The sequence below is a fragment of the Chamaea fasciata genome, unplaced genomic scaffold (genome assembly GCF_029207755.1).
Source record: "Chamaea fasciata isolate MVZ Bird 193981 ecotype frontalis unplaced genomic scaffold, bChaFas1.0.hap1 SCAF_25, whole genome shotgun sequence".
NCBI lineage: Eukaryota > Metazoa > Chordata > Aves > Passeriformes > Sylviidae > Chamaea > Chamaea fasciata.
Window position 1 is genome coordinate 286,671 of NW_027094110.1, and position 136,247 is coordinate 422,917.

At 52.9% G+C, this 136,247-nt stretch overlaps 7 protein-coding genes and 1 long non-coding RNA gene across 15 annotated transcripts; 4 read left to right on the forward strand and 4 right to left on the reverse strand.

The window, feature by feature from the left end:
• Window positions 1-465: 465 nt before the first annotated feature.
• On the forward strand, window positions 466-9,405 carry PPM1J (protein phosphatase, Mg2+/Mn2+ dependent 1J). Its single transcript, XM_066204026.1, has 10 exons — window positions 466-757; window positions 1,916-2,021; window positions 2,494-2,817; window positions 3,309-3,421; window positions 5,027-5,111; window positions 6,638-6,756; window positions 6,927-6,990; window positions 7,146-7,253; window positions 7,405-7,556; window positions 7,826-9,405. Exons 1-10 carry the CDS (start codon window positions 498-500, stop codon window positions 7,971-7,973), a joined length of 1,479 nt encoding a protein of 492 aa, XP_066060123.1. The 5' UTR covers window positions 466-497; the 3' UTR covers window positions 7,974-9,405.
• A 1,850-nt stretch (window positions 9,406-11,255) lies between these two features.
• Window positions 11,256-19,345, forward strand: RHOC (ras homolog family member C). 3 transcript variants are annotated; one of them, XM_066203842.1, is made up of 6 exons: window positions 11,257-11,353; window positions 12,608-12,680; window positions 17,506-17,663; window positions 17,892-18,012; window positions 18,311-18,441; window positions 18,580-19,345. In XM_066203842.1, exons 2-6 carry the CDS (start codon window positions 12,674-12,676, stop codon window positions 18,751-18,753), a joined length of 591 nt encoding a protein of 196 aa, XP_066059939.1. In that variant the 5' UTR covers window positions 11,257-11,353; window positions 12,608-12,673; the 3' UTR covers window positions 18,754-19,345. The 3 variants fall into 3 exon arrangements, with proteins under 3 accessions (XP_066059940.1, XP_066059939.1, XP_066059938.1); XM_066203841.1 differs by having other exon boundaries at window positions 11,258-11,353; window positions 12,608-12,874; XM_066203843.1 differs by lacking the exon at window positions 12,608-12,680 and having other exon boundaries at window positions 11,256-11,353.
• Window positions 19,346-19,713: 368 nt separating this feature from the next.
• On the reverse strand, window positions 19,714-26,214 carry MOV10 (Mov10 RNA helicase). The gene is made up of 22 exons (XM_066204153.1): window positions 26,023-26,214; window positions 25,315-25,408; window positions 25,085-25,218; window positions 24,764-25,002; window positions 24,441-24,681; window positions 24,137-24,259; window positions 23,895-24,048; window positions 23,652-23,806; window positions 23,355-23,531; window positions 23,116-23,263; window positions 22,864-23,025; window positions 22,666-22,769; window positions 22,337-22,434; window positions 22,140-22,259; window positions 21,949-22,051; window positions 21,631-21,754; window positions 21,360-21,551; window positions 21,154-21,228; window positions 20,916-21,041; window positions 20,662-20,750; window positions 20,406-20,527; window positions 19,714-20,194 (listed from the first exon to the last, which is right to left on the reverse strand). The coding sequence occupies exons 1-21, from the start codon at window positions 26,154-26,156 to the stop codon at window positions 20,413-20,415; spliced, it is 2,907 nt and encodes a 968-aa protein (XP_066060250.1). The 5' UTR covers window positions 26,157-26,214; the 3' UTR covers window positions 19,714-20,194; window positions 20,406-20,412.
• A 1,519-nt stretch (window positions 26,215-27,733) lies between these two features.
• Window positions 27,734-38,833, reverse strand: CAPZA1 (capping actin protein of muscle Z-line subunit alpha 1). Its single transcript, XM_066204158.1, has 10 exons — window positions 38,735-38,833; window positions 34,251-34,314; window positions 33,943-33,994; window positions 33,030-33,093; window positions 31,499-31,705; window positions 31,030-31,109; window positions 30,528-30,606; window positions 29,962-30,033; window positions 29,317-29,379; window positions 27,734-28,725 (listed from the first exon to the last, which is right to left on the reverse strand). Exons 1-10 carry the CDS (start codon window positions 38,771-38,773, stop codon window positions 28,585-28,587), a joined length of 861 nt encoding a protein of 286 aa, XP_066060255.1. The 5' UTR covers window positions 38,774-38,833; the 3' UTR covers window positions 27,734-28,584.
• ST7L (suppression of tumorigenicity 7 like) lies at window positions 38,433-60,893 on the forward strand. 4 transcript variants are annotated; one of them, XM_066204155.1, is made up of 16 exons: window positions 38,433-38,570; window positions 40,891-40,973; window positions 41,926-42,085; window positions 42,594-42,648; window positions 43,158-43,273; window positions 45,158-45,236; window positions 46,033-46,187; window positions 46,311-46,408; window positions 46,710-46,824; window positions 47,988-48,060; window positions 48,763-48,865; window positions 51,982-52,132; window positions 52,272-52,364; window positions 54,952-55,091; window positions 60,059-60,128; window positions 60,362-60,893. In XM_066204155.1, the coding sequence occupies exons 1-15, from the start codon at window positions 38,540-38,542 to the stop codon at window positions 60,110-60,112; spliced, it is 1,506 nt and encodes a 501-aa protein (XP_066060252.1). In that variant the 5' UTR covers window positions 38,433-38,539; the 3' UTR covers window positions 60,113-60,128; window positions 60,362-60,893. The 4 variants fall into 4 exon arrangements, with proteins under 4 accessions (XP_066060252.1, XP_066060251.1, XP_066060254.1 ...); XM_066204154.1 differs by lacking the exon at window positions 38,433-38,570 and adding an exon at window positions 39,337-39,532; XM_066204156.1 differs by lacking the exon at window positions 38,433-38,570 and adding an exon at window positions 40,353-40,535.
• A 7,748-nt stretch (window positions 60,894-68,641) lies between these two features.
• Window positions 68,642-84,867, reverse strand: WNT2B (Wnt family member 2B). The gene is made up of 5 exons (XM_066203993.1): window positions 84,349-84,867; window positions 73,159-73,379; window positions 71,358-71,635; window positions 70,683-70,947; window positions 68,642-69,699 (listed from the first exon to the last, which is right to left on the reverse strand). Exons 1-5 carry the CDS (start codon window positions 84,510-84,512, stop codon window positions 69,470-69,472), a joined length of 1,158 nt encoding a protein of 385 aa, XP_066060090.1. The 5' UTR covers window positions 84,513-84,867; the 3' UTR covers window positions 68,642-69,469.
• A 1,474-nt stretch (window positions 84,868-86,341) lies between these two features.
• On the forward strand, window positions 86,342-106,411 carry LOC136301129 (uncharacterized). Its single transcript, XR_010723797.1, has 3 exons — window positions 86,342-87,081; window positions 88,574-89,057; window positions 106,072-106,411. It is a non-coding gene; the product is annotated as an uncharacterized lncRNA (long non-coding RNA).
• Window positions 106,412-113,940: 7,529 nt separating this feature from the next.
• On the reverse strand, window positions 113,941-133,325 carry CTTNBP2NL (CTTNBP2 N-terminal like). Of its 3 annotated transcripts, none has more exons than XM_066203823.1 (5): window positions 133,281-133,325; window positions 128,270-128,377; window positions 120,354-120,584; window positions 118,608-118,715; window positions 113,941-117,916 (listed from the first exon to the last, which is right to left on the reverse strand). In XM_066203823.1, the coding sequence occupies exons 2-5, from the start codon at window positions 128,366-128,368 to the stop codon at window positions 116,432-116,434; spliced, it is 1,923 nt and encodes a 640-aa protein (XP_066059920.1). In that variant the 5' UTR covers window positions 128,369-128,377; window positions 133,281-133,325; the 3' UTR covers window positions 113,941-116,431. The 3 variants fall into 3 exon arrangements, with proteins under 3 accessions (XP_066059920.1, XP_066059921.1, XP_066059922.1); XM_066203824.1 differs by lacking the exon at window positions 133,281-133,325 and adding an exon at window positions 133,180-133,270; XM_066203825.1 differs by lacking the exon at window positions 133,281-133,325 and adding an exon at window positions 132,176-132,180.
• Window positions 133,326-136,247: the final 2,922 nt, after the last annotated feature.

Sequence of the window (136,247 nt, forward strand, 5' to 3'; positions counted from 1 at the left end):
CCACCTCCAGCCGGGAAAAGACTTTCCCGGAGCATTTTCTGCGCCGGGAAGGGCTCGTGTCCCCGGGGCTCCCGGCGGGGTGCCGGGTCCCTCCCCGGGAGAGCTCGGCCTCCACCTCCCCCCGGCTGCGGGATAACGGCGGGGAATTCATTACCCGGGGGGGCTCGTTCTCCGCCGGCTGCGGGATAACGGCGGGGGATTCATTACCCGGGAGGGCTCGCTCTCCGCCGGCTGCGGGATAACGGCGGGGGATTCATTACCCGGGAGGGCTCGCTCTCCGCCGGCTGCGGGATAACGGCGGGGGATTCATTACCCGGGAGGGCTCGCTCTCCGCCGGCTGCGGGATAACGGCGGGCGATGCGGGTACGCGCTGCGGCGCTGCTGCCGCGCCTGGTTCCCCCCCCGCACCGCGGCGGGGCGGGAGGCGGGGCGGGGCGGAGGCTCGGCTCGGTTCGGCTCGGCTCGGCTCGGTTTGGCTCCGCTCGGCCGGGCTCGGGATGCTGCTGCGGGTGCGCGCCGCCGTGGCGCAGCTGGCGGCGGGGCTGGGCGCGGGCGCGCAGCCCCCCGCAGAACCGCGGGGCGGCGGGGCCGGACCCGGGGCCGGTCGGGGATCGCCGCCGCCAGCCGCCTTCTGCCGGCCGGCCTTCCTGCAGCTGACTCCCGAGGAGCTGCGCCGCGCCGACGACCACACGGGGCGGGCGGTGCAGAGCCCCCGGGACGGCCGCCGCCGCCTGCCCTGGAGCACGGGATACGCAGAGTGAGCGGGGCCGGGAGCGGGGCCGGGAGCCGAGGTTTGCAGCGGGGAGGGCAGGATGGCACCGCTCGGCACTGAAGCGGGGACCTTGGGGACGAAAATGGGTCGCGGCGGGCGGTGAGTTGCTTCTGTCCCTTTCCCAGCAGCGGCAGCGAGGAGCGGGCGCTCTGGATGCCCGTGGTGGGAGAGCATCAGCGGCGGGCTGTGCTCTTAGCGACCCCGAGGGGTTTAGGCTCTTCTGCCCGTTTTGTTTTCTGCGCTTTCTGCACAAGACTCGCTGCCACCGGTGGGTACCGAGGGCGAAGGAGGTGCGGCGCCTCTGGCAGGACTCGGGGGGAGCTGAGGCTTTCTTGCAAGTGAGACTGAAACTTCCCCTTCAAGGACCTGGTTGTCTTCTTTCACTAGCTGCGAGTTTCAGCCCTAACTGAAAGCGGGCGGGAAGGTCAGACTTTGAAGGCTTTTGCTGCTTAGTGCTGTCAGTCCACTCCTGCATCCCTTCCTGGAGCTGATCTTCCCGATATCCTAGAGAGCTTTATGAGGTGTTGATTTTCCCCAGGAAATAGTGGAGTAGGAGTACCCAGAGTGAAAAAAATCCCCTTTTTGGTATCCCAAGAGTTCTTCCTGCAGACCACTTGGAAGGTCTGCCCAAAGAAAAATCACCCTGCTGTGTTTACGGCTTCATCCTGTGAGCAGGTTCTGCAATCTAGACCTGAAATCTGCTGTGTCAGCACAGGCTGGGAAAAGTCAGTGTGAATCTTTTTGCCAAAGTTCTGCCTTTTTCATCATCATCATCATCACCCTCATTCCCTGAGCTCCCTGCAAGAGGGATGGGACATGGGTGTGGCTGTGATTCTCTCAGTGTGTCCCGGGGCTGTATATCTGAGGCTAATGCAGGTTTCGGGGCAGTACTAGGGACCTTCAGCAAACCCAGTTTATTTCTGGTCACCTCCCTTGGTAGGTGTGTGGACAATTGGACCCAGATCAACCCACACAACTGGTCTGGGACACCTGGGACAGGGCAGGAGCACCTGTGCAGGGCATCCCTGGGGACATGGGGCATGAGTGGAGGGTTGGGGGTGGGGGGAAGAGGTGCTGCGGGATGGTGTTTGCCGGAACATGATGTGAAAGAAAGGGCCTTTATACCTTTTTTCCTCCTGGCAGGGTGATAAATGCGGGGAAGAGCCAGCACAACGAGGACCAGGCATGCTGTGAGGTGGTGTTTGTGGAGCAGAGGCCCAGCCCCAGGGGCTGTGGGGAGTTGGATGGGGTGAGAGCCGTGGTGGTTCACAAGCTGGGGCACGACAGAGAAGATGCCCAGCAGCAGGGCATGGGATGGGACACGTGGCAATGTGTGCACACTGTGGATTCCCTTGGTTTGTGGCCCTTCCCTCTGCCTGCTCCTACCATCCTCCATCCCCATGTGACCCCAGCAGGGCTGGCTGCCCCGGGGACAGCAGTGGCCCTCGTGCCCTGCTGGGCTGCAGAGGTGGCGGCTGTGCTGGTGCTGTGGGGCCTCCCCTTCCCTGGAGGCTGCCGGAGGCACGAGGTGTCTGGGGTGGGCTCCAGGCAGGGATCAGCCGTGTCCCGACACCCCTGGTCAGCTGCCCACATTGCTCCTGCCTCACTGAGACCTGTGAGACTCGTGTCACTGTCCTCAGCTGGTGGCTCCAGCTGCTCTGAATCCCCCATCCCATCTGCTTCCTTGCAGGCTCATTTAACCGACCCTCTTCTCCCTGCAGGGCAGGAAAGGTTTTTATTTCCACTACTGGGCCCTGTTCGATGGCCATGCGGGCAGCGGTGCTGCTGTCATGGCATCTGAGAGGCTCCACCTGCACATCTGTGAGCAGCTCCGGGACCTCGTGGAGATCCTGCAGGACCCCTCCCCGCCTCCCGTCTGCCTGCCGCACGACACAAAGACCGGTTCTGCAGATCCCAACCAGGTGTCCTCTGCAGAGGACCACGGGGAGGTCCCAAACGATGCTGTGCCACGGTTTCACCTGGAGAAAGCAGTGTCCCATGAGAGCCTGGTGATCGGGGCCATTGAGAACGCCTTTAAGCACATGGTGAGGATCCTCTGCCTGTGGGATCATCTAGGGCACCCCTGGGAGCAGCTCTTTGCCGTCTGTGTCTGCATCAGGCTGACCCCACTGGTGAAAGGCAGCCCTGCAGCAAGGAGGGGATTGCAGAGAGGGCTCCAGGCACGGTGATCTCAGAGAGGGCCCTGTGATGCTCCGCACTCTGAGCTTTCAGAATGCAGAGGCTTTGGGGTCCAGGCCTGTGTGTGTGCAGAAGGCTTCATTACGCTTTCTTCCAGAAGGCCCACCTGCTCCCCTCCTGTCTCGCTCTTTCCTGCCTGTCCCACTGCCCCAGTGAAACCACATCCCTGGCTGCCCCACAAGACCCCTGGCCCCCCAAGCCCTACAGCCACTCCATGGCTGTGTGGGGAAAGGCCCCCTCCTGGTCACTGCTTCCCACCTGGAGCTGAGGTGCTGCTGAGGCAGTCAGGTGCTACTTGGGGCTGCCCACCTACCCTGCAGCCTCTGTGTCTCCCCAGGACGACCAGATCGAGCGGGAGCGGGCGTCCCAGCACCTCCCCGGCGGCTGCTGCGCCCTGGCTGCCATCTACCTCATGGGCAAGTTCTACGTGGCCAACGCTGGGGACAGCAGGTACAGCCCCACAGGGCAGCCCTCACCTTTTGCTCCGTGACTGGGGACACCCCAGCAGAGTGGGGAGGTGCCAGAGGGATGGCTGGTGAGGAACACCCAGCTCCATCCCTGTCCAGGGGAGGGTGAAGGTGGCAGAACTGGGCAGAGTCACCCCCTGCCCGCTCCATGCCCTGGGGACAATGTCCCCTGCTGTGATCTCGGCTTGCTGGGTGCACAGACAGGGCTGTAGAATTGCTTCCCAAAGGCTGGGATGTGCTCCCTCCCTTCCTTCCTAACAACATCCTCTCTGCTACCCAGATGGCTCTGGACCACGCCCTGGCCCCTGCTGCTGGCACCAGAAAACTGTGCTCAGCAAAGCTTTCAAAAATGTGCAAGAAGTCATTTTAGAATGCACTTCATAACAGTGACCTGTTTCAGGAAAAGGACACAAATCTATGCGCAGACAAGTGCAGTGGGAGCTTGGAGACCAGGAATTTTAATTTCCATATGTATTTACGGGGGGGGGGGGGGGGGCTACTGTAACTGCACCCGTGTGTGCCCCTACCCCCAGGCAATGGCAGAAGGTCCACCTTACACTAAAGTGAGACTGCAGGTGAAGCTGGTTTGAGCTGCCCTGTGTTTATCATTGGATCAAAGAATGGTTTGGATAGGAAAGGACCTTAAACCTCATCTTGTTCCATCCCCTGCCATTTGCACACACCTTTCACTAGACCAGATTGTTCCAAGCCCTGTCCGACCTGGCCTTGAACATTTCCAAGAATGCGGCAGCTGCAGTTGCACTGGGTATTTATTTACTGCAGGTTACCTTGTCCTCAGCAATGTCAGACCAGCAAATACAGGCTCCGGTCAATTTTCTGAGGCTGGACGTGCCTCCAGCTCTGGGACAGAGAAGAAGGAGGTCCCTCATACCTCTGCTTGTGGATGCAGGTTCCTCTCCACGGCAGCAGCAGCCAGGCACGGGCCATGCAGGATGGCAGCACACACAGGGTCCTGGGGTTGTAACTGTGCCTCTGGGTAACAGTCTGTGTTGCCTTCCCAGGTATCAAACACTGCCAGAGCTGAACTCAGCCTGGCCTCACGTCAGTGGAGGAGACTCACAGCCACCAGTCTTGGAGATCCTTGACCCCACCATGACACCCAGAAACATCTCATAATCAGACCTTTATGTTTTTTTGAGACATTAATCTGTAGCAGCAGCCCCAGCAGCTAGTGACAGTGCTGGTGTGGGATGGGCACGTGCACCTGTGTCCTGCTGCAGGCAATTTCTGCCCCTGCAGCTCCCCTCTAAAGGATGGTGCCCCACCTTTGGGCTGCTCCTTTTCTAACCATATCCCATCCTTTGATTTTTCCTGCTTCATTCCTCTCTGCCCCGTGTTTCTCTCCCATTTCCCTTCCTGCCCCTCTCCTGCACAGGAGGGAGGGATGCCGTGCCCTGCCCAGGGGGCAGTGAATCCAGGAAGAAGCTCCCACCTCAGGCTGGGAAGAGAGTGGGCAGCAGAGGGGAAGGGGTTGCACCACTCCAGGGAATCAGCCCTGGAGAGCCAGGCTCAGCTCCTCTGCCAGGTCTCCTTCTCTCTAATCTCATCCTTCCATGTTTCATTGCAGGGCCATTATCATCCGTAATGGGGAAATCATTCCAATGTCCAGGGAGTTTACTCCAGAGACAGAGAGGCAGAGGCTGCAGTTTTTAGTAAGAAAGACCTTTCTTCTAACCTCATTCCTGCTGAAACACCTCCTGACCTCTTCCCAGTCCCCTGTGCTGCCTGCTGGGCTGCTGCCGTGGCGGGGTTCTGGACCCAAGGGCAGCCCGTGGCTGGGACCTGCTGTTGGCACTTGTCCATCCCAGGCTGCTCCCTGGGATGGGAAGAGGCACTGGGGTGCAGGGAGCTGGCACGGGGGCATCTTGTGGCTGGCAGAGCCCTGGTTTGCTGCGGGCTCAGTGTGAGGGTCTGTGACTGCGAGCCTGGCACAGCTGGGACGTGGAGAGCCCAGCTTTCGGCGTGGGGCTGGACTGGTTTGCGTGGAGCCACTTTGGTCCATCTTGTTCTGTGGCTGTCCAGGGAACAGGGAGCATCCCCTGCCTGGGCTGCTGTGACCTGGAGGAGAGCGGGTCTCCTCCCTCCATCCGCCGTGCTCCCTTTTCCTGTCAGAGGAGCTGCAGTGCTCCTGCTGAGTCCTAGTTTCTTCCTGGCTGCTCCCTGGAGCGTTGGAGCTGATGTGTGCCAACGGGTTTCTGTCTTTGGCCCTGAAAGCTCCATCCCTCTCCTGGATGAATCCCCTGGTGCCACCCAGGGCGACTCTTTAAGGTTATAAAGATCTCTCTGAGGGCAGCACAGGGGAGGAGGAGTTTGTGTTGGAGAAGGTCTTGCTGGATGAAACTTCCTGGCTTGCAATGTACTTGCGAAAACACCGAGGTGTTTTTTTCTTGAATCTATTTTTGAATGACCGAGAGGAAGAAACTGCTGTGATCAGAATCCTCTTCAGCTGGCTGTGAGGGGCAGGATGCAGGCTGGGGACAGGCACACGCTGCTCTGCCACAAGATGCCCTGCCTCAGGACTCCCCCAGAGTGGGCTGGGGGTCTCCATGCCTCTGAACCAAGCCCCTGCCACCCCATCTTCCCAACGGATCTCCTCTTCTCTTCCCGCTTTTCTTTTCCCTTTGGCATTTTCCAACACTCCTTGTTCCTGGTCCCCTTCACACTGTGCTCCATGAGGGCTTGGGGCTGCCCTGGCTAGGGCTCTGTGCTGCTGCTCGTCCCTTGTCACGGTCACAGCTGGGACACTGTTTCAGAAAAGACCTATCACTCCTCCTCGGGTGAGTGCCATGCCCTGCGCTGAGCCTGGGATCCTGGGAGGTTTGCAGCTATGGCTCCTTCTGGGTAAATTCCAGCTTCTCCTGGAATTTGCTGGGGTTTGATTGTTTGATCCCTTTTGGAGATCTTTATTTCCCAAAACTCTCTATGCAAAAGCTTCACCTTCTTGCTGAGTGCTGGCATGGCTGTCCTCAGCTCGTTTCCCCTCTGGCTTAGCACAGGTGGGGGGTTTGAAGCTGCTTTTCCAGCACCTATTCAATTGGCTCTGGAGCAGCCGAAGTCCTCCCAGCACGGAATGTTGTAGCCAAAGTCCCGGTGGATGGTGGATCCTCATCTGGGCAGGGCTGGATCCACAGATCCCACTCTCCCAGCCCTGTGGCTGAGCCGACACTTGTTCCTGCAGGCACTGCTAAGGCCCGAGCTGCTGGGGAAGGAGTTCACACACCTGGAGTTCCCCCGCAGGATCCAGCCCAAGGAGCTGGGGAAGAAGATGCTCTACAGGGACCAGAACATGAATGGCTGGTAACCCCCAACTCGCCGGTGGCACTGGGCTCCTGCTGTGGTGGCTGCCCATCCCTGGCACCCCATCCCACGGGGCAGGGGGCTCTGGTGCACCGGGTACCCAGGTCCCAAGTGGTCAGTGCCGGAAGTCTTCACCTGCTGACACCTTGTCTCTGGCTTATTTTAACCAGGGCTTACAAAAAGATAGAAGAGGATGACCTGAAGTTTCCACTTATTTTTGGGGAAGGCAAAAAGGTAAGGCACTGTGCCAGAAGCTTGGCAGGGGTGGTTTATTGCCTGCTTTCACTGTTTTGGGGATTTCAGCCCATCACCGATTCTCCGCTGGGATAGGAGCTGGAGATAAAGCTGCTCTGGAGATAAAGTTCTCTTTTGATTCCACCATTCTCCAGGCTCGGATGATGGCCACAATAGGGGTCACAAGAGGCCTGGGAGACCATGACCTCAAGGTGTTCAGCTCCAACATCCACATCAAGCCTTTCCTGTCCTGCTTCCCAGAGGTAAGCCTGGCTGCCAGCCACATCACACCCAGGGGTTCCTGCGATGGCCAGAGCCACTCAGCAGGACCAGATCCACGATATGCCCAGTGCAGCAGGAGCCTCCTCTGCCTCCCTGCCTCTCACCCCTGCATCTTGCCCTGTGTCCTGCCAGGTCAGGGTTTATGACCTCACGCAGTACGAGCACTGCCCTGACGACGTTCTGGTGTTGGGCACCGACGGGCTCTGGGATGTCACCAATGACAAGGAGGTGGCTGGTGTGGTGATGGAGGTGCTGACGAGCTACGAGCCAAATGACCCATGCAGGTGAGCTGCAAGTGGGCTGGGTGACAGGCACGTTGTGCACTCCACCACCTCCCCTTGGCCCTGCTCCTCAGAGCAGTGTTGTGGCCACGCGTCGCTCTGGGCTCCACAGCGTGCATTGCTCCCCTGGATGTGCATATCTGAGCCTGGATCTCTCCAAGGGACCCTTTCCTGCACCTCTAGCTGCTCTAGCTTCTCCCTCCCTCCCTCCATCCTGATGCTGCACCAGCGGTCTGGGGTCACTGCTGAGCCGTGCTCTGCTCTGCCTGCAGGTACACCATGGTGGCACAGGAGCTGGTGGTGCGGTCTCGGGGAGTGCTCAAGGAGCGGGGCTGGCGGCTGGCCAATGACAAGCTGGGCTCTGGTGACGACATCTCTGTTTTTGTCATCCCCCTGGGTGGCCCCGGCAACTACACGTGATGCTGAATGAGCCTGGGGCAGCGGGGCTCCCCTTGCCTGGATGGAGACCAGCGGGACACTGACGCTGCCTCAGGGCCACCCCTAATCTAAGCACTTGTTTTTTGAGCCAGCTGCAAGAAGAGTAAGAAACCCAGAGCCTCAGTCTGTGCTCCTGTCCAGAGCATCCCCCTCCACCTGCTTGCATCCCAGTCCCAGGCGGAGAGGGAGAGGCCTTGGACAGAGGATGAGCACTGGGGTTGAGGGATGTTTTTATGCTGCTACGTTCTCAATGCTGTGAAAAGCCTGAGGGCTCCTCGGCTCCTCGGGGTGTCCTTTGCCTCATGGCTGTGCTGTGTGACAGCCTGGGGGCTGCTGGGGCACTCACACCTGCTGCAGTCACCCCCTGTCTCCTGCCCTGTGGTGCTTTGGCCAGTGACACTGAAGCTGCTGTTGGAGCTGGGGCTCAGATGGGATGTGACTGGGAGTAGAGTCCTACGGGCAGCTGGGCAGTGCTCAGCCTGGCACAAGTCCAGTGGTGGCCCCACAATGGCCATCCCAGCCTTGTGCTCCTAGTTTTCAGCCCCTCACACCTTCATTCTGTCAGGGACCTTGTCTCAGTCTCCAGTCTGGGAGATTGGAGCAGTGACCAAGCTCTGCCATGCACCCAGAGCCCTGAGAAGGGAAAAGCCATTGCACCAGCACTGGCTCTGCCACAGCTTCCACGCCCATCCTCTCATGCCCTGGATCACTGCAGTGCTTCTGGAGCCAATTATTTATTAACAGGAGAGCTGAGCTGGAAATGTCTAATCCTTTGTTGGTGTGGGGAGTCTATGAATGTATGTCTATATTTTGGGGTCATTCTGAGTTAGCAGCCTCACACAGAGCTGCCCTATTCAGGTGAGCTTAACAGCTTAACTGCACTGGATCTGCTTAGCCCAGGGCTGGGAACCCACAGTAAAAGCAGCTTGGTGTGACCCGGGCAGGGAAAGACAGCTCCCACGTTTTCCTTAATGATCCCAGACCTGGTGCAGTGGGGAGCTGGAGCAGTTCATCTCTGCACAGGATTTTTGCATCACACACGTCTCTGACCTGGAGCATCCATTTCCCAGACCTCTGCAGAGTGTTGCATCCTCCTAAACTATGAGGGATTGTCCCATCCTGGCACTGTGGGGATGGGGAGAGCTGGGCCATGGTCCCTTGTTTGGGAAAGGCTCCGTGGCACCAGTAGTTTGTGTCCTGTCACCGGGTGCAGCCAGCTCATGTCAAGTGTCACCTCTGGTGAATGTTGTTTGTCTCCTGTAACCAGTGAGATGTAAATAAACTGGGTGCACATAAGGGAAAGTTAAAGTTATGCAGGAGATTGGAACCTGTTGGCATCCATACTGAAGGGAGCAGGGAGTGGTGCTGAGGCCGGGAGCCTGTCCTTGTGTAGCACTGTGTGTTTAAATAAAGGTTTTGCCACTCGCAGTCCTACTTCAAAGTCTTTCTTTGCAGAGCTCCTGCAAAGAGGACTTACTGAAAAGCCAATTAGCTTTGATTAATTTATGTAGGCAGGCAAACAGGCCTGCGCAGAGCCATGTGAGCTGCTGTCCATCTGCCCTTGGCACTGGTCAGAGCTCATGGAGTGTCCATCCAGCGCCCGTGGGCAGTGGGAACCACTGGTGTGCTGCCACTCTCCGCATGGTGCTGCCTGGGGGTCTTGGACCCCTGGGGCGGGCTGGGAGGTGGCAGCAGTGGCCAGCCTGGTGGGAACAGAAACATTGCACAGGGAATGGAAGGGAGAAAAGGCGAATGGTTTTCCTGTCGGCAGGGAAGGGAGAGGGGCAGGCTGTGGCTCCAAGGAATGTGACTATCCCTCTCTGGGAGTTCAGGCACTCCAGCAGCAGCTGCCTCTGTCTGGAGGGTGGGCTGCCTGCTGGAAGCATCCCTGCTGTCCCACGTCCCTCTGACGGCCATCTGGTACCCCTGATACTCCTGATGCTCTCTTCACACTTGTTTGCACAGCCCTGTTCTCCTAGCACATTCCTTTTCATGCTGGCGGCTGAGAACTGGCTCTGGTTTTCCAGGTCACTGCCCGGCTGTTGGATAAGGCGAGGAGGCAGAGGCTGCTGCATTTAAAGCTTCCTCTGTGGTTCCCTTTTTTACTAAGGAAACATTTCCTTTGGAACCCACTCCTGGCCTGGGGCTTGATAAATTAAGAAAAATTGTCTGCAAGCCCTTAAAATAGCAGCGGTTTATGAGCCTGGGTCTGGGCCAGGCTCCTGGGGCTGCCTTTCCCTGGCAGAGGGACAGGAGCTCTGCCCTGCAGCTGGATGTCATGGGGGGAGCAGCCGCCTGGTCCTCCCCCCTCCCGCCCGTGGTGGGCACGGGGAGCCGGAGCCCCACCAGTGGCCCTGGGGTCACCTTAGTGCGGCGCCAAACACGACACAGCCCCCTTGCCCGGGCCCCTGTGGAGGGGACCCTGGGGACAGGGCATGTCCGCCGGCCACCCCCGTGTCTGTCCCAGTGGGAAGGGAGCGCTCTTGGCTGCTGCTCTGACCCGGCCCTGGGGCGCTCGGGGGCAGCAGCTCAGCCCCCCGGCAGTTGGGGTCGCCCCCTCCCCACCTGGCCGGGGAACCTGAACCGGCAGAGCGCCCTCGGGGCGCCCTCGGGCTCCGGGGGAACCACGGGGGTTCCGGGTGTCCCGGAGCCGGGCGGGGAGCAGCGCTGGCAGGGGCACGGCTCGGGACGGCACCGCACGGCTCGGCACAGCCCATCACGGCCCGGCCCATCACGGCTCGGCACAGTCCATCACGGCCCGGCCCATCACGGCTCGGCACAGCCCATCACGGCCCGGTACAGCCCATCACGGCTCGGCACAGCCCATCACGGCCCGGTACAGCCCATCACGGCCCGGTACAGCCCATCACGGCTCGGCACAGTCCATCACGGCTCGGCACAGCTCATCACGGCTCGGCACAGTCCATCACGGCTCGGCACAGCTCATCACGGCTCGGCACAGCTCATCACGGCTCGGCACAGCCCATCACGGCTCGGCACAGCCCATCACGGCCCGGTACAGCCCATCACGGCTCGGCACAGCTCATCACGGCTCGGCACAGTCCATCACGGCTCGGCACAGCTCATCACGGCTCGGCACAGCCCATCACGGCTCGGCACAGCCCATCACGGCCCGGTACAGCCCATCACGGCCCGGTACAGCCCATCACGGCTCGGCACAGCCCATCACGGCCCGGTACAGCCCATCACGGCCCGGCCCATCACGGCTCGGCACGGCCCCGCGTTCCCGCTCCGCCCCCGGCGGGCGGCCCCGGCCGGGGCGGTGCCCGGAGCCGCGCGGCGTCGCCGGGGCCGGGGCCGGAGAGGGGAGCGGGAGCGGGTCGGGGGAGCGGCGGAGAGAGGTGCGGGGTCCGGGGGAGCCGAGCGGGGCGGGGGGCTCTGCTGGCGGCGCGGGGGCTGGGATCGGTGCCGGAGGGCGCGGCTGGGGCGTGGGGCTGCTGGTGGGGTGGGGGGGTACTGGTAAGGAGTGGGGCCGGAGCCGGGATCTGGGGGTGCAGGTCTGGTTTACTGGTTGTGATGGGGTCTAAGTCACCGGTGGAGTCTGGAGAAACAGGGCTTTGTGATTGCTGGTGAGGCTTGGGGGAACTGGGGTCGGGGTTTACTCGTGGGGTTTGGAGGGACTGAGATCCGGGGTTGTGGGATGGTGGGATGTGGGGTTACTGATTCTGGTAGGGTGTGGGCTCAGAGGTGGGGTTACTGGGCTGTGGGGTCAGTGCAGGGGTAGGGAATAGGGCAGAGGGTGGGTGGGCCGGCCGGGCTGCTGGGCGGGGTGGGTGTGCCGGGGTGGGGGTCCCTGGGTGTGGTGAGGGTGGGTCAGCTGCACCCCTCGGTTACTGCAGGTTGTCATCCCTTGAGGGTGGCCTTGGGCTGTGGGTCCCGATTTTCAGTTGTCTCCCAGGCAGTGTCTGTACCTGGGGTCAGAGCCCGGGGGCTGCTGCCCCGTCCCACATCCCTCCCCACAGCCCCCGCTCCAGCAGTGTCCCCACGTACAGCCTTGCTTATGGAGTGGCCGCTCTGTGTTTTCTTCAGAAAAAGGAAAAAAAGTTCCCTTTCCTTACTGCTGAGCTCATTCTTAAACATTTATATTAGGGGGGCTTGCGGGGAGGGGAAATGATTGTGTAATGTCTTAGGAGCAGGGGAGCATTCCAAAAGCATGACTGCGTGGCCTTTTCCAGCACTAGCAGTCTGCAGCCAAGTCTCTCAGTGGCCTCCCTGAACCCAGCCCCCGGCTCTCAGCACCCCCGGGAGCGGGGAGTGTGATCCCTGGGCTGCCTCTGCCTGCGGTGGGCTGGGAGCAGGGCTGAGCCCCCCAGGCTGACATCCCTGGGAAAGTGTTCCGGTCAGGAAGCTGGAGGCTGGAGGTAGCGGTTTGGCTGGCTCTGTGTCATGGGGACCAGTTGCATTCTGTTTCTATTTAGCCGAGTGCTTTTGGTGTCCGAACAGTTTCAGTTTATGTCCAGCTCCTCGTCCTCAGCTCAGGTAGAGACTGCAAGAGATTTTGTGGACTTTTCGCTTGCATCCAGGTTCCTGACAGGTCCAGCTTCTCCAGGGAAACATATAAGTGGAAAATAAGCCAAGTCACTGTCTTCCTACAGGTGATCAGGAGCGTTTAACCAGGCTCACCTCCCAACTTGCCGTTTGCACTGGAGAGGCGTATTGCCATGAAAAGTAAGGAATTGTATTAGCAGATATTGATCGGCGCTGGGGCAGGCAGGCGTTGCTCAAGTACAGGCATCTGCTGAGATTGTGGCATGTTATTTGGAGCTTTCAGCAAGACGCTTGTGCTACCGTGAGGCTGGGAAGGCTGTCACTACTGCAGGAGGTAAAATAAGAACATGGCATGATGTCCTTTGGAAAAGGAGGTAAGGGCAGGCAGCTTTTCCCACAATGCTCAAACACTTGTGGTTTGAACTTTTTTTAGGCTTTCAAATTCTTCTGTTCCCAGTTCCTTTCTCTGTTTTGCTTGTGGATGTTTTTTGTGGGATTTAGCAATGAAAATGAGCCAGCCTGGACACTCTGCTCTGGGTCTGGGTCTGGACAGGTGCACTTTGCTGCTGGAGTGTGTGTTAAGCCCAGCCTGCCTGGTTGTGCCCAGAGAACATCTCAAAAAAAAATGGGTAAGGTCTAAACTTGAGCACTGGGTCGAGCTCCTCTTTTTACCATCACTTGTTGTTTGGATATAGCAGGTCTAGAGGTCTGAGGAAGGTTTTGGGCAGCTCTCTCAGGCGAATACGGACGTTTTCCTTGGTGCTGGTTTTGGCAGCAGAGGCAGGCGGGATGGCAGGCGAGCCAGGAGGCTGGAGCAGTGGGCAGGGGTGGTGTGGGTGCGTGTGGGTCAGCCCTGGGTGCCAGTGGTGGTTGCTGGCCTGGGCGAGGGCTGAGGACTGGTCTGTGCTGCCCAAACTGCACAGCTGGGCCAGCCCAGCCGCTGGATGAGCGTGAAATTGCAGATGCTGCTTTGCCAAAGCCAGCACCGCTTGGATGGTCCTGAGCTGTGATCTGCCCAGCAGCCCAGGCGCTGCCCCGCCCGTCGCGTTTCCCCTTAGCATCCCCTGTGTGCTTCCTGCCCTTGGAAATTCTTTCTGCCTTTCAACCTTAATGATTCTATGATTCTGTAGTAAGAGTCCCTCTGGTGCTTGCAACAGTGGCCAAGACTTGTCCTGTACTGCCCTGGCCGTGGCTTAGGTGTCTCAGCAGGTGAAATTCCCCACAGTGGGCATTCCTGTGGGGTTTTAATTTGGAAGTTTACTTACTTCATCGTTGTGCCAGTGAGTCCAAACTGCTAAAACCATTTCTGTAGTGGAACTGCCCCACAGCACTGGGGGTACCCCTGCGGGGGGTGTCTCTGCCTGTGCTGGGCTGCTCCCAGCACAGCTCTTTCCCCCCAGCCCTGCCCAGACTTCAGAGCTGTGCCTCTGGCCAGGGCTGTGATCCCTGGTGTGACCGGTCTGACCAGGGTGGGGCCGTCAGCAGTGCTTGGGAATTTCTTCCTTAGAACAAAATCCCTCTGTTACCTCTAGGAAGTAGAGTCTGGCTGAGGAGGTTCATTGAAAGATTTCTGTCCCTGGTTGGAGTCCTTCAAAGCATTAACATCTTTCCCTGCTGTTCCTGAGTCCCCATAGCACACACTGGATGATGGACACATCCTGCTGCCAGAGGAATTCCCCATATCCTGCTCAGCAGGAACTTCACATTTTGAGGCACAAAGCTGGGAGCGACCAGCAGCACAAAGGCTGCCCTGGAGCCCGACTGTTTTATGGTGATGGCTTTGAAATAGCTGCTTGGAAAGTAGAACAGAGCAATCTGGGGTCATGTTGCAGCCCTTTGGTGAGCTGGAGGAGATGCCTGCTCAGGATTCGGGTGGTGCTGGCAGTGGTGGCACAGATTAAACCCCGTGTGGGCCCAGCCTGCCTGCAGCAGCAGGTGCAGGGATGGGCACGGGAGCCCTGCGGGGTTTGGCAGCGGGAAATGCTGGCACTCAGCTGCTGCTCCCTTTTGTTATCTCCATGGATGAGCAGGAGGCATGTCCAGCGGGGCCCTGCAAGTGCTGCTCACACCCGGGAGCTGCCAGTTTGATTGCCGGCGTGGGCTGGGCAGCGCTGGCTGTAATTTGGGGTGGTTGGCGCTTGGCAGAGTTTAAAATCTCGGTTTCCGTGTCTGTTATGGATGACCGTGTGCTTTTAATCCTTTGGCCTGATGGCAGTTGTAGTAAAGCTGTCCTCAGATTGTCACAGAATCCCAAAATGGTTTGGGTTGGAAGGGACCTTAAAGCTCATCTTGATCCACCCCCTGCCATGGGCAGGAACCCCTTCCACCATCCCAGGTTGTGCCAAGCCTTGTCCAGCGTGGCCTTGGACTCTTCCAGCGATGGGGTAGCCACAGCTGCTCTGGGCAGCTTGTGCCAGGGCCTCACCATCCCCTGGGAGGGGCTCTGAGGTCTCCCCAGAGCCTTCTCTTCTCCAGCCGAGCACCTCAGCTCTCCAGGCTGGCTCCGGAGCAGAGGGGCTCCAGCTCTGTGGCCTCACTCCAGCAGCTCTGTGTTCTCCCTGTGGTGGGGACCCCGGGGCTGGGGCTGCTCTGCAGGTGGGGTCTCACCTGCGTGGGGCAGAATTTCCCCCTCCCCTGCTGCCCAGGCTGGGGGATCCGCCCTGCACACAGGGGCATTTCTGGGCTGCCAGTGAACGCTGCTGTGTCATGTAGAGCTTCTCATCCACCAGCATCCCCAAGTCCTTCCTCTCAGGGCTGCTCTCACTTAGTTCTGCATTTGTGCTTGGGATTGCCCTGTTTGTCTTCATGAAATTGTCACGTTTTCCAGTCTTTTTATCTGCTCATAATCTGGCAACAGTGCAAAGATCTTTGCATCAGAATCCTCATCCCAGGGACTGGCCTCATCCTGGTGAGCAAAAGAGCATCCTCTGGCAAAGCAGCTCATCTCTCCTGGAACAGAGAGGTGCTGGCACCTGGTGTTGGTGCTGTGCCAGCTGCCGGGTCCAGGGCACGGGTGGGGGCACCCGGCTGACCCTGGGGCTCACAGCTCTTCCAGCCTCCTTGCCCTGCTCGCCTTTGCAGCCCCGGATTAGTAATGGGCTATTTCTGGATAGCTCTCCTGAGTAATGGAATGAATTGTGCAGAGATTTTGGGTGGGGACAGTGCCTCTGCCCTCTGAGTCACCGCTCGGCATCACGCCGGGCTGGGAGCTGCCGGGCCCGGAGCCGTCCCGGGTCAGCGAGGGCGCTGGAGGCCGTGGGAAGGAGCTCTGGGTGTGGTGGCTGGGCTCGGTTTGGGGCATCTGCCGCCCCCCTCGCAGGGCGCTCGTGGGCAGGGCAGCACTTGGGCAGCAGCAGGGCCACCCTGCTTGGTTTTGGTTTCCGTCCAGTGTCTGCAGACTGGGCATGGGCAGATCCTGGCGTCCCTGGGGGCGGGTGTTTGTGTCCTTGGGCATCTGCTGCTCCTTACAATGCAGATGTTGTTATCTGCCTGGTGGTGTGGGTTAGATACTGGCATGGCCCAAACTGCCTTTCCTCTTGGAGATACGGAGTCACAAGGCAGCATATCATGTTTTACTGTGGGCAAAGCAGCTTTGTGTCCAAATAAACAGGCTTTTTTCTCCCTGAACTCTCCTTTTTCTGTGCTGTGGACGTGCTGCTGGAGAGAGGACGAGCCTTTGGTCGGACAAGAAGGGTGGTTTGCAACAGGGTTGGACTTGTGCATCATGGAGATCTTTTCCAGCCTCAAGATTCTGTGGCACTGTGGGTTTACCTGGCCCAGCTGGGACAGGCAGGAGCAGCAGGGCATGAGGAATAGGGACAGGAGCTGTTTCCCCCTCCATGCTCAGCATTGCCTCCCTAAAAAGTGCCCCTGGTCCCTGGAAGGGACCCTTTGGAGCACCTTTTCCTTTTTTTCTCTGACTTCGGTGTTGCACAAATGTGCTCACCTTCGTGTAGACATGCTGCTCCACTGGGATGTGTGCCTGGCACCGAGGATCCCAGCTGAGGAGCGTCACATCCTTCCGGATGCAGCCCTTGATTCTCACTCTTCTCACCTTACAAGTGCCAGCTTTCTATTTTTGTTAACAGCTCCAGAGCACTCAGCAGCCATGAACCATTCCTGCCTCAGCTTGTGAGCCAAAATGCTTGGAACCTTCAAAGATCCATGGCTACAGCAGGGTCTGGTCTGGGTGAAAACTCGCTCTCTGGCTGGTTCTCAGGCTCAGCTGTAAATCCCTTTTGAAAGTGAGGGATGCCCAGGTGTAGTTTTCCTTGCAGAACTGCGTCCCTTTCCCTTGGGGCAGAACGCTGCCTTCTCGTGGGGTTTCAGCTCTGTTTGCTGAGCGATGACTGGCGTGGGCTCTCTTGGTTCTGTGGCAAAGGCTCCTTTCTCAGACAGGCTGGGATGGGGCCAGCCCAGTGCCGAGTGCCAGGCACACAGGTCCTGCTTGCCCAGACCTCCAAGAGCTTGGCTGGGCCTGTTCCAGCAGCTGCTCAGATTTTTTGGGGTCTGGTGAGCATGCTGGGGTGAAACCCAGAGCAGTTTCTGCCCTGAACGATTTATAATTTAAAATGAACCCAGCATGAGCATGGAACTCTGAGGTTGTGTAAAATCCTGGTTACCTGGGTGGTGGCACAGCAAAGCCAGGGAGGGTTGGATGTCTGGGGAAGGCAGAGTGGTTTGTCACCCCCCTGCGTACAGCCACCGGCTCTGACCACAGCGGGGACAGTTCTCCCAGCCACAGCAGCAGTGCCGGCTGTAGATGGTTCCAGTCAGGCCAGTTCTTGTGGTGCCCGTGAGCTGGTGTGTGTGGGAGCTGCAGGGGTGTCTGGCAGAGGGTTGGGGGAGCCTCTGTCCTGTCTGTCACTGACTGCTCGCAGTGGCATGTGCCCAGGTGCTTGTGTCTGGTATCTGCCAGGCTGTTGTGCACAGGAATCTGGGGGGCCAGGAGCATGAACTGCCCGTGCTGCTCTGTCCTGCTCAGCTGCTCCCTGTGTCCCCACAGCGATGGCGGCCATCAGGAAGAAGCTGGTGATCGTGGGAGATGGTGCCTGTGGAAAGACGTGTCTGCTGATCGTGTTCAGCAAAGACCAGTTCCCCGAGGTCTACGTGCCCACCGTGTTCGAGAACTACATTGCTGACATAGAGGTGGATGGGAAGCAGGTAAGGGCCGTTGCCATTCCCAGCTCCTTGCTCCGCGCTGGCAGCGCCACCGCCCAGGGCTGTTGCCGGGAGTGCTCTGTGTGCACAGAGGAGCCCCAGGGCTCCAGCATTTCTGGGTCACCCTGAACCTACCCCAGTTTGAGGAAGTGCACAACTGGACCTGGAGAAAGATAAATCTGTCTCTCCTGGCCTGCAGAGCCACTGAGCCATGTCCTTCTCCCCTCTCAGGTTGAGCTGGCCCTGTGGGACACAGCAGGACAGGAGGACTATGACAGGCTGCGGCCCCTCTCATACCCGGACACAGACGTAATCCTCATGTGCTTTTCCATTGACAGCCCGGATAGCCTCGGTAGGGACTGGGGATTGAGGGGGAACCTGGGGCTCCCACAGGACTCGGTGCTGCTACTGAGCCCCCTGGGCTCTGGGAAGGGCCCATGCTGCCCCTCGAGGCTGCCAGAGCCTTCCCTGGCTGTGTGTGCACTTCAGGGAAATGCTGGGAACTTGGTGACTGGGCGGAGGTGGCGGGAGAGGAGGATGCTCGCTGTGGGGTGAGCTCTCCCTGCTCCAACGGGAAAAGCTTGGGGTTGTGAGGATGCTGTGGGGTAGCAGCCCCACAGCTCATAAGATTCCGTGCGTGGTTATTGTAGAGAACATCCCTGAGAAGTGGACGCCAGAGGTGAAGCACTTCTGCCCCAATGTGCCCATCATCCTGGTGGGGAACAAGAAGGACCTGCGGAATGACGAGCACACGCGGCGGGAGCTGGCCAAGATGAAGCAGGTGGGGACAGCCCTGGGTCCCCCAGCCAGCAAGGCACTCTACCCATACCAGATCCTGGCTGGAAGGGCTGGGTGCCCCAAGGGCAGTTGCTGTTGTGTTCTGGCAGCGTTTCCAAACCCTGTTTTTACTGCTTCCTAGGAGCCGGTGAAGCCAGAGGAGGGGAGGGACATGGCCAACAGGATCAACGCCTTTGGCTACCTCGAGTGCTCGGCCAAGACGAAGGAGGGGGTGCGGGAGGTGTTTGAGATGGCCACCCGTGCTGGCCTGCAGGTGCGGAAGAACAAGAGGCGCAGGGGGTGCCCGCTGCTGTGAGCGGCCCGGCAGGCACCGGCCCCCGCCTGCCCTGCCCGGGAGGGACGGCCCGAGCAGGACCTCGTGCTGCCACTACCTGCCCCGAACCCTTTGCGCCAGAGCTGCCACCCGCGCTCGCAGGGTGTCCCTGCGACATTCTGGGGCCGAGAGGGGCCAGTGCCTTCAGTACCCGCTGCTCTCCGTGGGCCGGGTGCTTGTGTTGCCCTGTTTTGTACTGAGCTCCCTGGTTTTGCCTTTCCCATGGGCACTGCTGCGGTGTTCACTCTCCTTCCCAGCTCTGGGCCGGTGCCAAAGAAGCAAGAGGTGCCGGTCACAGCTCACGTGTGGGGCGTGCCAGGCCCTTGGTGTGCTTTTCCTGCTCTCCTTGGCCGTGCAGGCAGCACACACCAGTGTTACAGACTTGCCTGGGCAGCCTTCGCCCTGTCTGTGAGCAGAGCTGGGCTCAGCTGCTGCCAGGAGCTCCTCCCGGGACGTGAGCCCAGCTCTGCCGGTGCTGCCGCCTTCCAGTCTGCCTCGGTCATGGACTTGGCAGCAGTAAACCCAACTGCATAATTGGGAGAATAAATGCAAACCGGTATTTTAGTAATTGTAACTTTGCTTGTGTGGTGTTCTTCTGGGTCTCCTTTGTGCCCCTCGCTGCTCCAGGCTCCAGCCTGGGGCTGGGGGCCTTGTGCTGCAGGGTGGGGACTTGCCTGGCCCCCAGCCCCTCTCGCTTCAGCTGCTGGCGGAGGACCAGGGCTCAGTACCCTGTGCTTGCAGAAGGGCCAAGAAGCAGTTTGCATTGGAAGGGCCAGGCAGGAGCTTCCCAGCTGTACCCAGTCCCTGGGTGATGGGCACTGCCATCTCTGCTGGAGCCATCCTGCTTCTGGAGCAGGGCAGGGCTGCAGTGAGCCCGATGCTGCTCTGAAGCCTGTCTGTGTAAGCAAGGCCCACCTAGGACTCAACAATACACTGCTTTTCTCTAAACGTTTATTCCAGGGAAATAGAGTGCCTGCACAGCCATGCCAGCTCTCAGACCAGGTAGCTGCCCAGTGGAGAGCTGAGCCAGCCTGTCCCTGGCCAGGTTCCTGCCTTCCCCAGTTACCCTTCACAGCAGCAGCGAGCTCCCCTGTGCACCCAGTGATGCACTTTGGAGGCCAGAGTCTCCAGGCTTAAGCCTTTCACTGAATGGTGAGACCAGTCACGGAGAACTGTTTTGCCGCAGCCATGTCGAGAAATGATTAAAATGGAGAGTTGTCCCAGTGTGATGCTGGTGTGGGCTCCGTGGCTGGCAGCAAAGGGTGGCAACACCTTCTGGTCTGGTGGGTTCAGCCCCATCTCCACAGGGAAACATGGAGCACCCCAGGACTGAGACAGAAAGAGCAGGAGCTGCTGCAGGCCAGGGACAGGCTGAGGGGGATGCAGCTTCATGGGGTGTCTTCTCCTTTCCCAGGTGTGTTTCCTGCAGAGAAACCTCATGGCAGAGCTGGCCCCTGACTTGGGGACGGAGACATGCAAGCCCTAAGCAAAAACCCGCTGTAAGCCCTGTTCCATTTGGGGCAGAATCCTCCCAGTGCCCCAGCTGTGACCCCGCCAGCTGCTGCCGCAGGGTGCTGGCGTGGCATGACCCTGCTGCTCTTGGGGCCCTGCTGGCAGTGCCCAGCTCTGCTCACCTGGGTACTAAACGCTGAGCTGGAGCGTGTGGAGCTCATCGGCGAGTCTGTCCTCGGCCGTGCTCTCGTCCTCGTAGGGGTATCCCGTGTAGCCGCCCTCTTCCTTGCAGTACCTGAGGAACCTGCAGGTGCAGAGGCAGGGGAGCCTGGGCGCCAGGTGGCACTGGCCCGTGGCACTGGGCACGGCCAGGCACCGTGTGCCAGCAGCAGAAAGGGCAGGTGTGCACTGGCTGTGCAGGGGCCAGGAGCAGCTCACCTGTGCCAGTGGTGGTCCTTGCTGAGCACGGTCGGATTGCCCACCACGATCAACAGAGCCTTGGCCCTGGTGATGGCCACGTTAAGCCTCTGAAGAGGACAAGCAAGAGGGTTTTAGCTGGCTGCAACACCTCTCATCGTCTCGCAGCCCCACCTGGGTGCAGGCAGCTCTGGTGTGGCACTGAGCACCCAGAGCAGCTCTTCCTCTCTGTGAGAACCAGAGGGGAGAAGGGGCTGCTCGGGGCAAGGCGGTACCTTGGGGTTCTTGAGGAAGCCCAGCCTGAAGGTCTGGTCGAACTGGAGGTACGTGCTGCAGCTGCGCACGGTGGAGATGAGGATCACGTTCCGCTCCTGGCCCTGGAACTCTTCCACAGAGCCCACCTGGGGCAGGAACAGCAGGTGAGGGGCCAGGAGCACCCCTGGGCTGGGGCTGGCAGGGCTCCCTCCTCCTGTGGCAGGGTGTGCTCCTCTCTCCTCCAGGCCCAGGACGTACCTTCAACTGGCTGATGTCCGGCAGCTTCCGCAGATCGGGGTCCAGGGAGGTGATGGCTCTCCGGACCTTCTCTACCTGAGCGGAGGCATGTGGCAAAACCCAGCCACCACAGGGCCACCCTTGTGCCAGCCCTGGGGCTGCCCATCCATCCCCGTCCCTTGGGGCGGCCTCAGCCTCTGCCCTGCCTGTAGAGCTGTGTCCCTCACCTGCTTCCTGTAGGGAGAAATGATGCCGATCTCCTTGGGGGACACCGTGGGGCAGCCTCCCTTGCCCCGGCTCTGCAGCAGCTTCTTGAGGTAGTGCACCAGGACCTCAATTTCGGCCGTGTTGAAGAATGAGGGGCTCTTGGCCTCTCTCTGGTCTTCCCCACAAACCCCATGGAAGATGATGGGGAAGCCCTGGGGATGGAGAACATTTAGCTCTGCTCTGCCTGTGCCCTGGGGATCCCCCTGGGTCAGTCCCTCCTGTGCCCCTCACTTTTTTGGGAAGCTCCTCCCAGGTACAATACAGATTCCGGATGTCAAGCCCGTTGCTGTTGCACACCTTCAGCTCATTGTCATAGAAGAGCTCGTTGGGGACCCTGAGGATGGCCTCGTGGGACCTAGCAGAGGCAGGACAGTGCCCAGGGTAGGTGCCGTGTGGGTCCAGAACCCTTTCAGCACCCAGGACAGCAGGTGCACCCCCATCTCCCACACCAGCTGAGGCACTACGAGGCTCTGGGGGACAGATCCTGGAGTGCCAGGCTCACCCATGCCTGCCTGGCTTAATCCCTTCCTGCACCATCCCTGTCCCCACCTGTAGTTCCAGAGCAGTTTGGTGATGAACTGTGGGTCATATCCTCCACTTGACTTCTTGTACAGGGGGTTGTGCAGCATCAGCCTCTCCAGCAGCGAGGTGCCTGTGCACAGTGATACCCTGTGGCTCCCCACAAGGCCACTCAGCCCCTGTGCGGTGCCTGCAGCACTCCCACCCCTCTCCCTACTCACCCAAACCATGCTGGATGGCCAACGGTGAGGTGAGGACGGGGCCCAGCTGCTTGGGGTCTCCTGCCAGCACCAGCTGCCCCCCATTTGGGTTGGTGTCCTGATCCATGGGAGCCAGGAGCCCTGGGAACAGGGAGAGCTCAGTGGGGAATGGGAGGGAGCCCAGGCCGTGCAGAGATGCAGCTCCTCGAGACACTCACCCGCGATGGCGACCACGCTCTCCGGCTCTACCGCCTGGCCACACTCGTCGATGAAGACGTGGGAGAAAAACCCAGGGGGGAAGTTGGCTGACACCAGCCTGGAGGAGAGATGGAATGAGGCTGCCTTAGCATCCTCCCCCACCTGGCCATCCTTCCTCTCCTACCCTTCATCCTCATCCTCCCACAGAGGAGGGATTTCCTCCCCTGCTGCCTGCCCTCCTCCAACCCCTCCCTGCTGAATCCCAGAGGGACTTCCTTCACAGCCTGGCTGCAAGGCAGCCCTGGGTCCACCTGTCACGGGTGCTGGGGACAATCCCAGCTCCTCTGACCTTCCTGCTGTCACCAGTGTGGTGATGATAATCCGGTAGCGCTTCAGGCTCTCCTTGCTCGGGTACACGTAGCTGCTCTGCTCATCGTCCCAGTTGCAGCAGGGCTGGAGGGCAGGCATTGGGTGAGGGCCCACTACCTCGGGGGACACCAGCACAGATGTGCCGACAGGATTTTGGGGTGGAGGGACAGGGACCTACCATGATATCGGGGGGCACTTCCCTGTAGTTCCTGGAGCTGGCAATGAGCCTGTAGACATGCCGAGGGGCAATGTCCTTGAGGAGGCACTGGCACAGCAGGTCTGCGGCACTGTTGGAGGGGGCACAGGCCAAGATACGGGTGTCCTTGAAGCATGTCCACACCTGGGTGGGAGGAGGAGGTGACAGCATTGAGCCCCATGGACGGGAGTGGGCAGCAATGCTCAGGGCTGGATTCGGGCACCGGCCACTCACCTGCTTGATGGCCTCCACCATAGTGACCGTCTTGCCAGTGCCAGGGGGGCCAAAGATGAGGTATGGGGCTGGCCGGGACATCCCCGTCACGATGTGGGTCACGGCTTTGCACTGCTCCTCGTTGGCCTCCAGCTTGCGGTTAAACCACCTGTGGGAGCAGAGGCTGTGCTGCCGGAGCCCCCTCACCTCCATCCCCTCCCTCCCACAGACCCTCCCAGCCCGCAGAACCGGGGACTCACCGGGGCTGGAAGGGGCCTGGGAAGAGGGACTTGTGGCAGGAGGCGGAGGGGAAGAGGAGGCTGAACAAGCTGCGGCGCATGGCCAGGACTACAGCCCGATGCTGGACCTGCAGTGGCAGCCGGCTGAAGGTGAAGGTCACATCAAACTTCAGGTTCTTCACAAACTTCTTCTGCAGCCTGGGAAGGAGTGGTGTGAGCAGAGCACGGGGCCCTCTCCCATGCCCTCCTGGCCCTTTCCAAGCCGCTCCTGGCCTTTGGCATGTCAGAGAAAGGCTGCTGGGACCAGACATCACTCACTTGGAGGAGAAGCCCAGCCTGACCTTCTCCAGTTCCACGCTGTGCACGTAGCCCTTGTACTGGGTGAGCGGGGAGTGGTCCCGCTCGCTGCTCAGGTGGACAAAGAGGTGGTCCCCTCTCAGCAGGGACGGGCGGTTCTCGGCCACGCCGGGCACCTGTGCCAAAGGGCCAGTGTGATGCCAGGCACTCTGGGAGTGCCAGTGCTGTGCCAGCACCCCTCCCATCCCTCACCCCCCTACGCACGTCGAGAACCAGCAGCCCCCTGTCCTGCGCCATGGTCACATCCTGCATGTCGTAGCGCCGGATGTCCACCTCCATCTGGATCTCCTCCAGGTGCAGCAGCAGCTGGAATTTCTGGTGGTAGTTCTCAGCCTGCAGAGGTGCTTCCAGCAGCGAGCTGAGGACAGCAGCAATGTCATTGTGTCCCAGGGACAGCCTGGCACTCAAGGAACACCTCAGCATTGCTCTCAGCCCTTGGCACTCACCGCATGGCAGCCCAGCTGGAGCTGGCACTGGTGTTGGGTCCGAGCAGGATCGTGTCCTTGAGGTTCTTTGGGTACTGGTAGGTGCCCAGAGGGATTTCCCTCTCCAGTTCATTTTTCAGGGAGCTGGGTGGAGGGGACAGCAGTGCTGCAGGGACTACATAGTGTCCCCAGCCTCACTGCCACTAGCCACAGGGTTGAAGCACTGTCCCGTGGTGCCAGACAGTCAAGGAGCTGAACCTTGTCCTGGCTGGAGAACAGGCGGGGCCCTCTGCTCAGGATGGCAGCAGGTGACTTCACCACATACCTGTCGGGGGGGATGCCATCCTCGGTGATGACGGTGACATGGCGCTGGAGGCTGGCCTCGTAAGGCTGGAAAGGTGCCAAGGGCCCCAGGTCCTTGGCCAGCTGGCTCTCGGCAATGGCAGCAACATAGCGTGAGATGCTGAAGGGCCCGTCTGGCTCCTTGGTGAACTCCAAGGTCACCACAGCACTGAAGTGCCCATTGCAGGTGGTGAGGCACCGCACCTGGATGGGGTATTTGCCACCTGCGGGGTGAAGTGGTGAGAGTGGGTCCTGCATCCCCTCTGTAGGGCAGGGCACGGGGCAGGGGACGGGATGGGACCGTACCCGGGTGTAACAGCAGGGGCTGGCCCTGCACTGCCCCTTGCTCATCAGTGAAGGAGAGCTCCGGTGACTGCTGGTGTGGCTGGAACCGCTGCAGGGTCACCACCTCTGTCCCACAGTTCTGCACCAGGACAGTGACTGTCCGGGGCTCACCCGGCACCACTGGGAAGCGGATATTCCCATTGCCCTGGTCACAGTCCGAGACGATCTCTACCCCGTGCTTCCCACGAATGAGCTCAGCCCTGTGGGGAGGGAGGGTCAGGCTTTCCCAGCCAGGGTGGGGGACCCAGGGGCCACACCAGGGCAGCGTGCTGCCAGTCATACCACTGCTTGCCATAGATCTGGGGCACTTGTGGAGTGGAGCTGGGCTGCTGTCCTGAGGCAGACGTGGACACGGATGTCTGTGCATTCCTTCTGCATCTCCGGTACTGGTTTGCCACCACGACATGACTCTTCACCTGCAAGGAGCAGCCAGAAATCAGCCTGGCCCTGGGATCCTGCAGGAAGCTCCTGAGGAGCCAGTCCTAGTGGGCACTGCCCCAGCACAAACTCACCTTGAATTTCACCACTTCCCCGTGCACCTGAATCTGCTGGGTTGTCTTCAGTGCGTACAAGATGCTGGAAAACCTGGGTGTCTTTGTGTCAGTCCTGCAGAGACAGGGGAGAGGGTTTGTGTGGGGGAGCGTGGCTCGGCCATGGGCACGGGCAGCTGAGGCAAGTGGGAATAGGACGCAGGACACTGAGGCTGCACTGAGGGAGTTCTCAGAAGGTCCCCTCGACTCCAGGAGAGGAAGAACAACTTGGGCTTCCCACTGGCCTGTGCAAATCTCACATCCCTGCTGGCTGCTCCAGCAATTCTGTGCTGTGCCATTGCCAAGGCACAGCCACTGTGGTCCCAGCAGTGATGACCCTCCAGGTACCTCCTCCCAGTCCCACCAGTGCACTGAGCCCCGGCTTTGCCAATGATTAACAGTAGTGATGTTGCACAAGGGCCAGTGTGACTGGTGTCAGCAGGGTGAGGTGGGGGAGTATGGTGGGCAGTGGGTGTCCAAGGCCATCCCCAGGCAGCTGCTGGGGGCCTATGGAGCTGGGGATCATCCCCAGCAGGGCTTCGGTGAGGCAAAGGAGCTTGGGGGCCCCAGCGATGAACTGGGGACCAGAGAAACTGGCCAGGCACTGGGGATGCTGGCCCGGCGACTGGGAGATGCTGGTCAGGGATCTGTCCCAGGTCACGTTGCCCGGGTCTGGCCGAGGGCTCTCACCTGCCCCGGAACTCCTGGTTGTAGATGGTCCGCAGCGTCTCCCGCAGGCTCACCTCCTTCCGGCCCGTGTCCTGCAAAAACTGCACGAACTGAGACCCCCAAAAACTGGCCTCCGCCACGCTGAACCGCGACATGGTTGAGCCGAGCCGAGCCGAGCCGAGCCGAGCAGAGCTGAGCCGAGCCGAGCCGAGCCGAGCCGAGCCGAGCCGAGCCGAGCCGAGCAGAGCCGAGCCGAGCTGAGAGGGTGCCGCGTCGAGGAGTGCCAGGATAAGCCGGGCTGCGCCGGGCTGGGCTGGGCTGACCCCGGGCTGGTGGCGCACGGAGAAACGAAAGCGAAAGGGGCCAAAAGGGGCCGAACGGGGCCGGCCCGCCCGGCACCGGGCTGCTGGAGGGCTGCGGGTGGGACGGCGGAGGCTGCGGTGGAGAGGGCTGACGGGGGAGAAGAGGCAGGCGGGGAACGAGTCGGTCTGAAGGATGATTAGCTGAAGATTTGGAGAAGGACGAAGAGATAGAAACGCTCCTAAGGCTGGAACACCGGCGGTAAACTGCCTCCAGTGTAACCAAGGAGCAGACTAGCCTTGAGGCAGATAAAAGCTGTTGTGTGCAGAGTCTTATCTTGGGCCCTGCTTCAGCTTCACATACTTGGAATTGCTGCAGCGATTTCCTGAATGGATGCAGGGCCGCAGCCCACAGCACCTGAGGCACACACAACCTTTCATCTCCCCTGCGTGCTGCCGCAGGCAGGACGCTCTTAACAAACTGTCCTTGAGTGGCTCCATGCACAGCACTGTGCAAACCCTCCAAAAAGCCCTGCTTTGTCCCATGTAGGGTACGACCAGGAGCGGCTGAGGTAGGTGTTAAAGTAAGACACTGAGGATGGGCGGAATTACCTCCCTGCTGCCTTTTTCTCCAGGGTGAGGAGCTGCATTAAAGCTCTGTTTGTTTTTATTTTAATTTGGAAGTTCAGCCCTCCAGTTCCCATGTCTGTATACCAGGGTGGGAGCAACACCCGTGGGTTTGGAGTGATGCCATCCCAGCCTTAATTGCCAAACTTTTAAAGTTGGAAAAGACCTTTGAGATCATTAAAGTCCAACCATCAACTCAGCACCACGACTGTGTTCACCACTAAACCATGTCCTCAAGTGTGACATTCATGTTTTTGAACACTTTCAGGGAGGGTGACTGCACCACTTCCTAGCCTTCAGGAATTCACAGGAGTGAGAGACCATGAAAGAACAAATGGCTTTAAATGAGGACTGGTCTAATTGCACCAGATTGGTTGATACAGAGGATGCCTGAGGGATGAAGTATCAGTCTCAGCAGCAAATACATTTAGATGAAACTCGCAAAGGATAAACACTTATTTTGTGGTGTTACTGTGCAAAATCTGAAGTGCAATGCCCTGGCAACCCCACTCCTCTCTTCCCGACCCTTTCTCCTTTATGTATTTAGAAACCAGAAGCTGCAAGGCGCCCAGTGATAACCAAGTGCAAACAAAGCAAAGGGAGTTCAGCAAAGGAGGTTCACTTTGTAGTGAATCCATGTTCCAAGATCTGAGAAAGGCATGTGTGTATTTCTTCATCCTCCCCTTCAGAGAAACTGTTATGACTGCTAAGTTTGATGTTAGAGGGGGAAAATAGTAATGCAGGGCAACCACGCAGAAGATTCATCTTCTTTCTCTAAGCATGACAAGAAACTGTCCACAGCTGAGACAAATGGAAAGGATTTTTTCTTTCACTTTGGTGCAAGTTTATTTATTTTGTACACTATCCATCCATACACCTGTGATACAAATCTATGAACCTGCCACAAAGCATTGAAGCACAACATACCTATTATTCAGTAGACATTTGCATTTTAATCATCATCCAGCCCTTGTGGATCAGCAGTAACTCATCTTGCAGTTCTGTAAAAATGCACATGTCTGGTAACCGTATGTACACGAGGGAGAGGAGAAAAAAGATGTTCACTTTTAGGGAACATGGCTCAAGTCTTCAGATTAAAAAAAAAGTTACATCCCTGGAAGAGCTGGGTCAGTAGGGAATTCTGTAGAGGATCCTGTAAACTCGTTTTCTACAGTAAAATCTAAGCCTGCAGGCATCTGCTTTGTGGAGGTTGGGAATAAGGATACACGAGGATTCACTGTCTTGCACTTACTGTGTCTTGCAGCGTCGTGAGCTCTTGGCAGGTTTGACAAACTTACTGGATACCTGGAGTGCTGGATACAGGTGAAGGGAACGCTCTGCACCCTCTCCCGGGTAATAATAGGGCTTTTCCAGCTAGGAAGTTTTCCAGCCAGTGACTGAAAACAGCTATACTTCTGGGCCATGAATGGCTGAATTTAAATGACCTATTTAATGCAGCTACAACGGGAAGTTTATGTGGCAGGAAATACAAAACACAAAGACAACTATTTGTTCCACGGTTCCCTCTCAGGCTAGAAAACCTGTTAACTTTGAAAGCCCTAGAAAATGCTGCTCTGGTTTAGAAACCATCTACTTGGCATAGGACCACATTTGTTTTTTTGCACACAAATGTTTCATACACCTCCTTGATTCTGCATTAAGCATTCTGCATTTCTTTGCCAATCTTGTAGCTGAGGATTTTGTTCCAGTCAATCTTGGTGCGGGTGACGGGCAGCTGCCGGCGTAAGGCTTTGAAAGTGGTGTCTGACATAGTCTGGTAGTTTTCACTGATTGCTGTCTGCAGGGCAAAGCAGGTTTGGTCAGGGCACCCATAAAACACTATGAGAAAGCTCAACTCAGCGTTAAAGCCACAAACTCCTTTCTATAAGGGGTAAGGCACACTGTTAACTAAATCAATAATGCAGTCATTGGTGTGTGCACAAGTCAGAGACTCTCTGTTCACCTCCCCTGTAATGTTGCAGCATCTCCTTAGGCCTTTCACTGACACATCTCTTTCCAGTCTCCTTGCACACAGGCTAGGACAATGTAAAAGCTGTTGCACAAATTTCCTCCTCAGTATTCTTAACTGTCACAGTGGAAAACACATCAGCTCACCCGCTCCCCTCCCATGCCTGTTCCAGGTAGCATTTGTAACCCTTAAAAAAAACCCATAGAGCAAACCTGACAGTTTATTACAACACAGCTTGGTGACTTTACAGCTTTATAACTATATTGTTTAAACAAATACTACTGCCCTTTTCGAAGCAATTTTTACAGTCAATACCAGATTAAGCCAAGAAAAGAACCAGAGGTCAGCTCTCCATGTTCCATTAACTGCAAATGGAGACTGATATGGTTCTATGGTTTATTTAACTACCACTGATCTTACCTGGTACTCATTTTCTGCATTTTCTATGATCTTAATAAACTCCTTAGCAGTTTGGACGTCACTCTGCAAAGGAGAAAAAAAAAATGTCTGTATGTTTAAGAGCAACTTACATAAGCTACAGAATAGATTTCTTCTCAACTGACAGGCTGAGTACAGATAAAGTGGGTAACATCATCAGCTTGTGCCTCGTGGTTGTAGCTGGGTTCCTTTCACTTACAACATACTGGGTAGGGCTTGTGCTCCAAACTGGAACAGTGCTGCACTCTAGTGAGCAAAATGGAAGTGGACCCCCATGGCAAAATGAGTCACTTTGCAGCTGTTGCTCCCTCTACAACACTAGAGGATTTCTTAATTTCTCTTAGTGTTTGTCTCTTACTGTTCCTTGCCCTTGCACTGAGATAGAAAAGCATATTCTGTCCTCTTTAACCCAAACTTCCAAGAGAAGCTTTCCAATTGAGAGTTTCTAGTTAGACTGAATTTTAAGCAATTGGGAATCTGGTATTCCTACATGACTCTAAACACCACATTGACTGTTCACCCTAAAATTACTTTCAAGTCAAGAGAATGCAGTCATAGCAGTGCATGCTTCATAAGCTGTTTAAGGAATAAAAGTTGCTTATCATAAAGATCTTCTGGCATACTTACTGACACCTGTACAGAGTCCTGAATGTCTTTGTGACTAACCAGCTGCACGTTGCCATCTTCATAGTAATGGACCTGGAGAAAATGACAGAATGCAGGTTTTATCATGGCCACTCACTCCAGAATTTCTGAGCCCATAGTGCTACTAAAATCACACAACAGATCATCATGTCAGTCTTCTCTGCTTACACGGAGACTAAATGGAGGATGGATTTTTTTAAAGGGTTTCATTCTTTGCCAAGACAGTTCAAGATTATGTTAATCAGTAAACGCCCAGAGCTGAGATAAGAGCAATTATTAAAGATTCAAGGCAGAGGTTTTAGCCCTATAAAGTGAAGCAAAGTGGAGGGCTATAGGGTAATGCTGCATAATAGACCGCAGGCCAGATCTGAGACTATTCCAGAAACACTAGATTTAAGAATTAATTTCTTGAATTGTTTAGTTTAATAACATCCTGACTTGAGAAGGACATCTCTGCTGCATTTCAGCATCTCATTCTGAGCCAAATGCATTTGTAATAGAGAAGCACAATGCAGTTTCCCCTGTTACTGCCACGAAAAATAACTCACCTGGATTTTGAGCACTGCAGCCACCTGAGCTGTTGGTGGTGTGATGGTAAACTTCCATTCTGATCTCCAACGCCCGTTCCTAAAAGCAATCAAAGCATGAAAAACTATTTCCAAGAAGCTCTAACAGCAAAAAGAACCAAATTAACGAGCAAGTCATCTCTGATGTTGTCTTAACACCAATACCACATGGGATTTAGTGCTTTAGATGGCATGGAGTTAAATTTCTGCAGCCCAGATGAATGTAATGCAGCTTCAGTACAAAGAAGCTTCCAGAGATGTAAAGGAGTATCTATCCAGCTCTGCTAATGCCTTTTCCTCTGGATAGGTCACTGGAAGAGTTCTGGTGCCAAGGGGGCTGCAAGGAAAACAGACTACAGAAGGAAAAGAACAACCTGGGAAGCCCAAAACTCCCTGTCCTTCAGACTGTGTCAGAGCTAGAGGATGGATTGGTTTGAGGAACCAGGCAAAGGAAAAAAAACGCACTGTGTTGAAATAATCTTACCAGAAGTTTTTGGGCTGAAACTGGTGGCTCTCAATACAGGCAATAATTGTCTGCTGTCCATCTATAGATTTACCATAAACCTGTATTTAGAAAAAGAGTTAAAAAGGCCCAAGAGCTAAGGAAAGCCATTCTTAATCTCTGTTCTTGGCAGCAGGGTGCAGGCTGCTGTGGTGGTACCCCAGTGGGAACATGCACCACGAGTTCCATTGTCCAACACCTCCCCTGGCAGCCATTTCATTACTGGCAGGTGTGGAGGTGCTTGGCAGTCATGCCTGTGAAAAAGAGCTAACCCATCTTTACCTCTGTGTGCATACCAAGACCGTTGCACCCTCTTTGGAACATGACATTCCCAAGCCAGCCCAAACGCTAGCGAGGATGGAGAGTTCCACCAGCTCTGCCCAGCAGAGTCTGCTCTAGACTGACTGGCTCAGAGCAACACCCCTCCAGGGAAACAAGATGGATACTCAACAGTGCAGAAGCCATTGGGGTAATGATCTTTGACGTAGGCTCTCAGGGCACTGTCACAGGCATCTCTCCATTGTTTTAAAGCCGATTCTGTGTCCTCGGGCTGGGGATCACTTGCTTCTTTCCTTAAGTGATCAAACTTGAAAGAAAGCTTGTTTCTTGGGTCTAAAAATCTGCCATTGCCCAGATCACCATGTTCTGTAATTAAGACCTGTAAAAGAAGTTGAAATGATGATACCTTTAGGCTGCTATAGATGTGTTATTTCGCATTTTTCCCTACTTGCATATCAGTGTTACAATAGGTTCTTTCATTGACCTGTAAGATCACATAAAGAAAATCAAGTATTTTCAGTAATAATTTAAATGAGTAGTTGTTGTGAAGCTGAAGGTAACTCTCTGCTCTCCACAGTAATTCTGCACTTAGACTTCTGTCCCAGAAAAGGCTGAACTATAATAATGTATATATCTGGGTATGCAGATACATTAAAATTGGGTATCCTTACAACAGAAGCAGGTTGCTTTGCCTTTAAAATTATTTTAGCTGTTTTCCTTCTTCATTTCTAAAGGAAACAGAGACTTTTACTCTGGAATCCACCATTTACTGCCGTGTTCCGTGCTGTAATATCTCTACTTTTGGGCAAGAAGGGTACATAGGTGTGACTGCTTCTAAAATAAACCAACTAAAGCACACAGAAAAGCAGCATTGCACATTCCCTTCTTTTTTCTTTTTCACCTTAACTCTCTGGCTTCCCAAATATTGACTTTATTGGGGTGGGGTTTTTTCTTTTGCAGGCTGTATTGTAACCTTCTCATCAAAGCTATTTCTATGAACAGCCCTCTCAATATATGCCTCCCATAAACATATCTGGGACATCACAAAAGCTGGGTCAGGGCTTGGCTCAGAGAACAGAGCAGATGGTCAGGCAGCTTTCTGGCTTCTCAACAACTTGGTGTTTGTTCTAAAAAAAAAAAAAGAATTAAAAACGCCCTGAAACAACTTGTTTTGCTGGTACAGGCTGGATAGTGTTAAGTATAATCACTACACCAAATCAATGATTTGGTATAAACAAAGATACAGTTTGTTTTTTAGGGTAGCCGGGAGTGGATTAAAATTGCAGAAAATAAACCAAACAAACTATTAAGAATCTACTATCAATTGTCAGTAGGAACTGTAAGCAAGTAGCAACATAAGGATTTGTAAGTGAGCTTTAAATAGACAGTAATCTTTAATCATTCATACTCTTAAGTAAAATTCCAGTGACTTCAGCATGGAGCTTCAAGGAACAATGAACTGGATTTACTAAGTAATACCACACAGAACTTAGAGAGAATATTTTGCTCACGCTTTGTTCTTATAGAAGAAAGTTTGTCATAATATGTGGGGGAGGGAGAAGGGGTGCTACCTTGTGAGCAGAGTGAGTGAGTCAGCTGATGGTGATGTTGACTTGTGAGCCAACATCCTGATGAAACAACATTTTTATTGCTTTTTCACAGTGCAGTCATACAAGCCTCAAGCGTACAAAGTTTCCTCTCACCTGATCATCGTACCCTTCTATCTTCACCGGAGTGAACTGATCCATGTTGTACTGTGCAAAGGCACTGTTGATGATCAAAAGAACAAGAACTTTAGCTGCACATGCACATCAATTTTGACTCAAGAGTAAGTACCATGTGTGATTACATTACAGTAAACATTAACTTAATTGGGCAAATAATGCACACAAGCACTGTCAAAGGATTTTTCAATACCTTCTTTTCAAGGTATTTTCTACAGTATTTTTCAATACTGTAGATAGTTATAAACCCCAGGTCTAAAAGCAGGTTTCTTTAGTGATGACCAGGAAAATACAGAGTTCAAAAGTGGAACAGCAGGTAGCCTGGGGCAGTGTGAGCAAGCCAAGGCAAAACAGGAACACCCCAGCTACAATTCAGACAGCAGCCAGGTAAACAAACGAATAGATGAATATCTACAACAATTTTCTTATGTAAAGACTTGTTGACTGACATGTCACCTAGCTTGAAATAGATCTTAGCATCAAAAAGCTTGTATGTGTAATCTTTAAGCACCTTCTGATGAAGCTGTGGAAGTTAATAACAAATTTTGAAAACTTTTTTTGGAGGGCAGTTCTTTTTCTAAACTTAGGCTATGGTTTAATCAGAATTTCAGGTTTCACCTTATAAATCAGACAATTCAACATGATCAGACTTTGCTGCTGCTGCAGAGTTAAACTTTTTTGGCAGAGTGCCCTCCTGTCAGTTTTATACAGCACAAATTCCAATTTAGGGCTTTTAAAAAGAATCATCCACACCTTTCATTATATATTTTGTTAGGTGGGGTAAGGAATTACAGAAGATTGCTCTGAATACAGCAAATGGTTTTTCCTTTGTCACAGAAAGATGGGTGTAAGAAAGCAGAATTTGACTTGCGTTTGAAGTCTCAGTACTCACTGTGCTGCTCCTTCCCTGAGAAGATTGTCATTGTTAAGCAATAACCGGACATCTGGAGAAGAAAGGGTTCAGGTGTGTAACTGGATTTTTTGATCAAATGTTTCTATTTATGCACTTTGTTTTCAAGTGTACAAATGCAAACATTAAAATGATTATATAATTTCATTAAGCAGAAGTAGTCCAGAAGGACTGCATGCTTTCCCTAGCCACTAACCTTAAAAGCAGTATGGTGTGACACAGCCTTAGACTTTTAAAATAGATAAAACGTGAGGAAAACACCACAGATCATTTTTTCCTTAATTGCTCACCATTGAATACTTCATTGAACTCTCCAGGGGGTGCATGAGTGATGAATTTTGCAGCTATACGCACCTACAATGAAGCAGAAAAGTAATTGAAGACAAAAGATAATTTACTGAGTTCATACATATTGAAGCAATTCACCAACAAAACCAACTCTGAAGTGACAGAAAGTGGCAGATTTAGGGAGAAGTCTGGGCATGCATTGTCAAGATGGAAATAGTCTTGTAAGACTTGCCAGGGCTTGACAACCTGGTCTAGTGGGAGGTGTCCTTGCCCTTGGCAGGGGGTGGAACTGGATGATCCTCAATGTCCCTTTCAACCCAAACCACTCTGGGACTCTATGAAGGCACATGGAACTGTGATGATGAAGGCATCAATAACTGAAAAGGCCAACTTTGAATGTCCAGAAACTCCGAATCTGGAAAAAAATCCCCCCATCTTTCTAAAAGTGTAATAAAACTGCAACGTGTTCTGAAATCCAATGTACATGTCTTGCACTGTTAGAATTTAGGAGGTCAGGTATTGATTCTCTTGGACTTAGTCAGAGTTTATGGTTTTCATTATCAAATCTTTTACGGCTTTTGTAGGACCAAAGGTAATAGAAAGCTCCTGGAAGAAATGAAAGAGGAAATGTCACAAAATGAAACCTCTCCCTTAGAATAATAAAAACGTCCCATTTCCTCTGATAAGCCCAGCTAACAAAGCTGAGCAATGAGCCTCTCTGGTCTAACAAGACATTTATTGAAAGTGACTGCAGAATTGCTCATTACAGCTCTGATTACTTTTTACTTTTCATTTTGAGCAGCAAAACAAAGAATTGTGTATATATACCCAACTGCTTCACCTGAGTTATCACCAGAGCTGGAAATATCTCGCTTCTCTCAACAGTCTTCCCTGTTTTAATTAGAAATTGTGTGTATTTTTTGTCACATAATAATATAAAGCAAGCCACAAAAAGAAATAAACACTTTTCCAAACAAAAGGTAATTGCCTTATTTCAACAGGATCAAGTAACAACTCTGCCTTAATGGGATTGAGCTGCAGATAAAAATAGATTGTCTTCCAAATTAGCAATGAATTCAAAAAATAGATACATTCTTTGTGCCTGAAGAAATTAAGCAATACAAAGAAAACATTAAAAAGACACTATCTTGTGTAATTGACACAATGCAGGACATAAAACCATCTTCTCTTAATCTTCTGGTTTTAGGTTAGTAAGTATACAGCAATTCTAAAAATGGAGCTCTTAAACTGTTTGAAAACTTTCACTATTTAAAGAGCTGCAATTAGGACAGATTGCTGCCACAATACTGTCAAATTCCACTGTCGGAAATCTGTGTGGTGATGAAGAGAGCCTGGCAGCAGTTCAGAGAGACCCTGCTGCTCGGTATCCTCAGTGGACTTTGCTCAGAGTCCGCCCCAAAAGGCTGAAAGGTTTCTGCAAGGACACCATGTGCTTTCCTGAGCAAGTACAGCTGTGAGCACAGCACAGAATATCAGAATATCACTGTGCTAAAGCTCTCTCAAGTATCCACCACTAATGCTGGGATGCCTCTTAGTGGGAAGACAGCACTGGAATACACCCTGCAAATTAACTCCCCAATGAACAGAATCTCCTTTATAAGGTGCTTCAACATATGGCAAAAAAAGGCCTCTAAAAAGCTACAAAATTTGATATCTTATAAATTTATGCAATGGTGTTGTGGCTGCAGAACATGAAACCCTTGCAAAAGGGGTCACTGTTTTAGTAGGCTGAACTTTAGATCACTGGACTCTCATAAGGAAACCCTTATGGGAAAAACAAACAACAAACAAACAGAAAAAACCCCAATGGTTATGTGAGAGATTTTTACAGCCTTCCACAAATTCTCTCACTTGGAAGGACGAACAAAATTAAACTGACACAGAAAGGCCTCTGCACTTCAATCAGATGTTATTACAAACCCAGTTCTGAACAAAGCAAAGGCTGCAAGTGGAAAGTGTTCACTTGGATAATTATCCCTTGCCCTGCCTCTCATAGATCAATAAAATACAAAACATTTCAGTCAAACTATTGAAATCAGAAGTGCAGGAAACAGGCTGGGGAGTGATTAATTTGAAATGTCAAGCACTGGAACGGCCGTCGGTTTTCAGAGCTGGTTTCTTGGAGGGCGGCGTCAGGCTGCTCCTCTGCAGAAACACCAAAGCAGGACTTTCTGCAGCCTGCCCCATTTCCTGCCCCTGGGGCCATTTCAGGTGCCATTTCAGCTCTGCACCATCAGCTTCCTGCTTCTAAAATGGGGCAAGTGTCTGAGGGGAAGGGAAGCTGCTCAGCCGTTTGTTTAAACCAGCAAAACAGCAGCAGGATGAACTTGGGCAAAACGGGGAGATTTCAGAGGAACTGAAAAGAAAATCACAGAATCACAGACTGGCTGGGGTGGAAGGGACCCTTAAGCCCACCCAGTGCCACCCCTGCCATGGCAGGGACACCTCCCACTGTCCCAGGGACACCTCCCACTGTCCCAGGCTGCTCCAGCCCTGATATCCAGCCCTGCCTTGGGCACTCCAGGGATCCAGGGGCAGCCACAGCTGTGCCAGGGCCTGCCCACCCTGCCAGGGAACAATTCCTGCCCAATCTTCCATCCAGCCTTGCCCTCCGGCCCTGGGAAGCCATTCCCTGCGTCCTGTCCCTGCAGGCCTTGTCCCCAGCCCCTCTGCAGCTCTCCTGGAGCCCCTTTAGGTGCTGGAAGGGGATCTAAGGTCTCCCTGGAGCTTCTCTTCTCTGGGCTGGGCACCCCCAGCTCTTCCAGCCTGTCTGGGAAATGAATCTCTCACCTAAAATACACCCAGAGAGAATAAAGGAGTGAAGCTTGGGGGATGGAATGAATTAATTTTGTTGCTTAATTGATGTTTTTAGGTTTTTTGCTCTATTTTAAGGTACTGGTAAACTCAGACTTAAAAAACAAACATATATCAATTTCTAGACTCATCTGAATAGTCACAAAGTGGATACTACAGTAAATATTTGCTACATGTTTCTCTTTCAGATCCTCCTTTAAGCTTATCCCTCTCTGCCTGTGTGAGGCATGGAGTTAGCTGAAATTGAATGTTCTAAAGGCCAATCAATTCTGCTCTGGAATACTTATTTCAAACAACATCACCTGAAATACTGGCTAATGGATGAACTGCACCTCCAAAGCTCTGCTTCTTTCCAAATGATGCCACTGAAATGAAGCTGAAATTGCAGTTTAAGGGAAAAACGAAAGCAACCCCTGGACTTGTAGGATCCTTGAGTAGAACAACTCTTCCAGAATGTTAAGAAACAAAGCAAGCAGTAAGTGTAACACTTCTGGGATGTAAGAAGAGTAACAGTGTATTTTTAAACTACTGTGTGTAGACAACAGTGTATTACCCGGCAGAGAAACTGCAGGCTGCAACTTTCCCACATTCCTACACAAGAGGAACAAACTGCTCATTTCCCCCTTTCCTAAAATAATTATGGCTCTATTTGCTCCTACTTAGTCCTTCCCACACAGTGTAATTTGTAGGACCTACATCAAAGTTCTATCAGCAGCTGGGGTGAGCAGAGAACGCGACACACTCATAGAGTGTTTGGGAAGTGAAGAGGTTGCAAAGCCCCTTACAGACACCCTGATTACTTAGCTGATTTGGGAAAAGCAGCGCAGAAAATGCATTTTAGCAAAATCATTTTGGCTGGGAAAGACCTTTAAGATCACCAAGCGATCCACGTGTGAGTGACTCCCACCTTGTCCACAAGACCAGAGCACCGGGTGCCACGTCCACTCCTTCCCTGACCGTGACCAGGGGTGGGGACCGCACCACCTCCCTGGGCAGCCCCTTCCAGTGTCTAATCGCCCTTTCTGCGAGGAAACTCCTCCTGATGTCCGACCGAAACCTCCCCTGGTTCAGGCTGAGACTGTGTCCATTTTCACGCACAACGACTGGCGAGACGCCTGAGCTGCACCAAGGCAGTGAGGGAATCGGAATGCAGTGAGGATATCGGAATGCAACGAGGAAATCGGAATGCAGTGAGGATATCGGAATGCAATGAGGAAATCGGAATGCAATGAGGGAATCGGAATGCAGTGAGGGAATCGGAATGCAGTGAGGATATCGGAATGCAATGAGGATATCGGAAGGCAACGAGGATACCGGAAGGCAACGAGGATACCGGAAGGCAACGAGGAAATCGGAATGCAATGAGGATATCGGAAGGCAACGAGGATATCGGAAGGCAACGAGGATATCGGAATGCAGTGAGGATATCGGAAGGCAACGAGGAAATCGGAAGGCAATGAGGATATCGGAAGCAAGGCGCTGCGCTGGTAAGGAACGGCGGCGGCCCGGTGGTCTCGGGGGCCCGCCCGCCCCGACGCACCGGCAGGCCGGCACACCGGCAGCAGACGCTTGTCGCCACTCCCCACCCAGTGCCTCCCCGGGGGCAGCGGCACAAGCCACCAGCGGAGGGGAGGGCACCCCGTTCCTTTACCTTCTCCTCATCCGACACCCGCTCCTCCAGGTCCGCCATCTTGGCCGCTGTGTGCCCGGCCCCGCGCGGGTCGTGCCGGGAGCGCCGGGCAGGGCACCGAAGGCGCTGCTGGCGCCATATTAACTGTGGGCAGATGCCGCGCTGCCGCCATCACAGAAACGGGATGACATCTCGCGGAACCGGCTGACAGAGCCGCCGGGGCTCCCGCTCATTGTGAGGGATGTTCTTGGGCGGAGCAGCGGCGATGGACCCGACGAACAGGCTGCCCACGCTAGCGGAGCCCCGTCCTGGTGGTCCCGGCGCGCCCCGTGGGCTGAGACGTCCGGGAACTGTAGCCCGGAAGCGCGGCCGCTGCCATCTTAGCTGCGGGCAGACGCCGTGATGCCACCATCACAGGGACGGGCAGGTTTTTCCTGCCGGGAACGCGGCGGTGGCGGACCCGCCGCGTCCCGGAGCCTCCGGGCGTGCCGGCTGTGCTGTGGGGGACGATCGGTCCGCGCTTCGCCCTGGAGCAGCGCTGATGGGGTCGGCGAACGGGCTGCCCGCGCTGGCGGAATCCCGCCCCGGTGCTTGTCCCGCCCCTGTCCCGGCGTGCCCCGCCGGCGGTGATGGCGGAGGGCGGCAGCGGCCGCGGGCCGCCGTGCTTCGGGGCGGCCTCGGCGTTCCGGCGTTGGGAGCAGCTGCGGCGGAGGGCCGCGACGCCCTGGGCCCGCGGGCTCCTCGCCGCGGCCGCCGGGCTCGGGCTCCTGTACGCCGTGCTGCGGGTGCCGGTGCGGCTCCGGGACGGCCTGGCGGCCGGTGAGGGCGCGCCGGGGGGAGGCGGACACCGCCTGTGGAGCCGGGCGGTGGGGCGGCGCAGGCTCGGCCCCGCCGTCCCCAGCATCCTGGGCCGTACCGGGAGCGGTGTGTCCCGGGAGCGGGGCTGGTCCTGGCGGGCCGCTCCGCAGGTGCCCAGGGCGGGGATCCTCCGTTCGGGAGGAGCGCTGGGGGGCCGGAGTGTGTCCGGAGAAGGAAACGGCTCTGGGGATGGTCTGGGGCACCAGCAGCCAGTGAGGGAGCTGGGGGGGTCAGCCGGGAGGAGAGGAGACTCGGGGGGGACCTTCTCGCTCTTTGCAACTGCCTGACAAGAAGGGCTGGGTTAGTGTTAGGAAGGGACGACCGCGGGGAATTAGGCTCTGCTCCCAGGGAACAGGGACAGGAGAAGAGGAAAGGACCTCCAGTTGTGCCAGGGGAAGTTCAGGTCGGACATCAAGAGGGATTTCTTCATGAAAAAGTGGTCATTGAGACGTTGGAATGGGCTTCCCAGGGAGGTGATGGAGTCCCCAGCCCTCGTGGTACCCAGGCAAAAACTGAACCTGGCACTCAGTGCTCCGGTCTTGTTGACAAGGTGGGGACAGGTCACAGACTCGATAAGGTCTTTCCCTGACTAACTGATATTCCGAGTCAGCGAGTCTGTCCCAGCGGTGCCTGCGGGCTGGTGGTGCATCCCGCCCTCGCTCAGTGTCGCCCTGGGCTCGTCCCCTGCCCCGGGCTGGGGGCTCGGCTGAGGACCGGGCGGTCCTGGGGCACCTGAAGCAGCCAAGGCTCTGCCCCGGCGCTGCCCGAGGTCCCCCCTGGGCTCTGTCAGGCTGCAGCCCTGCCCTGGCCGCCGCTGTCCTGTCCTGTCCTGTCCGGCCCGCGCTGGTGGCAGGTGACAGGGCTGGCGTGCAGTTTGAGTCCAAACCAGGGTCGGAGCACCACTGGATAACTGCATTCCCTGCGTCGTGCTCTCCACAGCCGGAGGGAGAGCTCTGTGGAAAATGTATGTTAGCACTGAATGTAAGTTTGCATCAAAACAGGATGAGTTTGTCTTAAAAGTGAAATAATACATTAAATTGTTGTGGTCCACCAGCCGCTGTATGGGTGAATCCATAAGATGCTTTGTCTAGAAATGTACAGTGATTTTTTTTTTTTGGTTGGATATAAAAATTGACTGTCACAGGGAGATATAAACAAAATAATAGGTGGTGAGGATTGCCCTAAGAATGTAGCATTATAAAGCTACTAGGGCTGTAGTATACGATATATTTGCATGATATTCAGCATTCTTTAATAGACAAGCTATTTTTGTTTTTCAGTCCTAATTATTAATTCTTTCATTTTGTTTCTCTTAACAGTGACTGTGTTCTTAAGCACTTTGACTCCAAAATTCTACTTTGCCCTTACAGTAACTTCATCTTTTATATCTGGACTGATATTTGTAAGTAGTCCACTTTATTATTTTTTTTTTTAAACAACTTTAGCACCTCTCAGATGGCTTTGTGAGGAGTAAAGGGAATGAATATCAGACTCTAGAGGGTGCCTTTGTGCTGGGAAGGAACTTCTCTGATGCACTGTTGCAGCTCTTTAGCTGTGTGTGTTATCCGCTGGGGCTGCACGAGTCCGAGAACATGACAGGTACGGAATGCCAGAGTGGTTCCCGTCCCCTGGCACAGCTCCAGCTGCTCCCTTGGCTTCTGTCACTGGTCACCAGAGGAAGGAGACCAGTACCTGATCCAGGCACAGGATCCGCATTGGTCCAGGGCTGACAGTTTGGTGTAGTCCTTGGGGGCTTGTGGTATGCAGGTATTTTTAATAGCTTTAGAAAGAGATGGTAATATTTTTGGCCCAAAGTTTCTGCCAAATGGCTGTCATTGCTGATAACTTAGCCATGTCTCTTTGCTAGCCTCTCTCTTTCTGGTTAGCAGAACATCTCAGTTTAATGGGCCATTTTATCCTTTATTCTTTTAGATTATTCTTGTGAAATAAAAAACTACGCCTGTGTTGAATGCTAAAAATTTTGTACTACAGGTAGGGCTACGTCTTGAAATATTCTTACCAGAAGAAGTGGATATATAGGTTTTTTGCTTCTGTTCCCAGTTTCCCTATACAGGCACTTCTGAAAGGGTTTATGGCTCCCTAGTGACTTGGGGAGGAGGAACGTAACACTTGACTAAAATTTTGCTGTTTTTTTTCCGTTCTCTTTCCTGTTCTTTGAGTGATCCTGCATGACAGGACAGGCCAAACCAGATCATTGGTGTTACTCTGTATGGAGATACGTTCCATCCCTGATCATTTGCAAGGGGGTTTACTTGTGAGCACTCTTCATCCCTCGTGTTTGCTGGGAGGGTGTCACCTAAGGAAATTTCTGGTGCTTTTTTCTCCCATGGCAGGTGTTTGAGTGGTGGCACTTCCGAAAGTACGGCACGTCTTTCATTGAGCAGGTGTCTGTGAGCCATCTGAGGCCCCTCATCGGGGGTGCAGAGAACAGCCCCCCAGCCCCAGCAGCTTTCTCGGCCGGGGACAATGAGAGCAGCAGGCAGAACATGCCAGGTGAGTCCTGACGTGTCCCAGGAGCTTTCCTTAAGCTTTGAGGTGGCTTTTTAATGGCTTTGGCCTGTAAAAAATGGACAAAGCCTGCATCTTACAAAGTGATTTGTTAATAGTGGTAAAAATAAGCTAAATAATGATGTTTTTTACTCTAAACCATTCATTGCTAAAAATATTATTTAGAAAATGTTATGCATTGAGCTATAACTGTTTCAGTAGCATTAGTTATTTACTGTTCTAAATACATGCAAGGTAAATATTGCATGAGTGTACGTACATGCATTGCTTAATGTTCCCACCCTGTGCTTTTGTACCCCAAGCAATGTTGGGGAGCAAAAGTATTTATGGAATAGCAGAAGTTTATGAAGATGTTGATTGCATAATAATAAATTGAAGGTGCTTTCCAAAGCACAACTGCTTTTGTATTACTGCATTTTAATGCCAAGGTAATATTTCCCATGCTTTTAATTTAAAAAGTACTTTTTTTTTTTTTTTTTTTTTTATTCCTCAGAGTGCAAAGTGTGGCGAAATCCTCTCAATCTTTTCAGAGGGGCAGAGTATAGCAGGTATTAATTATCTTGTTTTCCACGGCATATTTTTAAATTTATTTGAGGGCATGCACATGACTTCTTCACAGAGCTTGCACTGGTAATGTCAGGAGACAGCTGGAGGCCTGGGAGATTATAGGGGTGATTGATACCAACTCTGTGTTTAAAAGGCACCAAGCCAAGCTTTGGCAGTTTCAGTGTTAAGAGCAAAAATATTACTGTAACATCAGGGCTTTTTGAGAGTAAAGTAGGAAAAAAAATTATTCAGAGGCTGAGACGGTGATTCACAATCTAAATTCTCTTTTATTAAACTGTACTGTAAGTCTCCTAGTGTTACTTCATGGGAAAGGCTGCTTTCTAGGAAGCCAGTTCCTGAGTTGTTTAGGACTTTACAGATTATTGAACTTGAAACTTTGTGTTAGTAGCTTTTTATTACTGATTTTTGCTGTAGGCACATCAGATATCCCTTTGTTATGAGCATTGCTAATTACTAGGAATGCCTCTTACTGAAATTTCTGCTGTTTCAGGTACATGTGGGTGACTGGGAAGGAGCCTCTTACTTACTATGACATGAATTTGTCTGCTCAAGATCATCAAACGTTTTTCACGTGTGACACGGACGCCCTTCGGCCTTCAGACACAGGTACCGATGTCTGTGTGAGGTGTGTAAGGGCTGGGCAGCCTCAAGCGTGTGTTTTTAGTGAACTTCAAGGTCGTGCAGGTTATTGTGTCAAATACTTTGTGAAACTGAGGCATCTCTCAAGTACTGATGGGGTTTAATAGATGTGGAGGACCAAAGGGTGGTTTGGGTTGGGAGGGACCTCAAAGCCCATCCAGTTCACCCCCGTGCCATGGGCAAGGGCACCTTCCACTAGGCCAGGCTGCTCCAAGCCCCCTGACCTTGAAATTTAGTGTTTAGTGAAATTCAGTGGAAAGATGTTTTGTGTTGTGCATTCTCTACAGCTTTAGTGCTGTCAGGGTCCTGACATTTTTTGAGATCACACCCATTTCAAGTAATTAACACGATATTGCAAACCTGGATTATATTCTCAACAGCCAAAATGTGGTGTCATGTAAACCACAGTAATGAATAGTGCAGTCTCCAGATTTTTTTCCTTGTGTTCCACATGTTTAGTGCAGAAAATGTTCTTTACCTGGTTATTGTCAGTGTGGGTGTGAATTATTGTCAATTTGTCACATTCCGGAGGTGTTCCTTGTCAGCTGGCTGTGACATGTTTGATATGAAAGATGTGTTTTTATTTCAAAAAAAGGGAGTGAATTGTCTCGCTCGCTGAGCCAAGACTAATATTTTGTTTCCGAAAGAAAACTCAAATATTTTTCCACGTTATTCTTGCTTGACAGCAGGAGGTTTTGTTCCAAAAGAAACATGTATAGATTCTTCAGTTTTCTTATCGTCCTTGAGATAGGCCAGATATGGAACTCCATGAGCGTAAGGTTTTGGAGTTCTTTTAGAACTGGATTTTAGTCTGAAGGTTAATAATCCTGCATAGAAAATGGTAGCTCTGAGTGTGTTGTTTTCCTAGAAGTTGGTTTTCAGCTTGTGTTTTCCAGTTTTACCAGATGGAATCATGGTGGGGAGGGGTTTAGAGTCATTGCATTGAAATAATTTTGAATTTAAGTTGTAGTTCAAAGGACACTTCTGAATAGATTTCACTCTTTTTACTTGTTCCCTAGAACACTTCCTAATAAGCTGATAAATATAAATCTTGAATTGACTTTGCCATGTGATGCCACTCAAATACCCTTCATAAATTTAAAAAGACATTGTTAACCCTTTATGGTCTGACAGTTGTCTAAAAATAATCATGGAACAGAATCCCAGAATAGTTTGGGTTGGAAGGGACCTTAAAGCTCATCCGGGTGCATCCCCTGCCATGGGCAGGGACAGCTCCCGCTGCCCCAGGCTGCTCCAAACCCCAGTGTCCAGCCTGGCCCGGGCACTGCCAGGGATCCAGGGCAGCCACAGCTACTCTGGCCAACTTCATATTTCAGTACAAAACTCTACCTGTGCAAGACACCACTTACTCCGTCACTATTTTCTTTGAAGTTCTGTTTGAAAGCTTAAATTTTAGTTCTGTGCAGGTCTATGCAAGAACCTGTGTTTAACAATTGCTCCTGCCAAGCTTTCAACGAGTCTTGGGAAGTGTTTCCAGAAATCTGTAGCAATTTAGAAATTGTACATCTGTCTGGTTATGTAAGCTGTTTCTGTGCTGTGTAGGAGTTCTGAAATGGTCAGTGAGGAATCTTCCTGGTGGTGTTGCTTTCTTGAACTAAATTTGAGGTATAATGAGCTGTTGCAAGAATTTGATGCTTGTGGTAGGAACAGGCTGAAATGAAAACACTTGTTTGTTCTTCCTTATAACAATCGTACAGCAATGAGGAATTTTCAGGCTGGGAGGGAATGTTATTTAGAGCTGCCTCCAAGCAGCCAGAGTGGCCTCCTCTGGCTCCCAGGTGTTTCACAGGTGTCCATGTCCCTCACCAGCCTTCCCATGGTTTTTTGCAGTTATGCAGAAGGCGTGGCGAGAGAGGAACCCGCAGGCCCGCATTAAAGCAGCGTACCAGGCTCTAGAGCTGAACAATGAGTAAGTTATCAGTTCAGTTGCTGTGTTCCTAGTGTGAAGGATTAAGTGAAAGGATACTGAGCACACTGTCAGTTTCTTCGTCTAATAATTCACTTTTAGCAAGGTTCTGAATGCTTAAGGGGAACTCTTTGGACTGGGAATTGCACTGGGGCTGTAAACTACCTGGAAGTATTGAACTATTCTACTACAAACATCTTTTGTGCTGCTTTTTTTCTTGAAGCATTGTATTAGTGGCAATAACAAATGAGAAATCTTACTCAGGTATGGAATGGTCTTAATTGAATATAAGATATTTCAGAGATGGCGTCGTGGTAAAACTGGATTTGGAATTCACAGATGCCACTCCTGTAAAGGGCTTAAAAATACTCTGTAGCATAAACCAAAGAATTTCACCCACAGCTGTGATCTGCTTTGTTTTGTTTTCTTGTTATTTTCGTAAAATGTCTTAAAACCTCCTGGTTTTCAAAACGCAAACCAAGTGAAAAACCTTTCCAGGCAATTACAGACCATTTTTACAGTTTCAAGGAAAATAATTTAACTTGCTTTAACAATTTATTCCTTTGCTTTTTCTCCAAATGAGAGGGGTGTGTGTGGTTTTTTTCTGTAAAATGGAAAAGGTTTCTTTTTTCCTGTCACTCCCTCTTTGAACTCAAGTTAGTATTTTGAAACTTTAATATTGTCAGTGCTTACATCTTATACATAAGAGAATCTTGCTCATTTTTAATGCTTCTAACACTTAGTAAAAACACTTAACTTTCTCCCTCAAAATAACTAGTATGTTTTTCTTTTATTTCAGGTGTGCCACTGCTTATGTCCTCCTGGCTGAGGAAGAAGCAACAACTATTGTGGATGCTGAGAAGTATTTCAAGCAGGCTCTGAAAGCAGGAGAAATGATTTACAGAAAATCTCAGAACTGCCATTCTCAGAGCCCCCAGCACGAAGCACAGCTGAGTAAGGACTTGGAATCACATGAACTCTTGGGTTTGTGTGAGCAGAAGTATAAAATTAAAGCTGTAATTCGGAGAGGTAAGGGTTGAAACAGGTAGACTAATATTTTTTTGTCTTTGTAATCAGGAAGAGACACCAATGTCTTGGTGTATGTGAAAAGGAGACTAGCTATGTGTGCCAGGAAACTTGGAAGAATACGAGAAGCAGTAAAAATGATGAGAGATGTAAGTAAAAGTAAAAAAATAAAAAACTGAGTTAACCATTGTTTTTAAGTCACAGTGTCCTAATTGATTGCTTTAAGTTCATTTCTAGGCATCATAATTAATCTAATTGAATTATTTTCCCACGAGATTTGCACATCATGATTGGGTGCTGTTCTTTTCATGCTGTCTCCATGCCAGTTTCTTACACTGTGAGACAAGAGAACATTTAAAATTCCTAGATTATTACACTGATTTCTATTAAGTATTTCAGTAATTCAACTGCAATGGTATATGTAATTTATTTCTCTTTACTGATTTGCAGTTGATGAAAGAATTTCCACTTCTCAGTATGCTGAATATCCATGAAAACCTCCTAGAGGCTCTTCTGGAGTTACAGGCTTATGCAGATGTCCAGGCGGTTTTAGCCAAGTATGATGGTAAGTGCTGCCTGTTGAAAAATCTGGGTGTTTTTGAGAAAGTAAGTGAGGTGGGCAAGGGATGTCTGTCAAAGCCGGGCCTTAAATCACCTTTGCAATGGAGGGACACAGCAGTATTTTATGACAGTTATTCTCAGAAGTTGTTGAGTTCTCTCTTAGGTCAATTCTTCGTTGCCTCAGGGAATCAAAGCTAGGATATTTTTGCCCAAATCCTGTGCCACTTGCACATGGCCTGCCTAGCACCCTGCTCCCATTCCATGATCCTCTTCTGGGTGGACTCTTTGTAATTTATGAAAGCCATTTGCACTTTGCCCAGTGCTTCTTTCTGGTAATACCAGGAATTGTGACACTTTCTTACGAAAGCGTTGCTGACTTTTTTCTGGGCATCTGGAAAAATGAGTACAAGCTTCAAACTCCCTGCAGCACCCCAGTGTTGTGCTTGACACAACAGCCAGACTTGCAGTAAGTGATGGACAGGCCCAGGATGGGATTTACAAAAAAAGCAAGAACCATCTGACTATACACAGCATGGTACTTGGGAATTAGACCCCAGACTTTGTCTGCTTTTAAAGTAAACTTACACTGCGGAGTGCTAACCTTCTAATCTGTAATTGTCAGCTCAGACTTGGCTTCAGATATTCTACAAAGCTACGACTAATAGAATTTTCCCTTGTGGAACTGCAGAAGAACGGAAATTGCATTTTTGTTAAAATTCATCTACCTGTCTGTAATGTATTTTTTTGCGGTCAGCTCCTGGTCAGTCTCTCAGCATTGTATAAAACTGTGTTAATTTTACAGTTGCAAAATTAAGTAAAGATTAGAAGCTTACTTTAAATCTTTGTGGGTTAATACAGGAAGTACATTCTGTTCTTAAGTGTATTTATATGCGCATTTCTTTTTGGATTCAGTGTCAGTGTGTTGGTACATTTAGAAACAAAAAATGACTCTTATTACCTAAATGCAACTTTGAGTTTTCAATCTGAGACTGGTGACTGTGCAAAGAAATTCAGGATTTCTAATCACAGCTGAAATGTTCCAGATGTTGCATTCATTGTCTCCCATACCCAAGGAAAAATCTTTAACTCAAAGGATGTGGGTTTCAAATGTTTGAATTGCCTTAGAATCTTAGAGATTTAATAAATAATTATTTTATTTTATCACAGATATCAGTCTCCCCAAATCAGCAGCAATATGTTACACAGCAGCTCTGCTAAAAGCCAGAGCTGTTTCAGAAAGGTAAGCAAGGACATGTGTGAAAACAACAGCTTGTTGCTAATCTTTGGTTCTCATGTAAAATATGAAGGAAAAAGGTCTAAATCTTATAAGTTTTAAAATTACTTCTAATCTGTAAAGAAAACTTTGCTTTGATTCAAGATTATTTTTTTTAGTCTTTTTTACATCCCTGGTTATGCCTAGATATGTAGCAGTTACATTTCTAAGACCAAGTTGAGTGTATTTATATATACACGTGTATTTCTGTGTGTGTTATAGAACACAGTTTAAAACGACTTTTAAGCATCCATAAAGTTAGTACAGGTGAGGATGTTTTTCACAAGCCCATGTATTGGCCAAGTGCTTTTATATAAATTCTGTTTTTGGTGTTTTGCTTGGGATTTGTTTTCTGGGGTGGGTGCAGGATATTTGTGGTGGTTGATGCTGGTATTTCACTGTGGTCTGAGCCCAGCCCCACCTCCCAGCAGGTGATGCTGAAAGTCAGGGCACTCACCTGACAGGATTGACAGGAATTTTCATGTCATAGGGGTGTGGATAACAGTAAGATACCTGACTTAACATGAACATTTTTCTCCTAGAGGAGTTTGTTTATCTTTCTTTATAAATCAGCTGATTTTTAATGGACTCCAAGCTTGCAGTGCAAATAAACACCTGGTTAGCATTTATTATTTATTACTTTTGTTCAAGGTGAGTTTTTCCCTTCAGGTTCTCCCCAGAAACTGCCTCCAAGAGAGGGCTTAGTACAGCAGAAATTAATGCTGTGGAAGCAATTCACAGAGCTGTGGAATTTAACCCTCATGTTCCGAAGGTAAGAGTATTTTATTTCCCATTGGACCACTTGTAATGTATTTTGAAAAATACCAAATTATAATATAATTTTGTTTTTGGAGCCTTGCTAGCCACATATGTTCTTGAATTTGGTTACAACTCCAGCCATGGAGTTGTTAAAAACATTAGTATTTATTTCATAAATGTTTTGTGGCCAGATCTTTTTTTAAGTAATAGCTGATGTTCAAACAGGGTTTTTTGCAAAAAAAAAAAAAATTTGGAATTTCTTAACTCGTTGGAAAATCCAGTAATGTATTACTGAAGGTGCTTTACTCTCAGTAAGTGTGGACATTAAGAAATATAAATTGAGATATTTAAAGTCATAAAATAATCACAGAATGATTTGTGTTGGAAGGGACCTTAAGGATATCTCATTCCAGCACCCTGCTTCCAAGTCCCTGAAGCCAATTAAGTTCTCCAAACAAAAATCACTCTAGTATTCCAAACCCCTTTATTCTGCTGGGCTTTCAACCATGGCTCCATGGTTATTGAAAGATCTGCAGTCACTTATTTTCTTCATCCACGTGTAAACAAGATTAAGAGTCTGTATCACCACAGGCTGTAATTTAATGTCTGGCATCAAAACACAGATTCCACAGAGCACTGGGTGAAAATAACATCTTGCTTCGCTTTTTACTGTACCAGTGGTGCTGTCAGTGTGAAACCTTGAAGCAGGAGGTTGGCTCAGTGCAGGGTCTAATCCCCTGGAAATGATGCTGGAGCCCCAGTGGCTGCTGCTGGGGCGGCTGGAATGATCCGGGCGCTGCGTTCTGTCTGCCTGTCCAGTCCAATAGAATGTGCACTGAGGAAGCTAATTGCTGGGAGAAATTGCTGCTTCTTTGCATGACTGATCAAGAGCGTAGCAAGTTCATTTCAGACAGTCTCAGACAGATTTTTCTTTAGCCTCTGCCTTTAGGGGCTGAAGATTATAATGCATTATCATTATCTAAAAGTTCTTTTGTTTTGGGTGTCCTCCAGTTGTTTCTGGAGCCTCATATACCTTTTTAAAGAAGTTGGAGATCATTTCAAACAGGCTGTTGTTAAAATTTGGTCTGTAGTTCTGCAGACAAATTCAGAAACTGATTCCAGGTTTCAGTAATTTGATTTTCTCTTCCAATTGTACATCTATCCATTCTTCGTGGGTGTTTTATTACAATGTTGCCTTGAGGCACCCGTTGGTTCGATGACAGAGCAGAATTTTACTGGTGCAGGCTATTTAAAACTCTGAAATGTTTATGGTCAAAGCAAACAAATGAATAAGGGCAGAGAAGTGAAGCAACTTGCCCAGTGGATCACAGAGAGGGAAGAAAATCTCATCTTTGAATTTCCATTCTGTTCTGTCCCATAGACTAAAAATGAGTATGTAAAGCAGGAAATCTCCGTTCGCACATCTGATGAAAGGGGTTGTCTTTGTACGTAACATTTTGCATAAGGACAATAAAATAAGGCTTGTTCTCTTTGTTCTGCTTTTACAAGGCTGAGGTTTGTTTGGAAAGGTAGAACCAGCTAGAAAAGTGGTCGTCTTAAACCATGTCAAATTAGAAATCTGTAACTGCATTTTGGTACTTTATGAAACAATCCTTTGCAGTCATCTTCTGAATATCTTAGAGATTTTCACTGTGTATAAAGACTTCAAAACCTTCAGTTCAGTACTGAGATACCTTCAGCACTGACGCCTTGCCTGCTTTATGCTTAAACATGGACGTGAAAACCTGCCAGACTGGAATTTTTCTGTTTATGTGGTAACATGGGCTCAGAGAGGGCCAAAGCCTGGAGCTGAGCATTGGTGTGTTGTGGCAATACTTGAGTGGGGCTTCACCACCACTGCTGGATTTATATTCCCAGTTAGCATAATGGAAAAGTGGGCACTGGGGAGAGCATGAGGAGTCAGGTCAGGGGTCAGATATTTGAGACCATTTTCCCACAGCAGTGCTGTGTGAGTGATCCTTTACTGTGTTAAAAAAAAAAAAAAAAAAAATTGAAGAGGATTAGAGAGGATTAGCAAGAATATTACCCTCCGGAGTGCAGGCCCAAGGCACTGAGAGAAGAACCTAGCCAGGCAGCAAATGTGCTTTATTTGGCTGGGGCACAACCCCTCCTACATTCCTTGAAGAGTCTGAATGGGAAAAGTTAAGTCCTCAAACTGGATTAGTAAATAATCTCATAGTTTGTGGCATCTGCTGAAATAAATCGGTGAGTTAGCTGCATTCTTACGCTTTGGGGGACACTCCAAGGAATTGCCAGCTACGTTGATCAAAGATGTGGATTAACTTTGGCTGTTACTGAATGAGACACTGTATGGTAGGAGAGGACAGCTCACAGGTAAATACTAGAGCTGAAACTGTCTTTTCATTCTTGTAGAAAGTAGTCATCTGTTTTTAAGTTCAAATGAATACCTGACTTTTTTAATGTACCATGAGAAAATGTGGTGCATTCAAAAAAATTGCGTGCTGTGTTGCAAAGAAATAGGAAATGATTAATCCTTGTGTTCTTTGACCTCTCTGAGCATCAGATTTTCTGCTGATGGAGGGAGAGGGCTGAAATTGAAAAAAATCTGAAACCAAAGATACTTTGTGGTAGCCCAGTAAGACCACATTAAAAGAAGATTTTCCTGGGTTTGGTTTATTATTCTTCTTTTGGTTAGCACACTGACACTTTCAGGTTTGCTGCTCATGCCTCAGAGCTAACAAGTCCTCAACTGCCTACATTGAAGCTTTCAGTGATGAAGTAATGAGCAAAAATACCTTTGGTCTGGGGTTTTATACCAGCCTAAATTTGTCCCTCATTGGTGTTGCACCTGCAGCATTATCCATCCTTAATGTCTGTTCCACAAGAATGTATTTTTATTTTGTCTTGCTGAAGCTCTGTGTTTTTTCGTGATTTTTTTGTCTCTGTGTGAAAGCCTAATTTAAGAGTCATTTACACCGGAGTGCGTTTTCTTGCTTTTCAGTTCACACTTAGTGCAGCCTGGCTGCTGTGTGGTGGGAGCTGGCCCCTTCTACGCCCAGTGATGCCTAAAATGATCATTTATGTTTCACAATGAAAGGTTTTGGAACACTGCATGTAACCAGGTGTGCTTTCCATTTTTCCTTCCAGTATTTACTAGAAATGAAAAGCCTGGTGCTGCCTCCAGAGCACATTCTGAAGCGAGGGGACAGTGAGGCAGTAGCATATGCTTTTTTCCACCTCCAGCACTGGAAGAGGATAGAAGGGGCTCTAAATCTGCTGCACTGCACATGGGAAGGCAGTAAGTATCTCCTTTTATTTTTTTCTGTACAGTAGACTAGCCTCTCTGCCTTCACCCCCCTCAAACATGGTTGGTTCTCTTTGTGAGAAGCTGGTTGCCTGATCAGATACAGATCTAATGTCGCTCACCCTTTTTGCAGCATTTAGGATGATCCCATACCCATTAGAGAAAGGACATCTTTTCTATCCCTACCCAAGCTGCACAGAAACGGCAGACAGAGAACTGTTGCCAAGTAAGTGGTTTCTAAGCAGTAATGATAATAAAACACAGGCTAAGCACATATTCAGTTTGTGGTATTCTGTATTTACCTTACCGTGATTTTTTTAGTCTGAGCTTCCTGTGAAGGGGGTTCAGCTGTTTGTTGATGTCCCTCGCAGCAGATCCTGAAGCACTTGATGTGTGTGTGTGGTAAATGTCAGCTTGATGCTGTAATAGCCTGAGTCTTTCAGAGATGAAATCTGTGTGTGGTACATTCAGGCTGAGTCTGGCTAACCTTGAGGACAGCAAAGCTGACCATTTGTTAAAAATTGCTTTTAATAGAATTCATGGGTTTGACTGCTGTTATAGCAAGGAATCAATCCATGGTTCCAGTCCTGCAGTGGGTATCCAGTAAAACCTGTCTGTGATCTTAGAGAGAACCTTTGGTTTGCCTGTAGCTTCATAGAACGTGGATTGGTTTCTGTTGTTAATTCGGTGGTCTGTTTATCTGCTGGCTGCCTCCTGGAACTTTCTATACATGTATTTCTATGTATTTATACTAGCATTTGATACTGAAAAGTATTATCCAGCTGCTCTTTGCTTCAAGCTTACTTTATGCAATTATGAGCCTACATGTTTTTTTCCTTTGGGCAAGACAAATAAACTATGTCATTACTGCCCTGTACTCGTGATATTGAGGAAAACAGCATTAATTTAGATTAGAATTGAGGTGTTAATTACACATCTTAATTGAATTCCTTTGGGGTTGAACTTCTGTATCTTGAAGAAACACAATTCCCCAGGGACTGGAAAGGACTACTGCAAAAGCACCAGCAGCCCTACAGAGACCACAGCTGTGGAAAGGAAAACTGCACAGACGTGTTTCTATTTAAAAGCTTGAAGTTATATTTAAAATGTGTAATTTAAATTTGCCCCCAGACTGCTTTAAATTACTCATTTCTCACTTATGCAGGATATTGCACAAGGAATTCCTTGGTTAGCAACTAACCCTAAATTGTAGACTTCCCAGCATAATTAAACACCAACACATGCAGATATTTCAACAGGATCACTCACGCATTCCTGTTATGTTTTAAATATAAAACTACCTATAAATAAAATCATCTTAACACTTTTATTGCAGTACTTCCTTGAGAAATCTTGACACCTAATTTTAAAAAAAATTTATCTATTTAAAATAATGTTGACCAAACCAATGATTCGAGAAACCTGGATTGGTCTGATGCGGAACACTTCTCAAACATCAGTGAACGTATAGAATTAGCTTTAGTTGTCTTTACCTATTTTGAATTTGGTTTTAATTTCCCAGTGTAGGAAAAGCTCCTGTGAAAAGAATTAGTTTTCTATTTTTTAAACACTTTCCTAAATTATATTGCTCCATGTTTTAGAAATGAGGTGAGCTTCTATGTAGTAGGAATCTCTGGGTATCATTAACATCTCGTATGGATGTTAGGCAAGGATCTCCAAATATCCTACTTAATTTTCCTCCAAAATCTATCATTAAAACCAAAACAAACCCTGAGCACTTTGCTATTAATGAGTTGCAAGAGCACAAGACACTTTGCTGCGTTTACTCTTGTAATGGTGCTTTAATGTGCTAGCATTCAGAAGCAGTAACTGGAGGGTAAAGTGTCTTTTTCCTCCACTGACTTCAGTTTAAGAAAGAATACAATTGTATTTTCTTGTTTTACAAAAAAGGCTCGTTTGTAATTTTATGTTTTTATTAGATTTTAAAAACAGCTTGTCAAGAAGGGCAGTCCTTTTATAATTACTTATGTCTATAGAAACTATTTTTTTCTTCATTTAAAAATCTTTTCAAATCATTGGATAGAAATCAGAGCTGCAGATATCCAGAGCCAGTAAGTAATTGCAAATCCACCCAGCAGGTCCTCAGTGAGTGACCAGTAGTAGTGTTGTGAGTGCTGAAAGCTCCACATGCCACCCTTAGCCTGGCTAATCACCTGCTTTGGGTTTTGTTACCAGAGATTGGAAATTGCAAGGAGCTGCTATGTACAGAATTTATAACCCAGTCCTGGTGCTGTTTTCTTTGGGGTCTGCACTGTCAGCTGCTCTGTACAGATTTACTGTAGTCTACAACCAGAAGTCTTCAAGAAGTGCTAAGAAATACATGTGTATACAACATGCTGTTCGTTTTGTACTTGCTCAGCTTCCTAGGGGGTGTGGAGATGTGGTGTTCTTTTCAGGTAACAGGATTAGAGCTCCAGAGAGTTGAAAACACCTGAATTGTTTTAGTTGGTTTGGGTAATTCTGACAGCTTGTGAACTTTACAGGTGTTCCCTCTGTCCTCTTAGAAATGTAGGTACCATAAACTGAGCCTGATGAAATGCTTCAAAAATAAAGCCTATGAAACTGAAAAAGAAGACTGGGGAGAGAATATTAATAATGAAAACAAATATGTAAAGGCTCTTAATAATGAAAACAAGCATGTGATGTCGGGGAAAATTTTTTAAGTAGTTAAAGTACTGGAAGCTAAGATGTGCTTCCTTTTGAAAGTCCAGAAATGAGTTACAGGGCCATAAATAATTCAGAAAGCAGTCTTTGATTATCAAAGGTCAACATTCTTCTTTTTTTCCTTCCAGCATTTCATGAAGTCTCCGTTTATCCCCAGAAGGAACTTCCCTTTTTCATCCATTTCACAGCAGGCCTGTGTTCCTTTTCAGCCATGCTGGCCCTCCTCACCCACCAGTTCCCAGAGCTGATGGTCATTTTTGCAAAAGCTGTAAGTACTATCTCTGTCATGGGGCTTGCTAAGGTATCTCATGGGTTTTTGGGAATTTTGTGGTCCAGGGTGAAGTAGCCTCTAGTCAATCTCACGCTTGTGGAGCATAAATTATTTTATCTGCTTTTGTGAGAATCTCAGTAGTGACAAACGCATGTTGAAATTTGGGCAAAACCTCTATTTTGACAAGAGAGGAACTATTGCTTTTACACACCATGGCTTTAATTTGCTCTGTTACGGTGACAGAGCAGCATTTCAGCACCAGCGAAATTTTTCCACGGGACACTGTGGTGAGTATGGATTTTATCCTTGTTCAAGTGCACGACTGCAGTGGGAGAGCCTCAGAAATAAATTTGTTGGCTGGAGATTTTGACAAGTGAGTAAAAGGCAGGCTCAGTTGCAGGTAAACAGGTCTCTGTGAGCATTGAACACCCACAGCATGATGTAAATGGAATGGATGAGAACAGATAAAATAACTGGTGACTTCAAACCAGGTTCAGAACGGAGTTTAGCTGTCACTTAACCTTTCAGGAGCTCAGCCAGTGGTTTTATATCTCGTCTGGTTTTACTTACTAGATGGAGAATGTGTTCAGTGACCACAGTTCTGTCATTTGAGTACCTTTTCAAGGATAGAAGCTGGACTCACTGGTAATAATTGTGATGCTTTAAATGTGTCTTGAATATGTCTGTTCCTGTGGGTGCCTTCTGTGCAGTGCACAGGCGGCTTCCCACTCCAGCTTCTCAAGCAACTCCAAGCAGTAAGTTTGGCCTTTACTGAGCTGTGGATCTTGTGCAGTAGAGCAGAGTAGGAAATAAAGAGCTCTGAACTCTTAAGGGAATCATTTATTCTGGCTAGTCAAAATTTGCTAGTCAAAATAGAGGGTAAAGGACTTTTGCATCCTGGCTGGTTTAATGCAACAGGTAATGGAGACCCAGGAGGACAGCCCTTCTTTTTAAAGAATACTTTGTTCCTAAAAGTGTTGGCTTTATTAGTGAGCCCAGTCTAGTGTCCAAGTCATGCAGATCTGAGAGTGGGGCCTCATTTCCACACAGTGGTGTTGATCTTTATGCTGGAAAATGTAGTTGGACATGCCAGTGACAAATTTCAGTGCTGCTCATAATTGGCTGGATTCATAGTAACTAGGGGCTAACTATCTGCTTCATTAATTCTGTAAGGGCTGCATTAGCAAAGTTGTATGATTTCCAAAGAGATACAAGGTCAGATGTTACGCTAACAAAGAATTGCTTGGTGAAGTTCTCTTTGGGTTTCTTGAACAACAACAACCAAAAAAAAAAAGACAAGACTTTGTGCAGTTGAGTTGGCTTTGCAGTTGGGATGTCCAGTGACATGTCCAAGTGTGGGGAAAAACCTCCTAGGGTTTAGTCATTAGGCAGTGTGTTTATTTTGTTTATTTTCTTTAGGAAAAGGTGGGTAGTGTCTGTTCAGCTGAAAAAGTAGATGATCAAGAAGAGTGCTCATTGCCACAGCATTCCCCTGACCAAATCAGTGGCAGCAGGCACAGGCAAAGGGGCCCTTGACACTCTCTGTGGCAGTTTATTATCAGCAAAAGTTGAAATTGTGTACTGAGATCATCAGGCAAGAAGGGAATTCTGTATCATTCTCTTGAGATTGACAGCTGAGAAGGAAATACCAACTTCCAGTATTTTGCTCTTTTAGCTAGAATTAATGTTGACTCTCAATCATACTCTAATGATAAAAATTCTTCCATATTTTACTTATTAGATGATTGTACTCGTGATTCCATTCCTGATGTTTTCAGAGGGATTCAGAAAACTTGTAAGGAACAATGATACTGGTTTTATTGCTCACAACAGGGGTGTTGGAACTAGATGACTTTTACGGTCCCTTCCAACCCAAACCATTCTATGGTTCTGTGGTTTAGTTCATAGATTGCTTCAATAGTTTAACTACAGATAATGCTGTGATGGCTGCTAGCCCTTTATACACACTCTCTTGTTTTCTAGAGGTCTGTAATAGTAACATCTACTTGAATTTTCATACCAAAAATGGAAGATTATCTTTTATTTAATGATACCAGCCTTTCCACTCAAGCATACTGTAATAAAGCAATTATTGCTTACTATATTGAGCATTATATCTTCAAGTAATTTCAGTGCTTTAAGTTTTTGAAATTATTTTTTCCCATGTATTTTATTTCAAGTATTTTTTTCATGTTACTGTTTTTTTATTTATTAAATATAGTACTTTGAGATAATAGAGTTCTAGCTGGTATATCTGGAGTGCTTTGGCCACAGATAAAAGCAATGCAAAATGTATTTCCAACTCTTGCATTTCCAAGAAACCTAGAACACAGTTTTAGGAATGGCAATTGGAAAGTATTGTGTATATGGAATTTTTCGCTATAAATCTCCAAGCAGTGACTCCTTAGATTACATTTCAGTTACTTCTTAATCAAACTGTTTTTCCAGCAGTTGAGTCCACAGTGAGCTGAACGCCTCAGAAGGGCTTTAAGAAGTTGAATACCTTTCTATTGACTTGAAAAGTCTGAGTTTACATATTTTCATTTGTTAGTGCTTGAGTTTGTTTCCTCCATAATAAATCACGGGGTAAACCTTGGCAAATTGCTAAAAATATTCCAAGTGGCCAAAAATCACAAGGAAGCGTTTGCTGGTTCCAATGTACACAGAGCGCCGGAGCATCGGCCGAGCGCTGGCACCGGAGCCGCTCCCGCCCGGCCCCGGCGCCGCTGGGATTGCGGGGCTCTGCAGGTGCTGGGGGCTGCTGCTGGCAGAGCGTTGGGCCTTGGCTGATGCTGCTAGAGCCCGTGAAGGTGCCCGGAGAAGCTGTGGCTGCCAAATCCCTGGAGTGTCCAAGGCCAGGTTGGATGCGGCTTGGAGCGACCTGGGATAGTGGAAGGGGTCCCTGCCCTCGGCAAGGTGTTGAAATTAGATGATCTTTAAGGTCCCTTCTGATCCAAACTATTCTGTGATTCCCTGGTAACTGTATGAGTTGGTGCTGTTGAGGACAGTGGAACAGGCAGTGGTAGAGGATCCGCAGCAGCTGCTCCCTGGGCCTTGCTGTTGGTTTCAGTCAGATTTCCGATCTCTTGGAGCATCACGCTGTTCCTGATCATTAGACAGCTCTGTTTCTGAAGTAGTTACTGTTTAGACTCTTCACAGTAAGTGACAGAAGGGAGGAAGGTACGCAAATGACGATGATGTGAACAGCTCTCTGAACAAGCTGAAAAAACACTGCTAGATAAAACAACTTCTGTCAAAACTGCAGACAAAAGGGTCTGATTGTTTTTTCATTCAGCATGAATTTTTATTTTTTAATAATTGCATAGATGGAGGACTGGGTGGACGTGTATCATCTTGCAAAAGTGAGATTCTGTGATACAGTGTACAGAGGTTCTGTGATACAAAGACACCAGGAAGTCTGCAGGAACAGCAGTGATACAGAGTGATAGCAGGCACTGTAAAAGGATGTCAGAAGTTCCTGGAAACACTGAACATACCTTCATAGAATCATGGAATGGTTCGGGTGGGAAGGGACCTTAAGGCTCGTCCCACTCCAGCCCCTGCCGTGGGCACTGACACCTTCCACTGTCCCAGGGTGTTCCAAGCCCCATCCAGCCTGGCCTGGGCACTTCCAAACATGGAGCAGCCACAGCTTCTCTGGGCAATTCCAAGCAGATCAATCCCATTTTTTACATTGGAACCTAATGTTACTGGAATAGACCAATGTAAATTATTACTGAAGTACTGAAAAAATAGTGGAGCGGTGTTCCTGCTGTATCCTACTGAAAACAACTTTCTTTTTCAGGGAATTGGACAAAATCCTAAGACAGTCCCTGTTCCAATGCGGTTTTCTATGGGTTGTTTGATACTTTCACAATGAAGAAAGAGGTCATGGGGCTTAAATTAAAAATTGGCTAATTTTTATGATTGTAAGATTAGGAGAAAGCATTTTTCATTCTGGCTGTTCCCTAGCTCCCTGTTGGAGGATTCCTTGCCATTTTGTCCGTGGCAGCCATCTAGGGACAGAAAATAGGGCAAAGCAGAGCCGTGTCTGGCAAGTCCTGCTTTGTGTGACACTCTGCTTTACTTTAAGAACAAATCCCCCTACCACTTTCCCCAAAGCTCATTAAGTGAGACTGGAGAATTAACTTTTTAGCCAGCTGCTGAACTTTTCATATTTATAAACACTTGAGTCTTTTGCTTATCTAAGAGAAAATGTGTATAGTTTGGAGATGTGCACTTCCCTGCCAATGTGTAATGAGTGGTTCTACACTTGGTAGGGAAAAAAAAGCCTGAAGTTTCCTGTCAGAGCTGAGTGTCGATGCCAAGGGCAAAGGTTTCTTGCCTTGCTAATCTACATCTTAACTCATGCACTTAATGTGAAGGTGCCACACGCAAACAGGCAGGGAAGAAGCCCACTGCAGGGAAAAGCTCCTACAGCTCATTCACTGCTGTGAATGTTATGTTTTAAAAGCCTTTTTAATGTAATATTTGAGGTTATGATAGAAGCCAGGAGGGCCAAAGTAAAACTTTCAAAGTAAATGAGTCCTGTTGTTGCTAATTCATGAAATGAGGGTTTGCACAAGGATAACCTGAGTGCCAGTGGAATATCTGGGGGATGGGTTGAGAAGGTGCAGGGGAGTTTGCACAATTTGTTTTAGCCTAATCTTACTTCTGGAACTGTTTAGATGGCATCTAGAGTATGGATCCCGTCTGGAAGCACAGACTGGTCTTGGTGGATGGACTGTTCACTTTGAGTCGGTGACCTGTAAATAAGCTAGGCCTGAATATTGAAAAAATAAGGTGATCTTCAAGGTCCCTTCCGACCTGAGTGGTTCTGTGATCCTCTGAAAATCCGCTGTCCTCCCCTCCCTGGTGTGTTTAGCCCTGAGGGCTCAGTGCTGGGCAGCTGGAGGAGCTGTGGTGTGCAGCAATGCCATGCTAACCCTCGTGCTCTTGCCCAGGTGCTGCGGGTGCTGTGGCCGGTGAGTGCTCCCAGCGTTCTGGCCTCCAGCTGAGTGGACTGTGCCAGGGGTGAGTGGGCAAGGCTGGAACTGGGGCTTCCAGGGGGTTTTTCTTTCTCTGTGTGTCTTCATTGACCTCTGATGTTTGTAACGAGCCTCTTTCATGGCATCAGCAGTGAAGGGATTGGAATTCTTTTGCCCTGAGGGAGAGACACAGGGTGGTTTTTGTTCATACCTTGAGTCTGCGGAGGGAAGTTGGTTTGGAAACTGAGCTGATTTATTGTTGTGTTCCGTTTCTTCCAGTGCTTTGGGACTCTTCTTTCACCCTTCATCTTCACTATGGAGCACATTAAGGACCTGCTGCTGTCCAGCCCCTGGCATCAGCTGACTCTAGTGTGACTGGAGTGTATTTTCCATGATAGTTTGATTTTATTCTCATGAGCCTCACTTGGTGGTTGGCTGACCCCCAGCTCTGGGGGCCAAGGAAGAAATCTGGGCTCTTCAAACTGATATCCTTGACAGGCTTCCATGTTGATGGTGCTTAACATGGGAATTTCTTCTTTGGCCTTAGTCTGTAATCATCTAAGAATATAGTTCTTATTGAGCAATAGTTTATTGCTCTCTAAATCAGTTGGACAACTGGAAGCTCATACTTCCTCTGTAAGAAAGGAGAATACACAAACTGAGCAGGTGTTTGGAGTATTGGTGCTTCCTTCTCAGCTGCAGATGCACCGGATACTTGGCTTAGATTTAATTTTGTAAGTCTTTTTCAAAATATTTGTTAACAGCAAAGTATGGTTCTGCTTTCTTTATTAAAAAGTTGCTACTTAACACATTGAATTTGTTGACTTCTTAAGTGTCTGTTTAATATAGATTATAATGTGCAAACAAAGATTTGTTTCTTCTCTATCTTATGAGCTTGCATTACTCAAGGAGATGGTAAACTCCTCTATTTCATGTTACTTCTTGAGGTTTAATTGTGCATCTTTCATTCTTCAAGACAAAGCATTTTGAAAGATGGGATGGCTTCTGAAACTGCCCAAAGTGGTGTGATATCTGTATGGGAGTCTGTTGGGAGACCTGAACTTTCAAGTGTTAGTCCACAGTAGTGTCACTGTGGATGTGAAGACTTTAGGAGAATGGAGATGTGGAAAACTCTTCAAAGGATTCACTTCACATACAGACCACCCCTCAGGGTTTGTTTACTGCAGAGGTGGAAAGATGGCTGTGGCAGCCACGTGGTTTGAGGTGATTGGTGTCACTTCCATTTCCACTCTCCCATTAGAGCAAAAGTCTTTTTCCCAGGTCTGCTGCTTGGCATCAGGGAAGCAAAGTCATGTCAGCCCAGGCTTCTTAGAAGGGAAGGTGAAAAAGTAGCACGGGCTTGTGGATAAATGCTAATTCTGAGCACATGAAAACCCAACATCTTACTTTTTGCAGATAAGCACATATACTTGCCACTAAGAACTGGGGACGTTTTACACGTTTGATCTCTGTTATCTTTGTGAGTGTTTGTGACGTTGATGGCTTCTTCCAAAGGTGGTGTAAATTGATCCAGTTTCTGAATCCTGGATGGAAGAAGCTTGCTGTGGTATTTTCTGAAACAATCCCTGTGTCAGTCAATTACAAGTCATTGGAATTGATTTAAAATACCTCCTTACACAGAAGATCAAGAATTAGGGGGTTTTTTTTCCTTATTTTCAAATCCTTCTTTACCTTGTAAACCAAGTTCTGTGAAGAACAGAAAGTCACCTTTGCATATCACGTAAGTGTAGTTTATTTGTAACTCTGAAGGGAAACAAACTTGTTTAGGTAGAAATGCCATTGTTTGCTCTCCACTGTGTATTTCTGTTGACTGGACTTAAATCCAGGTTAACTGTTTGAATTTATCAAGGAATCAAAAGGGAAGCCCTACAGAAAGATTCTACCAGTGTTTTTAGTTACCTAACTACTAGAATGTAATTTTCTCAACTTTCTTTCCAGTTGGTCACTGGGGCTGTTTCTCACTTTGGAATCACTGTGGTGATTAATAGGCCTGTTGTGTTCATGTGATTTCACTTCGTGATCTGCAGGGGCCCATAAGGTAACCAGGCTAATGCTTTTTAAAGTTGAACCTTTTCCAGCAGTTGTGTGGGGTTATAAATGAAGCTCTGCCTCCCATGTATCATCCCAAGAGCTGCTTTCTCTCACTGTCCTCCCCTGACATAACAGTAACAGAAAGGGGATGGGCTTGTTCTGAGAGGAGAGCTGGCAGCAGGCTGTGTAATGAAAATCTTCCTGTCTCTAGAAGTGCCAGCAGTTCTTGAGGAAGGAGTGCTATGGTTTTCCAGCAGGATTGTCCATGCTTTTGGGAAGTGGTCCTTTGCCGCTTGGGAGCAGGGACTTACACCTGACCCATACCTCAGTAATGCCATATCAGTTATGTTGTGTGTGTGTATATTTACACATATCTATTGATATGTATGTATACATTAAAAAATTATAGTTATGACTCAGGACATTATGAATATTGATGTAACTTCCTTGAAACAAGAACTGTGGTGACTTGACAGCCACTGGGATGGCAGTAGCTTTTTCATGAGGCTTTATGTGGCATTAACAGACTCTTTACATTTTCAGTTCATTCAGAGTAGCCAGTGAAAGTCAAATCTTGAAGATTAGCATTTATTTCTATATCTGGATGTGTGTATTTGTAAACCAGGATAATTATAGGCTCTTTGATCATTTAGGCAGTTTGAGTTTGGGGTGGGGTTGGTTTGTTGGGTAGTTTTGGGTTCTCACAGTGTCTCACCATGTCAGGACAGGTTAATTTGTGATCAGGATGTCCAGGAAGAGAATGTAGCTGCATTTCTTCCTGCCAGCCTCTGACTTCTCCAGGAGTATTTTCCAGAAAGGACAGGAAGGGTAGGAAAGGGGGAAGTGTTATCACAGTAAAACTATTGTTTGTGCAGCAATTAAGCAACTGAATTCCTGTGTGAATTTGCCCTGTCTTACCACTGACTTTCATGAAAAGTGTCTAAAGATCCTTGTGAATCACGAGTTTATTGCATGTGCATCTGCAGGGATGACACAAATGATGATTTAACACATTACTGAAACAGCTTCCTAATGTTGTCTGACTTGAAGTGTTTGATGCTTACGTGCTAGTGGCTATTTAATTTCCTGTAGCTACTGAAGTAGGAGCATTCCAACACAGTGTGCCGTGATGGTACAGTGGGTGCTAGAGCAAAACTCTCCACTGGCTATTGGCACTGCTAGAATAATAACACTCTTACAGCAGAGGTGAGGCAATTTAGGCTAGTAAATATTTCAGAGTAACGAGGTCTGGTCATTGCAGCCCTCGTTCATGTGGGCTATAAATCACATCAGAATTCTGGGGAATAATCTCTGACAGATATTTACCATGCTGGGAGCCCTTCATTTTTGAAATTTGGAATAGCTGCCTGTTAGTAGCTTTTATGCATGTATGTGTGTGGCAAAAGGACTTTTCATGCTGTCCGACACCTTGGTCACTGAGGTTATGGGGACAAATTCATATGGAGATGGCCCTGGGGTGGTTCTCCATCCAGATTTGTCACAGGCCAGTTCCTTCCTGCATCTCTCCAGTGCTGGCCAGGCATGTTTATTCCCTGCTCCTCATCTTGGAATTGTTGTGAGGGTGCCAAGCCTCATAGATCCATGACTCTGAACAAGGCAGGGTGTAAAGGTCATAGTTGAGACCATTAATAACAAGGTGCAAACGGCTGGTTTATATGTAATGTGAAGCTTTTTACTTATTTCATTTTTGCACTTTGGGGGCTCTGTTTGCTTATGGAGCACTTGGTGTCTGGTACCTATTTAGCCTGAGAGCAGGCAATTGGGTTCCTTCAGGCCTTCAGAGGAATGCAGAAAATTGTTCTCTGGTGTTGTAATTCTGCTGGGATAACTGGAGCTTATTTGTCTCACTGCTTATTAAATGCATACTTGTCTAGAGGTCCTGGGGTTTTTTTCTTCTCTTTTTTCCTGAGAAACGTTGGGTGAATCCCAAGGACCACAAGTGAGAGGAAGATTCCAGGAGGAGGGGGAGAGGGAAGTGCCTTCACCTCTCCAAGCTGCATCATCCACCTCCAGTGCCAGCAGAATGAAGAGGTTAAATATGAGAGTAGACTCCCGTAGGGAAAGGAGATGTATGTATGGGGCTTGGCCAGACATAAATTAATATTGCCCTTCCCCCTTGCTCAGAGATGAGACAGTGAGGGGAGCAGCACCTCCCAAACACTCGTGCGTGGGGTGTGTGGTTGGAGCCAGTGCTGAGGTGTCGGAGTGGGCCCAGCTGTGCAGGTCAGGAGCACGTGGGAGCTGTGCTGTGCTCTGTGCACAGGGCACTGTGGGCGGCAGGGCAGGGGGCAGGTGGGGGTCATGGAATCACAGACTGTCCGGAGCTGAAAGGACCTGCAAAGATCAAGTTCAGCTCGTGGCTGTGTACAGGACATGCCAACAATCCCACCCTGTGCCTGAAAGCGTTGTCTAAACACTCCTGGAGCTCTGGAGTCATGGCCATTCCCTGGCGAGCCTGTTCAGTGCCTGACCACCCTCTGGGGAAAGAACCTTTTCCTGATACCCAGTCTAAACCTCTTCTCCAGTGTTCATACTCTGCCAGCCTCTGCGCAGTGCCAAATTTGCCATTTTGCTGTTAAAAGGGACAGACTCCTCTGTTCCGCAGTTAATTAAGATGGCTGCACAGGTGATGTATGAGCTGTTGTCACCTGCTTTTGGTCAAAAATCTGTACAGATCAGTCAGGATGACAGTAGCAATCACAGTGGGCTTCTGTTTTCAGTGTCCTGTGCTCCAAATTCACCCATCCTACAGTAAAGGTGGATAAAGAGTAAAGGCAGCTTCAGTTTCCAGCTCTGTCTCCTGGCTGCTCCTCCCTGTCTGGAGCCTCCTGGCAGGGTGTGCTCTGCATGCCCCAGCCCTTACTGGAGGGACAAGACTGTGATCAGGGATGCTGCTCATGTGCTTGGAATTTTCCTCATTTCCAGCCTCAGCTGCTGTTGTGTGCTCTTTGGTGGGATCTTCAGTGAGTCTGGTCATTGGGGAGAGCGAGATAACACACCCTTGCTTACGGCATCAGCGAGGGTGCATCCACCACGATGAGTGTTCCTCCGTTGGGATCTTCCCCCTTTGGTTATTTCTGGCCAGCAACATTTTCCTTTCACTCTGGATGCCTTGAGTTGTGAAATCACAGTGCGGCCCCATCGGCTGGACCCTTCTCTTAAGAACCTCTTGATTTCTTTGCTAATTTGGCTGTGGGCTTTCGTCAGTTATAAAACAGAGTGACACAGTATGTGACTATTGCATTCTCCTGCCTTGACTCACTGGCTGTGATTCCAGAGCAGTGACCCCCCTGCTGCTGGCTGGAGCAGCCCTCTGTGCCTCGGCCTCAGCAATATGGGATGTGAGAGCTTGCACACAGACCTTGACAGGCTGCACCAACATTAGTGCAAATGCCACAACAAATCTGCCCCGGTGGGCTCTTACAACAGGTGGTCCCCCATGGATTGCACTGAGCACAGGTACCTGAGCAAAGCCTTCTGTGCCTTTGTGAGCCCAGTGGAGCACAGAAAAGGCCCACGGGGAGACAAGGGGCTGTTGGGATTGGGATGTAGCTTGGCAATGTATTCACCTGCAGTGCTGAGCTCAAGAACTTACAGATCTTGCCATTACGTCCATCCAAAAAAATGGTGGTGTCACCTGGGCTAAGGCTTGTTCTCACCCACATAGGGAAAATCAGAATCACAGAATCTGGACTGTGGAAGAGACCCACAAGGAACATTTGGATGTCAAGTCCAATTCCTGGCCCCGTACGTGATTCCATGTTTCCAACGCCTTCTGCCTCCTTCTGTATGTCCTGTCCAGCTGCTTCAGAGAAGGTAATATATTCAGAACCTCATTAAGCAATTAATCCTGCACCTTGTCCTTGAGTGCAGACATGCTTTTGACTGGAAGATAATTAGAGGATGAACTTGCATAAAAGGCTCCCTCCACATTTTAGGTAGATTACTTACGAGGGGCTTGTGTGAGGGACTGAGTGTTCCCTGATGAGACCGTTGCCTTCAGAAATGTTTTGAGATGGAAAACAGCTGCTTGCCAAGGATGAGTGTGCTGAGGGGAGCTTCCCTGGGGCTCATCTGCAGTAGGGCACTGGCCAGTCTGAATTTCCTTTGGCCCACAGTGGGGTCTTGTCTTGCACAAGCACTGGGAGTTTGCTCTGGCTGACCCGTGTATTTCTATTCCAGTTCTGTGGTTTTCTGCTAATTGGTTGTTAATAAATGAGTGTAGCCTTGCATAGTCTTTGCAGAAGAAACTCACTTCTGTCAGGTGAACTTGGGCTCGATGGGCTGTCTCCATGACTGCTTCTCCAGGTACTTCTGTAGCTTTTGCACTTGATTCCAAGTAGTTTGACTCCTCTTACTTACTGCTGCGACAGAGGAACGCAGCTGCACAGGAGGACCTGGCAGGGCTAGGGAGGGTTCCTGTCTCAGTTGTGGTTACTATACAGGGCACTGAAGGCATCCAATTTCAGCATCTCGGTGATGAAACAGGAAAGGGGGGAAGCCAATAAACCCAAGACAACCTGTCCTCAGGAGTTTCCCTCTTCATTTTAAAATAGGAACATCTGCATGCAAGGGGAGGATGTATTTAGGCAGCAGCCATTGATTAAGGTGTTATTCATCAGGTGGGCCCACAGATCTCCTACAGCCACCCTCCAGGGCTCCTCTGCAAAAGAGGCTGACCCCGGGTCCCCAGGCACCGGGCCCCTCCCAGCCCAGGGAGGTGTCCTGCCCTGGGAGGGAGGCTTGGATTGATGGCTGAGGGGGCAGTGTTTTTTCAAGTCCGTGGTAAATTGCGAGTAGGTGGAGCAGTAATGAAGATGAATGAGAGGCTTTTCCCGGTCGATTAGCCTGTGCTGACGGATGCTGCACTGCCTTGGGATGCCTTTGGCCTGCCTCAGACCTCCTGCTCACCTGCCAGCATTCCTCGGTACAGCCAGGATGGGCAAATTGTCTCTCCCTGAAATTCAGAGGATGTTGGAAGGGCCTGGGGAGAGACCAGAAGTCTCCTGGATAAACACCAGCTCCAATGCAAGAGCAGGAAAGGTGCTGCACAACCCTCTTGTGCTGTCAGGAATTGGTTTAATTCTGTAGGAAACAGGTTAGGCAGTGGGGAGGTGGGTTCCTGTAATTCTCTTCAGAGCTCCATTAAAATGTCACCTTTTGGCTTGGCTGTGGCTTTGCAGCAGCTCTGCTGAAGGTCCTTTTTCTGCATGAGCACTCTCGGGGGTGTGTAATCCGGCCCATGGCAGGCTCTTTTAATTCTTTGAGCAGTTCCCCCATCAAAGCTGGTTTCAAAGTGGATTTCTCTCCCCACTTAAACTATTTCCTAGGGCCATTGAGTAAAATCCCTGTTTGGAGATGCTCTTGGTGCAGTAGCCGATGGGTGGCTTAGGACCAGAATAATCTTCTTTGCCTTAATCCCATCCTGCTCCTTTGACCTTTCTGCAGACTTTGCTCTTGTAGCCTGCTCAGCTCCCCCTTGCCCACACATCTCACTGCTTCCAGGAGAAAACCCCAGCTGCTTGGAGACCTCTGACATGCCCTCTGGCAGCAGTAAAGCAGACCCCAGCAAAAAGTATTTGCAAGTGAATGTCCCTGTTGACTTGGCCTTTCTTATTGTTATAAGTTTGGAACCTCCATGAAAACTTCCTCTGTGTGAAACGTCCTTACTTGCCCATCAGCACAATGCTGAGCAGTATTGGGAAAATGAACCCCATTTCTCCTGGCTCAGGGAGCAGGCACAGCCCTGCCTGAGGCAATGTGCAGCCTGGCTCTGGTGGGGAAACTGCAGCAGCACCCTCAGCCTCAGGAACTGCAGTGATTAAGATAATTTTTCATTTTTTAACTGGGTCAGTTTAGTTTCCAGGTTCAACTGGGTTATACATTGTATTTGTTTGTGTGGATTGGGACCTTTTGACCAGATTATATAAAATATTTGTACAGTAAATAAAGCATTTTTGTAATGTCTGCTTGCTCAAATTGGTGGAAAAAAGAGGAAATTTGTAGAGATGAGGCGTGGATCCCTGTAACCTACCTACCAGCACCTCTGCAGCTGCCTTCCCCTCCTCTTATCAGCTTCAATTTTAATTGATTATGTTTCGAGTGTTTGGGGATTTTTTTAATGGGAAAGATTTGGAAGTTTATCTAGCAACTCCTGCTTGACCCAGTGCTGTAGAACTGTGGAATGGTTTGAGTGGTACAGGACTTTAAAGCTCTTCTTGTTCCATCCCCTGCCATGGGCAGGGATAGATTCCACTCAGTCAGGTTGGTCCGAGCCCTGTCCAGCCTGGCCTTGAACACTTCTGAGGATGGGGCATCCACATGTCCTGAGGTGTGATGCTGCTGAGAAAGGATTCCCCTGGCGCTTTGGATGCTCAGCCCTGTAGGAAGCTTTGGGACAGCAGGAGCTGCAGACTGTGGGGAAGAGAAAGGCTGTGGGCTGGTTCCTGCTCTGGGGACATGCCCTGCTGAGCGTGTAGGAATTCAAAAAGCAAAGGACATAATTTTCTGATATAGGTTTATAATGAATTTTGACTTAAAATAATAAGCAGTATACACAACATACACGTGAGTTGTACAGAGATGCTGTTTTATCACTGACTTCAGAACCTACCAGTAAGTTCACAGGTTTCATTTGCTCTCTCAAGCCCCGTGTGTCCACCAGCATCTAGAGGTGGCTTTTGTCTCTGTGCAGTCCTTCAGGGTTCAGTTCCAAGCTACAGCTCCAGTTCCTCCCTGTGCTGGGGACACAGGGACAAGCCTCGTGCAGAGGTGACTCTTGCTCAGCAGGGTTAGTGACGTGCCAGGTCTGCTTGAGGGAAACGCAGGTATCATGGAACTGTCCTACGGATTCACAACACCCTTCCTCTGGCCTTGCAAAAAAGAAAAAGCAAGAATGCTTTTGCAAGAGTGGATTATTCTGAACTAGTGTTTCTTTGCTGGTGAAGCTTTCCTGTAACGTAGATTCTCTGGGCAGGCGCAGGATTCCTCAGCCATGACGTCCCGACAGTCAGTCCTCCGAGTCTGTGTTGGTTGCACTGTCCCTTTGCCAAGAGAACCTTTGCAGGTTCACAGTTTAAGCGAGGATCGCAGCCTCCTGCTAGGTCGGGGGTTAGTTTTGCTGAGCACACCAAAGGGCCCACAGTACCTCCTGGGAACTGTAGTCCTTTCCTTAGTGCTTTGTAGAATTAATTAAATAAAAGCCATGCAGTTGAACTACAGCTCCCAGAACATCGTGACCCTCAGGGCACAGGGGGTTTAAAAAAACTCGCAAGGGGGATGGCAGTGGCTTCTTCCCTCAGTGCTCCTGTCTGGTCAGGTCTGGTCCAACCACTCGGCCCGTTTGGGTGCTTTACACGTGTGCACGTCCACAGTGTCCTCGCACTCCTTGCAGCGCACAGCGCAGCACCAGTGGAACTTGCACTCGCACTTGGTGACGCGGGTGACGCGCGTGGTGTCGTAGCCGCGCCCGCAGCACATCACCTCGCAGCCGTCCGTCCCGCGGGACACCTTGCTGCACACCCGGCCCGCCGTGCCCAGGGAGCCTGCGGGGGAACGGAGCACGTCAGGGCCTTCTCCAGCCTGTCCCAACACCTCCCCGCCCGCCCACCTGCAGGGGTTCCCGCTGAGGCTGAGCATCTCCCCCCGCACTGGGGCCCTGCGTGTGGCTGCTGTAGTGGGGAAGGCCCGTTGTTCTGTCGCAGCACCTGCTGCAGTGGGGTCTCCAAAGGCACCGCTTGGAAGCCTGCACTTGCTGTGCTTTATAGACAGGGGATGCCACTAGCCCGGCCAGGGATGCAGCTTTGGTGTCTCTCGTGTCCCTCGTGATGGAGGGTTGGAGCGAGATGACCTTTCACGTCCCTTCCAACCCAAAGCTTTCTGGGTTTCTATTCCCGTGCCCAAGCCTGTGTTTGCTGCTGCCAGAGCACAAGAGTGGTAGTGGACAGGGATGGGTTCTCTGCAGCCCCTCTGTGCCTTAGGGGACCCCTGGAGCAGTGTGTGCCCACCAAGCCAGGCTTTGCAGCAGGCAAAGCTCAGAATGCCCTCTCTGACCGAGCTCCCATGGCTGCTGTGAACTAAACTGGGAATGCTCCAGGCTGAGAAAGCATTGGTCATCTCTGCAGGAGTCCAGCAGCCCTGACACCTCTCTCCTGCTCTCATGCCAGCCCTGGGCTGTGTTCAGGGGAGCAGCCCGCAGCCTGTGCACAGAACAGGCTCTCTGTTGCCTGTTCAAGGGAGCTTTGCTCTGCAGATGATGGGCTCTGAGGATACACTCCATTTCTGTGATGACCAGAAGCCTGAGGGCTTTGGAGCCTTGGTGTGTAAAGCCTGGGGATTTTGGACAAATGCAGTCCTGCCTGTGCAGCTGTGGGGTGCTGTGGGGACTCTGGGTCTGGGTAACCCCTCTCCAAAGACTGGAGTTGAGTGGGGGAGCTGAGCCCCCAGGCTGGGCTAGCTGGGAGCTGCTGGCCTGTTGGGAAGGGAGGAAGATTGGCTTTTGGGTAATGAGTGGAGCTCTGGGTTTTACCTGCCGACTTGTCCATCACGCAGTAATCAGGTGAGTTCTCAAAATAGACCAGATCTGTTTTTGTGGGCTTCCTGAAGTTCTTGTTGGCCACTGTGAAGCCAGTGCCATCCTGATTCATCGTCACCTGGATGGCCCCATTGTATTTCTTCCTTAGGTAATCCCCCGTTTTTCGAAAATCTGACATTGCCAGCCAACAAGTCCTTAGTGTGCAGGAGCCACTGACCCCGTGACATTTGCACTCCAGCTTCAGGAAGCGCTTCACAGCCTGTGGGAAGAGGGATGGGTAAGGACCAGTGGTCACCCTGGGCATCAGATCCTGCCCCAGTGTCCACTCATTCCTGGTGCAGCTTATCAGCCCTTGGCTATGTGGGATGGGGCTCCTAATGGGAGACGCGGGCTGTGTAGGGAGGTCACTGATGCCAGCATCAGCGAGGACACAGGAGGCAAAGGTGAACGAGGTCCTGCCATCCCCGTGGGGCCATTCCCTAGGGCAAAGTGTGCAGGGGATCGCTGGGAAGGCAGGGCAGCATCCAGCCTTATCCACAGCAGGAGCTGCCCCCCAAAGATGCCCAAGGTCCCGTTTCTCTGGCCAAGCTGTTCCAGCTGCCCAGTCCCCTACGGAAGGTCCCAGTGGGATGGGCGAGCACCGGGCTCTGCTGCAGGGGCTGCACTCACCATCCTCCCGCAGCGGTTGTTGTGCAGGTTCATCAGTGCCCGGGCATCCTTCACTTTTTTCTCCTTGGCATCCACAAAGGCTTTGGCAAAGCGGATCCCGTAGTTGATGTTGTCGCTGCAGCCGCCCCAGTCGAACTCCCCGCGCTCGTCCTTGGAGCGGCCCCTCTTGAGCGGGTCACAGCTGCAGACCTTGAGGTCCCCTTGGCTGCACGCCCGGGTGATGGCATAGACCACCCCGGCCGAGGAGATGGCGTACACGAAGGCGGCCTCCCTGCTGCCTGCCGCGGGGAGAGAAACAGCGACGGGGAGTGAGCGTGCCAGGCTGTGCCGAGCGCCCGCAGCCCAGGGAGAACCAGGGCACGGGGAGCAAGACCATCCTGTGTGCGGGTAAGCCAAGCCCTGCCATCTCTGCTGACCACGGTGTCCAGCCTCGGCTTCCCCGGAGCCCTTCGGACTGCTTGCAATGCTCAGGGTACGTGCCCCCAGGCGCTGAGAGCAGCCAGCGCCTTCTGCCGGGGCCGCTCCCCTCCCTGCCGGCGCTGTGGGAGCGTGGAGACAGCGCCAGCTCTGGCCGGGCCGGGCTCTCCCCGCGCAGCACAGCTTGCCGCCTGCTATTTTATGTCTCTGGTTCAAGTTCGCAGCTGTTTTTATAATGTTGTAAAAGAAGCTGCAAATCAAAACCATGTTACTCTTCATTTTGAGAGCCTTTGAAAGCAACTTCAAAGGCAGCAGAGCTCTCTTTGGGTCTCGCAGGATGGGGCTGTGGCAAGGAGCTTTCATCATTCCCCATCCTTTGCCAGGAGAGGATGCAAGCAGGAGAAAAGGTGCCGTGATGGGAACAGAGAGGCTGAGCAGGCAGGCTGCAGCATGGCAGGGTGAATGCTGCATGCAGCATCCCCGTCCCCTTCCCTCCAGTCAGGTCGGGCATCTGCCTTGTGGCTCTGCTGCTTGTCCACCCCATGGGCAGCTGCCCCATCCCCTCCAGCCAGGAGCAAGCCCCCCACTCACCAGCTCCTTCTGTGGCGCTCACGTGTCCTCCATACGAGCTGCGAGTGGAAAGACTCTTCCAGCCGCTTTTGATTTGGAGGCCACATGGCTGGATGCTCCCAGCACGTCATGGGATGCAGCAGCATCTTCCCTGCTGTGCTGCTGCCTGTGCTGGGGCTTATGCCAGCTCCCAGGGCCTGTTTGCTCCCAGAGCACTCCCGGGGCAGCTGGAGCCCACAATGCCGCTCCATCCCTGTCCCCATCGTGCTTTTCCTCTTTGTTCCTTGGGTACATTTCCCGGGTGCATCCCCACTTGTATCCATCCCTCACCTGGAGTGGGAAGGTCTCCCCTGGCCAGGGCCATGCCCAGTCCTTTGTGCAGGGCTGGCACCTGCCCCACAGCCATGGTCCTCCTCCACCTGGGAGCCTGAAGCAAGGACTGGAGCTGCGTCTGTGCCTTGCCTCCCTTGCCATGCGAGGGAACAGCCAGTTCCCACGTGAATTGCTGAATCCTGGCCAACCCCGCTCTCCAAATATTTATATATCCCATTACTGTTTACATATGAGCCTGTTCTCTGGAGGTGTCTCCTCCTTCCCCCTTCTCCCCCAGTGCTCCCCCTGCTCCATCTCATCTGGTGCAGCTATTCCAAACGCAGTGCTCTGCTCCCATTACTACTTGATTAATTTACAAGGAAAGGCAAAGCTCTCCTCAGGGAGTAATCCAAGCCACCGGGCATGGCAGCCCAGTGGGAGGAGAGACTCTCCTGGGAAGACAAGGCCCATGGTGGTGGGAAGGGGACAGGGCAGCACCTACTTCGCAGCATGACCCGGCCGAAGACAGTGTGGTCCCGGTCCAGGGTGCTGCAGTTCCAGCGGTGGTGCCGGAATTGGTGCTGGCACTCTCGGATCCACTCCTTGGCTCCCTCCCCAACCGACTGCATGATGTCAGGGTACCTCTGGCAGAGCTGTCGCTGCTTGTTCACCAGCCCGGGGATGTTGTCACAGATCACCCTCGCGCCCAGAGCCCCGATGTACCTGCAAGAGAGAACGGTGCCGCGTCACTGCCTGCCTGCCGAGGGGAGCCATGGGATCACTGAGTATCCTGATCACAAGGATCATCGAGTCCAGCTCCTGGCCCTGCACAGGACACCTCCAAAATCCCACCCTGTGACTTGGAGTATTGTCTAAACACTTCTTGAGCTCTGGCAGCCTTGGGGCCATGACCACTGCTCTGGGGAGCCTGTTCAGTACCTGACCACCTTCTGGGAGAAGAACCTTTTACCAGCATCTGGCCTAAACCTCCCCTGGCACAGCTCCAGGCATTGCCTTGGGTCCTGTCCCTGGTCACAGAGAGCAGAGATCAGAGATCAGAGCTGCCTCTCCACTACCCCTCAGGAGGAAGCTGCAGACCCCAATGAGGTCTGACCTCAGTGTCCTCCAGCTGAACAAACCAAGTGACTCCAGGTCCTCACCCTGCTTGGTGGGGTCTTATATTGAGGTCTAGCTTTCCTAATTTCCTTTCTAGCTGAGTCAGAGCTGCTCCAGGCTCTGCCCAGACTGTCTCTACACAGCAGTGTGCCCCCTTGCAGCATCCCCTTGGCATGGGTGGGCTGAGGGACGTGTGAGATCTGCCTGGGGCTGTGGTTCAGACAGGGAGGACACAGGGACGGGGCGCAGCTGAGCCATCACAGTCTTTTTGTTTGATAAAATAATCCCGAGATGCACCAGCCAGCAGCAAGCAGAGCTTTTCTCAGTGTGCTCATCACTGCAGAAGGAGCAAGGAGTGTGTGGAGCCCGTGTCCCCAGCAGACAGGCAGCTCTGGGTGCTGTGAGTCATGGGATGCCTCCCGTAAGCCTGGGCTGTGTCAACTCCTGGGGCAGCAGCAGAGAAACTTGCTGATGTGCAAAACCTCCCCCCCACCCTCTTCCCACATCCCAGCCCCACGCTGTCACCCAGCCCTGCTGAGCACAGCAGGATGGAGCAGGCTGAGCCCCGGGTGGCTGGTGCGGGCTCTGCCCTCCCTCCTGCCTGCATTCATCGGGAATGTCCATGGCACAGACACCTGTGGCCTGCGCAGGGGAGGGAGGAAGAGGAGCAGCCTTCACCTCTTGGTGCTGCACTCCTCACTCACACCGTTCCCCCCCAGCTGTCGATTCCTCTCTGTGCATCTCCTGAACATTCACTCTCGTGCCCTGAAGCTCCATCACTGGTAGAAGTGTGCCGTGGCTCCTGTCCTGCCTGCAGCCCTGGTGCCCTCGCTGCGGCAGCGCGGAGAGAGCAGGAACTCGGAGCAGAAAGACAACGCACAAAGAGCAGCCTGCCAGAGCCTGGCTGAGCCCCAGGGGCAGCTTTCCACAGCCACGGGGGAGGGACCTGAGCTCTGCCCCGCACTCTCACACCATCCCGGACAATGGCAGCAACATGGAATTTTCCATCCCAGTCAGCTCCCGCCTGCACCACCCGCTCACCCCTCTGGCTGCTTGTGCCTGAGGATGATTTTTGCCGCAGAGCACGGAGCTGGGATTCTGGCTGGAAGGGATGAGGTTTGGGTGATATTCAGATTTTTTCTAACCCCCAGACTGGAAGCAAAAACCTTCCCTCAATAATAATAAAAAGCAATAAGCTTGGACAATATTTCATTGTCTCTCTCTGGACATGTTCTCTCAGTTCCATTCCACCCCAGAGAGAGCTCCCAGGCTGAAAGCCCTGCAAGCACAGAAAGCAATGGGATCTGTTCTCTCTTTTAAAATATTTTGTTTAAATGCTGGCAGAAGCACAAGGTCATCTCGGGCTGGAGCTGAGGATAATAAACGCAGCTCCCCATGGCTTTGCAAACCCAGACTCCAAGGGGCAGTGAGCGTTATTGTCACAGGCATGCTCACCAGCCTTTCATCCTGAAGCAGAGGAACAGGGAAGTAGCAGAAACTGTTTGGGGAAGAAAAGCCAACAGGAGCTCCTCGAGCATTGCCAACTGTGGATGTTTCAGTGCCTTGCTCGTGCCAGACTGCGAGAGCAGCCCGTTCCTTCCCATGGGGGACAGGGCAGAGGAGCATCCCACCAGCTGGATGATGGCACGGTGGCATCGAGTGGGACTGCAGAATTCCTATGGGGAAGCGTGGTCAGGTCCCTGGCCCTAAATTCACTCTGCCCACCAAGGATGGGGATGGCTGCCTTATCCCTGCCTGCACTGGCAAGAGCAGTGCTGAGATGCTGGGAAGCAGCAGACTGCAGGATAGAGGTGCAGACGTACCCAAAGCTCCTCTTTGGTGGAGAAAAGGATGCTGGGGAAGCTGGAAAAAGCAAAATGTTCTGTGATGAGCCACTCGCCAGGGACCTTGTGGGGACCCCATCCCCTGCCTTGTGCCAGCACTGCTGAGCTGGGGCACTGGTCTCCAGTCACAGCAGTGGCTGAGGGCGGGCTGGGACACAGGAGTTGGCAGTGGAGCTACCTCCCGGACTGGAGAGTGATGGATAAAGCACTAACACCATCCCCTGGGAGACCGAGATCAAGGAAAACCCTCCAGACAAGATAAACACCAGGCACTCCCTTTTTCACACTGGGAGCTAATTACTTCTCCTTATTTCTCCTGCCAAATACCCAGATCAGAGCAAACATTATCAGCAGGAGAAAGTGGAAGGGGAGCAGTGTGAAGGGCACCAAGTGCTGCAGTAGCACCTCTCCATGTGCATCCAGATCTGCCAGGGTCAGTGGCTGCGTCTCCCTTTGCCCGTGGCGGCGGATTTACAACGGTACCTACAGGATTCCATCAGGGCTTCTGCACTGAAATCCAACACACAACTAAAGGGGAAATTCCTCCCATGTCCTGGAAAGGCTGTGGTTAGCTCGGCAAAGGCAAAAGCTTCCACTTGGTGAGAAATGCTCCAGTTGGGTTCAGTTACTCTGAAATGGAGCAAGACGAGGAACATCAGAAAATTCTGCCAAGCAGAATTTTGGGAGGGAAAAACCCAAACATTTGTTTTGGATAGATGAAAGCATCCCTTCCAATTTTATTTTTCAAAATCTGTGACATTTTAAAAACACTGCAGTGGGACAGACAATGGATGTTCTGAGAAGTCCCCAGCTGCCTTATCAGAACTTTGTTTTCAAACAAATGAAGCTGTGCTGGAAGTGGCAGCTCTGGGGGAATCTGCATTTTTCCAGCTGAAAAAAAACCCCACAAACCCCAAGCCCTGAGTTCAGAAAAGTCTGTGACAGATAACTTCTGATGCTGGAGGCTACTCGGGCCTGGACTTCAGGGTTGGGAGGAGAGAGGCAGAAGCAGGAGCCGGGCAGCCTGCGGTGAGGAGGAGCTGGGCTGCAGGGAAGAAGGAAGTGGATAATTAAGTGCATGTGGGGATAACAATCCCCCACCCTGTCCAATGGGATTCCATACGCCGCTGCCTCCTGAGGGTGCACAAAGCCCCGGCATCGCCCTTTGCCGAGTGCGGAGCTGTTCGCCCAGCTCGGGCGGGGGGCTGGCGCAGCCCCCTGACCGCCCCGGGCCGCACGGAGCTGCGGCGGCACCTCAGTGTGCGATTCCGAGCTCCGTGCATTTCCATTTTCCCCCCAGCTCCGCTGGCAGGGGCCGGGTGTGAGGGGCCGTGCTGTGGGGGACACCGCGCTCGTCTCCCTCCCCTGCTCCCCGCGGGGCAGCGACAGCAGCACAGGACGGAGGGTTCGCGTTCCGAGGGCAGGTGCTTCTGGACACTGCGAGGTCAAGCCCTCCTCCTCCCTGCGGGCTGCAGGGATGCATCCCGAGATCTCGAGGCTGCGGCCGGCCCGTCCCCACATCCCGGAGTGCCGAGGGAACAGGAGACAACCGTCACGCGCTGCCTTCCAAGTTGTTGTTCTTGCGGAGAGTCTGCTGACTTTGGCTCTTGTAAACAAGGAGAAACCCAAATTGCTTCTAAGATAAACATGCAAATCAGAGGCAGACGCATCTATTTACTTGGTGGCGTGCCGGCTGTGCTCACCCCCGTTCCAGGGCTCGGCTCCGTGCTGGATGTGTCCCGCGCTTCCCACCGGAGCCCGCCCGGCCCGCAGGCTCCGTGTCCCTGCCCTGTGCTCAGGTGACTGAACGGCTCAGAGCTCTGTGCTCCTCCCTGCATGTGCTCGCTGCGAGATATCAGCTGGGAAAAGTCTCTTGGAAAATGAGGTTTTGAAGAAAGAAATTAATTTAATGGGAATTCGTGAAATTGCATGGAATCACTGTCACAGCTTTACAGGGGAGAAGGATGTGCAAGCAGCCCTGGTGATGCACTGGGCAGGATCCAGGTGTGAGGAAGGTCAGGGAGCCCACGGCTGGTCCCTGACACACAAAGAACCAGTGCATGAGGCTTCCTCCCTCATTAATGTCACTGATTAATGTAGAGAGAGTTTGTAGGTGAAAACTCGAGGATCCCTAAACTCTGCCAGCAGTTTGTACCTCCTTGTTTGGTGGCAGAGCCGGGTGGGAAGAGGAGCCTGGGTGGACACGGAGCCCAGGGTCAGGGGAGCTCTGACCGAACACAGCGCCGTGAGCCCCTCCAGCACAATGGCTTTGGGGTGGATGCTCCTTCCTCTCAAAGGGTCTGGGCAATGGCAGCAGCTCTGACATCCCAGGGAACGGGTTTCCAGCTGGAGAATTTGCCTTTCCTGGTGCAGCTACTCCCTGCCAAGTGCAGGGTGTGCTCAGCTGGGTGAGGCAACCTGCAATCCCTGGACCCCCGGCCTTGTCGGCTGCTCCCGGGGGCTCTGGGCAGTCTCTGTTTCTGAGGTCTGAAAAGAGCTCTGAGGCTGAGAAGAGAACATGGTCTGCCTTCCCGGTGGCATCAGAGGCTGTTGGAGTCCATCCCCTGGGAAGAGTGATTCCGCTCCCCATTGCTCTGTAACAGCTTTGACAGTCGCAGAGGATCAGCTTGGGAGCCAAACTGTCCTGGCTTCTGGTCTCTCCCCATCCCACTGAGCCCTCATGAAATCTGTTTTGGAGGGAGGCTGGAAAGCCGTAGGCAGCTTTTGGAGTCAGCTTGTGCCGATAGGATCAAATCCAACATCCCTGCCTCTCTGCCTGCTGGAGAGCAAATTCCATCATGCCTGGCAGCATTTCACCTCCTCGAGTTCTTTGCATACCTCCCAAGGATGCTGCACCTTCCTTCCTCTGCTCTCCCTGCTGTGGCAGACAAATTACAGCCAACTGCCAAGCACTTTGGGCTGCAAGGTGCTATAAACATCTGAGATATTATTTTAGTATTACAAACCCTGAGTATTTTATTAAGCCCCACTGGGAACAGGGCCATCCTGGCCTGCTGGAATTGTTAACGCCTTTGAGTGATTAATAGTCCTAATTTCCTCACTTAGAGCCACTACTCTGCATGTTGAGAGCCTTAGTCTCACTTCAATAATTTTTAATATCATAATGCTGAGCGACTACTAGTGCCACTCCAGGGACTTGTTTTTCATTTTCTGCACTGTTATCTTTCTCTTTCCTGTGCATCCCTCTTTTAAAGTTGCCTGCCTTCAGCTCCTGGTCAGAGTCCCCTCTCTCTGGTTTTCCTGCACCCTGTGCAGCCATTGGGATGTAGTTTCTGTGAGGAGGGCTGAAACGCTGTGGGCCTGGGGAGATGGAGCAGATGGGTGCTGTGCCTGTTGTCCCCTGGGCCCGTGTGGGAGGCTTTGCTGTTGGCATCTTGTAGAAGAGTAACCTGAAAATTGAGGCCTGAAAACTTTGGCCAGTGCTGGGTGAAAGCTGTTCCTCAGGGACATTGTTGGTGGTGCATGAATACAGAATAATTTCTCATTAAAAATAGGCTTTACCCTTAAGAACCAATTCTTTTCTCCCCAAATCTCAAAGTCCTTTGCTAAGAGGTAAGACAGCCTGTGGTAACAAAGCTGGATGTACGGTTCTCCTTTCCATGGCACATCCTGTGTGTTGGGTGTGAGCTGCTCCAAGAAGAATCTCTGTTTCCATGGGCTCTGGCCCAGCACAGATCTCCTCGTGGCACTGCTGAAATCACTTTTGGTAATAGTAAAAGCTAATGAGTTTGGAAAGCAGAAGGATTTTTTTTTTCCTTCTGCATTTCTTTCTAAGAAAGATTTCCCATAGGTGAAAGTGACCCTAATGAAAAATGGACTAAGCAGCACAGTTAGGATTATTATAACGGCGCAGAGTGACTGAGAGAACCCATCTGTTCCAGCCACCCTAACCAAGAACACCAGGGCTGCTTGCAAAGGCCACGGGGTTCATTCTCCATCAGTCTGACATTACTTTAAAACTTATTTTTCACAGCATGGCTGCCTGGAGAGCCGGAGCAGCGGAGCGCCTCAGGATAAAGACTTCCTGGTCACTGACCTCCTGCTTTTATTGCCATGCAAAGTGCTCTGCAACAACAAACTGACAGCCGGGGCCAACACCCCGGGGATCTCTGTGTCCCAAGAGCTGCACGTCCTCTCCCCTTGGAGGTGGCAAGTTCTGCTCCTGGAACTTTGTCCCCTGTCCCTGCCCATGGCAGAGACGTTGGGACTGGATGCTTTAAGGCCCCTTCTGACCCGTTCTGTGATTCCGTGATTCTGTATCTTGCCTGCAACAGTGAAAGACTGAAAGGGTGATGAGCTGCTCGGCAGCAGAAGCACTGGTGGCGGAGGCAGTGGCTCATCCACAGCCCGGGATGGGACCGCAGGCAGGGACACAGAGCCCCGGGAGCCCCCACACAGCCTGTGAGACCCTCTGCCAGCACAGCCCCCCGGGGGCTGCTGAGGGTCTGCCCAGCTGAGGCTGGCACGGAGGGGAGGAGCGGCGCCCCAGCGGGTTACACAGTGGGCTCTGCAGCTCCTCCATGCAGCTGCCTTTCCCTTGGCTTAATTTCAAACATTCCTATTTATGCTATTTCCCCTCCCACACACCTTAGCATGATGCCTGCTCAAATGAGCCTCTCTGTCCTACAGCCCGTATCCACACACACGTGTGGCTCCATTTTTCCATCGCTCCTTGTGCCCATCCAGGGCGCCTGGACCACGAACAGCTCTGGCGTCACAGTGGGAACAAATCCTGGAGAACAGCACCAGTGGGAGCACAGCCAGCAGCCCATCGGGGTGAGAATGTCCCCTTCTCCATCTGCAGTGGGGGTGTCCTTGCCAAGCCCTCGGCCAGAGCCCGGCACCGTGTCCAGGGGCTGCTCGGGCACAGAGGGAGCCGTGGGCACTCCTGATTCATGATGTGCCCTTGGTGTGTTCTCCATGCCCACGAACACACTCCTCCTGCCCTGGCCGAGGAAGGGAGCCGGACCATGGGGTCTGCCTGACTCTGGACTGGTCATCCCTCAAAATCCCCATATGGGCATCACACCCTGGGATGCATCAGCTCTCTCGGAGCCCCCATATCCTGACAGCACCATGGGTAGCCCCATGTGGTTGCCAGGCTCCCACACGCTCTCCAACCCACACCCAAACTCGCGATCCTCTTCCTTCCACAGATTTGTTTTATCTCTTTGGGAGCCTGATGCCTCCCATCTGTTCCAATGCCAGACGAAATTAAATATTTGTAGTTTCCAAGGGCTGTGGTTAGCAATAAACAAGTTAGCTAACAAGGATTTGGTGTGCTGGGGAGCTGGGGGGGGTCTGTGTGGGTTGCAGGGGAGTGGGTGTGTGTGAGGGTGGGATGCAGGGGGGCATACAGGGCTTTGTGTACATTTTTCTTTAACCAAACCTTTAATTTCAGAATGGCTTTCCACACCAGGACGGCTCGCCGGGCTCCCAACAGCGAGTAAACTCTACTTAGCTATTTACACCAAGTTTGTTTATTGCACAGTTTATATTTATAAGCAACATTTGTCTAATCTCCCAAATCTTTCCAGAGGAATTTCGGAGGCCGCTTTTGGGGCCTGGTGGGCTCTGGCTGAGCGGGGCACAGCCCTGGCAGCCGCCGTGCCCAGACGATGCTGCTCCCCCTGCCCCAGTGCACGCAAGTGTAAACGGGATTTAGGGGTTTTCCCCTTGCATTCCTCCTTAATTTCTGTCTGTGTTTCAGCTGGTATTTTGTTGCTAAGTAACACTTTGGGGTTTGGAAGTATTTTTGCAAGGGTGCTGCTCCCCACAGCCGCAGCCACCCCGCTGTCCCTGTTAGTCACCGTGGCCTCGGAGCCCGGCCACAACCACAGAGGCCAAAACCACACTGTCCCCAACCTGTCCCCTCCGCCTGGGCTCTGGGCACGTGCACACACACACACACACCCCCAGCCACTCTTTTGGATGCCAAAGTTCACCAGTTCCTGGCGTTTATGTGAGGCGGTTGGGCCATGCCTGACGTCACTGAAAATTAATAATTTGCAGTTGTTTAGAAGAAACATTTGGTTGATATTTCCTTTCCATGTACTGTGATCAGAGGGGACCCAGTTTTTCCTATTAAACTACTTAAAAAGTTGACTCTGAAAATGAAAAGCATTTCCTCTAGTTCCACAAGTTTATTGTGTGTGAATCCCTAGAAGAATTTGGCAATAATAATTAAAATAAGGAACGATGATGCACCACCAAATGTATTTACTGTAATATCAGTGGTGCTAAAGATGTGCTTGGAAACCTATGCAAATCACTGAATAACTTTTTCCCAAACCACAGCTGGTTGAAACCATTTTCAGTAAAACACAATTTCATCTAAACACGCTATTTTATCAGCACTGACACGTCCAGCACAACAGCGCTTGGTTCAGTTTAGGCTTTTCTTAGGAATGTTCTGCTTTCCAGAAGAGAAAGTTCAATTGAAAGTGTGAATGTTAAGAGTTTAATATATTCCATTTCTAATTTTTTTGTTTGTTTGTTTTGAAAGTCATGTATTTAAGGTCCTCGGGACCAATACTGCTTGTCAAAAATGTCCAGAGGCTTGGTGCCTGGCTGCCCCAGGCCGTGGGGCTGCGTGGGGGCTGCCCAGCCCCAGCCCAGCTCAGCTCCCGGGGCTGCCCTGCCCTCCTCTCCCCTGGAGCTGCCAGCCGGGGCTCGGCCTGCGAGCCGAGAACACAAACTGCTGTGGGAGCTAAATCGAGCTTCCTCCAAACAAGCCACAGCTACTGAGGCTTAAAACGTGGCTGGTTTTCCTCCCGCTTGCTGGGAAGGCACACGCGCTTGGAATGAGGGCAGACCGCGGGAGAAGCGGGGTACGACAGCAAGGGAAATGGTGGTTTTAACGCTGCTCCTAAAGAAGGAATTTTCACCCTTCAGGCAGCATCCACGTGTGTTACCAGAACTGCCCATCTCTGGGCAGATGATGCTGTGACTGCTCCATTCCTCCTTTTCTTCCAGCCGTGTTATCCCATGCACCCACTCCTCAGCTCTAACCAACCTCTCTCCAGCCTCTATGATAATGGAAATAATCCAGCTTCTCCACTGTTCCTTCCTTTTGCATTTTAGCAACCTCACCTTGCCCACAGAAGCCGTCCTGCCTTCACCTGCCCTGCTGGGTTGGGGCAGAGCTGGCTCTGGAGCCACGTCAGTGCTTGTATCAACCTGAGACTCCCCAACCGTGACTCATTTTCTCGCACAGTGATTCCAGTTCCCCTCAGCTGACCAGGCTTCGGGAAAGCTCCTCTGGGCATGGCTGTGAACAGCCTTGCTCTTTCTATTTCCATTTGCCCCCCAAAGCATTTTCTGGTCTCTTGAAGAAGTTGCTTTTGTGCTCGGTTGCCACCAGCTGCCCGAGCAGCCTGTCCCCGGGACCCCCGCTCCCTCCGAGCCCCACAGCTTTCCCACCCGCCTTTCTCACCCTGCAGTCGCTCTCCTAGGGATGCCAGCCCGGCCAGGGCTGCCACACGCCCAGACGTGCTCTCAGACACCGGGAATACTTGTGCTATCTGCATGACTATTAAGTGCTCCCGGCCCCTTACAGAGTGCTTCACGGTAGCTGAGAATTTCCAGAAACCGCCGTTTTCTTCCAGTGGCAGATGGGTTGAACTTGATTAAGTTTTGCCTCATCCACCGTGATCTGTTAATGATGATGAGATTGGCATGGGAAACACTGTTTTCCACAAGATTAGAAAGGACTTTTATAGGGTGGGGGACACTGAGAACTTTTCTGCTGCCAACTATTTTTTTTCTCCAGTGTTGCTGAACTACTGAAACAGCACAGGGTCGCTTGGAAAACTTCTCGATCCTTGTTTTCCTAATTACTGTCATTCTGCATAGATGAATTTTCACCGTTACACGAACCGGGGCAGGAGGAGACTAATTTCCAGAAGGTTTTTGTTATGGCGCAATTTCTGTCTGTTACAAAACCCCATCTTTTCTAAAGGAACGGGGACATCAACTTCTGCGCTTCCCTGGAGCAAAGTACTGTAACTGTGCGGGCAGCGCGGCAGCCCGTGGGGATGGGAGCTCCGGCGGGGCCGGGGTGGATCAGGGGACCCGAGCCCCTGTCGCTTCTCCTCTAAACCGCCCCGAGGGCTCATCCCGCTCCCCGCCGTGCCCGCGGCTGTCAGAGGTGCCGCAGCGCACGGGGTTCGGCTCCCCGGCAGGACCGGAGGTCCCCGCGGCCAGTCCCACGCCCAGGGAAGGAGCGGCGGCATTTTCGGGGCGCGGGTCGGTGCCCGTGGCCACTGCGGCGGCGGCGCCCCGGGGGAAGGCTCGGTACCGGCCCCGGGGCGGTTCCGTCGCCGTCGCTCCGCTCCGGCCGCCGCCGGCCGCTCTGCTCCGAGAGCCGCGCAGGTGGAGCCGCGGGGAGCCCGCACGGCCCCGGCCGGTCCCCGCCGGCTCCCGCAGCCGCACGTCGGGCGCTGGGCGCCGGCCCCGGCACTGCGGGCGCTCGCCGCGCTCCCGCCGGCGCTGCCCCCACCCCCAGTCGGTCCTCCTCGTCCCCATCCCCATCCACGTCCCCACCCTGTCCCCGTTCCCGCGCCTGTGCCCGTTCTCATCCCTGTCTCCATCCCCGTCTCCGTTTCCATCCCCATCTCCATCCCGGTCCGCGGACCGCGCCCCGCGCCGCTCCCGCCCGCGGTGGCCCCGGGACCGTCGGGGCAGCGGCGGCGTCGCGGGGCCTCACTCACCACCACGAGGAGTCGGCGCGGGGCGTCAGGGCCAGCAGGAGGAGGACGAGGGGAAGGCAAAGCCGGGGGGCCGCGCCCGCCGTCCGAGGGAAGGCTCCGCACTCCGCACGCCCGGGGGCCACGGCAATCCCAGGAGACGCTTCCAGGCGGTTTGGGCTGAGCATATCTCTCCGGGGCGGGGTCCAGACGGAGAAATGACCGGGGAAGGGGGTCCTGCCCGCGCTCCCCTCGGGGCACTGCCCGTCACGGCCCCGCGGCGCGTCCGCCGGCTCCGCGCTGCTGAGCGAGCCCCGGCTGGGCCCCCGCGCCCGGGCTCATGCTGCTGCGGGGGGCGGCGGGGCCGGGCCGGGCCGGGCCGGGGGGGGCCGGGGGGCTGCGGGGCGCTCAGCGGGGCCCGCACCCCCCGCGCCGTGCGGGGCGGGCGGCGGGGCCGGGCCGGGCCATGGAGGTCCTTGCGCGGAGGGCGAGGGCGCTCTGGGGATGGGAGCGCGGGGGCCGCGGCCAAATATTGCCGGCGCCCGCCGTGCTGCGGGCTCTCATTGGGCAGAGTCAGAGACGCGGAGCCGCCGCTCCGGCCCGACCGACCCCCGCCTCCCCGAGGGCACGTCGGACAGCCCCCTCCGGGCTCCTGCCCCCGCCGCCGCCCCGCACCGGGGCCGCTCCCACCGCCGCGCCCGCACCCGCGGGGATGCGGCGCGGAGCCGCCGGTCGCGGCCGCCCCGTCGGGCCCCGCCCGGGGAAGGGGCGCGGCGGGATGCGGGATGCGGGGTGCGGGATGCGGGATGCGGGATGCGGGATGCGGGATGCGGGATGCGGGGTGCGGGATGCGGGATGCGGGGTGCAGTGTGCGGGATGCAGGGTGCGGAGTGCGGGATGCGGGGTGTAGGATGCGGGGTGCGGGGTGCGGGGGCCGGGGCTCGCCCCCGCCAGGTGTCACTGCGGGGTGGGAAACTGCAGGTGAGCCGGGCTCCGCGGGGCTCCGCTAGGCTCCGCGCCCCGCCGGCCGCCGTGTCCGCCCGGTGCGGGCAGGAGCGGGCGGCGCTCGGAGATCGGCTCGGCAGGAGCTGGCGGCTCCGGTGCGGGGCGGCCGGGAGGATCCCAGCCATGGGGCGGAGGCGGTGCGGACCCCACAGGTGCCCGGGGAGCTGCAGGCAGCGGTCTGGGGGACAGGGACACAGTGGGCATAAACTCCCTGGCATGGTGAGGCCACAGCGAGAGCCACCATCGGGTACGAGTGTCCAAGCTCAGACACAGCCCTCTGCGCTAATTTGGCGAGGGCTCTCCCTTGTTCTACGTGTCTCTGTCACCTGTGGCTGTGGGACAGGGAGAGTCAGGGGCTGGGCTGCCCTGAGCTCTCAGCCTTCCTTCCCTTATGGCCCCAAAACTGGTGACTGACAGCTGGTGAAGACCAATCCTGCCTGGCAGTTCCCTCTACCCCACGCGGTCCCTGGCTGCTCCATGCACACCATGGAGGTGAGCAGGCGTTTTGGTAACCTCTCTCTGTCAGCGCTTTCGTGATATATCTGATTAATTACTGGGATTGTAAACCCCATTATCCACCGAAGTCCACATTGCCAGAGCCCTCGGCCGCCCCCTCCCCGCCAGCCAGCTCAGCTCATTCTGCTCTTTCCTTCCTATTCCTGTTGTTCAGATCAGAGAGCCACTTCCCCAGCCTGGGAGGGACAGGGACCAGAAGCTCACACATGGTTATAATCCAATTATACTTCGGAAAACTGCAGTGACAGAAAGCTGGTGCTGGTGGGGTGCTGTCCTTTTGTCCGAGAGCCCACACAGGATATTGCATTACAGCTTATCCCCGAAGTGGTGGCACTGAAAAGGCTGATATTTATAGACTGTGCAAGGCTGCGAATTTGTTTAGAAGACCCATCACAGTGGGCAGAATGCTGGAGGCTCTGCTGTGGCCGTTTTGTGGGCTTTTCTCTGTTCCTGGGCTGTTGTTACACAAAGAGAGGAGCCTGAGTACTCTGCATCCTGCTCTCGTGGGGAGGGAAAGGGAGGAGGTGGCAGGCACGGTGTTCATGTGAATGTGCAGGTCTTGGCTGGGATGTGGTGCTGGGCAGGAGACCTCTGGCTGGGGATGGAGCTCAGGATGGGAGCAAGAGGCAGCAGTGCAGGCAGCAGTGCCAGGCCTGCGAGGGGAGGGTGATGGGTGTCTGCAGGAGGGACCACAGCTGAATTTTGGTGTTGGAGTGAAATGTTCAGGCTGGATGTCAGAGCTTTGCACCCAGCATACCGAATTTCTCTGTCAGCCTGGTGGCTTATTTTATGCTCCTCTCCATAAAACCCATCCATCAACTCCCTTCATAAAATCCATGGACTGCCCTGGGTTTGTACGAGGCTCTCCCTGCGCTGGGCAGTGAAGAGGCCAGGGCAGCTCTCACTCCTCCAGCTGGGCAGAGCCTCATGTTTGATCTTCCATTCAAATTAGCAGCGCTCAGGGTGTCTGGGTGCTTCGTCCACAGGAGCTGTGGTGAGTAAATAAACAAGGCTCTGCTTTCAAAGGCTTTCACAATTCATTAACTTCAAAGGAGCGGGCTCTCTATTTTCTTAGCAGGTCGGTCATTCCACAGACTTACTCTGGGTGCTGAAGGTGGTGACTGGTCATGCCTGGAAGCCGGGGCAGCTGCTGCAGGGCTGGTGTCACACGCAGAGCTGTGGCGAGGGGCAGAGGAGCCGTCCATGGCCAGTGTCACGCCTAAGGAGGAGAACAGGGTGAGTAATTGCATGGGCAAGTCTGGTCTGTAGCGTTCCCTGCCCCAAAGAGCTGCTCCACGGGAGGCATCCGGCCTGCAGGGTGCTCGGGGGGCCATCAGACAGGGTTTGCCAGCCGTGGGTGGGCACCAGAGCCCCCCCTGCTCTGCAGGAATCTCCCCACCTTTGCACGGAGAGGAAGGCAGTGTGTGCCCTGCCCTCTCCAGCGGCGCCGGATTCCGGCTCTGACTGTGCAGGCACAGGTGCTGCGGGCTGACAGGAGGTGGCCGAGGCGTTGCTGCCGTGCTGGGCACTGCCAGGGAGCTCACCTCTCACGTGGCAGCCCCAGGAATAACTCGGAGCCTTGCGTAACCACAGCCCCTGGAACCCAAGGGGAAAAACCACTGTCCTGGGATAACCCTCAGTGCCAGGCTGGCTCACCTCGTGGGAATCCCTTTCTCTGAGGGAACAAAGACTAATTATAGGCATATTTATTGGGAACTTATTCTGGGGTTGATAATGCAGCTCAGCCAACTCCTGGACTTGTGGAGAAGGGACTGTGAGGGGCTGTGTGCTGCAGCCTCCATCATTTCCAGCCACAGCACAGCAGGGGACACAGCTGGACGTTGTCACTGCCCACTTCAGTGGCACCAGTGGAGCCCCGGGAGAGAGGTGGGCTGGAGACAGGCAGTCCTGCTCCATGCTGGGGCGTCTGCTGCTGGCAGAGCTGGCCCTGGACCCCCAGGCCCCCAGACTGTGCCAAGGAGGACGCTCAGGAGCAGTCCCAGCTGTCTGGAGACAGGGCAGCGGTTCCTCTCTGGGGCAGGTAAGGGCTTCCTCTGAACCTTGCTGCGGGACAACACTAGGGCATGAGCGCCATGGGCGCCCAGGGCCCTCTGCAAACAGCACCTGGCCCAGCAAAGGTGGGCATGTGGCTGGCGTTGAGTCCTAGCGACCCCAGCACCTGGCTGTGGTAGGAAGGTCTTTTATCCCCCGAAAGAGCACAGCTTCCAAAGGCTGAGCAGTCCCCAGTTAGCCCCTGGCTATCTCCCGGGGCTCTGAGGTGTTAAGAATTTTGGATGGATACAAATAACCAGAGCAATGAATTGACCCTTCGATGTGACCCACCTCCATAGGAACAGAAGCCAAACAAACAGGCACAGGGCAGCCCTGTTAGCAGAGTGACAGCGTGTGCTTGGTTAGTCTATCCCCCGCTTCCAGTGTTAATTGCTTTGTTCCTTCTCGGATTAATTGATGAATTGCTGTGTGGACATGCAGTGCCTTGCCTTGCAGCCATGTGGTCGGTTTAACCCTTTGGCCTCCGTTGCTATTTGGGCACAGACAGTGCAGGGACATCCTCCCCTCCCACGTGTGCCCACCGGTGCCTGGCTGGGGCTGAGCAGCTCCTGCCTGGCAAACATGGCAAGGGGATCAGGTTCAGCTGCAATCAGGAGCGAAGGTCAAATAGTGAAATTAAAACCCTGATGTCAGACCTGGTTTTTGTGCCTTCCAGGACACCTTTGCCAGGTGTGGTGCACTGGAGAGAACTGGTTTCCCATCACGAGATCCATCCCATTCTGTGGCATCAGCTTGGGCCTGGCTCCATCCCTCCCTTCCTTGCCCACAGCCCGACAGGTTTGGAGCAGCTCCGTGTGCCCGAGCCCCAGGTTCAGATGGATGGCCGCAAATCCAGCTGCGTTAGTCACAGGAGTCACGGAAGGCCAGGAATGGTGCAATAACACCTAAAAATACCCAGAGTGCGCCGAGCAGCCCCGGTTTCCATCATCCTGCAGAGGCATCTGTGTATTGTGTGTGCGGGAGAGCCGGGAGGGAGCGGCCATAAATCCTGGCGGGCCGGTCCCGCCGGGGCCGGCCCGGAGCGTCTGGCGAGCCGCGGCTGTCAGCGGCACATCGCACCGGGCTGAGCCTTGACAGGCCTGTGGAAAAACACGGCGTGACATCACGCAGAGACACCGGCCCACTGATTAATCTCCGAGGTCAGTGGCTGCTTTATTTATAACCGGGGAAGGGTTTGAGGTGGGTTTTTACAGGAGTGGAGCAGCGCGGGCTGCCTGTTCCTCACCCCTGGAGCAGCTGCCTTCCCGTGCACACCTCTGCCTCCTCTGGACCCCACTGGAGCAGCTGGAATGGGGCTCAGGAGCATCACAATTGACCTAAACCACCACTGGAGCCCAGCTGGAGGGCCTGGTCCCACTGTGGCACCGGTGCACCTTGTCTGGATTCCAGCTGTTTTCTCTGCTCCTGGAGTTTCTCCTCACCCTCCCCAGCAGAAACAGCCCAGATCCCCCCAAAACACAGCACATCAAACTTGAAATGTTTTGTGAAACTCTGTCAAGCTTTGGAGGAAAGGGAAGGTGGTCCCCAGAGCAAAAACATTCTATTTCTTCAATTTCCAAACAACATTTCCCATTTGCAAGGGCTATTTGTTCTGTGGTTTTTAACATTTTCACTCTGCTGTATAACACAAACCAAAATTACGGTTAAGATAATATATTTTGAGTTTATCAGTTTGAAACATTTCAAGGCATCCATTTCTCTAGGTTTTATTTTACAGATAACCTGGAAAGGTTTGGGGTGGGTGATTCTGAATTGGAACAGAAACAGGTTTCAAAATGTTTTGCAAAGGCAAAACTTCATCCGTGTTGCCAAGTGGGAAGTGGCCAAGGGAGAAAAAAAAAAAAGCCCTATCAGGTATATCTCTAGCATTATTTCTAAGTGGAGAATTTTCCCTGTGATTAATGAAAACGGGGAAATAGGGCCAAACTCTGCACATGCTTTGACCGCAGAGCTTGTCCAAACACGCTGGCTGGGCTCTGGCTGGAATGACCAGGTTTAATTAGCTCTCCCCTATCTGGGGATGCGGGTTGTTGCTGTCAGAGCAGGGGGGGATTTATGTTTCCTTTTCCTCAGGAACATGATCAGTGCCTGAGCGTTAGGAATAATCACCTCACTCACGTGAGGCAAATTTCTTATCCTGCGCTGCTGAGAGCGAGGGGGACGCTGTGAGCCACGGGTGGGGGCCAGGTGGGTGCCTGACAGTGATGAGGACTTACTGCTGTTGTCATGGACCCAAGCTCAGCTCCTGGACACAGGGGTCACCTTCTCCTGGGTGGAGGGGACCCACCTGGGCAAAGGGGACCCACTGCCCTTACGCAGCCTCACCTCAAGTCCTGGATGCCCCTTTGAGCACCACAGTGTAAGCAAGTTATAAAGCTGTTAGAGAATGTCCGGATGAGGGACACGAGGATGGTGAAAGGTCCAAAGGAGCCGTACAAGGAGGGGTTGAGGTTGCTTGCTTTGCTCAGCCAAGCGAGGAGCTGCTCCTGGGCTGGTGGCATCCTTGCAGCAGCTTTCTTGATCAAAGCTCCCACAGGTTGTTTTCTGCCCTTTGAAGCAGGTGGTGCTGTGCCTTCCCAAACCTGATCCATCCTCGCTGCCTGCTCCCTATTGAAGCCAGTCCTGACGAATCTCCACTGAACTGCTGGAGGTTTTGCAGCTTAGCATGGTGGGGAGTTTGGAAGGAGAAAGAAAGAGGAATAAGGGAGGAAGTGTGGAGAGCCCAAGCATAACTCCAAACTAGGGCAGGAAATGCACCACACATAGCTCTAACCTTATCATCCAGGATGGATTTTAAGTGCTTCTTCAGTGACTCATCATCCCTGAATGGGTTTGAAGGGCTGTCTGCCGGAGAGGAAAGGCCAGAGAGCTCAGATCAGATAACAGGTTGTTACAAAGCCCTCACGCTGCCGTGGGGCATCTGCCAGGGCAGCAGCCGGGGCTGGTCACCCTGGGGAGGCAGAAAATGTGATGTCTCAGGTGTGGCTCAGGTGGTCAGGGGTAGAGAACAGGGCCTCTTTCTCCCCTTATTGATCAGAGACTCACAGGACGGTTGGGGTGGAAGGGACCCTAAAGATCAGCTTGTTCTGACCCCCTGCCATGGGCAGGGACACTTTCCCCTGGAACAGGGCGCTCCGCGGCATGTCCAGGCTGGCTCAGAAGAATTCCAGGAACGGAGCAAGGTTCACGCTCAGTCCTGGCCAGTCTCATTCCATGGGCACTCTTGGTGCCTCTTGCCACCCTCAGAAATTGCTTGTGAAGTTTAGTGGTTCCTTGTACCCCGGCTCCCAGAGTCAGGTGAGGATGGGGGAAAATACAGCCTGAAATACACATTAGTGAGTGAAACCTGCTGTAAAAAGCCCTCTCTGTATTGTGCCTTACATGAAAGATACTGCTGTGGTTCAGAGGTTAACTTTTATCTTAAGCTCAGCTAGAAGCTGAAGAGTTTTAGCATTTTTTAAAATATCAGAAAAACGTAAAAAAAAGGACAAATGCTGTTCTCTGCTATGTTGGTATTAATGGGGAGAAATTTAATGAAAGTCTGTAGAAGCTTCTGATTTACTCTTGTGTGAGATTGGATAGAAATAGCCCAAAGAATCTCATTGCTGCTGCCCAGATTCAGCTGCACAGCGGAGAGCTATTAATGCTCTGTTTTCTTGCCTTTGGTCAATACATCTTGCAAGGCAGGAGGAAGCTGGATTATGTCTGCGAGTGTCCCAATGTCATGCTATGTTGGATAATGAACTGTGGATAAATTGGATCAGCTTTTCAGTTGCCAGCCTCTCAGAAATCCAACAAGGAGTCAGGGCAGCAAGCTGTGCTTTCAGCCTTTGCTCTGATAACCCGCGTGCTGCTGTCAAGAGCTATTGTGGTGATTCCAGGCTGGAGCAGGTGAAAATCATTGTTAACCTGGAAAAATGTACTTCTCTGTTTAGCTTGGTGCTTCCCCGTACCTTAAAAACGTCTGGTCTGGTGCAAATGCACTTTCAAGGAAATAGAGATGTAATGAGAGCGGCCTCTTGCTGAGCTGAATTCAGGCGCTGCTTTTGACCTGGTTATTCAGCTAATCCTGGTGGGTGAGGAGCGTGGCTTGAGAGGCGTCCAGCCTCTCTGGAGGAATGCAAAGACCCTGAGGTTGGACACCTAAAGGTTTGTGTTTCCATGGAAATGGAAGGTTTGATCCAGAGTTAGTAATGAATATTGGAGGACCCCCACGTGGCAGCGGGGCCCCCGACCCCGGCAGTGGAGAAGACTCTCCAGCTCCTCTCCTGCCCGTCCGCTGTGGCGCCTGTCGTGATGGGCACCCCTCCCCTGCCCAGTGCCCCGCAGGGTGTGTGCCCCAAGGACCAGCCCCTGTGCTCCCAGTGGGCTCCAGCTCACCCCTGGCGATGCTGGGCTGGGCTCCCAGCTCCTCCAGCAGTGCCACACGCCGTCCCCGCTGCCAGGAGGACACTCGGCCGGGCTCGCCGAGGTTTCAGCAGGTCTGGGTGTTGTGGTGAAGGCGGCAGCAGCCCGTGCTGACACGGGATGCTGGATTAGCTCCGGCCGTTCCGGGGGCTGCAGCCTCCTGCTCCTGTCTGCTGAGATGCTCCGAGGGCAGCTTGAGCACTGAGGAGCCTGAATCACAGAAATCTCCAAATGATTTCTGCTGGAAGGGAACTTACAGCTCACCTACCTCCAAGCCCTGCTGTGGGCAGGGACACCTTCCACTAGAGCGGTTTGCTCTAAGCCCCGTCCAGCTGGGCCTGGCACACTTCCAGGGATGGGGCATCCACATTTTCTCTGGGAAACATTCGCCAGGGCATTTTTGCATAAATAATTTCTTCCTAACATGTAATCTAAATCACGCCCTTTCAGTTTAAGACTGCTCCCTCCTGTCCGTGTCTGCCTGTGCAAACCCCCTGTGGCTGGCAGAAAACTGAGCCCACCGCTGTGCGTCCATGAGGAGCTCGGCCCCGCGCTTCATCACGACTTTATAACCCCCTGGAGGCTCGCCCGCGGGGGCCTGCCCCTGGGCACGGTGTCTGTATTTTCATTGGAGCTCCCGGCAGCGTAATCCTGTTAAGGGCTGAGCGTCTGATTCAGCGGTCCTGCTGTAGGGCTAATCCTGCCAGCGGGAGCCGCGTTCTCCCCCCGCGGGGGTCACCGCGGGTGTCTCTGCCCCGCTGCCAGCCCCGCTCGCCTCCCTTCGGGAAAGGAGCCTCCGAAAACCTGGGGATTGTGTCCCACCCCGGGGAGCTGCGCCAGGCTGTGTGGGCTCCTTTGAACTCTGCCGAGCAGCTTTAGGGCCCCGGGCACGGCGGGCACGCAGCCCGGCACCCCGGCCGGAGCATGGGGAAATTCCGCCTTTGATCCCATTGTCCGCCGCTGGGGCTGTGCTGCTCAATAGATCACAGCCAGGGAGTTAATTTACTCATTATCTATACATTTGCCAGGATTTAAATGCCATTTTTGCTCACGTCCTCCCTTCATTTGTGTGACTTCCCCTTATTTCGAGGACTATTGCCCTCCTGCCGTGGCTGGGTCTTGCAGGCAGGACATAATCTGATGGGTTGGTGTCACTGCTGGCTGCCTTGGCTTTCTTGGAGGGTGGAAAATGCCCTTTAAAAATAACATTGCTACAGAAAAGGCCATTTTAGTTGCAAATATTTATTTTTTTTTTATAACGTGTGGGTTTGCCCATTTCTCCACTGAAAAAATAAGACAAATCCAGCGCTGATGAGTAAGAGATATGTGGACAGAGCTGGTAACAAAATGGGTGGGTGCGTGCTTCTGGCAATTGTGGGGATGTGGAGATCCATGGGAAGTCCACAGTGCCAGGGATGCTGTAGGTTTCCCTCTGCAGCAGCCTTGCACTGGGTTCACTTTGGCCATTTGATTAAATTTGCTCTCCCCTTCAGCAGATGCTCCAGGAATGCCCATTTCATCACTTTCCAGTACAACCCGAGACAGTGAATCTGGGGTTAAAAGCCTGAAGGGAAGCTGATAAATGTGTATAATATAAACTATTGAAGACTAAAAAATTCTGAAAACACTGGAGAAAGTAAATACAATAAATTTGGGGCGACATTTCTCTTCCTATCTCAGGTTTTCCAGCCCTCGAACAGCCTAGAACTCCACATCACCTCCAGGCAGGGCGGGCAGGAGGAGACTGATGGGCGCCCTTGGCCACTGCTTTGGTCTGTGGGCAGAGCAGGGGGATGTGGAGTTGTGGCTGTGCAAAACATGGAGAGGCCTTTTTGCTTTCTTGCCTGGCAGTTTTGATGACCAATTCTCCTTTGACTGTCAGAATCCCGCGTCCCAACAGCTGCCCATGACGCAGGGCTGTGGGCAGGCAATGGGATGGCAGCGGGCACTGGGCTCCGGGTCCCTTCTGGTGCCACTGGCAGTCACAGGGGTCCTGTGGAGATGCTGAGATGCCTCCAGGGCTCTGCCAGGTTGCTGTGTGCATCCAGCGTGGTCCTGTTTATCCAACAGCGCCAGGGCACTTAAGCCCTTGATGAGGGTGAGTTATACCGTGTTTACTGGCTGGCGCGTGGTGCTGTCAACCTGTGGGGTCCCGGCTGAGCTCCCCAAGGCCAGGGGATGAGCATCCAAGTGACCCACAAGCATGCAGCCTCCCTCGGGGTCCAGCTCTTGGCTCCCCACCAACCTTCCTCCTAATAATTTTGCCTAAATGCTTTTCAAATCAGCCAGCAACCAATTTATCCCTGAAGTATTTTGGAGATGTCACTGGGAGAATGTTAATGGCGCGTGACTCACGGGCCCGGCGGGCCGGGACTGCAGCAGGCGGGTGCTGGGACAGCAGGCAGGGGGACAGAGCTCTGCTGGTGCTGGGTCATCCCGGCCCTCAGAGCCTGCTTCCCGACAGCGCTGCCTGGCAAACCGGGGGAGAGATGGAGCCGTGGGGCTGGCCAGGATGTCATGCTTGAAACTTGTTATTGTTGGATGGGGTTTCCAGGCCCCCTCTCCCCTTGTGGCGTTGAACAGGGTTGTTCATTGCAGCTGACAGAAACACAAGCAATTGTCGGCTGCTGCTGCCAGGGTCGTGTCCCCCAGCAGTGGCAGGAACATGAGGGAGCTGGTGACTAATGCAGCCCTGGGTTTTGTACGCTCCCAGCTACAGGGTCCCGTGTGTTCCCCTCTGCAGCCCCAGGGGAGAGCGGCTCGTTCGGCCCCAGAGCAGGAAGCCTCGTGTGCCCCCAGACCTGGCTACAGAATTCTGAATGAAGGAGCGAGTAGTAGGAAGACCACGGCCTCTCACGAACAGCCTTATGTGGCCAGTGAAGGGCTCCCAACACTCTGCTCCGTACTCCTGTGGGCTCCCAGCACATCTGCCCTGTCCCCTGCCCTGTCCCAGCCTGTCACTCCTCGGGGCAGGCACACAGGCACAGCGTATGGGCAAATGGCTGTTTAAACAGGCACGTGGCATTTTCCTGAGTAGCTGGCACTGGGAGCAATTCCCCAGTCTGGGAGAAGTTTGGCATCCCAGCCACTGGGAAGTAAAGCGCAGCCGTGGCGGTGGCTGTATCCGTCCTGCGCTGACTGACACGCCAGGGCCCCGTGGCTGTGCCCGGGCTGGTCCCTGCTCCCTGGGGAATTCTGACCTGGCGTACTCTGAAACTCCGACGCTGAGTCCAGGGCTGGTAAAACCAGCGGGTGGTGAGGGTGAGGCTGGCAGCAGGAGCATGAGACCTTTCCTGCAATGGTACCGTGATTCCCGTCATTTCTTGGAGCCTTGGAAGGACAGGCTGGCGTGTGCCAGGGGAAGAGCTGCTGTCCTGGCTGCTCTCGACTGGCTCCTGGGGGAGAGTTCCCCTCTGGGTGCTGCTTTTCTGCAGCCCTGATCCCTGTCTGCCCTCATCCCTGCCTCCCTGCAGAGGTGGTCCCGGTAGTGGCGCTTCCAGGGGTGAGCTGCCAGCCTGGCCCTGCCCTGGAATTCCTGTTACAGTGTCTCCAGCGAGTTCCCATCTGTTACTTCATTCATGTGATTAATCTGCCAAAAGAAATTCCTGATGTAAACACAGCATTATCAGAATTTACTCCGAACTTGGTCCCTGGGTTCCCTGCCAGCTTTTGCTGGAATTGCACTTCTGCTACAGCAACCCTTCAGTGCAAACAAACCAGCTGAAGACAGGGCGGGAGGCCACGGGGCGGGCTGGGGAGACAGGGATGCTCCAGGTCAGCCCTGGGAAAGGCTGCGGGTGCGATCCTACAGGGATCAGCTGTTCGCAGTGCAGCCAGGAGGCAGCGGAATGCCGCGGCCGCTGGAATGTTTGAACATTCTGGAGCATGAAAAAGACCTGTTGCAAATGCGACCGTGTTCCCTTCCCTTCCCTGTCCGCACAGATCCGGCAGCAGCAGCGCTCCTCGCCAGGAATCCCGATGGATGGTCCCGCACTGGAGATCCTGACACGGGTCCCTAATTGGGAATCCCGATGGATGGTCCCGCACTGGAGATCCTGACAGGGGTCCCTAACTGGGAATCCCGATGGATGGTCCCGCACTGGAGATCCTGACACGGGTCCCTAATTGGGAATCCCGATGGATGGTCCCGCACTGGAGATCCTGACACGGGTCCCTAATTGGGAATCCCGATGGATGGTCCCGCACTGGAGATCCTGACACGGGTCCCTAATTGGGAATTCCGATGGATGTGTCCCGCACGGGGGATCCTGACACGGGTCCCTAATTGGGAATCCCGATGGATGTGTCCCGCACGGGGGATCCCGGCAGACAGCGGCTGCCAGCGCGGGGTGGAGCGCACGGCACCGCCCGCTCGGTGTCCAGCGGCCGTGCTGGACGGGTCCCCACGCTCGCTGTCACTAGTGGAGGGTTGGGACGGACAGACGGACCCCAGAGGGCGGTCGCAGGGACGCGGCGGAGCCGGCGGGGCCAGGGACGGACCCGCAGCGCTACCTGCTGGCTACCGGCCCGGCTGGCTGGCGACCGGGCTGGTCACCCACCGGGCTGGCCACCGAACCGGCTGGTCACCGCGCCAGGGGGACGCGCACCTGCGGGAGATGCGCCGGGTCACAGCTCTGAGACCCCAGCCTCGCAGGGGAGATGTGGGGGAACCCAGCCTTGCAGGGAATTGGGGGACCCCAGCCTCGCAGGGGAGATGTGGGGGAACCCAGCCTTGCAGGGAATTGGGGGACCCCAGCCTCGCAGGGGAGATGTGGGGGAACCCAGCCTTGCAGGGAATTGGGGGACCCCAGCCTCGCAGGGGAGATGTGGGGGAACCCAGCCTTGCAGGGAATTGGGGGACCCCAGCCTCGCAGGGGAGATGTGGGGGAACCCAGCCTTGCAGGGGAGATGTGGGGGACCCCAGCCTTGCAGGGAATTGGGGGACCCCATCCTTGCAGGGAAGGGGGGACCACAGTGAGTGAGCATCATGAGGTGCGTGGGGAGCTCTCCACGCTCGTGCCTCGTGTCACCTGTCTGAACTCTGGCCTGTCAGCATGACTTAGTGAGGGTGTTACAAAATGCTGCTTTTCTGCTGGAATAATTGCCTTTTGTTTTGAGTTTTGAGGCAAAGGGCTTTTCAGAGGACTAGAGACGCTGGCAAGAACCAGTGCCCCATGGACAGGTAAAGCAAGACCCCAGGAGGGTGACAGGAGTGGGAGCGAGGGCTGCCCCCCAGGCACAGGCAAGGTGGGTCATGGATTGACACTTCCAGGAATTTCCCTCTTTAACTTGATGTTAAAGTGATGCTCGTGGATGTGCAGTTTTGTGTAGAGCTGTTTGTACCTACCAAAACCTCCGCTAATGCAAATACCCAAAAGGCTCCCAGTTGTTTATTTCCTGACCTTTCATGGGCAGGGACAAAACACTGCCACTTGTCCCCCTGCAGCCTCTGTGTCCCCTGCAGTCTCTCTGTGCTGGGGTCAGGATGCTCCAGGGTTAGAGGAAGTCTCTCATGAAAGGTATTTTTCAAAAGAGAGTTTTGCCCCCTGGAGCAGCTGTGGAATATTTCACTGTATAAAGTAATTTTTTCAGTTATTTTGTCAAAGAGAAGTTTTTAATATAGATTATCTTCTAACTTTATAGAGCTTTTATCTCTTTTTCCGTTCTGTGGAAGAAAAGGTTCGTTCCCACTTGCTCCCCCGAGCGGCATTCCAGCTGGGATGGCTCTCCCACACCCGGCTCCATCCTGCTGTCAGTGCCCTGTCCTCTGCATGATCTCCTCAGGGCCCTTCCGAGCCCTGCCGGGTGTTTATGCGGGAGGGCACTGTAACCCTTCCTCGCTGGTGGTGTCCGGGGAGATAAAAACCCGCCCGTGCACAGCAAAGGCAAAACGCGCCCTGCCTCCAGCTGGGTCTCCATCCCCAGGATTTAGTCCTGGGCATTTCTCTCCCTCTCCCGCTCCCCTGAGCGGTGGGGATGGGTTTGCAGATGAGCACCCAGGAGTGGGAGCTGTGGCCAGCCCTGAGCTCTGCTCCCTCCTCCCTGTTGCTGTTCCCTTGCCCGCTGCCGCAGACGGTCACTGGCAGGAGGAGGCTCCAGGGCTCGATTCCTGCTCTCCAGTGGTGGGAAGGGGAGGACACGGGGCAGGATCCCAGCGCTGCTCCCACAACAGTCCGCAGCCGTCACTGCGCGCGAGAGCTCTGTGTTTGTTTTTGTAATCCCCCTTTTTTTTAATTGTGATTTTAGCGGTGGTGAAAGGTGCTGGATTGACAGGCCGTGGAGACGGAAGGGCCTCTGAACTCCATAGAAGTTTACATTTACAAAGGACACAGAGAATAAATAGAAGACAGTGTTTAGAGTCCTCTGTAGACACTTCAGACTTGCTTATAATTCTGCAGCAATTCCATCACCTCCAGAGTGATTGATGCTCTCTATAAAGTCTTGCCTTAAAACATTTTCCTATGTGTCGGGGGAAGAAGTTTATTACACTTTACTGAAAGGGCAGGATTTGTCTTGAGCTTGAGGCTGAGTCCTTCCCAGCCCTATCCCCAGGAGAAAAAATAATCAGAGTGCTGGAAAAAAGGAGCCTGACCCAAGGCGGGCGTGTGGTTTGTGGTCAGCCAGGTCGAGTGCCGGGTGTGGAACTCTCCCTGAGTGCTCCAAACAAGGCAGGAGTAGCAGATTTTCATCAAACTGTTGTTTTCTAAAGCTTACATTTTCTTTCAGTGGAAACATGAGATGCATCTGCTTTTGACAAAGAGAAAATCTCCTTTTTTTTTTTAAAATTATTAAATCACCAAATACACTGAGAAGAGACTGCTTTGGGATAGAGCTGCTTGTGCTCTGATAAAGGCAGCAGAGATCACAGGCTTTAGGTCTCGGTTTCATTCTATACTGCCACTGAATCGGTTGTTTTGGTTTGGTTTTAGCATGGAACACTCAGGGCACGGTAATTCTTTTTCTCCCTGTGCCAGGGCATTCCCAGGGCTGTGGCACCGTGGGGCTCTGTGGGGAGCTCGGCTGCCCTGCTGCACTTGCAGGAAGGCAGTGCAGGTGATTTGGGAGCTTGGATGGGTTTTCAGGTGCTGGAAGCAGGGTTTCCCTCCCCACACAACGCTGGCAAGGGCCTTGGTGCTGCAAGGGGCTGTGGGATGCCCAGCTGGGCTGGAAGTGGAAATCTCCCTGCTTTGAAAGAGAAGGAAAATTATGCAGGGGGTCACTGGGTACTGAAATCATCCAGAACGGACACAGAATTCACCTTGGCAAACATCAGGGTGCCTTGGGGATATTAATTTTACAAACCATCTGAATATAGCTCACATCTTACTCCCCCAGCACTGGCTCTGGGCCGGCCCCAAAGTTTGCCCAGTGTGGCAGAAGATATGTCAAGAGCAATGAATAAAAACAGCAGCGTGTGTGGAGCCTGTCAGAAGGAATAAATCTCCTGGGCCGTGTCCTGGGCTGGGGCTGGCTTTGGGAGGAAGGACAAACACCAGCAATCCCACAGGGATTGCTTCCCGTGCCAGCTGATTCCCTGGGCAGAGGGATGTGACCCCGAGGAGCAGCAGGGCTGCGGAGCATCCTCAGCCCCAGCCGTGGACATCCTGTGTGGGCTCCCAGCCTCTTTCCCGGCCTCTCCTGACTTCTGGAAGTGGACCTTGAGACTAATCCAAGGATTCTTATCTCTACAGGCACACTATGGTTGGAGCCCATGGTCCCAGAGGTCTTTTCCAGCCTTAATGATTCTCTGTTTCTATGAAACGCTTGGGAAGGGCAGACAGCGGGTGGGTTTTTGTGGTGTATCAGGCTGCTGCAAGCGCTGGATCCCCTTTTTGGCCCCTCAGCCAAGCAGTTTCTCCATGCGGGGGGGCCAGGCTGATTTGAGCACCAGAAAGAAGCGAGGTCCACCTGCCGGGGCTCCCCACAGCCCAGGGTGCTGGCATTCACTCGCCTGAGGCTTCCTGCAGTTCATTTGCCTCTAATCCAGCAGTTGATCCAACACCCAGTATCTTTAACTGCTTGCTGAACAGTCGATGCAGTTTCCAGCCCCAGCACACGCAGCCCCTCGGCGCTGGCTGTGGAAACACGGAGCAGATGCTGTGAGAAGACGTTGTTTCCTCCGTTGCATTTCAGTCACCTGGAACAATTTCTTGGTGGCCTTTGGTGGTGGCACTGGTGTCACCCTGTGCCTGTCTGGTTGCTGGGCTGGATCTTTCCATCAGCTTCACTCCTGAGATCAAACTGGGGGGTGCTGAGGGGGGCTGGCAGTGCTGGAGGGAGCTGGGCTGTCTCTGTGACACCCCTGGGGTCAGGGCTGGCGGCTGCCCCGCAGCCACGGCCACTGGTGCTGATCCATCGCTGCAGCCACGGGCACGGAATTACCTGTGCCTGCCTGCATTTCATCTGCAGTGTGATGTTCTAGGGAGAGCCCCATGTCAGTTCACTTAATTGTCTACTAAAGACTCTGCTCCCTCCACGCTTTCGTGCTGGATTCACCTTTTCTTCTTTCCTCCCTGCAATGCCCTCAGGTAAAAGACAAATGGCAACATATAAAAAATGACCCGAGTCACTTAATTTGAACCAGAGGAGACAGTAACAGTCAGGAGGCAGAGCTGGATTTATCTTTTCTCTCCGGTGGAGGCCCCTCCTCCAGTGGTGCCTGTCGGGTGGTGTGAGCAGCATCTGAAGCAAATTGAGGGTAACCTTTCATTCCACAGGGATCTTCCAGCAGGGTTTGCCGGTCCCAGGGACATCTGCAGCCCTCATGTTGGATTTTGGCAGGCTCTGAGCCCACTGTCAGCCAGTTCCATTGCACTAACTGCTAATGGATGGAGAGATGTCTGCCAGGTCAGCCCGTGCCTGTGGAGCACGAGGGGCTGGGAGCTGTGGCCATGGGCATGGGGATGGGGACACATCGGCTGTGGGCTCACATTTAGGACCTTTCCACGGTCTGTTTATCAACCCCAAACTGCAGCACTTTTTCTTCCCTGCCCCATTTTCCTGCCAGGTTGAGCGGGTGCCTGGGCAGCTGTGTGGCCCGGCCCAGGGAGGAGCTGGGAAAGCATTTACAGTCTCACCCTGCCGGATAATTCAGAGGGACTTCCCTCCTTCTTGTGTCCAGCAACATGGAAACACGAGAATGATGCATATCAAAAAGAGGAACAGGGGATCTTGACCTCTGGCTGATGAGCTGCTGGACCAGCAGCTCAGCAATGAGAAGCCAAACGCCAGACTCATGATGCTGGTACTGCACTCAGTGTTTATGGGCTTTGCAATTCGTTTTTCCAAGTTTTGAGGTGCCTGACTGTGCCTCAGTCATGGCTCGGTCACTGTTACAAACTCACTTTTGTGTCCACACTGATTCGACACCGATCCACCGCCCTCGTGGCCGTTCCCTTCCCTTCAGTTCTGCAGCTCATTTATGATTTATGATCAAAATCATACAGTGACCAAGGAGTGTGATCAGGACACTTTATAGAAACTTTAATTGCATTTCATAACCCCTTTCCCTAAACCACCTTCAGCGTGTTTAGAAACTTCCTTCCCCTTGTTTCCTGTTTTGGGGTTGGGCTGTGCAGGGCCAGGGGTTGGACTTGATGGCCCTTGTGGGTTCCGTCCAGCTCAGCATATTCTGAGATTCCATAACTATGATTTGTCGTGCCTCAGCTGATGGAAGGACACCTCAGTGAAGTTCAGCCCCATCCCTGACCATGGGAAAGAGCCACACCTGCTGACACCCACAGGCTTGTGTGCTCCGGGTGCCCATCAGTGCGTTCAGCTCTTCGCAGAATCGTTGCTGTGTCCTGCACTGAAGCCCTGATATTTCCCTCCTGTTTTGGTTGTTGTTTTTTTTTAGAGGATTCCTGTAGCTCTTGCTGCTTTTCAGGGATTGTTTGTTTGGTTTTAGCGCAATATAAGCAAACTGGAGACTGGAGGAAATTGCAATGCCCTCAGCAAAGTGCCTGACTCCTATGGAGGAGTGTTTGCACACAAATAGTAATGACAAAGTAATGATTTCATCCCCGAGGATGTGAAATGTGCACTGATAAATTTCATCCAGTAGATCAACAGCTTTTTATTTTCATCCCTCAAATCCAAGCCTCTTTCCCAGGAAGTTCAGCTGCGGGTGCTTTGGACAAGGAGCTGTGAGAGTTTGCTGTAACCTCTCTGCTCCATCTTCCATCCTTCAACGTGCCGTGCTCCCTTCCCTTTCCCCACTGTCGGCAGCCCTGGAAGGAAGGAAGGAAGGAAGGAAGGAAGGAAGGAAGGAAGGAAGGAAGGAAGGAAGGAAGGAAGGAGGGAAGGAGGGAAGGAGGGAAGGAGGGAAGGAGGGAAGGAAGGAAGGAAGGAAGGAAGGAAGGAAGGAAGGAAGGAAGGAAGGAAGGAAGGAAGGAAGGAAGGAAGGAAGGAAGGAAGGAAGGAAGGAAGGAAGGAAGGAAGGAAGGAAGGAAGGAAGGAAGGAAGGAAGGAAGGAAGGAAGGAAGGAAGGAAGGAAGGAAGGAAGGAAGGAAGGAAGGAAGGAAGGAAGGAAGGAAGGAAGGAAGGAAGGAAGGAAGGAAGGAAGAGGCTTTGGCTGTCTGGGGGGAGGCTGGTAAAAGCCTCTGACCTGGGATTTTGGCTGCCAGCCTGGCACCAGCAGGGATTCAGATTGTCTGGCCCCAGCTGAGCACAGCACCGTGCTGTGGGTGCTGTGACAGTGCCAGAACATCAGCAGCAGGACACGGCCCTCCCTGTGTCACTTAGGGGAAGCAGAAAAACAAACAAACCCAGGATAATGGCCAAAACATCTTCTGGGGGACTTGGGACTTCCTAACTTTATTTAAAAAAGAAGGAAAAAAGTAAATTTCCTCTGTCAGAGCGCTGCTATCATCATGCAATGGCACTTAGGAATATTATAAACAGTGGTGTCAGTTTATAGGGCTGGAGACCTTTCCCGGTGGCTCGCTCAGCTCCCCTCTCCTCGGCGAGCTGGAATGGGGCAGGATGGCCAGGATGAGCCTGGGAGACGAGGGATAATCAGAAGGGTTTGTGCAGACATTGGAGCTTCCCCTCCCTGCCCCAGTTCCTTCGGGCCGAGTGCTCCCCGTTCCCTCGGCGGCCGCAGGCATCGCCCGGTGCTCGCGGCCAAGGTGGGACGATTCTGGCCCCTGGAACCCCCCCGGCACCCCCGCCCCTCTCTCCCGGTCTGGTCCTCATTTTCTCCCACCTCAGCACTTTCCCTGCCCGCAGCTCCGTCAGCTGGCAGGCTGTAAATCAGACCAGGCCTGTGTGGCCGGGCCTTGCTCAGGGAGGACGCTGCTCTGGAGGGGTGGGGAGGAATTATCTCGGCAGCAAAGGAAACCACCCTGGCGTGTGCTCTCTGCTGGCCCTTGCGCACACTCTGTTACACTTCCCTGCGCAGGCACAGCTGCTGTGCAGGATTTTTCCTGCAGCACAGCATCCCTGCTCCGGGGTCAGAGTGTGCCGTGCGCTGCCCGAGGACGGACCCGCTCCCTGCTCCTGGGGTGCTCAGAAACGAATGGGTCTGCTCCATGCCTGCTCTGCAATGCTGAAACCCACCCAAACCTACTTTATGCTGCGTGTTCGGGGCTGCAAAACACGTGCTGGAGCTGGATTGCTGGCGCTACGGCTCCTTACCTGGCAGATGGAGCGTGTAAGGCACACCCTGCAAGGCTCTCACACGGAGAGGCAGAGGATTTATAAGATCAGTACGTGACTGACAGATAAGGGACTCCCACAGAGCAAAGACAAGGGCAGGGGAGCCACAAAGCTCTGAGCTTGGACGTGAATCAAGGAATTCACAGCCCCTCTCGTTCAGGCAGGTTCTAGCAGAAAATTTGCCAAATCAACCAAATGCCATAAAAACTTTCCTGAGTGAGGGTTGGGGCAGAGATGGGTTTATAAAAAACATCCACCAATAGCCCAGTGTCCCACCCTGGTATTTATGAGATGCACGTGGAGGGTGTTGATAGCAGAGGCATTTTTGTAAGTCAGTAAAACAGAAAAAGAGATTCCTCTTGGTGAGGAGGGGTGGTGACTTTGAACGCATTGAGGGCAATGAAGGAGATCATTCCATTGTTCTAAGATTTCCATAACTCACTGTGCTTAAGCACATAAAAATGTAGACATTCTGGCAATAAAGTTTGGGTAATTTTTGAGTATGAATCAAAAATCTCTCCCTCGTGCTCCCCTCCCCCTTGCTCTGCCTTTTGTTGTTGCTGCAGGCGCTGCCCCCCCCCGCTCGCCCGCTCCACCCCATGGCCTCACAAATGGAAAAATGTCCTCAGCAGAAACCTCCCAGCTTTTCATTCTCTAATCTGCAGCATCTGTGCCCAGCCCCGGTGCTCCCGGGGCGGCCGTGGCCGGGGCTCCCCCGGCTCACGCTCACCAGCCCGTGCAGGTTGAGCCTCTCTGGCCAGGCAGCTGGGCAGGTGGAGGTGGCAGTGGCACCAGCAGCCTGGCCACGCGGTGACGGTGTCACTGTCCCCTCTGTGCCGGGGCTGCCCCCCCGGTGTCACTGTCCCCTCTGTGCCGGGGCTGCCCCCCCCGGTGTCACTGTCCCCTCTGTGCCGGGGCTGCCCCCCCGGTGTCACTGTCCCCTCTGTGCCGGGGCTGCGCCCCCCGGTGTCACTGTCCCCTCTGTGCCGGGGCTGGCCCCCCCCGGTGTCACTGTCCCCTCTGTGCCGGGGCTGCCCCCCCTGGTGTCACTGTCCCCTCTGTGCCGGGGCTGGCCCCCCCCGGTGTCACTGTCCCCTCTGTGCCGGGGCTGCCCCCCTGGTGTCACTGTCCCCTCTGTGCCGGGGCTGGCCCCCCCCGGTGTCACTGTCCCCTCTGTGCCGGGGCTGCCCCCCCTGGTGTCACTGTCCCCTCTGTGCCGGGGCTGCCCCCCCCGGTGTCACTGTCCCCTCTGTGCCGAGGCTGCCCCCCTGGTGTCACTGTCCCCTCTGTGCCGGGGCTGCCCCCCCCCTGGTGTCACTGTCCCCTCTGTGCCGGGGCTGCCCCCCTGGTGTCACTGTCCCCTCTGTGCCGGGGCTGCCCCCCCCCTGGTGTCACTGTCCCCTCTGTGCCGGGGCTGCCCCCCTGGTGTCACTGTCCCCTCTGTGCCGGGGCTGCCCCCCCCCGGTGTCACTGTCCCCTCTGTGCCGGGGCTGCCCCCCCCTGGTGTCACTGTCCCCTCTGTGCCGGGGCTGCCCCCGCCGGTGTCACTGTCCCCTCTGTGCCGGGGCTGGCCCCCCCGGTGTCACTGTCCCCTCTGTGCCGGGGCTGCCCCCCCTGGTGTCACTGTCCCCTCTGTGCCAGGGCTGCGCCCCCCGGGCGAGGCGATGGCTCCTCAGGCTGGAGCAGTGCAGGGCGCCCATCGCCAGGGTGACTCCGCACCACCCAGGGCCTGCCTGCTGCTTGCTGTCCTTTACAGCCCAGGGAGGTCAGGGTTGGGTTATTTTTATTCCTGTCTGTCTCTCCCTGTGTTTTTAGCCTTCTCCAGGGGTGACAAATCCAGCGCCCTCAGCCGTGCTGGCACAGCCGTGGCGCCCAGAGCTGGGCACATGGCAGCGCTGGTACAGAGGGGAATGGGATGATGCTCCATGTCCGAGTCCTCACACTCCCACCTGAGGCGACGGCTCCCAGCAGACCTCGCACTGCCCCTCTGGGGCTTGTTCCTTTTTGTCTTTTCCTTCTCTCTCTCCTTTTTTTTTTTTTTTTTTTTTTTCAGCGAACAACTTTATTTCCCACTTTGACATTTTCCAGACCCACCTGGGAGCCTGCTTGCCAGAAGGAGAAATGGCACAAGAGGAAATACATCTTCACAGCCTCGAGAGAGGAGAAGGTTGGAATCTGAGTCCATAAACAGCGTTTCTGTGCAGTGAGCAAAGACAGAGCAGGTTGGGCTCTGGAGAGTGTAACCCCACCTCTGCTGCTCCTCTGCCAATTAAAAATAAAGAAGAGAAGTGGAGCTTGTTTGTTTTTCCCTCGGCCTGGAGATGCTGTGCAAGGAAAACCCCTTTCACAGGCTGGGGCCTTTTGTCTTGGGAACCTCCTGGGCTCCCAATGGCTCCAGCGTGGCCTGGCTTGCCAAGAGCCGCTAGGAACCATTAAATAATAAATAATTATTTTAAATTATTAATTTAATGAAATTAATAAAGTTCATTTAATTATTAATTAAATAAAATGAATAAATACCCATTTCTGCCCCAAAGCATCAGCACAACTCCTTCCCCCACCATAAATGTGGCCACCAGTGCACGGCTCCCGTGTCCTTGTCCCCGGCTGTGAGTTGTGTTCTCCTCCTGCCATTGCCCTGTCACTGCCCGGCCACCTCGCTGCCTCTCCTGCTGCCAGGGAGGTTCAGCTCAAAGCAGGCAGCCCTGCAGAGGTTTAACTCCGATTTAAACAGGCTTTGGCTTTGCAGAAGGCAGGTTAGAGCAGTGGTTCCTGGGGGATGGCAGTGAGGTGCTGTAAGCTGCTTCCTTCAGTGCCTTCCTTCTGAGCACTGTCACGTCTCCTGCCAGCATCCGTGCTGACGGCTCAGGGAACGTGGAGAAATCAATCTGACACACACTGGTGCTTTATCTTATAATGCTCCGTGCCTGATCTTGACTAAAGCTCCTTCCCAGTGCTGCCAGTGTAACCCAGGGCTGTCCCCAGCGGTGAGTTACACAAGTACAGAGCATCATCCGTTCTCCCACCTTCACTCAGCAGAGCGCACAGCATTTTTCTGTTCCCGAAATTGCCAGGATAACCGGTGCATTTGTCATGGCCAGCACGGGATGATGGATACGAGCCGGTCAGGGAGGAAGCGCTGCCGGGGCTCCCCACAGCCCTCACCCTCCTGCCCCACCACAACTTTTATCCCTTCACCTTTTCTTTCCGACTCACTGAGCAACAACTGTCATGTTTATACTCTTCCCCCCCCAGTCCTGCTCTGCTTCAAGGATTAAGCTTTCATCCTTCACGACGAGCTTCTCCCCCAGGCAACATTTTCCACGAAGAAAAAGGAATTTCTGGGATTTTGCTTTTAAGAGATTATGTTACTAAGCATGTGTGTGTTTGTGCCGAGGTGAGGAGCTTTCCCACACACACGGGTGATCTCACGTCCTGGGGCAATGCAGCGAGTGGGGTGGTGTGGGGGGACGGGCCCCTGGTGCTGCCTGTCCCTGGCTGCTCATGCCTTCCTCCCCGGGCCTTCCTGCATCCTCCTCTCCCATCAGGCTGGTGGGACACCCACGGGAGTTCCCCTGGGGGCCGGGCTGGATCCCACCACCACTCCGGAGTGTCCTCACCCCTCTGGGACGAGGGAAACAGAATGGGCATCCCTGGGAAAGGAGGGGACTCACCCTGGCTCCCCAGTTCGGGGGCCGCTGCCATGGCCCTGCCATTTGAGCCGGAACCCCCAAATATTGGGCGCCACCTGCGTGAGGCTGAGCCGTGGTTTCCCTGTCCCCGGCACCATCAGGGTGCTCCTGGGGGGTCGTGGCTGGGCAGAGCTGGGTCCCACCTCCTCTGCCCGTGGGGCAAGCGCTGACCTCGCCGTGCTCCTGCCTGTGCTGACACGAACGAACGCTCAGCTGCTCCCAGGGAGTTGATGCCACGCCTGGAGGCTCGGCCTTCCCGGGGTTTGGCTGCACAGTGAGTGCCGAACAAGGTTGTGCTTTCATTGGCAGCAGCTCTTGTTATTAAATCCTTTTCAGGAGCTCGTCTAAGCCCAACAAATTAACATAAGGGGAGCACAGCAGATAATGTCAGCCGACCAAAATAATCCAAGTCTGCAGTCACTACAGGGAAGGCATAAACAGCCCAGGAGGAATAACTGCAGCTTGTTTAGTGTCAGCATCGGGGCTGCTGCTGCTGCTTAGCAAGCACTCCAGTTCTGCTGGGAAATAACCAAGGGAAGGTCAGGTGCAGCCTCTGAAACATCCCAGCCCAGCCAAACCCTCGGGCACTGAGGGGTGCTGGTGTGAGGCTGCTCAGGGGACACGGGGACACGGCCCTGACACGGGCGCGGGGGGAGCAGGGGCAGAGCCCCCCGGGGCTGGGACATCCCCACCCCTCCTCACACACGAGCGAGGGCTTCACCCGGTGAGTCACGGCGCTGAGTCAGACCTTGCTCATCCTCTGAGCACTGAGCGCTGCTTCTTCGGGGGTTCTCGGGGACAGCACTGTGTTCCTGGAGGGACAAGAAGACTCCCCTGCTTCAACTGGAGCCAGCATATGCAAGAATTAACAATTGAATTCATGACCAGCTTGCTGCTTTGCTGCCGCGGCAGCTGTCGTGATCCTGCTGTTGGGAAACTGAACTGTTCCCAGCTTTCCACTGCTTTTTGACAAGTTGTTTTCAACTTAGAAGTCAATAAATGAAACTAGTAGCTTCTGCGGAGCTTAAACTCAGCTGGAAAAGAACACTGGAAACGGCCCTCAGTGGCACTGCAAGCCCAGGCACACGCAGCCTTCAGAGCCCCCACCAAAATACCCCGAGCAGCAGGACTGTATCACACATGCAGACACACTATTGTGGGTATTAAAGAGCCTAAATCTGATTAAAGCCTTTCTATCCCCACCACCGGTCAATTCCAGAAACCAGCTCACCCAGGAGGCTGAATTCATTTCATCCCCGAAGTCTAATTAAAGCCATTAGTGTATTCCTTGTCTTTCTGATAAGATCAAAGCATTCCAAGAGCCCGGCATTACCTTATTTTCGAGACAATTATACAACATATAGCATCGATTTATTCTGCCTCCAGCTGTACACATTTATCTCTGTCTATCATCGGGTAATTGTCCCATCAGACACAGCCCAGCCCGGGTCCTCAGCTGACAAGTGCCTGCACTGGCCGGGCCGGGTTTCTTTGTCACCCTCATCTCAAATTAACGCCCCAGGCAGTGCCTGGTGTCCAGAGCCCGGTGCCCGCAGCCGCGGCGGGACACGGGCCGTGTCCAGGCCACCCTGCTGCTGTTCAGGTGGCCACGGTGACCTGTGCCTACGGCCCGTGCCCCAGCCAAGCAGGACTCGGGGTACCCAGTCCCCCCAGGGCTGTCCCCGGTCCCTCAGGGATGTCCCCGGTCCCCCCAGGGCTGTCCCAGGTCCCCTCAGGGCTGTCCCCGGTCCCCCCAATACTGCCCCGGTCCCTCAGGGCTGTCCCAGGTCCCCTCAGGGCTGTCCCCGGTCCCCCCAGGGCTGTCCCCGGTCCCCCCAGGGCTGTCCCCGGTCCCTCAGGGCTGTCCCCGGTCCCCCCAGGGCTGTCCCCGGTCCCTCAGGGCTGTCCCCGGTCCCCCCAAGGCTGTCCCCGGTCCCCCCAGGGCTGTCTCCTGTCCCTCAGGGCTGTCCCCGGTCCCCCCAGGGCTGTCCCCGGTCCCTCAGGGCTGTCCCAGGTCCCCTCAGGGCTGTCCCAGGTCCCCTCAGGGCTGTCCCCCGTCCCCCCCAGGCTGTCCCCGGTCCCCCCAGGGCTGTCCCCGGTCCCCTCAAGGCTGTCCCCCGTCCCCCCAGGGCTGTCCCCGGTCCCCCCAAGGCTGTCCCCGGTCCCTCAAGGCTGTCCCCGGTCCCCCCAGGGCTGTCCCCGGTCCCCTCAGGGCTGTCCCCCGTCCCCCCAGGGCTGTCCCCGGTCCCCCCAGGGCTGTCCCCGGTCCCCCCAGGGCTGTCCCCCGTCCCCCTCAAGGCTGTCCCCCGTCCCCCCAGGGCTGTCCCCCGTCCCCCCAGGGCTGTCCCCGGTCCCCCCAGGGCTGTCCCAGGTCCCCTCAGGGCTGTCCCCCGTCCCCCCCAGGCTGTCCCTGGTCCCTCAGGGCTGTCCCTGGTCCCTCAGGGCTGTCCCCGGTCCCCCCAGGGCTGTCCCCGGTCCCTCAAGGCTGTCCCCCGTCCCCCCAGGGCTGTCCCCGGTCCCCTCAGGGCTGTCCCCGGTCCCCCCAAGGCTGTCCCCCGTCCCCCCAGGGCTGTCCCCTGTCCCTCAGGGCTGTCCCCGGTCCCCTCAGGGCTGTCCCCTGTCCCCTGCTCCCCGCCCGCCTCAAGCAGGGCTGCTGTCTGTGCGGGTCCATGGATGTCCTGGCCTTGGGGACACAGCGCTGTGCCCACGGGCACCGCGGGCTCGGCAGCCCCGGGCCGGGCGGTGGGGCAGCAGCCACGGGGGGCTCTCCCCTCACATAAACATCCCTCCAGCCGCTCACGGCCCCTGCGAGAGCCGAGCTGTGAATTTTCATCTCTCAGCTAATCAACTCGCCTGCTAGTCCAAACTTGTCAGGAGCTTTATCCCTGCCCTGCCAGCCTCCTCCCGGCCCACGAGTGACAGAAGACGTTCCCATCCCTCCCCGAGACACATCCAGCTGCTACAAAAACAAACATCCTCCCGCTGGTGATTCCTCCTCGTCAAACAGCCCTGACCCCGGTTCCCTCGGGAACATCTGCGCCCGTGCCCGGCACATCCCGAGTCCCGGCCGGGAAGGGCGATGTTTACGGCGGGGACGGCAGAGCCGTGTTCCTGCCGAAGCCGGGGGTTTATTAATTGCTGCTTCTCCCTCTTCCTCTGTGACAAAAGATTAATCACCGGGCCGGGGCCGCTCTGCCCGTGAGGCTCCCGCAGACGAGAGGCAGCTGTGGCAGGGCCGGGCTCCCCGCGGATCCTCTGTCCCTGTGCTGTGCCCGGGAAGGACGGGCTGCCTCATCGTGGTCCCTGCACGCCGAGGGATTCGCAGGAACCCCCGGGAGGCTGCAGGGGAGAGAGTGGGGCTGGTCCTGCTCCCTCATGGCCGGGCCGCAGCTCTGTCTTGGGCTACTTTGTCACGGTGTGACCTTGCACTAAACAGCCCGAGTGCTGTGCCTGGCCGGGGGCAGCTGTTCCTCCAGGACACCCCAGAGTCCCTGCTCTTCACCCTCCAGTCAGGGTTTATTTAGGGTTTGCAGCTCTACCAGCTCCCAGCCATCAGGGCCCTTATTCCCATTACTGGCCGTAGGTGCAGCAGCAGCAGCAGATCCATCCCGGGATGGAAGGGAAGCGAGGAGCGCAGGGCACTGCTGGGCAGCCCAGGGCACTGCAGGGCACCGCAGGGTGTTTCAGCTTCCAAATCCAGCCCTGTGTGTGCTCCTCTCACTATCTTCATTCCCAAAGAGATGATTGCCCTGAAAGCGATTTTCCCAGGTCCTTTAACCTGCTGCTCCGGGGCCCTGGGGGGCTGTCCCGGGCCGGGTGAGGGGCCGTGGGTGAGCGCCGGGCCGGCGCCCAGGGGTTATCAGCAGCGGCGGCCGCGGCGGAATTAGCGGGCAGGGAAGCGGGGTTAGCAGAGCTCGGCTTCTTGGCATGTTTGCTTGTGCTAAACCTGCACCGTGAAAACTTTTCACAACAACACTCAGCGCCTGAAGCCTTCCTTGGCCGGGTCCCCCCGGCGGAGGGGACAGCCGGGGCCGGGCTGTGCAAACAAACCGTGCCCGGCACCGCGGGCGGGACGGCCCCGAGCCTGTGCTCAGGCTGAGTGCACCCCAAGCAAACGAGCTTCTCCTGACAGAAATGGAGGTCGCAGCATTCGGGGGGCAATCACGCTTCCCGGGGAATTCCCTGCGATGGGGCCGCGCTGCGATGGGGTGTCCTGCAGCAGGAACGTGTAGTGCCGGATCTCCCTTCGGTGGGACTCCCTGCGCTGTGCCAGCCCGGCGGCGGGGCCGCGTTTGCCGAACCGGGGCGGCGCTGCCGGTGCCCAGCGCGGTCCCGCACGGAGCGGCCCCGGCCCGTTCCCCCTTCCCGTTCCCCTTCCCTTTCCCGTTCCCTTTCCCGTTCCCTTTCCCCCTTTCCCGTTCCCCCGTTCCCCTTTCCCGGTCCCTCCCTCCCGTTCCCGGGCCCCGCTCGCCCCCTAGCGGCCCCGCTGCGCCGCGCACCGGGTACGGGACGAGCCCTTCCCGGGCTGCAGTGAGCATCCTGAGCATCCCTGCCCGTCCTGAGCATCCCTGCCCGTCCTGAGCATCCCTGCCCCGTCCCGAGCATCCCTGTCCCGTCCCGAGCATCCCTGTCCCGTCCTGAGCATCCCTGCCCCGTCCTGAGCATCCCTGCCCGTCCTGAGCATCCCTGCCCCGTCCTGAGCATCCCTGCCCCGTCCTGAGCATCCCTGCCCCGTCCTGAGCATCCCTGCCCGTCCTGAGCATCCCTGCCCCGTCCTGAGCATCCCTGCCCCGTCCTGAGCATCCCTGCCCGTCCTGAGCATCCCTGCCCCGTCCTGAGCATCCCTGCCTGCCCCTGAGCTCCTCGTCCTTCTCCTAGGCTGCCTTGAGCTCTCCTGCCCGGCCCGGGAGCGTTGGAGGCAGGGTGGGGATCAGGGGGTGCAGCCCCGCACAGACCCCGGACTCATCTCTTCGCCCCGCACAGACCCCGGGCTCATCTCCCCTCCCCGCACAAGCCCCGGGCTCCTCTCCTCGCCCCGCACAGGCCCCGGGCTCATCTCCCCTCCCCGCACAAGCCCCGGGCTCCTCTCCTCGCCCCGCACAGGCAGAAGCCGAGCTGGCTCGGAGGCGCTTTCGGGGCTGAAGGAAAGCCTGGTGCCCAAGGAACCGACTCCCCTCTGTTCCCGGCACAGAACCCGGCTGGGGCGGGCACCGGGCGAGGGGCAGGACCGGCTGCGGCTCATCCCGCCGGGAACGGCTCCAGCCTCACCCAGCGGGGCCGGATCAGCGCCGTGCTCGGGGCACTCACCGGGCGTGCCGGAGCCGCACGGGAGGTGTTCGCCCGGGGCTTTGTCACATTCCACGCTGGGGCAGGGACCCGCCACCGCTGCTGCTATAAAAAGCCACCAGGGCTGTGGCTGAGCCGCAGCAGCTCCTGCTCCTGTCCGGGCAGGGCTCCTCACCGCCGGCTCCCGCGGGCAGGAAGCTGCACCAGTTTGGTGGCTTTGGGCCGGTACCGGCGCTGGCACGGCCTCGGGGACGTCATCAGTCCTGGGGAGATGAACCAAGAGCTTCTTCCCAGCCTGCTGCAAGACCTGTTCAACTGTACTGATGTAAAGATAAGGAAATCAGGTCACTGCTGAGGCACATTAGGGAGACCGGGGAGCTGTGGGCTCGGCCCTGCACAAGGAGGCACCTGCAGCAGCCCCAGCCCTCCAGGGCAGAGGGGAGATGGTTCTGGGCACGGAGAAGGCAGCTTTTCCTGCAGCCAGCGTCTGTTCCCAGCTGTATCCCCGGCGGCAGGGGGAATTCCCATCCTGTTTGAACCACAGCGGGGGACTGGGGCATCTCCTTCCCCAGGCCCCAAGGTGTTCATCAGTAGAAAGCGTCATCCATTCCCTACTGTGACACTGTGGAAGAGGCACTCCAGGAAAACTGTTTTTTACTTAAAAATACCTAAAAGCCAGAGCTGTCTGGAGCACCCAGGGCTGTGCCGTGCCACCTGAACACAACTGCCCCAGGGCACCTCCCAGCTTCCAGCACCAGCAGCTGCAGGTGGGTGGAGATGGAGGAGCAACACGCTCTGGCTGCAGCAGCCAAGACTGCCCAGGATCCACTGCACTCCCAAGAAATTCACTTCCTTCTGTCATTCCAGAGCTTCCAGGAAAGCTCCCAGTTCCAGGTGAGCACAGAGGCCCAGTCACCAGCAGCAGGACTGTTTCCTGCCGGGCAGCCCCAACTCCAAACAGCTCCTTAAGCAATTTGCACACCTTAAAAATAAAATCCTTTATTGATAATATGAATGTTTAACATGTTTAATGCCATCAGCTATAAAAATGATTAAAGACTTCAGCTTGGTATGTTTGGCTTTACAAATTTACAAGTGTTAATGAATTAATACTAGTGTTATATGTTTTGCACTTCATTATACTCCATTAGCCAGTGACAAACTCTGCAACAATGTCTGCTTAGGACACATGTGAGTTAGAGAAGAAATATTTAGTTGCTTCCACACAGAATCTACATCAACAGTTAAATACTAACCCTAAATGTCTTACTGAATTAGTTGGATCCATTTTAATCCCTTGTGCTTAGTTTCTTTCAGAAGTTAGTCTACTAGCAAAAATACATTCTTTTGCACACCCCTTCCCATATTATATTTTAGAAGAAACAGTACTCAGTGCATTTCCTATTAGACTTCATCATAGTATCTCTCTCTCTCTAGAGCTATCAATAAAGAAAGGGGATAATACCACTCAGATTAATGTAAAAGCAAAGAAAATCATTAAAGCAGTGTATACAAAAGCCTCACTTCTCAATCAGAAGGGATACGTGGGCCAAAATCCGTCTGCCCATCCATTTTTACATTTACTCTCAGCAAGAGGAAAGAAAATCTGCTGTGGACATTTAGTTAAAAAAGTAATAAATGTGCTTCCAAAAGAGTCACTGCCCATTTAGCTCTGGCTGCCTGTGTGCTCCTGCTGTTAACACACAGCCTGTTCCACTGGACTAGGAACAGCAGCCCATAATACCACTACCCAAAAGGCTACTAAAAGGTCTGTGCAAACCTCCAAACCCCTGCCTTGGCTGCGTGGGGTCACTCCAACACAAGCCACTCGAGAGCAGCACAGAGCTCCTGGGGAAGGAGGCTCCAAGCCCAAAGGAACCCCCTGGCCTGGCACAGGGACCTTCCCCGCAGCAGAGGGGTTTGTCTAATGAACAGTGAGAACTGACAAAGGAGAAGGAGTCCCTGGCAGTGGGAGCTGCGCTCTGAGCAAACACCGCTCTCCTGCCCAGGGAAGTGCTCAACGCTGGACGACACCGAGCAGCAAAACCGGTTTCTAAATTTAGGATCAGCTCACATCCAGCACCCGCGATCATTAACTCGGGGTCACGCTCTCAGCTCCGCCACTGATCTGTGGTGTTTGTCCTGTATTTCTCAGCACAGGCACTCAAAACCCCACTGTGCCGCGCCCGCTGGTTTTCTTGCAGCAAACGTTTCTGCACAGGAATCAGCCTGCTTCTCCCGGGTCCAAATCCTTCCTCACACACATGATCTGCCTCGAGCTGAGGCAATTCCTCACTGAGGAATTTTTTAAAATCTCTGTGAATTGCCATGTTTTCTTCATATGAGGCAGAAGATCAAGAGTGATCAATATTTCCCTAATACCCTGTGTGTTTAGTATGTATGTGTGTGACACACACAGATCCACACACTCAATTCCACAGCAGCAATGACTTGGTTCCATACTTGCAGCCAAGGAAAGCTAGCCATAGCTACTGGGTAAAATCCAGGTCAGCCAGACTTCACTGACACAGAGGAGGAACAAAATTATTGCTTTTGTTTAACGTCGAAGATCCCGTGTTACAGGTGTTGCAAAAACCCTGTATTGTATGGACAAGTTACTTTTTCAAGTAAAAGTGAGATCTTTGTCAAGTAACAGAAAGATCCTTTTCTCAGAAGTTCTACACACAACAGTAGAATGCTTGAAGAGCTTGAAAGTTCCAGGTGAGGCACCAGAAACCAGAGTTTGGCCATTTAAAGCACACGGGCATCTTGGCAGGAAAGCAGAAGGAACTGTATGTACAAGGAATACTGACAGAGAAGTAATCTGGATGATACCACAACTGAGTTTTACCCCAAGAAACCAACGTGTGCTTCCTCAAATAGCTGGGGGCTGTGTCCTGAAGGACGTAGCCTGGCTGGCTGCACTGGCCTGGTGGTCACCTCGCAGAATTCGTAGCACATTTGCTAACTTACCTTAGCAAATGCAAAGATTTAAAAGGAAAACCAGTGCTGGTTTCAACATTCAGGACTCAGAAGAATTTGTTTCTGCAGCTGGATGTTCCCCTCCTCACCTTTTCCCGAGAATCACATTCAGATTGCAGGCTTAGTTCAGGCACTTTTATAGAATGTTCAGATGCAGTAAAAAGTCTGCAAAAATTATTTCTGCATAATTTAAAAGTAGCATTTCAGTCCCATTAGAGGTTGATAGGTCCTACCATGTGATTATGGTTGTTATCTCTAATGATCTGACTGCTGCCATGAGACATTTGGAGGCTACTGTATAGCTGTAGTTAAAGTTTCTTCATAAACAAAAATATTTTCCTACCTATTAAAAAGAAAAAAAAATAAACTAAATGCTTTATACAGACAGATTCTGCTACTATGGAAATAAATAACATGGAGTGGAAAAACAGTGTCTTAGCTCCAGGGCAAGCTAAGCTGCGGAATGTCACATTCCCATTTTCTGGAGACTAGCTGCTGCCTGGCAGGAGGATCTCCAGGTCTTTGCCATTTGACATGACAGGGCTGCTGGAGCAGCCACCGGCCACATCCACGGGGGCACCCAGGGAGGCCTGGGAAGAGGTTTTGGAGGGAGGAGCAGCAGCAGCAGGCGACTGAGCGAGGCCGGGTTTCTTTGGAGGAATGGGAGGAGGGTTCCCTCTCTCTGCTCTAGGAATGGTCGGTGACTTAATGCCAGGGGACAACGGGCTGAGCGGGCTGGAAACCTTGACAGGGCTCGGGGAGTGGCCAGGCTCCGCTTTGGGGCTGCCAGCAGCGGCCAGGGTTCGGTAGTCCGTGCCAAAAGGGGAGCTGTTCGGGGAGACGGGCTTGATGGGGCCCTGCTGGCTGGTGAACCTGGACAGCACCTGGGTGACCGTGTTGCGGGCCAGCTGCTTGGCAGCAGAGTTGTCTGCCAGGGTGGGGGACAGATCCCGGGACGGGGGGCTCTGCAGGCCCCCGGGCTGGTGCTCCTGCTCCGCCTGAGCCTGGAACTTGTGCCGGGCCGCGTGGAAGCGCTGGTTGATGCCCACCTGGTAGGAGGACTGGTAGCCAGGGCTGCTGGCGGAGGCCCCCGCCAGGCGTTTGGTCAGCACTGGCGAGGAGCAGGGGGACGGGGTCAGAGAGGAGGCAGCTGTGCTGCTGGGGGACAGGGACACCCCGGCAGAGGGGAGCTGGGACACGGGCTGCACCGGTGACTCTGTTCTTACAGGAGAACTTCCATTCTCCACGGCGTTCTCTGAGGCTGCAGCAGCCTTCTCCCTGTGCACTTGGCTCTCGGCAGCGTTTGTGTCCCCGCCCGAGTGCGCGTCTGTGTCACAATGCCCGTTGGATCTTGCATGGGAATGAGCAGGCGTGGAGGGGCTGGCAAACACGGCGTGAACAGCCTTGCTGGTGCTGGTGCTGGTGCTGGTGCCGGCAGGGTTTGCTCGCTCTGCCTGCAGACTCTCGGTCTGGCAGGACACAGACTTCACAGGGACACTGTCAGTTGTGACCCCCCTGGATGTCACCGAGGGGCTGGGATGCACCGGCTCAGAGGGACCGTGCTCCTGGCGAGAAGCCTCCAGCTCCTTCAGGGCTTTCTTCAGACATTCCACCTCTTCTTTGAGTGCTTTTGTACGGTTTTCTTCTCTGTTCAGCTTAGCCTTCAGCTGCTCTCTTTCAATGTCGAACTCTGAGAGCTGCTTTTCCACTTGTGCTTCCATCTGCAAACCCCGCTTCCTCTTGGCTGCCAGCTCCTCTTCCAGTTTACTCACCTTACTCTTCTCCTTTTCCAGTTTCAAGCTCAGTTCTGCCGTCTTCTGGCCCTCTTCAGCTGCTTTGGCAGTGGCTTTCTTGCACTCCACAACAAGCATGGAGGACAGCTGCTTGTGGCGTGCCCTCTCCTCCTCCAACTGGCTTGACAGCTTCTTCTGCTCTTTTTCAAACTTCTTCACTTGGGACTTTTCAAACTCCACCTGGAAGTTAAGAACAAAAACGATTGTAAGGGTACCATAAAACCTCCTGAAAGGAAATGAAGGGCAACATCCCACAAGGGAACAGGTTTAATGTGCATCTTGGAGAAATTCCACAGTAAAAAATGAGAGCGGCTAAGAAAGAGGTGACTCCCCAGAAATCTGCAGAACAGTCATGAACAACTCATCTTGCACAAAGCAACAATTATTACTTACTAGTAGTTTTATCCTGTGTGAAATTCGATTGGCCTTTAGTGAGATACACACAAGGTCTGCCATGCACTGATGGAACAAGCAAAGCTTCCTTCCACCTCATTTACTGCTTTGTCAGTTTGCCTTTTAAAGGCTTTTAGGCTTTAACATGCTGGTGCGGTATGTGTGCTTAACAAAGGCTCCGGCGCTCGAGTAACAGAAAACAGTGGCTTAAATATTTATTAGCATCTCTGAACAACACCCCCAGGAGATCTGCCGTGACTTACTCTGAATTTTGAGTACTGCAGCGTGATATTAATTGTAAGTGTAGCCCTGTTCTTCAGAACTCCTCGGATTTCAGGCTGAAGTTCAGTTGATTGCCTATTAACAGCTTTTAGCACAGCTCGCTACCGAAACACACTGAGAAATTTCAGGTTGTTTTTCGTACCAGGATGACAAGAGCCAGGAGTGCCTGGCAGAGGGAGGTTCCTGTGGGCTGTACCTGCTGGGTGAGGCGCTCCCTCTCCTTCTCCAGCATGTAGGTGACATCGTCCCCCTCGGCCGTGTCCTGCGCGTGCCGCTGCCGCTCCTCCTCCAGGTCCAGGATCACCTGCCCAACAAACAGCCAGGTGTGCTCAGTGGTGTCCTGGCAGGCAGGAGGGACCAGAGCCTCTGCACGGGCACAGAGTGACCAGGGAGAGCCACCAGGGCAGCTTCAGACGCCCCAGTCTGACCCAGATCACAGAAAAGCAGCTTTTGGACAAGCTCCTGGTCTGTTATTATCGGGTCACACTGAGCCAGTTTGTGAAGGACCTCGGGAAAACCTCACACTGGGTCTGCATTCCTTTTATTATTGAATATCTAAATGGCACACTTTTCCCCCAGACTGTGCAATAGCCTCGAGAGGCTCGTGTTATGAATGGTGCCCTCATTCCAGGAGGGTTGGGGCTGGAAGGGATCTCTGGAGATCATCCAGCCCAAGGCCTTTCCCTGGAGCGGGTTCACAGATCATCCAAGGAGGGTTCTGTATACTGGCAGGGAAGGAGAATCCACAACCCCTCCACAGCCTGTTCCAGCGTTCTGTCACCCTCAAAGTAAGTCAATTTTTCCTCATATTCAGTTGGAAATTCCTGTATTTCAGTTTGTGCCTCCTGTCCCTCGAAACTCAGAATTTCCTGGCAGGACCATCAGTCCCAGGCCCAGCAGGAGCAGAGACACAGGGCACCAGCACCAGGACAGCCCTGCTGGGGCTGCAGCAGCAATTCCCACACAGGCTTCTCCCAGCGCCTCACAGGGATCTGAGGACTCCAGTGTAAAGTTTATTTTAAAGAACATTAATTTGTTCTTCCACTTAAGAACAAGATGAGCTCTTGAAGTGAAACTGCTTCCCATAAGGACCCAGTGAAGGAGCTCCTTCAGCTTTAACACCGAATTACATGAATAATTGAAATGCTATTAACTCAACAAAAAAGCCAGAACACAAACTTCCCAAGAGGCTCTGCTTTATCTCGTCACCAAAACTAAGCTCTCCCAACACACACTCACCAGGAATTTAGCAGCACCGCAGTCTTCCTGAAGTTTAAGCTTCCAAATAATGCTTAAATATCACCAAGTATATAGGAAGCTTTGACAGAAGTGGACAGGAAGAGGAAAATGTGAAAAAATACCTGATTTTACTTGGCTGGATATTTGGCAGGAAAGTGAAGCACGGCCTTGCTCTTACCTCTAGTGACTTCAGTTTCTGTGGCAGCATGGTCTGACTCATGGCCAGGCACTTTATTGGTGTCAATATATATTAAATGTATGTCAGAAGAATAATAGGTGCTTCATTAAAGAGGCCAAACGGCAAGAAAAATACTTCGGGTCACTCTGTACTTCCTTAGGGAAGCACAGGGAGGTGCCTTCCCCTGGCAGCAGCTCCTCAATAACCAGGGAGAACAAGTCCCAGGCAGAACAGGGAGAGGTCTGCTGAGAATTCCATCCTCCAGAAACCCTTTCCTGCGTTTTGGGAAGTGTTACACCTCCCAGCTGTAAGCTGGTTCCTTTCTGGTGTGTCCTAACAAAAACATCTTGTGTGTATTTCAAATTCCAGAATTATAACTAATTAGCTCACCAGCTGCATCACCGGGAGTGAGAAGTTTAAACAAATGAGTTACCAAGCCTCAGGGAACTTCGGTGTTTTTGCTGAAGTTAACATGTTATTAAAATGCAAATATAACTTTGCACATGGCAACTGAGGCAAACCCACCTTCCTGTGTCTGCTTTCTGCAGCAGCCAGCTGGGACAGCATCCTTTCCTGCATGTTCTTGCAATGTTTCATCACCACTTTCAAAATAGACAAAGGATTGGAGCATACTGGCTGCTTTTCACCATGATTCCCCTCCTTCAGGGTCTCGAAATCTCTCTGCAAAGCCATCAGGGGATCACTGATGTTGTATTTCCCATAGCGCTCCTCAATGAATGTGTCCCTGTGCTGGGCCTGCAACACAAAAACAAATCTGCATTTTAATATACTTAAACTAGCTAAAGAAGACAGGGCTTTGTAGTCAATATTCCTGTTCCCCAGTTCTCCATTTGAAAAGGATTTAACACAGTCTGAATCATGTCCTGTTATCTGCCAGAAATAAAGGAAATAAAGAAAAATCTTGCTTAAAAACGCAGCATCACCACAATATTCCAAGTCTCCAAACATCCTCATACCACAGCTACCTGCCAGGGCCACGACTTGCATTCCACAGCTGTGTGAAAGGAAACAAGGTAAGCACCAGCTCTTGCGCAACAAAAGATTTAATCACGTATTGTCGCATCAGTGAAAGAAGCAGTTGTGTGGTTTCCTTGGCTATGTCACCATCAGAGAATTTCATGTTGAGCAACTAAAGAGTTTCATTCTTGCAAGAGCCGTAAATCTGTGAATTGTTAATAAAATCTTTAATGTTGTCATCCAGACTAAACAGAGCTCAGTCTCTCCAGAAGCAAGACAGGAATGATGAGGTTTCCTTTGGTGCTTGTAAGAATTAAGTCACACGTTCAGCTGGGTTCCTCTTGTTTTGTACTGTGCTGTAAGGACTGGCTCCCACCACAGCTCAGACCTTTTCTTTTCCTCCAGTGTATAAATGACTGCTCTGCTCTGTTCTGCACTGGCACATCCTCAGTGAGGTCACAAAGATGGATTTTTCCTCGGCACCAGTCCCCAGCAGCACCGAAATGCAGGAGTGAGCCCCGGGACCTTTATCAGAGCGTGTTTAGTTTAGAACAGAGTGCAGCATGCGTGACCTACAGAAGGGTTCTGGCCCTAAAGGAGCTTTTCCTGCCACAGCACACACGGGACACGTTTTTTCCTTGGGCAGCTGCTCCAAACAAAGGCTGTCTGCACCCTCCCAGGTGTGCTTCCCCCCTCTGCTCCCAGCTGGGCACGGCACCAACGGCATCAGCCCAGCCCAGGGCAAGCACTGCAGCTCCCTGGGGCTGGTGGAGGGCTCCGAACACGAGCCCCCCACAGGCCCAGCTCTGCTGGAGCTGGGGACGGAGCCCAGCCGGACAAAGCTCCGAGGCAGGGGCAGCCCGTGCCGGCCTCGCTGGGCACTGCCCTCAAACCCTGCCAGGGAACAGGAGGGGCAAACCCTCACCATTCCCCGTGGCATTGCACAAGGACATCATTGAGACGGGAAAGACTGCGCCTGACTCAGATGAGAGCACAGCTCAGAAGCCAGCACTTATTGGAATGGCTCTTTGTGATGTCCCAGCCACAAATGCTTCCCTCGAGCACACAGGAGCAGGAGTCACGGAACTGTGGGACATCCCCACACAGCAGCTGCCGGAGCTACATGGAACAGTGGGAGTTAAATAATAAAACTTGGCTTAACTCAAAGAGCTGGTGAGATTTGCTGATTTCCTTTCTGAAAAGCAGCCATGTGATTAACAAGAAATAAACAAACAAAAAAAAATTTTTGCTGTTAAAAGGAAAAGTGTTTGCATTACCTTGACAAGAGGCATAAAAAACCCAACCCAAAACATCTTCTCCATGCCCAAATTAGAGACATCCGTCCTGTGATTCCAGTTTGGAGCTGGATTTTAACCCTGCAGCAAACAAACACAGAGGAGCAGCTCACACTCACAGATACCCCTCCCTCCCTATCAGCAATATCCATCAGGAACTGTGGATACCTTTGATCAGAGCTTCAGATACTGTTCTAACTTTACACAATAACAAAAAGGAGAGGAAGGAAAAGATCAGCCCTGGATAATGGGGCAGCCCTGGTTTAATGAATCACAGGAAAAACTACAGGGTTGGGGTGGTTTTTTTGGTTTGTTTTTTTTCAGGAACAGGGTATCTTCTGTTTTTCTGAAGTATTTATAAAAATGACTCAATGAAAGCTCCACACAAGTGAGGTGGGAATTTCTAAGTGACTCAAGCATTAATAAGCCTGTAAATCCGAACTGGGATCTCCATCCAGCTGGCCCTACTGCACTGATTACTGCTTAATCCCAGCTCATCCCAGTGCTGGCCCCTCTGCACAGGAACAGGGCAGAGACCCTTCAGGAGGGCACCAGTGCTTTGCTGTGAAAACAAACCTTTACTGCTGGGCCAGTTCTACCAAATAAGAGCTCCAGAACCTGAGATGAAGGTGATTTTTGCAGTACTGAAGGTGTAACAAAAGCCAGGTTTTCCTCTGCTCCTGACAGCCCTGGGCTCTGAACCCCGCAGAATTCAGTGGGGTGGATTATTTCCTGTTTGGGAAAGAACAAGAAGTTCCTCCTTGCTCCTTTGAGCAATTAAGAATCTTCCTGAACTAGCATGACAAACAGATGAGACTGCCACAACATCAGGAGCTTTCTCGAGTCCAGCGTGTCTTCTTTAGTAGCCAGCCAGCAGAGCACAAACATTTAATTAAAGCTGTCTAGACCAGCAAAAGCCTTAACACCGACCACAGCACGTTTGCAGAAACAAACGCAGGGCTTTGGCATTTGGGCCACTGAGCACTTGGAAATGCAAACGGGATTTTCCAGGCTGTGACAGCCCCGTGCTGCAGGTCCCACACAGCTGCCACCTGGGGCACCTAAATCACCCAGGCAGCTCCTGGAAAATGAACCCAGTGCCACAACCTCCAGAGGGTGTTTTGTACAGGCGCGGAGGTGCCGCAGAGGGAATTCTGCCTCGGCTTGTGCTCCTCCCGGGGCTCTGCACCTCCTCTGTCACTGCAGGTCAAATACCTTCAACACTTCTGATGATGTCCTGTCTGAACTGGAGCCTGCCTTAAACACAGCTGTTGTTCAACTCTCAGAACAGAAGGAACTCGATGATGGAAGAGAAACATTCTATTAGTGAGCCCAAAGCGAAAAAAAATCAACCCGGATCTCAGATCCCAGCACGGAAAACACAAATCCACAAAAAAATCAGGCTTAAATAGAAAGGAAATAAGATTACAAAATGCAGTGTTAGGGAGTGGAAAATTTCATCTGAACACCAGAGATGACATGCATACCTCCGATTCCAGAATTGGTGCTTTGAAAGAAGATGCAATTCTGTGCAATTACATCTTCTAATCCAGTACCTCCACCCCTACCGCCTCAAACATGCAGAACTGTGAACTTCCCACCAAAACACCCGAATTCCAGAGGCAACTCAATGGATTATTCAGCAGTTTTCAAGACTATTAAACTGCCCTCTCTCAACGGGAAAAGAAGATAACATATGAGCTTGGGGTGCTTTTAAAAACAAGAAGGAACTATAAATGTGAGCTACCATTGAAAATAAAATTCCAGAAGACTGGAAAAACTAGGCATAAGCAGAGAGGGTTCCATGTGAAACTGGCTGGCTTTGAGCTCAGGTTTGGGTAATGGAGCACTGCTAGTCTGTTTGGGAAGAGATAATTGGGATTTTATGGGGCAGAAGCAGTATCTGACCCAACTGAAAAGATGTTTCCTGTGCAGGCAGGCAGAGCAAAGGCTTTGCTTTGTTAGGAAAAAGCTGCTGTTTCCTCTTGGGATTTCTAGGCTGTTTTGGGATGAATGTTTCCCATAACCTATTTCTGTATTTTTCTTTTTTTTAATAAAATATTTCCTTCTACTGAAACCTTGTTTATATGACAGAATATTCTCTCCCTCTTCAGTAATCTTTACAACTTGTTTTACTGGAACATCAAACAGGGAATTTCCAAGACTTATTTCAAGTGTTTTTTGGACACCAAGTAGAGCATTTCTCTTCCCTGTAATTTCAGGGTTCAGGTTTTAACCCTCGGTACAAGACAAACACACTCTTAATTAACTGTAGCTACTGAGTTTGCAGTTCTCCAGTAATAATTTGCACAGAAGTTCCTCCTTCGTGTAGCAGAGAATGGAATAAGCTTTAAATAGCTCCTTACTGCCTTGAACTTCCTTATTAGCTCCTCTCCCCAGAGACAGAATTTGGGAATAAAGACAGGCTGAGGTCACAGCAACCCCTGACAGCGAAGGAAAAGGAGGTGGGGACCACTGGCTTTGCCCAAAAATAAATGTCAGGATGCTGCGGCGGGATTTCCAGAGTTGCAGTGGCTGCAGCTCTGCAGCAATGCCAGGCAAGAGCCCCCAGTGAATTGTCCCAGGGCAGCATCTGCCCTGATCGCCATCCTTACACCAAGTGGGCAGACCTGATGAACGGGAGGTGAGAGCTGGGGTCAGCTTTGGGAAACAGAAGAAGTTTCCTCAGGAAACATCAAGCAGCACACAGCTTCTTTCCCTGGGCCCTGCTGGGGAAGGGCTGGCAGCACCCAGGGACTGCCCCGTGCCCAGGAACTGCGCCTTGGGCACCCCAAAACCAGAGCCCAGGCAGCCGAACCCCGAGCGGGAGCCCTCCCAGCGTGGAAGGCATTCCCTCAGCCCTCTGCTGCTGCTCAGCACACGCCTGGGCACTGGGAGGGTGAGGACAGCCAGGTTTTGAATGGGACTGGCAAACCGTGCTGCTTCCGCCAGAAATAACCAGAAAATGCCCCCGGCTCGCAGGCAAAGCTGCGAGGAATGCCTGCATTCCAGAGAGACAGCACCCACGGGAACACTGCTCCATGGAGGCTGCTTGCTAAGTGATGCATGAGCCCAGTTTGCCCCATCTGTGAAAGATTTAACAGCAGGAAGGTTTTGTATTACTGAACTTTCCTGTTGTTGTTGTTATTTAAACAAGAGGTAGACTTGAGTTTTGGAAAGCGCACTGTAAACAGCACCTAGTTTTGCATTAATATTGCTTTGCAGTGAATCTCTGAACTCAGGAGCAAAGAGATGAACACCAGCTCCCAGCCATTAACACAAAGCAGTTTCTATTCCAATGTAAATTGCCTGAGGCTGTATTAACGTAAAAGAATAAGCCAGGAAGCTGTTTCCTGTTTTCTAAAAGTAAACAGAACTTCAGTTCTAATGTATGGAAAACTCTCTTTGAAAGAACAGGGGGAGGGAACAAAGTGCTCTAGCACAGTGATAGAGATCCATTTAAATATTGAATTGTTTCCAGTCGTGGTGTGCTATTTCAGAAGGTAAGCCTGTGCTCCTTGCAACCCTTCCTACACAGCAATAGGGACTGAGAGCCCAACTCAGGATTATGCAACTCGCTGACAGCATCTGGGTTTTTAGGATGATATAAACACAGTTATAACTACAGGAAAAGGAGCACAATAAGAAGTGAGGCTTACAATCTGTTCCAAGGAGAACATTGAGATTTATGTAGTGGACAGGAAGCTCCTTTCAGGCAAAAAAAAAAAACACTTTTTTTTTTTTCCAAAGAGGTTTTAAAACAGAGGAAGCAAACTCAAGCATTGGGAAAGAATATTTTGAATACAGTCAGTTTGTCAGACAGCAAGGAAGAAAGGGTCAGGATGTGGGGAGAGGGGGTGAAGAGAGGGAGAAAAAAGAAGGGAGTTCAACAAGCAGTGCCTGGAATGCCCAGCTCAGCAGCTCGATTCTGACACACAGAGAAACGGGGCCAGTGCCAGCTAACAAGTGCCTGATACCATGAGGGAGAAGAAAACTATTTTAAGCTTTGTCATCTGCATGCATGGATTCTCTCTGCTAAATGCCAGATACAAACGTTTGTCTCCGAGCGTGCAGGAATATCAATTATTGCAGCCTGAGCCACAACCAGAGGACACACTCACAAATGAGGGCTCTCCTCCTCTGCCAGTGCCTTTTCTATAATGCACCAAAGGGTTTGACTCAAACTACCAGGGCTCAGAATCCTTTAAATCTGAAGGAAAATCAGCCCATGAAGGGAAATGTGTTTTTGTTACGATGTGGGAAGCAAACAGGCAGATAAAATTCTGATTTCCAGCCACTGACACTGGCGTGTTTAACGTAACTGCTGGAGAAAATCACTGCTGTGCTCCAGGAGCAGGCAACCCCCTCAGAGAGCCCAGAGGATGGAACTCCACCTGCTCCCAGCACACACCCACATTTAACCTAGAACTCTGACTCCTCCAGAGGAATCCAGGTGTGTCCAGGCAGGACACACTGCCCACGGCACTCAGGGAACTGGGAGGCCACGTTCCTCTGCGTGTGGCACAACCAGCTTCCCCCAGCCCCTCTCTGTGCAAATCACAGCTCAATCTGTCCAATGTATGCAAGTCAAACTAAATGCTCTCGAGAGTGCAAATCTTTAATTCAGTCTCAGAATTTGTTTTTTCTTTTCTTCAGGGCAGCACTTTCATGCATCAAAACGTGAGTAAACAGACCAGCAAGGTTTCCTTTAATTAGTCACACACAAAGCCTTTGAGGCAGTGAGGCATGGTAAAGCTGTTACCACAGTTACTATCAGCAAACAATGAGAAAAACACTGTAAGGCCAGGATTCCTCTAGCTGTATATTCCAAATAAATGGACAAAGCAAAGCTGGAAGTTCTGTGCTGCTGAACCTCTGCCCAGCCACCAGATTAAGAAGTTATGAGACTTTTCCTTCCACGCATGGAAAGGGCAGCAGAGCTGCTGCCAGCAGGAAGCCAGGCTGGGCTGCACAGCCCTGAGAATGAGCTTTTGGAGCCGAGGAGCAGCACAGCTGCAGACCCACAACATCCCACGGTGCTGCAGGCACAGGCCACATCCCAGCAGGGGCAATTCTTCCCTGAGATCACTCTCAGGAGGCAGCAAGAGCCAGACTGGATTTGAAGGTTCCGTTGCCCTTTCCCCACAATCCCGAGATGAAAACACCACAGCACAGCCCTGACAGAGGAAGGGCAAGGGAGCCCAGACCTTTGATTAGCTCACTATTTTATACTCCATCATTACCAAGCATAGGTTACAATTTCGTTTCATTTCTTCCCAGTTATGAGTACTTGACAAACGATGTCAAAGGGTATTCTTACTGTATTAATCTCCTCACACAAGAGGGAACTGCAGGTTAAATTTCAACAGGAAAGATAATTGCTTTACACTACTGGAAGGTAGCAATAAAAAACCTCTGGAATGGAGCTGCCACATCTCTTCCCCTGGTCTCCCTGTGCTCCAGAGAGTTTTCCTGCTCCTCCAGAACAGGCTCCAGCACCAGCCCTGCCTCCCCCAGCACAGGCTGCTCCAGCAGCACGGCCTCAGCTGCACTGACACGGACTGAAACCGGCTTTCGGGAGCAGTTTTAGCTGGCATCTGCCTCACTGGAAGGCTGCACTAATGCTGGTGCCAGCAAAGGGGAAGGATCAGTAGCTGAGCACTCAGGGCTGCTGCTCTCAGCAGTGCCAGCTTATGGTGGCTTAGCCAACACAAAGCCACGGGTGCTTTTTACTGAGTGTGACGTTACTGCCACTAAAAGACTAATCTGATCCCTCTTGGAGAGAAGAGTTTCTGCTGGAAACAGCCCTTCCTGCCGAAGGAGAAAAAAACCGGCAAAGGAATTGTGGCAGACCTTTTACACAGCAGACACACATGGGTCTGTATCAGAACGGATGAAAACACACACGTAACACTTGTATTTCAATACCAAAACGCGTCTTTGCAGACAGCCTCCAACAAGGAATTCCAAGACAAAAATTATATACAGCATTTATTATGTTATATTAAAATGATATCAAGTTATAATTAATTAATTAATGATATTAAAATGGGATTTACTCAGTAATAAATCTTTACCTCTGAAGTTCACCTTGGATACAAACACTCTGCAGAACTTACAGCAGCACTGTTGTCACGTTTGTTTCGTATCCTGATGCTTAAAACCTACCTTCAAAGCCTCTATGACAAGGTCTCTTGCTTCCAATTCTCCCTCGAGGATGCTAAACAGCGTCAGCAGTTCTGGTTTGCTGAGCTTTTCCAGATTCATCCTGAAAACCTGAAAAACAATGAAACCTGGGTTAGTAGGTATTTCTTTGGACACTGAGATCAGTATTCGAAGCTACGACATATAATCCCCATTTAACTTCAGCTTCCAGTTTTTTGGGCTGCAGATTGCCCTGAGGGGGGATCATTTTCTCTCCAGCTTCCAGGACCAGTTGTAGAAGATGCATCTGTCACCTTGTCCCAAGGGACAGGAACACGTGCACACCCAGATGCGATGGCAGAACATGCAGGCTAACAGGGCTGGACAAAATTCAGCAGGAAGCAGACAAAATTAACAGGAGAGGGGAAAAACACAGATATTTAAAAGTCATATTGATGACACATCTGCTCACACAGCTGCAAACATCACTGAGGAGCTGTGATGAGCCAAGGCCAAGCTGGGCCACCCACAGGAGCTCAGCAGTGATGGGAATGCTGCAGGGCTGGGATCCCCTTCCTGGGAATGCCATTATCCACACTGATGGAACAGGCCCAGACCACTCCACAAAAATCAATGCCACAGAAAACACACACTTAATTACTGCTCTTTCAAACTGTTTCAATATCAGCATCATTTATTAAATATAATTTTACTGCCTACAAAAGAGATCCACCATCTGAACTGCACACAAAGAAACTTTATATTCCCTTGCATCTTTGCTGATAAACTCAACACTGTCCAGCAATAAGCCTTTTTATCACATTTTGTTAAAAATTGAAATAATTTCAGACTAAATCCCTGTGTCTGATGCAAATATACCCATTGATACAGTCCTGTGCTTTGCACAAGCATCAGCTACACTTTTCTGAGTCCAAGTCATGTCCATCTTTCATCACACTTCGTGTCAAGCAGAAAATGCTACAGCGTGAAGAAACTACTCAGAGATACTCCAGTGGCAAGTGACAAAGGGTTAAATCAGCCCCTACAGGAGAAGTCTGTCCAGCTAAAACACTCAGCTGAAGCCTCGTTTGTCTGAAGTCACTGCTCCTTTACAACTGATTTGCATAACTGTGCCTTGGAGAGTTATACACAAAAGCAAGTTCTGTCTTGTTTGTGCCAGAGCAGTTTTCCAGTCGCTGGGAACAGAAAGTTCTGGAGTCTTCATACAGGAGAAAAATCAGAAATCTACTCTGTGCCCCTCTGCTGAGCAGGGAAGTGTCTCACCACACACCCACACTCCTGCCTCACACAGTGTTTTACGTGAAATTCCATAAAGCAGCAACGTTTCCTACAGGCTCTCCGGGCTCATCCTCATGGGCTGCCCAAGGAAACACCAGTGACCACGACTGGCTGCTCCAAAACCAGACTGAGCTGGACACCACAGGTCTGTCAGCATCACATCTCTGCTCCCTTCTGCAGATCCAGTCAAGAGGATTCAAGTGGAAAACCCACGGGTGGAACGTTCAGGAAATCTGTTCATATTTGTCCTCGTGTCCAAACACCCTGAACAAGGCTTGACACAAAGGCACGATACAGGAAACTCAGTGTATTGACTAAAGTCACATTTCTGTGGGCCAGGGCACTGCTGGTCACTCCTGGTCAGCCAGGGGACCTTGGCGGAGAGAGGTGCAGGGTGGGAGCCCGAGCACCTCCCTCAGCTGGAGGTTCTGTCACCATGGCCAGCTGAGACCACGTGGACGGAGTGGGATTTACAACTTGGTTATCTCAGAAACAAGAGAGGGAAACAGAAGCAGCAAAGGAATGCTAAAACATAAAGAAGCAGCCACACAGAGTGAGGAAAGACATAGCCTGGTTCTCCTCTTTGCTATTGACCATGTTTGTGTTGGTGCTCGTGTCCAAGCTGCAGCATTTCCCTGGGCGGCCTTTAGATGTGGAATATCCAAACACCTGCCTGGGAGATGCAGGGCCTGATTTCCAAACCATCTCCGTCCTCGCTCAGAATAAACTCACAGACTGAACCAATACCCAAGGGAAAACAACTTTCATTGCCAGACACTCACCAGGTTACACAGTGTTGGGGCATTATAAGCTGGAACGGAAAAGGGGAAGCCTCCTTGGAGATCTCAGAACAAAGTGTATCACCTATTTCTGTTACCCCAGGACAGTAAGTGTTGAATGTGGACTTTGAACATGACTGCACCCATGCTTTTCCCTTAAAAAGGGACGATGTGGAAATGTGCAGCTGCATCTCCCCAGGAGCTCCCGAACAGCTCAGTCCTGTAGCAAGGACAGCTACCAGCTGCAGTTTGGTGCTTTAAAGCCGTTAGGGCAGCAATGATTTCTACTCTATATTCTAACTACTCCCCCTGTGGCCTGCGCTTCCCAGCGTTATAGGAATGAGCCCTGCTATTCTTACCGTGCCTCTGCAGTCTTTAATGCGCTTAATAACATAAACAAGCCCTGTCCTAAAATACACAGGGAAAAATACTTAAGAGAAATAAGGAGCAGGAGCCAGTTTGCACAGCAAACTGTGCAAGGCTGCTTCCAAGCTGCACATCCTTGTGCCTTCCCTCATCCCACGCTTTACCAAAAGATCATGCCAACTCTATTGAATTACCCAGTTTTCCCCCTTTCAAACAGTCCCATTCTACCAAAGGGATCTGGGCACTCCAGCTAGGGAACCTGACCCTCTATTTCCAAACCTTTAACCAAGAGACAGAGTTTCCCAGCATCAGAAACAAGCCTCAGCAATTCCCAGGGCACATCACCCCTTTACTTCCAGGGAAATACACTGGGTGCACTCACACAGATCACAAACCACAAAGACCTTGTTGTTTAGTCTGATGATATAAATATTTTCCCTGAGTCTGAGATACACCACCATTTTTGGACAATAAGCCCGAGTTTAGAGCATAAACAAAGATAGTCACTTTCTGCTTGCCGAGAGGTGAGCTTCCTTTCAGCTCTGGACCACTGGAGTCTCCTCCACAGACCCACACCCGCCCTCCACGGAGAAAAAACTTCTCAAAGAAAGCTATTTCCCGGCAATTAACTGGAAATAACCATCAGGAGCAGTTTAGGTGTGGGCAGAACCAGGCGAGCCAACAGACCAGAGGGAGTTATCTCTGGCATGTGCCACTCGAGGAGCACACAGATAAGCCCCTGGCAGCTCCTCCGCGCCCTCATCGCGGTGCCAGGACGAGGAAACCGGGCCCGGTTACATTTCCCTGCCCTCACACACACCGGGGCACGGGCTGAAAGAAGGTTTCCAGCCCAGGAGAACCTCACCCACCGACTGCACAGGGGCCGGAGCCGGGGCAGCAACCGCAGAGGAGCTGAATGCACAGCCCCAGGCACGGGGAGGGCAGCTCCTCCAGGGGAGGCTTTAAAATCCTCTGCGGGCTCTTGGCTCAAAACTCTTCTACTTTTTAAAAAGACATCATGAGGAGCAAAGGTTGTTGTTCCTTCCTCCTCTGAAAGAGGGTATTTCCTAGACCTACACCAGTGCAACAATGCCGCTATGGCAATAATGGTGAATCAGCTTCATTGTCTTTCCTGTGCTCCTGAAGAGGAACTGGTATTTTCCAGGAGCCAGCACAGACAGTCGTGTAATCACACTCACGGGAGAACCCAAACGACCAGTTTGAGAAGTCCTGACAGACAAGTTCCCAAAACTGCTTCTGCGTGTATCGGGTGGCATTTGAGTTGTTTCAATAATTACATATGTTTATGTAATGGGAAAAAGCTAAACAGATGTAACAATTGTGTATCCACACTGCTACCTGGCATTGTATCAGAACTGTGGAGAACTAGGTTAAAATAAGAAGTGTTTATATTTCCTTCATCTTTGTATCACAGCCCTAAAGGAGAAAGGACATTACACATACACACACGCACAAAAATCTTCACCCTATTAGTTTTTGAAGTAATACTCGGAAGGAATTAAATCAGCACGATTTTGAGCGTGGGTTTTGTGCGGGTCCTGGCAGCCCCTGCGCAGCGACCGGAGCTCCCTGAGAGGGAACTGAAACCACGGCCGGCCGCTCTGACCTTCAGCCCGGCCGGGAACCGAGCCCCTCCCGGCACGGCATCGCCGCCGGCCCCGGCCCGGGAACAGCGCGGGTCAGCCCGGGACACCGGGCTCCGCACCGCCAGCGGCACGGCGGGAGCGGGGACCGGCACCGGGCGGGACCGGGGTCCAGCACCGGGCGGGACCGGCACCGGGCGGGATCGGCACCGGGCGGGATCGGCACCGGGCGGGAGCGGGGACCGGCACCGGGCGAGATCGGCACCGGGCGGGATCGGGGTCCAGAACCGGGCGGGACCGGCACCGGGCGAGATCGGCACCGGGCAGGAGCGGCACCGGGCAGGAGCGGGGACCGGCACCGGGCGAGATCGGCACCGGGCGGGATCGGCACCGGGCGGGATCGGCACCGGGCGGCACCGGGCGGGATCGGGGTCCGGCACCGGGCGGGATCGGGGTCCGGCGGGAGCGGCACCGGCACCGGGCGGGAGCGGCACCGGCACCGGGCGGGAGCGGCACCGCGGAACGGGCGGCAGGGGCCGGGCTCGGCGGCTCCCGCGCTGCACCGCCGGTACAACCGCGGCGAACAAAGGGAAACGCCGCCCCGGGGCCCGCGGGGAAGGAAGGCGGCCGCGGGGAGCAATAAGCGGCTCCGTCGCCTCTCGGTGCACCGGGCCCGGCCGGACCGGGCAGCGACGCCCAGATCCCGGGAACGCCCCCCGGCCTCCGCGCCCCCCGATCCCCCCGTTCGGCCCCCGATGCCGCCCCCGCCCTCCCCGCCGCCTGCGGCCGCCTCAGTCCCGACCGTAACCGCAGCCGCCCCCGCCCGGCGCGGAGCCCGGCCCCGCCGCCGCCCCTCTCAGCCCCCGCGGGCCGGGCCGCCCCGCACCTGCCTCTGCCCACCCGCGGGGGCAGCGCCGCGCCGGGACGGGCCGGGGCCGGCCCGAGCCGAGAGCGGGACCCGCACCCGCGCCCGCCCCGCGCACCGACCTGCCCGGCCCCGCGCCGCCGCCGCCGCCGCCGCTCCGCTCCCCATCGGCCGCCCCGCCCCGCCCCGCCCGCTGACCGGCGGCGCGCCCGCCAATCAGCGCCGCCGCCTCCGCGGCCTCGGGCCAATCCGCCGCGGGGAGGGCGGGGCGGGGGCGGGCACAGCCAATGAGAGGGCGCGGGGGGCGTGGCCGCGGGTGAAAATCCCTTTTGTTCGCGGCGGAGCGAACGGGCGGCCGTGATTGGCGCGTCACTTCCGGCGGGGCGGGGCCGGGGCACCGCCCGGGACAGCGCCCCCCGCCCGTGGGTGTGTCCGGGCGGGTCCCGGTCACGGTCCCTGTGCCCATCCCCATCCCTGTGCCCGTCCTGATCCCGGTCCTGATCCCGGTCCCTGTCCCGATGCCCATCCCAGTCCCAGTCCCGGTCCCAGCGGCGGGAAGCGCTGTGCCAACCGAGGGCAGGGACAGGGGCCGTGCCCCCGCCCGGCTCAGGGCGGGCTGGAGGAGGCTCGGGGCAGGTGAATGCCCGTGGTGCCCGTGGTGGCAGAGCGCTGCCCTCGGACCCTCTCTCGGTGCCCTCGGACCCTCTCTCGGTGCCCGTGGCAGAGCGGTGCCCTCCCGGTGCTCTGAGCCCTGTCCCCCCGGGATGCCGGGACAGTCCCTCTCCTCTCCCCTGACACCTCCAGGTCCCGCTCCCCTCGTGGCCCCTGAACTCGGCCTCAGTCTCGGCACCGATGGTTTGCCCCACGGTGTTTGTTCACGGTGTCTGTTTTCTTTGTGCGGGAGCCGTCCACCAGCGCTGACTCACCTGGCAGTGACTCACCTGGGCAGGCCCCGGCGTGGGCACAGCCCTCACTGCCGGGCACAACTTCCCTCTGATGAGCCTTCACGAGGGCCGGGCAACTCCTCTGCGTGGAGGTGCTGTGGAAAAAGCAGCGTTTCGATTTATTTACCTGCTGTCAGCGGAGGAAAGAGCCCCGAGCACGCTGGGGATGGCTGCTGCAGGGAATGCTGCCCTGGGATGCCTCGGCCGCGGGGGCACCGGCGCTGTTGAGGGCAGCAGGCTTTTTTGCTGCCGGAGCTGCTTACCCAGCGCTCTGCCGAGCCGGCGGGACAGCGGGAACAGTGTCCCGTCACAGGTTGGATTCGATGGTCTCAGGGATCTTTTCCAGCCTCACTGATTTTGTGATCCCGTGTGTGTGACTGCAGGGCAGCGCTGGGATCACACAGAGCTCAGCACAGGGCCTGTGACATGTGACATGCAACCAGCGGTGTCCGCATCCCCGGCAAAAAGGCGTCACATGGTGACACATTGACACGGTGTCACTTTACACAGCGACAGTGCCACCTCTAACCATCACAGCCTCCTGTCCGGTGCGTTCAGAAGATGGCTTTCTCTAGACAGGGCTGTCTGAGTGTTATTTCCCAGCCTTGAGAAGTACTGGACGTTTTGCAGCACCTCTGGTCATGAAGACTCAGAGCCTGCAAGGGAAAAAGCTCATGCGGATGGCCTCTCCTGGGCTGTGCCAGGCCGGCGGTGCCCCTGCGGCATTGCCAAGCAGCTGCTGTATAGAGACACCTGATTGTGATTCCCTGTGCTTCTTCTCCTGTCCCTCTGCTTTTCACCCATTGTCTCTTCTTTAATCCTTGAAATAAAATTTTAGGGCAGACATCCCTTTATGGCAGACCTGAAAGATGGTGGCAGCTCATATCACAGGCCTGCCTTTACTTCCTACACACCGTTTCCACCCCTCCTGGGGGTGAAGCCCTTGGCAGAGCAGGGCGGGCTGAGGGGGGTGAGAGGAGGGGGATGCGGCAGGCAGGCCGGCTGTGCTCGGGGAGGCGGCGGCTGCTGGCACAGGGCTGGCTGCAGGAGCTCTGAGCTCACACTGTCTGCGGCTGCGGAAAAGGGGAAGGGGGCTCGTGGAGTGCCACAAATTAAGGAAGTTGGGGGGAAAAAAAGCTGACTTAGCTCACCACATCCTGTGAGCGCAGGTGAAGCCTGCCATGGGGATCTGCACGCTGCCACAGCATCTCATCTTCCTGGAAAAAATGGGCGTTAGGGGGGAAAGGGTGTAGGGACAGAGATCCACGCTGAGTGGTGATGGGCAGCGAGGGAGTCATCGCTGTGGTGAGTGCCCGTTCCCAGACGAACATTCCCAGAACATTCCCATTCCCAGACCATTCCCGTTCCCAGAACACACGGACCGTCCCCACCACCTGCACTTGCGGGCTGTCCGGGCTCCGTGGCTGCGTGCAGCCCCAGGCAGCGGCGCCGCCCAGCTGTGCCCAGCTGCGCCCAGCTGTGCCTGGCGGTGCCCCCGGCCGTGCCGCCCCAGCGCCCCGGGCCCCGCTGCCCCAGGTCCCCGGTTCCCCGGTTCCCCGGCTCCCCGGTGCCCGTACCGGTGCCGGTGGCGGGGCTGCCGCGCCCCCGCGCGTCCGCCGCGCTCCCGCTCAGACTCCGCTCCCCTGCTCGGGAGCGGCGGCGCTGGAGCTGTGTCTTTGTCCGAGTTCACAAGACGCGCCTCAGCCGCTCACATCTCAGAAGGGCGAGGGAGCGGTTGTGTTTCCTTGTGCCATCTGCTCGCTGGTCGTTGCTGCTGCAAACATTCCTGGTGCTGCCCAGTCCCAGCCCTGGAAACGCAGGAGAAAGGAGAGCTTTGTGCAGACAGAGCTTTGCGTGAGGCTGATGGACCACTGATGAATTGAGCCTGGAAAGGTCATGGATGCACGAGTTACATCAGGGAACATCTGGCACCAAAAGCTTCTCTGTTCTGGGGCCTGGTGAGGACACTTGATGAACCCAGAGCAAACATCTGAAGGCACTGAGAGTCCTAAACCTCCCAGGTGGTCTCAGGGGTGGCAAATAAACAACTGCAGCCTTGAAAATTAGTGCAACTGACAGGGGAAAAAAAGTTTCATAGCTGAATCCATACAGAAAAAAATATATTAAAATATAAAGGATATATTC

Coding starts and splice junctions, on each gene's coding strand:
- RHOC (XM_066203841.1), top strand. CDS start 12,853: ATGATGTCCTTTGGAAAAGGAG. Junction 12,875..17,505: donor GATGTCCTTTGGAAAAGGAG/GTAAGGGCAGGC, acceptor GTGTCCCCACAG/CGATGGCGGCCATCAGGAAG. Junction 17,664..17,891: donor TAGAGGTGGATGGGAAGCAG/GTAAGGGCCGTT, acceptor CTCCCCTCTCAG/GTTGAGCTGGCCCTGTGGGA.
- WNT2B (XM_066203993.1), bottom strand. CDS start 84,512: ATGCTCAGCCCAAACCGCCTGGAAGCGTCTCCTGGGATTGCCGTGGCC. Junction 73,380..84,348: donor CGCGCCGACTCCTCGTGGTG/GTGAGTGAGGCC, acceptor TCTCTCTTGCAG/GTACATCGGGGCTCTGGGCG. Junction 70,948..71,357: donor ACAACCGCTGCGGGAGGATG/GTGAGTGCAGCC, acceptor CTCTTCCCACAG/GCTGTGAAGCGCTTCCTGAA.
- ST7L (XM_066204157.1), top strand. CDS start 39,343: ATGGCGGAGGGCGGCAGCGGCCGCGGGCCGCCGTGCTTCGGGGCGGCC. Junction 43,274..45,157: donor CCTTCGGCCTTCAGACACAG/GTACCGATGTCT, acceptor GGTTTTTTGCAG/TTATGCAGAAGGCGTGGCGA. Junction 46,409..46,709: donor CAGTAAAAATGATGAGAGAT/GTAAGTAAAAGT, acceptor ACTGATTTGCAG/TTGATGAAAGAATTTCCACT.
- CAPZA1 (XM_066204158.1), bottom strand. CDS start 38,773: ATGGCGGACCTGGAGGAGCGGGTGTCGGATGAGGAGAAG. Junction 30,607..31,029: donor TTTCAGCCCAAAAACTTCTG/GTAAGATTATTT, acceptor GATTGCTTTTAG/GAACGGGCGTTGGAGATCAG. Junction 28,726..29,316: donor ATGCAGAAAATGAGTACCAG/GTAAGATCAGTG, acceptor TTTGCCCTGCAG/ACAGCAATCAGTGAAAACTA.
- CTTNBP2NL (XM_066203823.1), bottom strand. CDS start 128,368: ATGAATCTGGAAAAGCTCAGCAAACCAGAACTGCTGACGCTGTTTAGC. Junction 118,716..120,353: donor CAGAAAGCAGACACAGGAAG/GTGGGTTTGCCT, acceptor TTTGTTGGGCAG/GTGATCCTGGACCTGGAGGA. Junction 117,917..118,607: donor GGGAGCGCCTCACCCAGCAG/GTACAGCCCACA, acceptor CTTAACTTCCAG/GTGGAGTTTGAAAAGTCCCA.
- MOV10 (XM_066204153.1), bottom strand. CDS start 26,156: ATGTCGCGGTTCAGCGTGGCGGAGGCCAGTTTTTGGGGGTCTCAGTTC. Junction 23,807..23,894: donor GGGGGCTGCTGGTTCTCGAC/GTGCGTAGGGGG, acceptor CCTTTGGCACAG/GTGCCCGGCGTGGCCGAGAA. Junction 21,755..21,948: donor AAACTGCTCTGGAACTACAG/GTGGGGACAGGG, acceptor TGCCTCTGCTAG/GTCCCACGAGGCCATCCTCA.
- PPM1J (XM_066204026.1), top strand. CDS start 498: ATGCTGCTGCGGGTGCGCGCCGCCGTGGCGCAGCTGGCGGCGGGGCTG. Junction 758..1,915: donor TGGAGCACGGGATACGCAGA/GTGAGCGGGGCC, acceptor TCCTCCTGGCAG/GGTGATAAATGCGGGGAAGA. Junction 6,757..6,926: donor GACCAGAACATGAATGGCTG/GTAACCCCCAAC, acceptor TATTTTAACCAG/GGCTTACAAAAAGATAGAAG.